Source organism: Mya arenaria, chromosome 10, assembly GCF_026914265.1.
Source record: "Mya arenaria isolate MELC-2E11 chromosome 10, ASM2691426v1".
Taxonomy (NCBI): Eukaryota; Metazoa; Mollusca; class Bivalvia; order Myida; family Myidae; genus Mya; species Mya arenaria.
Window position 1 is genome coordinate 390307 of NC_069131.1, and position 107641 is coordinate 497947.

The window sequence follows — 107641 nt, forward strand, 5'->3', positions numbered from 1 at the left end:
TTATTTTGGTCCTTTCAAATCCAATTATGCATTGTTGCGATTCTATAAGGCACAACGATCTTATAAACAATTACACACGAAGCAACGTAACAAACAAACACACACGGATTAAAAAAAACAACATTAAAATAAGGCGTCGTGGTTATCTCCTATGGCAGCGGCCTTGTAAACAAGAATTCACTAGGGGCTCATCATTAAGATGATGTATTAACAGCCCTGATCTGTGTCTCTAGCCGTGCAGAGATATGTGTCTCTAGCCGTGCAGAGATCTGTGACTCTTGCCGTGCACAGATATGTGTCTCTAGCCGTGCAGTTATCTGTATCTCTAGCCGTGCAGAGATCTGTGTCTCTAGCCGTGCAGTGATCTGTGTCTTTAGCCATGCATTGATCTGTGTCTCTATTCATGCAGTGATCTGTGTCTCTAGTCGTGCAGAGATCTGTGACTCAAGCCGTGCAGAGATTTGTGACTCTAGCCATGCAGAGATCTGTGTTTGTACCGTGCAGAGATCTGTGTCTCTAGCCTTGCAGAGATCGATGACTCTAGCCGTGCAGAGATCTGTGTTTATACGGTACAGAGATCTGTGTCTCTAATCGTGCAGAGATCTGTGACTCTAGCCGTGCAGAGATTTGTGACTCTTGTCGTGCAGAGATTTGTGACTCTAGCCGTGCAGAGATCTGTGTTTGTACCGTGCAGATATCTGTGTCTCTAGCTTTGCAGAGATCGGTGACTCTAGCCGTGCAGAGATCTGCGTTTATACGGTACAGAGATCTGTGTCTCTAATCGTGCAGAGATTTGTGACTCTAGCCGTGCAGAGATCTGTGTCCCTAGCCGCGCAGAGATCTGTGACTCTAGCCGTGCAGCGATCTGTGTTTGTACCGTGAAGAGATCTGCGTTTGTACCGTGCAGAAATATGTGTCTCTAGCCTTGCAGAGATCGGTGTTTGTACCGTGAAGAGATCTGTGTTTGTACCGTGCAGGGATCGGTGTTTGTACCGTGAAGAGATCTGTGTTTGTACCGTGCAGAATTCTGTGTTTGTACCGTACAGAGATCTGTGTTTGTACCGTGAAAAGATCTGTGTCTCTAGCCTTGCAGAGATCTGTGTCTCTAGCCTTGCAGAGATCGGTGTTTGTACCGTGAAGAGATCGGTGTTTGTACTGTGCAGAGATCTGTGTTTGTACCGTGCAGAGATCTGTGTCTCTAGCCGTGCAGAGATCGATGACTCTAGCCGTGCAGAGATCTGTGTTTATACGGTACAGAGATCTATGTCTCTAATCGTGCAGAGATATGTGATTCTAGCTGTGCAAAGATATGTGTCTCTTATCGTGCAGAGATCTGTGTCTCTAGCCTTGCAGAGATCGGTGTTTGTACCGTGCAGAGATCGGTGTTTGTACCGTGAAGAGATCTGTGTTTGTACCGTGCAGAGATCTGTGTCTCTAGCCTTGCAGAGATCGATGACTCTAGCCGTGCAGAGATCTGTGTTTATACGGTACAGAGATCTATGTATCTAATCGTGCAGAGATATGTGATTCTAGTTGTGCAAAGATATGTGTCTCTTATCGTGCAGAGATCTGTGTCTCTAGCCTTGCAGAGATCGGTGTTTGTACCGTGCAGAGATCGGTGTTTGTACCGTGCAGAGATCTGTGTTTGTACCGTGCAGAGATCTGTGTTTGTACCGTGCAGAATTCTGTGTTTGTACCGTACAGAGATCTGTGTTTGTACCGTGAAAAGATCTGTGTCTCTAGCCTTGCAGAGATCTGTGTCTCTAGCCTTGCAGAGATCAGTGTTTGTACCGTGCAGAGATCTGTGTTTGTACCGTGCAGAGATCTGTGTCTCTAGCCTTGCAGAGATCGATGACTCTAGCCGTGCAGAGATCTGTGTTTATACGGTACAGAGATCTATGTCTCTAATCGTGCAGAGATATGTGATTCTAGCTGTGCAAAGATATGTGTCTCTTATCGTGCAGAGTTCTGTGTCTCTAGCCTTGCAGAGATCGGTGTTTGTACCGTGCAGAGATCGGTGTTTGTACCGTGCAGAGATCTGTGTTTGTACCGTGCAGAGATCTGTGTCTCTAGCCTTGCAGAGATCGGTGACTCTAGCCGTGCAGATATCTGTGTCTCTAGCCTTGCAGATATCTGTGACTCTAGCCGTGCAGAGATATGTGATTCTTGCTGTGCAGAGATATGTGTCTCTTACCGTGCATATATCTGTGTTTATACCATGCAGAGATCTGTGTCTCTAACCGTGCAGAGATCTGTGACTCTAGCCGTGCAGAGATATGTGTTTATACCGTGCAGAGATACGTGTCTCTAACCGTGCATAAGATTATAAGTATCTTCCATGGCCGAGAGTGTAAGATAGGTTCATTCCGACCCGAGCGTATGGTGTTTTGCGGAAACGAGGTTTACCGAGTTTCCGCAAAACACCCTGCGTGAGGGTCGGGATGAACATATCGTACATGATCGGCTATGGTAGATGCTTTTTCTCCCACCTCAGTTAAAACAAAATTAAGTATAAATGTATTTTTTGGCTGGAACTCTTTTGTGCTCAGTGAAAATAATTGCGTATGGATATGCGATAATTCGTGGTTGTCATGGCTATGTGCGCAGTGATTCAGATTATGTTAATAGTCGAATCGGTCTTTAAATAGTTCTAAGGAGAGTAAAGCATTATTTCTTGAAAGGTGCGTGTAAACTGTTTAATGGTGACATTTGAAGCGAGAAATAATTTATTAGCGTTCTAATTATTGCCACAAGTCAAGGTTTCCACGATGCTACAGACGACAGTCAAGGGAGGTAATTACAATGTGGCGACCATTAAATAGGAGTTCCATACGGGCATTTTATCTTCGCCCGTGGGCAAGATAAAAATTTCTAGCATGGTTATATTCTTATCTGAGGTGGGAGAAATGTGTCTCTAACCGTGCATAAGGTATGTGTCTCTAACCGTGCAGATATCTGTGACTCTAGCCGGGCAGAGATCTGTGTTTATACCATGCAGAGATATGTGTCTCTAGCTGTGCAGAGATCTGGGTCTCTATGCGTGCATAATATATGTGTCTCTAGCCGTGCAGATATATGTGTCTCTATCCGTGCAGAGATATGTGTCTCTAGCCGTGCAGAGATCTGTGTTTATACCATGCAGAGATCTGTGTCTCTAGCCGTGCAGAGATCTGTGTCTCTAGCCGTGCAGAGATATGTGTCTCTAGCTGTGCAGAGATATGTGTCTCTAGCCGTGCATATATATATGTGTCTCTAGCCGTGCAGAGATATGTGTCTCTAGCCGTGCAGAGATCTGTGTCTCTAGCCGTTCAGAGATATATGTCTCTAGTTATGCATAAGATATGTGTCTCTAGCCTTGCAAAGACACTTGACTCTAGCCGTGCAGAGATCTGTGTATTTAGCCGTGCAGAGATCTGTGTCTATTCCGTGCTAAGATCTGTGTCTCTAATCGTGCAGAGATATGTGTCTCTAGCGGTGCATAGATATGTGCCTCTAACCGTTAAGAGATCTGTGTCTCTAACCGTGCAAAGATTTGTGACTCTAGCCGTGCAGCTGTGTCTATAGAGTGCAGACATCTGTGTCTCTAGCCGTGCAAAGATCTGTGTCTCTAGCCTTGCAGATATCTGTGTCTCCAGCCGTGCAGAGATCTGTGTCTATAGAGTGCATAAATATGTGTCTCTAGCGCGCGGAAATCTTTGTCTCTAGCCGTGCAGAGATCTTTGTCTCTAGCCATGCAGTGATCTGTGTCTCTAGTCGTGCAGTGATCTGTGTCTCTAGCCATGCAGTGATCTGTGTCTCTAGCCATGCAGTTATCTGTGTCTCTAGTCGTGCAGAGATCTGTGTCTATAGCCGTGCAGAGATATGTGTCTCTAGCCGTGCATAGATATGTGCCTCTAACCGTTAAGAGATCTGTGTCTCTAACCGTGCAAAGATTTGTGACTCTAGCCGTGCAGCTGTGTCTATAGAGTGCAGACATCTGTGTCTATACCGTACAGATATCTGTGTCTCTAGCCGTGCAAAGATCTGTGTCTCTATCCGTGCAGATATCTGTGTCTCTAGCCATGCAGAGATCTGTGTCTATAGAGTGCATAGATATGTGTCTCTAGCGTGCAGAGATCTGCGTCTCTAGCCGTGCAGAGATCTGTGTCTCTAGCCATGCAGTGATCTGTGTCTCTAGTCGTACAGTGATCTGTGACTCTAGCCATGCAGTGATCTGTGTCTCTAGCCATGCAGTGATCTGTGTCTCTATTCGTGCATTGATCTGTGTCTCTAACCGTGCAGAGATATGTGTCTCTAGCCGTGCAGAAATCTGTGTCTCTAGCCGTGCAGAGATCTGTGTCTCTAGCCATGCAGTGATCTGTGTCTCTAGCCGTGAGGAGATCTGTGTTTCTAGTCGTGCAGTGATCTGTGTCTCTAGCCGTGCAGAGGTCTGTATCTCTAGCCATGCAGTGATCTGTGTCTCTAGCCGTGCAGTGATCTGTGTCTCTAGCCGTGCAGAGGTCTGTGTCTTTAGCCATGCAGTGATCTGTGTCTCTAGCCATGCAGTGATCTATGTCTCTAGTCGTGCAGTGATCTGTGTCTCTAGCCATGCAGTGATCTGTGTCTGTAGCCGTGCATGAAATTTGAGCCTCTAGCCGTGCGTAGATATATGTCTCTCGCCGTGAAGAGATATGTGTCTTTAGCCGTACACATATTAAAAGTATCTTCCATGGCCGAGAATGTAAGATAGGGTTCATCCAAACCAACCTGACCGTTCTGTACGTAGAACACACAGTGCGAGGGTCGGGTTGACTTAACTTACACTCTCGGCCATGGAAGATGCTTCCACCCCCCACCTATTTAAACAAAATAAAGTTCAAATACATTTGTTTCGCTGGAACTCTTTTGTGCATAGTTAAAATAATGTGCGTACAGATATGTGATAATTAGTGGTTGTCATGGATATGCGCAGTGATTCAGATAATGTAAATAGTCAAATCGTTCTTTAAATTGACCTGAGAAGAGTGCAACATTACTTCTTCACTAGAGCGTGAAAACCTTTTTATGGTGAAATTTGAAGAAAAATAACTAATTTGATTTTAAATATTGCTACAAGACAAAGTTCATGATGCTACAGAAGACCGTCTTCAAAAACGGAGGTAATTGTGTGATTTCAATAAAAGAAGTTCCATACGGGCACTTGTTTTATCTTTGCCCGTGGGCAAGATAAAAATTTCATGCATGGCCAAAATGTTGGATCTACTTGTCTGAGGTGGGAGAAATGTGTATCTAACCGTGCAGAGATATGTGTCTCTAATCGTGCATCCTACATAAACAGGTCATATAAAAGAAAATCAAGATTCGTGTTTTATTCTAGAACTTTTTTCACACGGAAAACACAACAACATACGTATTGTCATATTGGAAACCTGCTAGAAGTAATGGAACATTTCAAAATAATTGAAATGCAAGAAATGGGGAAAAGGGTGAATGTTTTCATTTAAGTATAATGATGATAAATATCTGCTAAGAAGATATCACTTGGCGTGTATCGAAAATGAGGTGTACATTTTACACAAAGTATGAACGCTTACATAGTGTCCTATTGATAATAAGCAATTACCAAAGGTAAGCAACTAATCACGGGTCATATTTTCGTCAAGCGTTTCGATCAAATCGTGCAATACGTGAACATCTATAATTACGTATTTCTCTGCGAAAACATTAATATGATATTTTTCCCACCTCAGATAAGTAGATCCAAACATTTAACCATGCTAGAAATTCTTTTCTAGCCCACGGGCAAAGATCAAACAAGTTCCCATATGGAACTCCTTTTTAATAGTTATCACATTCCAATTACCTCCCTTGTTGTAGACTGTCGTCTGTAGCATTATAGAAACCTTGTCTTGTGGCAATATTTAGAATGCTAAATATATTTTTTTCTCGCTTCAAATGTCACCATAAAAAGTGTTCACTCACCTTTCAAGAAATAATGCTTTATTATTTAAAGACCGATTTGACTACTTACATAATCTGAATCACAGCATCGCATATCCATGACAACCACGCATTATCACATATCCTTAAGCATTTAGATTAATTTTCGCACAAAAGAGTTCCAGCAAAAATACATCTATACTAAATTTTTGTTTAACTGAGGCAGCCGTTATATATATTTACCAGTCACCGTGACATGCCTGTGTCCTCGTTACATATATTTACCAGTCAAGGCGACATGTCTATGCAAGCCGTTACATGTATTTACCAGTCACGGCGACATTGCTGTGCCAGCCGTTACATATATAATTACCAGTCACGGTGACATGTCTGTGCCAGTCTTAACATATATTTTCCAGTCATGGTGAAATGTCTGTGCCTGTCATTACATATATTTACCAGTCACGGTGACATGTCTGTGCCAGTCGTTACATATATCTACCAGTCAAGTCTATGCAAGCCGTTACATGTATTTACCAGTCACGGCGACATTGCTGTGACAGCCGTTACATATATTTACCAGTCACGGTGTCATATCTGTGCCAGTCGTTACATATATTTACCAGTCACGGTGACATATCTGTGACAGTCGTTTCATATATTTACCAGTCACGGTGACATGTCTGTGCCAGCCGTTACATATAAATTATGTACCAGTCACGGTGTCATATCTGTGCCAGTCGTTTCATATATTTACCAGTCACGGTGACATGTCTGTGCCAGTCGTTTCATATATTTACCAGCCACGGTGTCATATCTGTGCTAGTCGTTTCATATATTTACCAGTCACGGTGACATGTCTGTGTCAGCCGTTACATATATGTACCAGTCACGGCGACATTGCTGTGCTAGCCGTTACATATATTTACTAGTCACGGTGACATATCTGTGTCAGTCGTTACATATATTTACCAGTCACGGTGACATGTCTGTGCCAGGCGTTACATATATTTACCAGTCACGGTGACATATCTGTGCCAGCCGTTACATATATTTACCAGTCACGGTGACATGTCTGTGCCAGCCGTTACATATATTGACCAGTCACGATGACATGTCTGTGCCAGCCGTAACATATATTTACCATTCACGGTGACATGTCTGTGCCAGCCGTTACATATATGTACCAGTCACGGCGACATGTCTGTGCCAGCCGTTACATATGTTACCATGTATGTGCCAGCCGTAACATATATTTACCAGTCACGGTGACATGTCTGTGCCAGCCGTTACATATATTTACTAGTCACGGTTACATTTCTGTGCCAGCCGTTACATATATTTACCAGTCACGGCGACCTGATGTGCCAGTCGTTACATATATTTACAAGTCACTTTGACATGTCTGTGCCAGCTGTTACATATATTTACTAGTCACGGCGACATGTCTGTGCCAGTCGTTACATGTATTTACCAGTCACGGCGACATGTCTGTGCCAGCCTGAAGATATTTACTAGCCATGGCGACATGTCTGTGCCATTCGTTTCATGTATTTACCAGTCACGGTGACACGGTGCAAGTCGTTACATATATTTACCAGTCAGGGCGACATGTTTGTGCCAGTCGTTACATGTATTTACCAGTCACGGTGACATGTCTGTGTCAGTCGTTACACGTATTTACCAGTCACGGGGACATGTCTGTGCCACTCGTTACATATATTTACCAGTCACGGGGACATGTCTGTGCCACTCGTTACATGTATTTACCAGTTACGGGGACATGTCCGTGCCACTCGTTACATATATTTACCAGTCACGGGGACATGTCTGTGCCACTCGTTACATATATTTACCAGTCACTGGGACATGTCTGTGCCACTCGTTACATGTATTTACCAGTTACGGGGACATGTCCGTGCCGCTCGTTACATGTATTTACCAGTTACGGGGACATGTCCGTGCCACTCGTTACATGTATTTACCAGTTACGGTGACATGTCTGTGCCACTCGTTACATATATTTACCAGTCACGGTGACATGTCCGTGCCACTCGTTACATGTATTTACCAGTCACTATTCTTTATTATTAAACATTCATTATTCTTGAGCATATCCGAACTACTAAATCAATTTCGACGGTCTTTCGGTATCCAAGTGTGGTCCTTTGGACTCTACACACTTTAATCAGCCCAACTGCGTTCTTGCCCCGATAGTGACACCAATCCCGCAATAATCTCCTTAATCGATAACATCACAACCATGAGTTCTCGCTAAGTATATCGCGCTAAAGTGCGAACACTTTCAATCATTTCTATCCATACTATCAGATTGAAGACGTCAGTCAAGAATAAAGAATGCTTTGGTATTCATCAATAAAGACAATTTTGTACATTTTTTTTGCATTTGATATCACTCGTATACCAATACTAAAAAGATAAGTATTATATAATACAAAGAACATGTACTCTATATAAATGTCTCGATGATATTTCTAAATATGTTTGCAATGTGCTGTATTGTATATTGTTTGTAAATATTAAATGATATAAAAAACAAAACCGACGACCCTCATGTATCAATACTTGTTCTTCATCTGCCACTACTTGTACTTCATTTGCGATTACTTGTACTTCATTTTTGACGACTTGAACTTCATATCAAACTACTTGTTCTTCATCTGCGACTACTTGTTCTTCATCTCGGACTACTTTTGCTTCATCTCCGACTACTTTTACTTCATCTTTGACTACTTGTACTTCACCTCCGACTACTTGAACTTTATCTTTGACTACTTGTACTTCACCTCCGACTTCTTGTACTTCATCTTTGGCTCCTCGCACTTCATCTATGACTGCTTGTTCTTCATCTGAGAATACTTGTACTTCATCTGCGATCACTTGTTCTTCATCTTTGACTACTTGTACTTATCAGCGACTACTTGTACCTAATCTATGACTACATGTACTTCATATTTGACTAATTGTACTTCATCTGCGACTTCTTGTACCTAATCTATGACTACATTTACTTCATCTTTGATTTATTGTACTTCATTTGCGACTACTTGTACCTAATATATGACTACATGTACTTCATCTGAGAATACTTGTACTTCATCTGTGACTACTTGTATTTCATCTTTGACTACTTTTACTTCACCTGCGACTACTTGTACCTAATTTATGACTACATGTACTTCATCTTTGACTACTTGTACTTCATCTGCGATCACTTGTACCTAATCTATGACAACATGTACTTCATCTTTGACTAGTTGTACTTCATCTGCGACTACTTGTATTTCACCGGCAACTACTTGTACTTCATCTTTGACTACTTGTACCTAATCTATGACTACATGTACTTCATCTTTGACTACTTGTACTTCATTTGCGACTACTTGTACCTAATCTATGAATACATGTACTTCATCTTTGACTACTTGTACTTCATTTACGACTACTTGTACTTCATCTGCGACTACTTGTACTTCATCTGCGACTACTTGTACTTCATCTGCAACTACTTGAACCTAATCTATGACTACTTGTTCTTCATCTCCGACTACTTGTTCTTCATCTGACACTACTTGTACTTAATCTCTTAAGTGCATGCACTTCATCTCCTACTACTTGTACTTAATCTGTGACTACTTGAACTTCATCTGCGACTACTTGTACTTCATCTGACACTACTTGTACTTCATCTGACTACTTGTTCTTCATCTGCGACTACTTGTACTTCATCTGCGACTACTTGTACTTCATCTGCGACTGCTTGTACTTCATCGGCGACTACTTGTACTTCATCTTTGACTACTTGTACTTCATCTGCGACTACTTGTACCTAATCATTGAATACATGTATTTCATCTTTGACTACTTGTACTTCATCTGCGACTACTTGTACTTCATCTCTGACTACTGGTACTTCATCTCCGACTACTCGTACTTTATATTTGACTACCTGTACTTTATCTCCGACTACTCGTACTCCATCTTTGACTACTTGTACTTCATTTGCCACTACTTGTACTTCATCTCTGACTACTTGTACTTTATCTCCGACTACTTGTACTTCATCCATGACTATTTGTATTTTATCTGCGACTACTTGTACTTCATCTCCGAAATCTTGTACTTAATCTATGACAACTTGTTATTCATCTTTGACTACTTGTACTTCATCTCCGACTACTTGTACTTCATCAGCGACTACTTGAACTTTATCTCCGACATTATTTCGTTATGCACGTGTGTGTTGATGATGTTATACGAACACTTCGATGTATGAACATGAAATATCTATGAACGTCTACAAAATAAATATAACAAAATACACATACACGACAATGAAAACACGTTATGCTAGCTCATACATTTATCCATCCTTTATTTTATTGCATTAGAAGGTCGATAATGCATATGTCCATCTTTCTTATGTCTTAACAAGTAACCAACTGTCAATGAACGTGTGTATTGATGATCTGATAATTTTCAAACTTTAAAAAGAAGTTACAACAAAATCCTCTGGTATTTTTTCAGCTTCGGGAGGTGGTGAATATCGTATATGAAATACATTTCAATCTATATATAAATCACAAGTGCAGCTGTATTAACGCAATGTTTAATTACGCTTGTCCTCTTCTAGTTACAGCATCTAGAATGGAAACAGGTGGGCTACGTTTTCCCTCAGCCTCCGCAGGTCGCGGAAAATATTGGGTAGGTCAAGCAGGAAAAGACAACCAATGGCTGCGACGATGAAGCCGATGCCGACTGCACCAATGGCGGTGGCGGACCTCCTTCCGTCCGGCGCACTATGCAGTTTACGTAACTGTAAAAAATGTAATGGAAGTGTTGTGTAGCATGTTGTACCATAGGAGACGTTACATACTTGAATTAGGTATTTAACTAGTGTACAGTGTGCGGTACAAGTTATATGAGTGTATTGTAGTGATATTAGTAAAACAAATGAGTCAGCGATCAAAAAAAAGGCAACCATGAACAACTCCTGCCCGTGGTCAACACAGCCGGGAACAGGCAATCATGAGCATCCCCTGCCCCTGGTACTACACAGCCAGGAACAGTCCAGCATGAGCATCCCCTGCCCCTGGTACTACACAGCCGGGAACAGACTACCATGGGCATCCCCTACCCCTGGTACTACACAGCCGGGAACAGGCCACCATGAGCATCACCTGCCCCTCGTACTACAGAGCCTGGAACAGACTCTGCCCATGGTCAACACAGCCGGGAACAGGCCACCATGAACATCCCCTGCCCCTGGTACTACACAGCCGGGAACAGACTACCATGGGCATCCCCTACCCCTGGTACTACACAGCCGGGAACAGGTCACCATGAGCATCACCTGCCCCTCGTACTACACAGCCTGGAACAGACCCTGCCCATGGTCAACACAGCCGCGAACAGGCCACCATGAACATCCCCTGCCCCTGGTACTACACAGCCGGGAACAGGCCACCATGGGCATCCCCTATCCCTGGAACTACACAGCCGGGAACAGTCCAGTATGACAATCCCCTGCCCATGGTCAATAGAGCCGGGAACAGGCCACCATGAACATACCCTGCCCCTGGTACTGCACAGTCGGGAAAAGGCCACCATGAACATACCCTGCCCCTGGTACTGCACAGTCGGGAAAAGGCCACCATGAACATACCCTGCCCCTGGTACTGCACAGCCGGGAACAGGCCACCATGAACATACCCTGCCCCTGGTACTGCAGAGTCGGGAACAGGCCACAAAGGCACTATACATCAAAAGTTATTAAACATCTTTTATGTGTTACTTCTTTAAAAAGCACATTAGTTCATATACGATGTTGTTTAAAAACGTTGGTCAGGATTCAAAAGAAAACACGTTCTACATCTTAAAGTGTAATTGAGTACAACTCAATGTTTTTAAAAATTACTCAAGTACTTTTGCTATTGAATATGTGTTCCTTGAATTATTGACAAAAGGTTTTCATAAACATATTATATGAGAAAAATTTGCTTTTAAAAAAAGTAAAATATCATACAAGAATTTGTATCATACTTTGCTTTTATGTGGTAAAATGAGTTGAGACTGAGATCGAATTTTGAATATCGTATTTTTTGTGACATTGGGACCCGGACCAAATATCACAAATTACTTAAGTCAAATCTCAATATCAACTCATTTAACATCATAAAATAAAATGTTATTAAAAATCATACATGTCATCATATTTTTAAATCACATTTTCTTATATTTAGTAGATTATGTGGATTGAAAACCAATCAAGATTCGGAAAAAGAAAAAAAAATTTTTTATCGAGTAATCGTTTTTTAGAAAATATAAAGTACATCAATATCATCAACGCGATTTTTAATAAAATATATAAGTACATACACAGAGTATGACAGCGGCCATACTGCATCAACAGTACAAACACCATACAGAGTATAACAGCAGCCATCTTGCATCAACAGTATATACACTATACAGAATATAACAGCGGCCATCTTGCATCAACAGTACAAACACCATACAGAGAATAACAGCAGCCATCTTGCATCAACAGTATATACACTATACAGAATATAACAGCGGCCATCTTGCATCAACAGTACAAACACCATACAGAGTATAACAGCGGCCATCTTGCATCAGAAGTACAAACACCATACAGAGTATAACAGCAGCCAGATTACATCAACAGTACAACCGTCATACAGAGTATAACAGCGGTCATCTTGCATCAACAGTACAAACACCATACAGAGTATATCAGTGCCCATCTTGCCTCAACAGTACAAACACCATACATAGCATAACAGCGGTCATCTTGCATCAACAGTACAAACACCATACAGAGTATAACAGCGGTCATCTTGCATCAACAGTACAAACACCATACAGAGTATAACAGCGGCCATCTTGCATCAACAGTACAAACACCATACAGAGTATAACAGCGGTCATCTTGCCTCAACAGTACAAACACCATACAGAGTATATCAGTGCCCATCTTGCCTCAACAGTACAAACACCATACAGAGTATAACAGCGGTCATCTTGCATCAACAGTACAAACACCATACAGAGTATATCAGTGCCCATCTTGCCTCAACAGTACAAACACAATACAGAGTATAACAGCGGCCATATTGCATCAACAGTACAAACACCATACAGAGTGTAACAGCGGTCATCTTGCATCAACAGTACAAACACCATACAGAGTATATCAGTGCCCATCTTGCATCAACAGTACAAACACCATACAGAGTATAACAGCGGCCATATTGCATCAACAGTACAAACACCATACAGAGTATAACAGCGGTCATCTTGCATCAACAGTACAAACACCATACAGAGCATAACAGCGGCCATATTGCATCAACAGTAAAACCGTCATACAGAGTATAACAGCGGTCATCTTGCATCAACAGTACAAACACCATACAGAGTATAACAGCGGTCATCTTGCATCAACAGTACAAACACCATACAGAGTATATCAGCGGTCATATTGCATCAACAGTACAAACACCATACAGAGTATAACAGCGGTCATCTTGCATCAACAGTACAAACACCATACAGAGCATAACAGCGGTCATCTTGCATCAACAGTACAAACACCATACAGAGATTAACAGCGGCCATCTTGCATCAACAGTACAAACACCGTACAGAGTATAACAGCGGTCATCTTGCATCAACAGCACAAACACCATACAGAGCATAACAGCGGCCATATTGCATCAACAGTAAAACCGTCATACAGAGTATAACAGCGGTCATCTTGCATCAACAGTACAAACACCATACAGAGCATAACAGCGGCCATCTTGCATCATACAGTACAAACACCATACAGAGTATAACAGCGGCCAGCTTGCATCAACAGTACAAGCACCATACAGAGTATAACAGCGGTCATCTTGCATCAACAGCACAAACACCATACAGAGTATATCAGCGGTCATATTGCATCAACAGCACAAACACCATACAGAGTATAACAGCGGTCATCTTGCATCAACAGTACAAACACCATACAGAGTATAACAGCGGCCATCTTGCATCAACAGTATATACACTATACAGATTATAACAGCGGTCATCTTGCATCAACAGTATATACACCATACAGAGAATAACAGCGGTCATCTTGCATCAACAGTACAAACGCCATACAGAGCATAGCAGCGGCCATCTTGCATCAACAGTATATACACTATACAGATTATAACAGCGGTCATCTTGCATCAACAGTATATACACTATACAGATTATAACAGCGGTCATCTTGCATCAACAGTATATACACCATACAGAGTATAACAGCGGTCATCTTGCATCAACAGTACAAACACCACACAGAGCATAATAGCGGCCATCTTGCATCAACAGCATATACACTATACAGATTATAACAGCGGTCATCTTGCATCAACAGTATATACACTATACAGATTATAACAGCGGCCATCTTGCATCAACAGTATATACACTATACAGAGTATAACAGCGGCCATCTTGCATCAACAGTACAAGCACCATACAGAGTATATCAGCGGTTATCTTGCATCAACAGCACAAACACCATACATAGCATAACAGCGGTCATCTTGCATCAACAGTACAAACACCATACAGAGTATAACAGCGGTCATCTTGCATCAACAGTACAAACACCATACAGAGTATAACAGCGGTCATCTTGCATCAACAGTACAAACACCATACAGAGTATATCAGCGGTCATCTTGCATCAACAGTACAAACACCATACAGAGTATAACAGCGGTCATCTTGCATCAACAGTACAAACACCATACAGAGTATAACAGCGGTCATCTTGCATCAACAGTACAAACACCATACAGAGTATAACAGCGGTCATCTTGCATCAACAGTACAAACACCATACAGAGTATAACAGCGGTCATCTTGCATCAACAGTACAAACACCATACAGAGCATAACAGCGGTCATCTTGCATCAACAGTACAAACACCATACAGAGTATAACAGCGGTCATCTTGCATCAACAGTACAAACACCATACAGAGTATAACAGCGGTCATCTTGCATCAACAGCACAAACACCATACAGAGTATAACAGCGGTCATCTTGCATCAACAGTACAAACACCATACAGAGTGTAACAGCGGTCATCTTGCATCAACAGTACAAACACCATACAGAGTATATCAGCGGTCATATTGCATCAACAGTACAAACACCATACAGAGTATAACAGCGGTCATCTTGCATCAACAGTACAAACACCATACAGAGTATAACAGCGGTCATCTTGCATCAACAGTATATACACTATACAGATTATAACAGCGGTCCTCTTGCATCAACAGTATATACACTATACAGAGTATAACAGCGGTGATCTTGCATCAACAGTACAAACACCATACAGAGTATAACAGCGGTCATCTTGCATCAACAGTATATACACTATACAGATTATAACAGCGGTCATCTTGCATCAACAGTATATACACCATACAGAGTATAACAGCGGTCATCTTGCATCAACAGTACAAACACCATACAGAGCATAACAGCGGTCATCTTGCATCAACAGTATATACACTATACAGATTATAACAGCGGTCATCTTGCATCAACAGTATATACACCATACAGAGTATAACAGCGGTCATCTTGCATCAACAGTACAAACACCGTACAGAGTATAACAGCGGCCATCTTGCATCAACAGTACAAACACCATACAGAGTATAACAGCGGTCATCTTGCATCAACAGTACAAGCACCATACAGAGTATAACAGCGGTCATCTTGCATCAACAGTACAAACACCGTACAGAGTATAACAGCGGTCATCTTGCATCAACAGTACAAACACCATACAGAGTATAACAGCGGCCATCTTGCATCAACAGTACAAGCACCATACAGAGTATAACAGCGGTCATCTTGCATCAACAGTATATACACTATACAGATTATAACAGCGGTCATCTTGCATCAACAGTATATACACTATACAGATTATAACAGCGGTCATTTTGCATCAACAGTATATACACTATACAGAATATAACAGCGGTCATCTTGCATCAACAGTACAAACACCATACAGAGCACAACAGCGGTTATCTTGCATCAACAGTACAAACATCATACAGGGTATAACAGCGGTTATCTTGCATCAACAGTACAAACACCATACAGAGTATATCAGCGGTTATCTTGCATCAACAGTACAAACACCATACAGAGTATATCAGCGGTTATCTTGCATCAACAGCACAAACACCATACAGAGCATAACAGCGGTTATCTTGCATCAACAGTACAAACACCATACAGAGTATATCAGTGCCCATCTTGCATCAACAGTACAAACACCATACAGAGTATATCAGCGGTTATCTTGCATCAACAGCACAAACACCATACAGAGCATAACAGTGATTATATTGTATCAACAGTACAAACACCATACAGAGTATAACAGCGGTCATCTTGCATCAACAGTATATACACCATACAGATTATAACAGCGGCCATATTGCATCAACAGTACATACACCATACAGAGCATAACAGCGGTTATCTTGCATCAACAGTACAAACACCATACAGAGCATAACAGCGGCCATCTTGCATCAACAGAATAAACACCATCAGAGTATAACAGCGGCCATCTTGCATCAACAGTACAAACACCGTACAGAGTATAACAGCGGTCATCTTGCATCAACAGTACAAACACCATACAGAGCATAACAGCGGCCATATTGCATCAACAGAACAAACACCATACAGAGTATAACAGCGGCCAGATTGCATCAACAGTACATACACCATACAGAGTATAACAGCGGTTATCTTGCATCAACAGTACAAACACCATACAGAGTATAACAGCGGTCATCTTGCATCAACAGTACAAGCACCATACAGAGTATAACAGCGGTTATCTTGCATCAACAGTACAAACACCATACAGAGTATAACAGCGGCCATCTTGCATCAACAGTACAAACACCATACAGAGTATAACAGCGGCCATATTGCATCAACAGTGCAAACATCATACAGAGTATAACAGCGGTTATCTTGCATCAACAGTACAAACACCATACAGAGCATAACAGCGGCCATATTGCATCAACAGAACAAACACCATACAGAGTATAACAGCGGCCAGATTGCATCAACAGTACATACACCATACAGAGCATAACAGCGGTTATCTTGCATCAACAGTACAAACACCATACAGAGCATAACAGCGGCCATATTGCATCAACAGAACAAACACCATACAGAGTATAACAGCGGCCATATTGCATCAACAGTACAAACACCATACAGAGTATAACAGCGGTCATCTTGCATCAACAGTACAAACACCATACAGAGTATGACAGCGGCCATCTTTCATTAGAAGTACGAAAATTACACAGAGTATGACAAAAGGCAAATTGCGGCAGAAGTACAAACACGATAAAGAGTATAACAACGGCCATTGACAGCACAACACTGCCCACGCCCCCTTTCATTATTCAGAAAGAATGAACTCTAGACTTAACGCACACACTATAAACAAAAGAATGATGAACCTACCGTGGCACTGAGGCCCTTCTTGTCGACGCGGAGTTTGTCCTGGAGGGCCTTCACCTTGGCAGCTATCTGCGCGGGGTTGTCTTTTGGGGGCTCCAGCCAACTGCACGGACACATGCAGCTTATCAAACACGTCTCTTCAAAGACATATGAGGAATTGCGTTATTAAAGATAAGAGTACACAGAATATGTTACGTCAGTTTTCACATCGAGGGCTGGTGAAAGCGGAAAGGTTCTATCTTCTTCTTTATTTTATGCCACGAAGAACATTTCGCATTCACCCCTCGACATGTAAAAGCTAACAATACTAGTCACCATTACCATCATGTTCGTGAATTCGTAACACCACAATTGATAAGATTAGTATTTCAAGGTTTGTATTTTGTATTTTGTATTAAACTTTAAGATATATCAATTAAAATGCAATTAACTTAAAAACAGGAAAACTCACAGTTGCAATAATACCCACTATGTGTGTTACCCACGACACATGACTGATCACGTGATAAAGAGAAAAACCACACAAGAACAAATATTACACTATATATATTCCTCTCAATAGTCCTCTGAATGCAAAATCGTTTTATGTTATCTAGCTAGAGACAAGAAAGGTCTGTAATTGTTTCAGGTAAGCCAGCCATCCTTAGAATGCCCAAGTAATGTTTAAGGTATGTTACCCATCATACGAATGCCCTAGTTATGTTTAAGGTAAGCCAGCCATCCTTAGAATGCCCAAGCAATGTTTAAGGTATGTTACCCATCATAAGAATGCCCTAGTTATGTTTCAGGTAAGCCAGCCATCCTTAGAATGCCCAAGCTATATTTAAGGTATGTAACCCATCATAAGAATGCCCTAGATATGTTTCAGGTAAGCCAGCCATCCTTAGAATGCCCAAGTAATGTTTAAGGTATGTTACCCATGATAAGAATGCCATAGTTATGTTTCAGGTAAGCCAGCCATCCTTAGAATGCCCAAGTAATGTTTAAGGTATGTTACCCATCATAAGAATGCCCTAGTTATGTTTCAGGTAAGCCAGCCATCCATAGAATGCCCAAATAATGTTTAAGGTATATTACCCATCATAAGAATGCCCTAGTTATGTTTCAGGTAAGCCAGCCATCCTTAGAATGCCCAAGCAATGTTTAAGGAATGTAACCCATCATAAGAATGCCCTAGTTATGCTCCAGGTAAGCCAGCCATCCTTAGAATGCCATAGTAATGTTTAAGGTATGTTACCCACCATAAGAATGCCCTAGTTCTGTTTTAGATAAGCCAGCCATCCTTAGAATGCCCAAGCAATGTTTAAGGTATGTAACCCATCATAAGAATGCCCTAGTTCTGTTTTAGGTAAGCCAGCCATCCTTAGAATGCCCAAGTAATGTTTAAGGTATGTTACCCATCATAAGAATGCCCTAGTTATGTTTCAGGTAAGCCAGCCATCCTTAGAATGCCCAAGTAATGTTTAAGGAATGTAACCCATCATAAGAATGCCCTAGTTCTGTTTCAGGTAAGCCAGCCATCCTTAGAATGCCATAGTAATGTTTAAGGTATGTTACCCATCATAAGAATGCCCTAGTTCTGTTTTAGATAAACCAGCCACCCTTGGAATGCCCAAGCAATGTTTAAGGTATGTTACCCATCATAAGAATGCCCTAGTTCTGTTTTAGGTAAGCCAGCCATCCTTAGAATGCCCAAGTAATGTTTAAGGTATGTTACCCATCATAAGAATGCCCTAGTTATGTTTCAGGTAAGCCAGCCATCCTTAGAATGCCCAAGTAATATTTAAGGAATGTAACCAATCATAAGAATGCCCTAGTTATGTTTCAGGTAAGCCAGCCATCCTTAGAATGCCCAAGTAATGTTTAAGGTATGTAACCCATCATAAGAATGCCCTAGTTATGTTTTAGGTAAGCCAGCCATCCTTAGAATGCCCTAGTTATGTTTTAGGTAAGCCAGCCATCCTTAGAATGCCCTAGTTATGTTTTAGGTAAGCCAGCCATCCTTAGAATGCCCAAGTAATGTTTAAGGTATGTTACCCATCATAAGAATGCCCTAGTTATGTTTCAGGTAAGCCAGCTATCCTTAGAATGCCATAGTAATGTTTAAGGTATGTAACCCATCATAAGAATGTCCTAGTTATGTTTCAGGTAAGCCAGCCATCCTTAGAATGCCCAAGTAATGTTTAACGTATGTAGCCCATCATAAGAATGCTCTAGTTATGTTTTAGGTAAGCCAGCCATCCTTTCAATGCCCAAGTAATGTTTAAGGTATGTTACCCATCATAAGAATGCCCTAGTTATGTTTCAGGTAAGCCAGCCATCCTTAGAATGCCCAAGTAATGTTTAAGGTATTTAACCCATCATAAGAATGCCCTAGTTAAGATTCAGGTATGTTACCCATCATAAGAATGCCCTAGTTATGTTTCAGGTAAGCCAGCCATCCTTAGAATGCCATAGGAATGTTTCAGGTAAGTAACCCATGATAAGAATGCCCTAGTTATGTTTTAGATAAGCCAGGCATCATTAGAATGCCTTAGTAATTTTTTAAGGTAAGCTAGCCGTCATTAGAATGCCTTAGTAGTTGAGTTTGGTAAGTCATCCAATATTAGAATGTCGTAGTATCTCTTTAAGGTAAGCCAGCCATCATAAGAATGCCCTTATAGTTGTTTTAGGCAAGCCATCCATCAATTGAAAAACCTAGTAGTTGTTTGAGGGAAACCATGCATCATTAGAATACCCAAGTAGTTGTGTTAGGTAAACCATCAATCATTAGAATACCTTGGTAGTTGGTTTAGGCAAGCCATCCATCAATTGAAAAACCTAGTAGTTGTTTTAGGTAAACCCTAGTAGTTGTTTGAGGGAAACCATGCATCATTAGATTACCCAAGTAGTTGTGTTAGGTAAACCATCAATCATTAGAATACCCTAGTATACCTATGTGCTTTTAGGTAAGCTAGCCATTATTAGAATGCCCTAGTTGTTATTGAATGCAAAGACTTGTTCTTGCATTTTAGAAATTAACATCGAGATTATTGCTGAGGTTAATTTATCTCAAACAATACATTATATTTGCATGGATTACATTATTGAACATAACCATAACGACAATACTGGTATGACTATATACTAAAAGGTAATTATCAAAATTTTACAAGTATTATATAGTAATTTTACTAACTTTATATATATATATATATATATTTGAATTTTTGAAATATGGTATTGAGTCTGAACAGTTTTTGTCATGTTTATGTACTCTTTTTTAAAACATTATTTGATATGAATTACTTTCCGGAAAACTGGTCTAAAGGATTTATAGCTCCGTTGCATAAAAAGGGTGATGTAGAAAATGTAAATAATTATAGAGGAATTACCTTGTTAAATACAATTGGGAAATTGTTTAAAAAAATGGTAGATTAAGTTCTTGGTCTGAAACATATCATGTTCATATAGACGCACAATCTGGCTTCAGAAAACAGATGGGAACTGTAGACAATATATTTGTGTTGCATGGTATCATTGAGCATTTGTTAAACAATAAAAGAAAATTATTTGCAGCCTTTATTGACTTTACCAAGGCGTTTGATTATAAAGTGAGGCATAACATGTGGTTTAAACTCATAAAGCTTCGTGTTAGAGGGAAAATATTAGATATAGTTAAGTCAATGTATGAAAATGCAAGGGTCAGATATAAAAATGAATTAAGTGATGACATTCCTTGTGTGCTCGGTGTTAGACAGGGTGAATCATTATCACATATTTTTTTTATTTTGTATGTATCTAAATGATATAGAAGAACACTTTATGTTTCATGGTTTTGAAGGGGTTGATTTAGATATATTAAAAATGTTCCTGCTGCTATATGTTGATGATATTGTCAGAATCTGAAAGTGGGTTACAAAATGGATTAGTACTGCTAAACGAGTATTGTAACAGTGTTACTATAAATAAAACAGAGGTGATGATATTTAAAAAAGGTTGCAATGTTAGAAGAAATATTAAATTTATGTACCAAGGACGAGAACTAGAAATTGTAAAAAAGTTAACTTATCTAGGAATTGTATTTACACCTGGTGGTTCATTCAGTACAACTTTTTAAACCTTGTCAGGACAAGCTATGAAGGCTGTATATAAGCTTAATTCAGATCTTATTAAGTTTACTGGTATATCAATAACCCACTATTTGTCATTATTTGATAAACTTATATACCCAGTGTTAAATTATGGCTGTGAAGTCTGGGGGTTAAATGGTAGTGTAAAGATAGAACGAGTTCATTTCAAATTTTGTAAAGAGATTCTAGGTGTAAGAACTCAAACACAGAACAATTTTGTTTATGGAGAACTTGGAAGAACACCATTAGTCACTAAACGAGTTGTAAGCGTTATCAAGTAATGGTTAAAATGTTTGAATTGTGATGATATCAAATATGTAAGAGTAGTTTATAAAATATTGTATAGAGACTTAGAGAGAATACCTAATTATAAATCATGGGCAAAGAGTGTTAGAGATATTTTACAAACATAAGGATCTAATGAGTTTGGCTATTTCAAACTGTTGGTGATGGTGATAAATTTATATATGAATTAAAGCAGAGACTGCAAGATGTTTATGTACAAAACTGGTTTGCAGAAATTAATAACTCATCCAGAGCAAAATCATATGTGCTGTTTGCAGATTTTAAGTTACAATCTTACTTGTGTGATGTAAATATTGTAAAATTTCGGAAAGCCCTTACGAGGTTAAGACTTCCATCACATAGACTAGAAATCGAGGCCAGTAGATGGCATAAACCTGAATCTATACCTGTTAATGAACGAAAATGTCAAGTTTGTAATATTCTCGAGGATGAGTTTCATTTCTTTTTAGAATATACATTGTATAATGATTTAAGAAAACAATACATCAGTAAATATTATTGGAAAAGACCAAATGTACTGAAATTTGTTGAACTTATTGCCAGTGATAGGAAAACTACCTGTAGAAAATTATCGATGTATGTACATAAAGCTTTTGAATTAAGAAATACGTTTGTTTGTAGTTAACATAAGTAATAAGTTTATATCTATATAGCAACCACTGTCTCATCACTGTGATAATATTATAGTATTATATATATTATAGTTTAAATAATATAATTATATAGTGTTAGTTATTGTAAAAAAAATGTTTCTATAAAAATGTATTTGACCACTGATCTATGAATTGTCATGATATGTGTATATATTCATAATTATTGTATGCTCATGGGCCTATGGCCTTTATGCATTTGAAATAAACTATGAAACTATATATATATAAATTTATTATACAATATTTAAAAAAATCTCTCACTGAAAAAAATAAAATCAAACTCAAAATTAAAATGAAACTTTGCCAGTAGCAACTTTGTGTATTATGTATTAATGATGGATGGCTTACCTTAAATACGCGTAATCTACTTTGGAATGGCATACACTGAATCTCTATAATGTTAATACTGAACCATCTATTACCGTTCACAGTGCCCCTGTTCCGTATTGTCAGCACACTTTGGTAAATGGTGATATTCGGTTGGTTAGGGTGGCTGCTAGGCGGTGGAACATCGGGTTCCACGGCTGTGACGTTCTTTACCAAAATGTCGCTAGAGTTGACCGTTACATTGGCACTGTTAAAAGTTGTATCTGTGCAGGTTAATGTCTTTGTGGTGGTATTTGCATCTGAAACTAAAGCAAGGCATATCATTGTCGGTATATCATATTATAATGAGTTCAGCATGGTTTGAATACAATTCTATTAACATGTTAATATTTAAAAAAATGCACAAATGGCACGGTATGTTATCACTTATAACCATTACCGTTTCCATGGCAATCTTCCTGAATGGCACCGTCGATGTCAAGATCTGAGTAAACAAAACATAATACGGTAGAACTCAACCGTATGAATATGTATTCAAAGTAAATAAATTATCATATACTATGATGGATAGCCATGAACAATTTACGTTATATTCAATATTTTAACTGTGGTTTAGCAATTTATTATTTAAATTCTAAAAGTATATAATTTTCATCTATTTTTACGACTTTCGAAAAGGTTGTGCATTTACGGTATCGTTGGGGGGAAATATTCCAGGCAAAATACTCTAAACACGAAATATATTTGGCATGGCGTTATTGTGGTAATGACTTCTATTGCATTGGAAATCTATTGGTGATTTCCTTAGGTAATTATTTACCGAGTGCCAAGGTAATGGAGCGTGTTTCCTCGTCTACCAGTCCGTCACAGTCGTTATCTTCCCCGTCCCCCGGAATCTGCCGGCTCACTTTGCATATCTGCACCGGTTACGGAAAATAAAACAATAAGGATTGGAAATGTCTGGTGGGGTACATGCAGGTTGACGCCTCTCACTCAGAGGTCAAGGGCTTCAAGTGTCCGCCTCTCACTCAGAGGTCATGTGCTTCGAGTGACAATAAGGGAACGTTTTCGTTTTGATCATTTGTAAGATGTTGTTGTTGTTGTTTTTGTTTTGTTTTTTTTAAATTAAGCTTATATATATTGTTTGAGCTTGCTACGGAAAAGCTCAAAACGCTAACTTTTTGTCACGTAAAGGTGTAGCTGTATAAACAACATACACCTGCAGTAACTATGGCCATTTACTCACCTGAGCATTATACTAGGTATACCAAATTAAGAAAAACACACCCAAGTACAACTCCTTTGTTAATATGTTTGCACCCACCCACAAACACATACAGGCATGCACGTGTACGTGGGTGCTCGTATGTGAACGTTATGTACGTGGGTGCTCGTGTGTGAACGTTATGTACGTGTGTGTACGTGTGTTGATGTGTGTACGTGTGTGTACGTGTGCGAACTAGTGTGAAAGTTATGGGAATGTTGTGTGTGTGTCTGTGTGTGTATGCGTGTGAGTGTGTGTTCGTGTGTGTGTGTGTGTGTGTGTGTGTGTGTACGCGTGTGCGTGTGTGCGTATATACATGTGTGTATACGTGTGTGTGTGGTTGTGTGTGTATGCGTGTGCTCGTCGGTACGAATTTATGTGTGTGCGTTGTGTAGGTGTACATGCGTTTACGTGTGTGTATGCTTGAGTGCGTTTGTTCGTATTTACGCGAGTACAAACGTATGCGTGTGTATTTGTTTGTTCGTGTGCATGTGTTTGTGCGTGTGTATGTGTTTGTGCGTGAGTATGCATGTGTTTGTGCGTGTGCATGACGCATGTGTTTGTGCGTGTGTATGTGTTTGTGCGTGTGCATATGTTTGTGCGTGTGCATGTGTTTGTGCGTGTGTATGTTTTTGTGCGTGTGCATGACGCATGTGTTTGTGCGTGTGTATGTGTTTGTGCGTGTGCATATGTTTGTGCGTGTGCATGTGTTTGTGCGTGTGTATGTTTTTGTGCGTGTGCATGAGGCATGTGTTTGTGCGTGTGTATGTGTTTGTGCGTGTGCATGTGTTTGCGCGTGTGCATGTGTTTGTGTGTGTGTGCATGTGTTTGTGCGTGTGTATGTGCGTGTGCATGACGCATGTGTTTGTGCGTGTGTATGTGTTTGTGCGTGTGCATGTATTTGTGCGTGTGCATGTGTTTGTACGTGTGCATGTGTTTGTGCGTGTGCATGTGCGTGTGCATGTGTTTGTGTATGTGTTTATTGTGTGTACGTGTGTTGATGTGTGTACGTGTGCGAACTAGTGTGAAAGTTATGGGAATGTTGTGTGTGTGTCTGTGTGTGTATGCGTGTGAGTGTGTGTTCGTGTGTGTGTGTGTGTGTGTGTGTGTGTACGCGTGTGCGTGTGTGCGTATATACATGTGTGTATACGTGTGTGTGTGGTTGTGTGTGTATGCGTGTGCTCGTCGGTACAAATTTATGTGTGTGCGTTGTGTAGGTGTACATGCGTTTACGTGTGTGTATGCTTGAGTGCGTTTGTTCGTATTTACGCGAGTACAAACGTATGCGTGTGTATTTGTTTGTTCGTGTGCATGTGTTTGTGCGTGTGTATGTGTTTGTGCGTGAGTATGCATGTGTTTGTGCGTGTGCATGACGCATGTGTTTGTGCGTGTGTATGTGTTTGTGCGTGTGCATATGTTTGTGCGTGTGCATGTGTGTGTGCGTGTGTATGTTTTTGTGCGTGTGCATGACGCATGTGTTTGTGCGTGTGTATGTGTTTGTGCGTGTGCATATGTTTGTGCGTGTGCATGTGTTTGTGCGTGTGTATGTTTTTGTGCGTGTGCATGACGCATGTGTTTGTGCGTGTGTATGTGTTTGTGCGTGTGCATATGTTTGTGCGTGTGCATGTGTTTGTGCGTGTGTATGTGTTTGTGCGTGTGCATATGTTTGTGCGTGTGCATGTGTTTGTGCGTGTGTATGTTTTTGTGCGTGTGCATGAGGCATGTGTTTGTGCGTGTGTATGTGTTTGTGCGTGTGCATGTGTTTGCGCGTGTGCATGTGTTTGTGTGTGTGTGCATGTGTGTGTGCGTGTGTATGTGCGTGTGCATGACGCATGTGTTTGTGCGTGTGTATGTGTTTGTGCGTGTGCATGTATTTGTGCGTGTGCATGTGTTTGTGCGTGTGCATGTGTTTGTGCGTGTGCATGTGTTTGTGTATGTGTTTGTGCGTGTTTGTACTAGTGTTAGTGTGCACGTGTGTATACGTATGTGTATGTTCATACCGTATTAATGCTGGTAAAGTTCTGCTCTCCTGCTAGTATGTATTTGTTTTTCACCATCCAAAGGCCAAACACGGGAACCAGTGCCGGTGGCATGTCGTATATGATGCCATTTTTACTTATTCCAGTCCTGAAACAATTGTATATGGATTTTCATCATAATTTGTACAATGTGATGTATAAACACATATTGGGAGGGAGGTCTTTCAAAAGAGGAAAGTGCATACGAAGTACATTAGCAGAAGAGTTTCAATGAAACTAATGGTGTATGCAAACCTATCAATGCCGCCCCCCCCCCTCCCAGCACGGAAAAAGTGACATAATTCGGTTACAAAAAGTTACGGGTTAAGGTTAGGATACAACATAGAACTACCCTTTTATTTTATTTTATTGAAGTCGTATCTTTGAAAACAATAATACAGTAACATGCATATATACGAACAATAACAGCTGTTAAATATATATATATATATACAATTTACCAATTATTTGGATGTGTTTGGCTGTCAGTAAATGTCAATTCCTGCATGGGTCTGTACTGGTCAATACTCGGTACATTTACCAACTGTCGCACACTGGTTTGAATGTTCAAAAGCAATATCACGTGTACGCTTTTCGTAGCTTCAATTTTGTAGGTCTGCAAAAGAAGAATAAAAGTATACATCTTACGAGTAGTTAATTTAGTGAGTTGCTGTTAATCCGTTCATATACCCAGGTAAGAAGTTCTAATGGGGTTAAAACAATCCATATAACTCGATAATGAGCTACAATGGGGTTAAAACAACCCATATAACAAGATAATGAGTTATAATGGGGTGAAAACAATCCATATAAACAGATTATGAGTTCTTATGGGGTTATACAATCCATATTACCAGATAATGAGATCTTGTGGGGTTATACAATCCATATTACCAGATAATAAGTTAAAATGGGGTTAAACAATCCATATAACCAGATAATGAGATCTTGTGGGGTTATACAATCCATATTACCAGATAATAAGTTAAAATGGGGTTAAACAATCCATATTACCAGATAATGAGTTATAATGGGTTTAAACAATCCATATAACCCGCCAATAAGTTATAATGGGTTAAACAACCCATATAACCCGCCAATAAGTTATAATGGGGTTAAACAATCCATATTACCAGTTAATGAGTTCTTATGTGGATAAACACTCCATATAACCCGAATATGAGTTCTTATGGGGATAAACAATCCATATAACCCGATTATGAGTTCTAATGGGGATAAACAATCCGTATAACCCGATTATGAGTTCTAATGGGGTAAACAATCCATATTACCAGATAATGAGTTCTTATGGGGATAAACAATCCATATTACCCGATTATGACTTCTAATGGGGTTAAACAACCCATATTACCAGATAATGAGTTCTAATGGGGTAAACAATCCATATAACCCGCCAATAAGTTATAATGGGGTTAAACAATCCATATTACCAGTTAATGAGTTCTTATGTGGATAAACAATCCATATAACCAGATAATGAGTTCTAATGGGGATGAACAATCCATATAACCCGATTATGAGTTCTAATGGGGTAAACAATCCATATTACCAGATAATGAGTTCTTATGGGGATAAACAATCCATATTACCCGATTATGACTTCTAATGGGGTTAAACAACCCATATTACCAGATAATGAGTTCTAATGGGGTAAACAATCCATATAACCAGATAACGAGTTGCTATGGGGATAAACAATCCATATAACCCGATTATGAGTTCTAATGGGGTTAAACAACCCATACTACAAGATAATGAGTTATATTGGGATAAACAACCCATATAACCATATACTGAGTTCTTATGGGGATAAACAATCCATATATCCCGGTTATGAGTTCTATTGGGGTTAAACAATCCATATAACCCGATTATGAGTTCTAATTGGGATAAACAATCCATCTAACCCGACTATGAGTTCTAATTGGGATAAACAATCCAAATTACCCGGTTATGAGTTCTAATGGGGTTAAACAATCCATATAACCCGATTATGAGTTCTAATGGGGTTAAACAACCCATATTACAAGATAATGAGTTATATTGGGGTAAACAACCCATATAACCATAGACTGAAGTCTAATGGGGTAAACAATCCATATAACCCGCCAATAAGTTATAATGGGGTTAAACAATCCATATTACCAGTTAATGAGTTCTTATGTGGATAAACAATCCATATAACCAGATAATGAGTTCTAATGGGGATAAACACTCCATATTACCCGATTATGAGTTCTAATGGGGTTAAACAACCCATATTACCAGATAATGAGTTCTAATGGGGTAAACAATCCATATAACCAGATAATGAGTTCTTATGGGGATAAACAATCCATATAACCCGATTATGAGTTCTAATGGGGTTAAACAACCCATACTACAAGATAATGAGTTATATTGGGATAAACAACCCATATAACCATATACTGAGTTCTTATGGGGATAAACAATCCATATATCCCGGTTATGAGTTCTATTGGGGTTAAACAATCCATATAACCCGATTATGAGTTCTAATTGGGATAAACAATCCATCTAACCCGACTATGAGTTCTAATTGGGATAAACAATCCAAATTACCCGGTTATGAGTTCTAATGGGGTTAAACAATCCATATAACCCGATTATGAGTTCTAATGGGGTTAAACAACCCATATTACAAGATAATGAGTTATATTGGGGTAAACAACCCATATAACCATAGACTGAAGTCTTATGGGGATAAACAATCCATATATCCCGGTTATGAGTTCTAATGGGGTTAAACAATCCATATAACCCGATTATGAGTTCTAATGGGAATAAACAATCCATATAACCCGATTATGAGTTCTAATTGGGATAAACAATCCATCTAACCCGACTATGAGTTCTAATTGGGATAAACAATCCAAATTACCCGGTTATGAGTTCTAATGGGGTTAAACAATCCATATAACCCGATTATGAGTTCTAATGGGAATAAACAATCCATATAACCCGATTATGAGTTCTAATGGGGTTAAACAATCCATTTAACCCGAAAGGGGTTAAAGCTGCAATCTCACAGATTGAACGTTTGACAACTTTTTTATGTTTTTGTCTTGGAACGAGCCAATTGCGAACATGCATGTAAACCAGTCATATAAGACTGCTGACAAAACATTAGATTGTAGATTTTTACATTATTGAGTTCACAATTGATGTTTTATGCATTTTCCTAAACCGTTAGTAACGGTTTTAGCCATAAAACATTAATTTTGGAATGGAAATATGAAAATCAGCGATCTAATCTTTTGTCAGCAGTCTGATATCACTGGCTTGCAGTTATTTGCGCAAAAAAATTGCTCATTCCAATGCAAAAATAAAATTTGTTGTAAAAACGGTAAATCTGTGAAAGTGCAGCTTTAAACACTCAATATAACAAGATAATAGGTTTTTAAATCAGCAGTGACCTTGACCCTACGGGCAAAAACATAATTCCATGAATTATCTCCATAAACTCTTAATATATAGAAAATTGTGAACTCTAACTTAAATTAGTCGATGCAAGAGGTAAGTTTGACACCGCCCTCCCATCTGCTCGTTTTTCTACACTTTGTGAAACCTGGTTAAAACTACAATAATACATCGGATCAATTGTACGTTTGCATTGACTATTTGACTGAACGTCTCCGATGTACACAAGCCTGGTTGATGTGGTACACATTAAGTAGCCCACACGTACCAGTACCCGTCAAATATTTCCCTATTCTCAGTTAAACGCCTACTAAGTATTTGTATAAATAAAAGCACATACTCCAATCCAAAAAAGAGCATATATCAGCATATATGTATCATGGTATCCGATACACAAGGCATGTATCATTGTATCCGATACAGAGAGCATTTATCATGGTATTTAATACACAGAGCATTTATCATGCTATCCGATACATAGAGCATTTATCATGGTATTCAGTAAACAGAGCATTTATCATGGTATCCGATACCTAGAGCATTTATCATGGTATCCGATACACAGAGCATTTATGATGGTATTCAATACACATAGCATTTATCATGGTATTCAATACACAGAGCATCTATCATGGTATCCGATACATAGAGCATTTATCATGGTATCCGATACATAGAGCATTTTTCATGGTATTCAATACACAGATAATTTATCGTGGTATCCGAATTCTAAGCATAAAATAGAAACTGTTTCGATGGAAACTTGGTAAACAGTTGACCTCGTAAACACCAAATGTAAACAAATCCAACGCGTAGGGTTTTATATACCAGAACAAAACTATTTTCTATTCTTTAAAACTTAACTGTTTTGGCCTGAGATTATTTTGAGTCCGATAACAGTTTAAATCAATATCATAAATAAAAGCTGTAATTACCTATCTATAATGCATTGTTTGTAATAGTTTTGTATTCTTTTAATCAGATAGAAATAACCTTTTAATTGAAAGCTTGTAAAAGGTGACCAGGCACCAATATTTAAAGTACATTACTAGCGAGTTCGTGGACTGTATTTGTTCATGACAGGTGTGTGCTCATAACACACTTGATGTTCAATGTAGTCTCACCGTGTTGAGTTTAATTTGTTGACTATGTACATCAGCAGATAACTGAAGATTAGCATATATTGTACTGGTATAGTTTTCCCAGATCGTCACAACCGTGCTGTCCTCGGTGGCCAGAATCATGATGCCAGCGTCTGTTACTGTATCGCCGAGCAGAGCAAGCTGCGGGATATAATGGACCTTTCCTAGCGTTTCACGGGGAGGTATTTGCACATGCCTGCAGATATTATTACCAGGACCACAGACGTACGCAAATGCCGGATAAGCCTCAAGGATGTTAAAACATTCTGGAACATACAGAAAAAAGTACAAGTAGAAGTACATACACCACTTAATATTGTATAAATACACACTAAAGATAAAGTATATAAACATCATTATTCCACACGCAGTGCCTATCGCAAACAACGGTAGTCCGTATTCCACTCCGGAAGACTTAACGTCATAAGAAGTATCATTGTGCGATGGTAAAATGACGTCATAAAGCAAAATATTGCGTCATGAAAATGCCATGAAATCATATGTCTTTTAAGCGATTTGAACCAGTAATGTTATAACAAAATAGAGGATATTTGTTTATTTCAGTGTACGATCGTATGTTATGACCACGAGTGAAATTGAATTCAATTTTAAACTGAAATGAATAAATTTTCTGTTTCTTTTATGCTTATTTTCGGAGTTTTATTAGGGTTTTTTAATTTATTTCTAAATTACCCCCTTTTTGAAAAGAGTAGTTTTTACGCCGCTACCCGTGGGGCGCACCTCACGCTTAGTTATAGCTGTCAACTTTTCTATTTCCGGTTTGTTGAGAAAAAGTTCTCTGCTGTTCATTCTTAAAGTTTATTATTCGCTCGTTTTTTAGTGCAAAGCTTTTATGAACACTTATTGATGAAGTTTTATAAGTGCACACATGTTCCAAAAAATAACGAAAACATTTTGAGCGGGGCATTTATACATAATCAAATAACTACACCGCCAATTAATAAATGAAAATTTAGAAGGTCAAATGTGTTAGTAGCAAAACAAATGCGGAGACTCATTGGATTTTCAACAGTTTTCTTTGTTTTAGACTGTGTTCCATGATGCATGAATATTCAGTCATCTTATACTGCCAGAGACCAGTCTGTTTCGCTTAAAAACAGGTTTGTTTTCCAGGTAAAGAGTGAATGCCACGCTAGTTTGTTGACAAATTTTGAGGCGTGGGTGGGGTAAAAAATATCAGATTATCTGTAAATTGTTGTGTGAATTTTCCAGGAAGCTCGTTTTACGTATAACATTGACAAACAGTTCAAAATATATTTGAACGATGATATAAAATTATGTTTATGTTCGAACAGTTGTTTTCGTTTGTTATTTGTTTGGTATGAAAGCAAATGTTCGAACATTCAGCTTCAAGATCAAGAAAATGCTTGAAAAACGGGATAACCGGTAATAAACGGTAAGTTGTTAATATCCAAATATATATTTATTAAAATGTATAAAACAATTCTTTGATTTAAAAAAAAAAAATGCCAACATTTTCTGGTTCAAAGTGATCTGTTTTGATCAAGAGGAAGCTACTACAAAGAATTTTAAAAGTAGTTCTGAAAGTTGATATTTTCACTCCTTATTTTGCAGTGAAAATATCACATTGATATTTTCACTGTTGATATTTCATTGATAAAACCCCATATTTCATCGAAAAGCATGAAAGAAAAAGTTATCATTACAGTGTTTTGATTTCAATTAGCTAGCGTTAATGAAATGCGAATTTGACAAAAATCCACTCGAGGCGAATACCATCTCTCGAATCAAAAAGCAGAATTAATTAAAATAATATGTATGCGTATGTTTGATCTATGCCACTACCTCAGTGTGATTTATAACATGGTATTTATGCTAAAAGCTACAGAAACAAGCTCAGTAGCAAAGAGTTTTAACATAAACCCGGTTTAGTGGCACTGGGCCAAAGAAATAGAACACAAAATTACAGACAAGAAAAATAGAAGAACAGCACAAAACTCCACAAACAGCACAGTGCATACACACTATATATATAAAAAATAGGTATGTTTATCAAGAATTGTTAGGTACCGCCTTGGAACGGTCAGTAAAATGTAAATTTACTGGGGGTTTAAACTAGTTTTTGTGCACAAACCTCACTCTTATCCCAACAATCCTTAATAAAGATAAAACGCAAAAGGTAAATCTTATCAAAGTATGAATTAACGTGAGGAAACTTATCAATAAAACAAATAATAATTAACGTATAGGTAAACCCCAAGTACTTCTATGATTAGAGATCCCAACTCTATCTGCAGACGGAGGAAACAATTTAGAGCACCTAATGCAAAAACTTTTCAAAGGTACGATGCAGTCATCGTTAGAAACTATATATATCCCACACAGTCTGCCTTATAAAATAAAAGGTTTAGAACTGTATGATCATTGAGTTTCATAATAAAAAGCATCAATGTACTAAAACTGGGAACAAATAAAGAAAACATTATTAATTAAACACTCCGAGTCAGCCAAAAACGTGTTCGCCAAAAACGGTTTTAAAGATAATATGAATTAGCAATATCTTCATAAAAAATCAAAGGACTGAAAGTTTAGTTATGAAAGGATGCTATATTTAACCCTATATTCTGTTTCAGGTATTCATATTCAAAATCTAAAAGGAAAGTGCTCTTTAAAATATTGCATTTATATCCACGGTTTAAATAAAATCCAAGTAATTCATTAAGTCCATTTGCCCAACTACCTGCTGGAAACATTTTAATTTTACGAATTTTCTTTAAAACATCACCATAAAAATCGGGATGAGCAATACAATTAGCAATCAGCGATTTAAGACTACTATTGTACTTTGCTATGAGATTATAATGACCATTAGCAAATTTTGAGAAAGTTTTCCTTAATTTATAATATCTGAAACCCTGTTTTAGAAGTTTTTGCGTCATAAGTTTACTGCGAGAGCTGATTTTTTTTACATCCGTACATATTCTAGCAAATCTTATCAACTGTGCAATAAAAACACCATATGATGGTGAACTAGGAACATCACCATCTTAAGAAGGGTAATTAATTATTTTAAAATTAAAATCATCACGTTTATCATAAAGATTGATACTCAATATATCTTCCTTTACTTCTAGTTGCCGATCTAAATAGGATGCTTTTAAAACGGACGTATTAGATTTATTAAGTTGCAATTGTGAAGGGTATATCGAATGATTGTTATCTGTAAACACAGGATTATCTAAACTTAGAATATCATCAATATATCTTAAAGTGCTATTGAATTTATCAACAAGAGCTAGATCTCCAGACTTAGATAATTTCAACATATATTCACTTTCATAGCAGTATAAAAAGAGGTCTGCAAGTAAAGGTGCATAATTGGCACCCATTGGAATTCCAATCGTTTGCTTAATATATTGTTAAGCACCGAGACCTTATACCGTCTATTTTCAAAATCATTAACTTAATCTAAAGAATTATTGATAGACCAAAAGAGATTAATTCCAGATTTCTCATAAACTTTACTACAGTATTTTTTCACATGAAACTTTATAGCTGTTAAGCAGGATTTAAGTAAAATTGAAACTTGTTTAGTAGAACAAGAAATGGGATTAACAATAAATCGTATTTATACGGATTTGTATGCATTTAGGCAACCAGTGTATAGTAAGAATGTTTTTATGATCATCATTCAAAGGAACTTGAAATTTAGCATTAGAATCAATATGATTTTTAATAACACTTTCTTCATCGAGTTGGCTTGAAATGTAAGTTCTAGAAGAATGTAACTCTTCAATAACAGTATTTACATAATACAAACGTCAAACTATGATTACATTATTAGCTGCTTTATCAGCTGGTACAAATACAAGTTTTTTATGCAGGGATTTGATATCCATGATCAGCTTTGGAGTTATCGAAATAGACTTTGGGGGAAGGCCAACGGATAATTGTTGAAAAACTCTATTTTCTTATCTATTAGGTACAATATTTTATTCATCCACGGCAATAAGGCATTTGGTTTGACCCCTTCTCTTTTGCACAAGCTTTTACTATATTTGGAGAAAGTGTCTGTCAATTCTAATTTACATGTATGGAAATTAATTTCAGATGCTATCTGGTATTTTGGACCTTTATTTAGCAGTTTTCGAAGAATATTATTTTTAATAAAAGAAAAATCTCCTGTAACAATATGTCCAACAGGGTCGTAGCGGTACATGGAGTCAATACAATCTCAAGAAGAAAGTGTATTAGCGGAAATATCATCTTCTGATGCTACTTTATTATAATTAAATATGGTATTTCTAATAGGCTTTTTATATTTGTAACATATCATTGGCATTTCTTTAATCTTAAAGTAGTGTGGAATACATTTTTCTACATTTTTATTCTTAAATAAATTATTTAGATTAAGAAGATCTAAACCCTTATTGCTAAAAAAAGTTTAATGCGATATCTTTTGCTAGTATCAACATTTTCAATAGTGGGATGAAGGTAATGTTTCGTATATCCATTAACGATACAAGCGCATTCATACTTCGGATCAGTTCTTAAAATAATATTATCAGCTTCCCTATCAAGTGACCGTAAAGAAGTAACTGAAAGGGAACATAAAGTCGATGTTTGCCATTTAGTAACAAGATACTATTACACTGTTCCATATCAATTGTTCTACGTCGTTTTTATTTAATGTTTCCATTAATTCTCTTGCCATGTGCTCTTGTCTTGCGCTTACTATCTTTAAATAATGAAAAAATATCAATATTATTATATTTTGAAATATTACCTACATTAAATATATTATCATTAAGTCCAAGCGGATATGGGGTTTGCAAGCGTTTAATCCAGTTAAGTTCTGCGATGAATCTTGCTTTAAATTTATAAGAATTACTTTCCTTACCTGTAAATATAAGATGTTCTACTGGATGAATGGTTAATCTATCTAAACTATGTCCCGTCTTGTAAAAATGTTGATGTAGAAAATTTAAGGATTTAGTATTCTTTTTGATTTTATAAACATGTTCACGTAATCGGGCTTGCAATGGCCTCCCTGTCTGTCCTACATACTGTGTTCCACAAGTATCTACATTTCAGGTTAGAACATGATGATTTTCAAGAGACGTTATCCTTAAGTAAACAATTAAACGTCCTTTTATTTATGGTCGAGGTAATATTAGGGCTATTTCGAAAAAAAGAACAGCAAATACATTTCCCAGAATTGCACGAAGAAATTTTAGGAAACAAGCCCCATCGTAACTTTCGCACTATTGGTAATTTTAATGGAGAGACTACCATTCTTAAATTATTTGAGAACAGTTTATTATTTGAATCTGTATTATAACTTACTTGACAAGTATTAGCTAGATGTAAATTCAATCTACGAATATTACTACAGGTGTTTTTTTTAACAGTTCAGGGAAATGATGTTGATTCAAAGTTAACGAAGCCTGCCTCCTAGTTAAAGGTTTTTGGTTTATATTTTTAGGTACTGTATTCATAATTATTTGTAAGTATAGCCACCTCGTTTAAAGAAACGTTGCAGAACATTGCCAAAAAGCTATATTAGGGACTACCTAAAATCAACGTAACAAACTTGAGTGTAGGATCCTGGCATATTAAATGCGGTCTAAAAACTCATGAGTGATTAATAATTCAGTAATATAAATTGTGTGAATGGAATCAACACTGAGTGATTAGAAAAATGTAATACAACCTTTGTGTAAAAAAAGTCTTCAACATGGCTAAGATGATGTAAACTAAAAACTACCCATCTCAGTCTCTGCAAAACTGGAAATTATGACAACATTAAATGTAAGTGCGGGCGACTTTTTACTTATTTACTTTCTTTTTCGCCGAGCTTGAAAAACAACGAAAGCAGACGAGTTCATTTCGTTTCTTTCAAAACAGGAAACAACCCATATTTGCATGCCATGTTTTATTGTGAGGCAAATGAAAACAAATGAACAAGCATACGTGTTGGTGTCCACTCCTCCGTATTGAGATTGATTGAGCAATTCTGTTCCGGGCCTGAAAAATGTGATGTTAAACGCTATTAGTTCGAGTGCGTGCACGTGTGGGCACTACTTCTAGTGCATTACGTCATCAAGTAATGTGTACATTGTACCACTTAAAATGTACAGTATCTTGAGGAAAGTGATTATCGCGAAGCACCTACAAGTACAATTAAAAAGAAATCAACGAAGACAACTCTACTGTATTATTGACGTGTAATTGAATAGTATTAGTGTATCTGAGCACTGACTTCAAATGGCCTTAGACAGTCATGGGAAAGTATTTAGTATTCAAGTTTAAGAAAAAAAAAATTTCATCTATAAAATAATGTAACGCTGCGCTGTAGGCGAAAGTGCATTCATAGTACGTTGATTTACTTGGTTGGTAATATGCAAATTGGCATAACTAGTTCTCCGTGTGGAGGTTCAGTGCCTATATGTATAAGACCAGGCGACCCCTTCAAAGTCGAGGACGATTCTCTCTGAACGGATGTGTTACGTCTTTAGTATCGAACGTTACAACAACATAACAATGTGGACGAAATAAAGATAAACCTGTTGTATCTTCGAGCATACTCACGTGTACCGTAGTTAGGTCCTTGGACATCAGTTGGGATCAGTCTGGTCCCGTACCCCGATTCCTCGTGTATGCTGACAGAAACTTCTTCATCAGAGGTTACATGCACCTACGTGAAATAGAATCAACTGCAGCGCGTTATTTCATTTTAAAATTTTTAAAAAAAAATGTGTTTTTCACATACAAGCCTTAATTCTCAATAAGGTTATGAAAATAAAACATTTTATTTATTAATAAACATATAACCAGTGAGAAACCTGATTAAGGAAAATGACTAAAAATGTGTTTACGAGTAGGGAGCTTTCACCACTACCGCCTTTAAGGAGTGCATGTACCGTTAACGAGTAGGGAGCTTTCACCGCTGCCGCCTTTAAGTAGTTCATGTACCGTTACCGAGTAGGGAGCTTTCACCGCTGCCGCCTTTAAGTAGTACATGTACCGTTACCGACTAGGGAGCTTTCACCGCTGCCGCCTTTAAGTAGTACATGTACCGTTACCGAGTAGGGAGCTTACACCGCTGCCGCCTTTAAGTAGTTCATGTACCGTTACCGAGTAGGGAGCTTTCACCGCTGCCGCCATTAAGTAGTACATGTACCGTTACCGAGTAGGGAGCTTTCACCGCTGCCGCCTTTAAGTAGTACATGTACCGTTACTGAGTAGGGAGCTTACACCGCTACCGCCTTTAAGTAGTTCATGTACCGTTACTGAGTAGGGAGCTTACACCGCTACCGCCTTTAAGTAGAACATGTACTGTTACCGAGTAGGGAGCTTTCACCGCTGCCGCCATTAAGTAGTACATGTACCGTTACCGAGTAGGGAGCTTTCACCGCTGCCGCCATTAAGTAGTTCATGTACCGTTACCGAGTAGGGAGCTTACACCGCTACCGCCTTTAAGTAGAACATGTACTGTTACCGAGTAGGGAGCTTTCACCGCTGCCGCCATTAAGTAGTACATGTACCGTTACCGAGTAGGGGGCTTTCACCGCTGCCGCCTTTAAGTAGTTCATGTACCGTTACTGAGTAGGGCGCTTTCACCGCTGCCGCCTTTAAGTAGTACATGTACCGTTACTGAGTAGGAAGCTTTCACCGCTGCCGCCTTTAAGTAGTACATGTACCGTTACTGAGTAGGGAGCTTTCACCGCTGCCGCCTTTAAGTAGTACATGTACCGTAACCGAGTAGGGAGCTTTCACCGCTGCCGCCTTTAAGTAGTTCATGTACCGTTACCGAGTAGGGAGCTTACACCGCTACCGCCTTTAAGTAGTTCATGTACCGTTACTGAGTAGGGAGCTTTCACCGCTGCCGCCTTTAAGTAGTACATGTACCGTTACTGAGTAGGGAGCTTTCACCGCTGCCGCCTTTAAGTAGTTCATGTACCGTTACCGAGTAGGGAGCTTACACCGCTACCGCCTTTAAGTAGTTCATGTACCGTTACCGAGTAGGGAGCTTACACCGCTACCGCCTTTAAGTAGTTCATGTACCGTTACTGAGTAGCGAGCTTACACCGCTGCCGCCTTTAAGTAGTACATGTACCGTTACCGAGTAGGGAGCTTTCACCGCTACCGCCTTTAAGTAGAACATGTACTGTTACTGAGTAGGGAGCTTTCACCACTACCGCCTGTAAGTAGTACATGTACCGTTACCGAGTAGGGAGCTTTCACTGCTACCGCCTTTAAGTAGAACATGTACTGTTACCGAGTAGGGAGCTTTCACCGCTACCGCCTTTAAGTAGAACATGTACTGTTACCGAGTAGGGAGCTTTCACCGCTGCCGCCATTAAGTAGTACATGTACCGTTACCGAGTAGGGAGCTTTCACCGCTGCCGCCATTAAGTAGTTCATGTACCGTTACCGAGTAGGGAGCTTACACCGCTACCGCCTTTAAGTAGAACATGTACTGTTACCGAGTAGGGAGCTTTCACCGCTGCCGCCATTAAGTAGTACATGTACCGTTACCGAGTAGGGGGCTTTCACCGCTGCCGCCTTTAAGTAGTTCATGTACCGTTACTGAGTAGGGAGCTTACACCGCTACCGCCTTTAAGTAGTACATGTACCGTTACCGAGTAGGGAGCTTTCACCGCTGCCGCCATTAAGTATTACATGTACCGTTACCGAGTAGGGAGCTTTCACCGCTGCCGCCTTTAAGTAGAACATGTACCGTTACTGAGTAGGGAGCTTACACCGCTACCGCCTTTAAGTAGAACATGTACTGTTACCGAGTAGGGAGCTTACACCGTTACCGCCATTAAGTAGTACATGTACCGTTACCGAGTAGGGAGCTTTCACCGCTGCCGCCTTTAAGTAGTACATGTACCGTTACCGACTAGGAAGCTTTCACCGCTGCCGCCATTAAGTAGTACATGTACCGTTACCGAGTAGGGAGCTTTCACAGCTACCGCCTTTAAGTAGTTCATGTACCGTTACTGAGTAGGAAGCTTACACCGCTACCGCCTTTAAGTAGTTCATGTACCGTTACTGAGTAGGAAGCTTACACCGCTACCGCCTTTAAGTAGTTCATGTACCGTTACCGAGTAGGGAGCTTACACCGCTACCGCCTTTAACTAGTTCATGTACCGTTACTGAGTAGGAAGCTTATACCGCTACCGCCATTAAGTAGCACATGTACCTTTACCGAGTAGGGAGCTTTCACCACTATCACCTTTAAGTAGTACATGAACTGTTACCGAGTAGAGAGCTTTCACAACTACCGCCTTTAAGTAGTTCATGTACCGTTACCGAGTAGAAGGCTTTCACCACTACCTCCTTTAAGTAGTACATGTACCGTTAACGAGTAGATAGCTTTCACCACTACCTCCTTGAAGTAGTACATGTACTCTGACCGAGTAGAGAGCTTTCACAACTACCGCCTTTAAGTAGTTCATGTACCGTTACCGAGTAGAGAGCTTTCATCACTACCGCCTTTAAGTAGTACATGTACTGTTACCGACTAGAGAGCTTTCACCACTACCGCCTTTAAGTAGTACATGTACTGTTGCCGAGTAGAGAGCTTCCACCACTACCTCCTTAAAGTAGTACATGCACAGTTACCGAGTAGAGAGCTTTCACCACTACCTCCTTTAAGTAGTACATGTACTCTTACCGAGTAGAGAGCTTTCACAACTACCGCCTTTAGGTAGTTCATGTACCGTTACCGAGTAGGGAGCTTTCACCACTACCGCCTTTAAGTAGTTCATGTACCGTAACCGAGTAGGGAGCTTACACCGCTGCCGCCTTTAAGTAGTACATGTACCGTTACCGAGTAGGGAGCTTTCACCACTACCGCCTTTAAGTAGTACATGTACCGTAACCGAGTAGGGAGCTTTCACCGCTGCCGCCTTTAAGTAGTTCATGTACCGTTACTGAGTAGGGAGCTTACACAACTACCGCCTTTAAGTAGTACATGTACCGTTACCGAGTAGGGAGCTTTCACCGCTGCCGCCTTTAAGTAGTTCATGTACCGTTACTGAGTAGGGAGCTTACACCGCTACCGCCTTTAAGTAGTACATGTACCGTTACTGAGTAGGGAGCTTTCACCACTACCGCCTTTAAGTAGTACATGTACCGTTACCGAGTAGGGAGCTTTCACCGCTGCCGCCATTAAGTAGTTCAAGTACCGTTACTGAGTAGGGAGCTTACACCACTACCGCCTTTAAGTAGTACATGTACCGTTACCGAGTAGGGAGCTTTCACCGCTGCCGCCTTTAAGTAGTTCATGTACCGTTACTGAGTAGGGAGCTTACACCGCTACCGCCTTTAAGTAGTACATGTACCGTTACCGAGTAGAGAGCTTTCACCACTACCGCCTTTAAGTAGTACATGTACCGTAACCGAGTAGGGAGCTTTCACCACTACCGCCTTTAAGTAGTACATGTACCGTTACCGAGTAGAGAGCTTTCACCGCTACCGCCTTTAAGTAGTACATGTACCGTTACCGAGTAGGGCGCTTTCACCGCTACCGCCTTTAAGTAGTACATGTACCGTTACCGAGTAGGGAGCTTTCACCACTACCGCCTGTAAGTAGTACATGTACTGTTTCTGAGTAGGAGCTTTCACCACTACCGCCTTTAAGTAGTACATGTACCGTAACCGAGTAGGGAGCTTTCACCGCTACCGCCTTTTAGTAGTACATGTACTGTTACCGAGTAGGGAGCTTTCACCACTACCGCCTTAAAATAGTTAATGTACTGTTACCGAGTAGGGAGCTTTCACCGCTACCGCCTTAAAGAAGTATATGTACCGTTACCGAGTAAGGAGCTTTCACCACTACCGCCTTTAAGTAGTACATGTACCGTAACCGAGTAGGGAGCTTTCACCACTACCGCCTTTAAGTAGTACATGTACCGTAACCGAGTAGGGAGCTTTCACCACTACCGCCTTTAAGTAGTACATGTACCGTTACCGAGTAGGGAGCTTTCACCACTACCGCCTTTAAGTAGTACATGTACCGTTACCGAGTAGAGAGCTTTCACCACTACCGCCTTTAAGTAGTACATGTACTGTTACCGAGTAGAGAGCTTTCACCACTACCGCCTTTAAGTAGTACATGTACTGTTACCGAGTAGAGAGCTTTCACCACTACCGCCTTTAAGTAGTACATGTACCGTTACCGAGTAGAGAGCTTTCACCACTACCGCCTTTAAGTAGTACATGTACCGTTACCGAGTAGAGAGCTTTCACCACTACCGCCTTTAAGTAGTACATGTACCGTTACCGAGTAGAGAGCTTTCACCACTACCGCCTTTAAGTAGTACATGTACTGTTACCGAGTAGGGAGCTTTCACCACTACCGCCTTTAAGTAGTACATGTACCGTTACCGAGTAGAGAGCTTTCACCACTACCGCCTTTAAGTAGTACATGTACCGTAACCGAGTAGGGAGCTTTCACCACTACCGCCTTTAAGTAGTACATGTACCGTTACCGAGTAGGGAGCTTTCACCACTACCGCCTTAAAATAGTTAATGTACTGTTACCGAGTAGGGAGCTTTCACCGCTACCGCCTTAAAGAAGTATATGTACCGTTACCGAGTAAGGAGCTTACACCGCTACCGCCTTTAAGTAGTACATGTACTCTTACCGAATAGGGAGCTGACACCTCTACCGCCTTTAAGTAGTGCACGTACTGTTACCGAGTAGGGAGCTTACACCGCTACCGCCTTTAAGTAGTACATGTACTGTTACCGAGTAGGAAGAATTCAACACTACCGCCTTTAAGTATTACATGTACCTTTACCGAGTAGGAAGAATTCAACACTTCCTCCTTTAAGTAGTACATGTACTGTTACGGAGTAGGAAGAATTCAACACTACCGCCTTTAAGTAGTAGAAAGTAGTCAATGTGTAGCATGCCAATTTACCCGGCCAATTTACCCAATGTGTAGCTTGCCATTCTATGTGTAATGTGTTTCCACCGCCGACTTCAAAAGTTTTGTTCTTGTCTTTATCCCATAACTCCACTGACGCATGAGTCATTGCAGTAACAAATATGGAACAGTTTCCTGGAAAAGTTAAGTTATAATTGGGTTATATTATTCCAGATTCCAAAATTACCTATGGTTTATCCGGAAGGCCATGGCTCATGTCAACAAATAAAGTACAAAAAAATACAGTGTCTTATGAACGGTTACGCATTTGTTCGCCACCAACAACTTAGGTCTATTTCTAATGGCAATTCATGATCTATGTATTGTTGAACTGACATGTGTAAAATGCAGAAACTCTTACCACTGAAACATGGCGCTAAGAAATTGGTCCCAAAACTGTCCGGTACTCCTGAAGAAAAAAATTGCGGTCGATTATTAAAACAATATCACAAGCGTGAGTAGATATAAGAGCAGAAACATAAGAAGATTTTAAGTATCTTCCATGGCCGAGAGTGTAAGATAGGTTCATTCCGACCCGAGCGTAGGGTGTTTTGCGGAAACGAGGTTTACCGAGTTTCCGCAAAGCACCCTGCGCGAGGGTCGGGATGAACTTATCTTACACGAGCGGCTATGGTAGATGCTTTTTCTCCCACCTCAGTTAAACAAAATTAAGTAAAACTGTATTTTTTGCCGGAACTCTTTTGTGCTTAGTGAAAATAATTTCGTACGGATATGCAATAATTCGTGGTTGTCATGGATATTCGCGCAGTGATTCAGAGTATGTAAATGGTCTGATCGGTCTTTAAATAGTTATAAGAAGAGTGAAGCATTATATCTTGAAAGGTGCGTGAAAACTGTTTTCTGGTGACATTTGAAGCGAGAAATAATTAACTCGCGTTCTCAATATTGCCACCAGACAAGGTTTCCATGATGCGCTACAGACGACAGTCTTCAACAAGGGAGGTAATTACAATGTGGTGACCATTAAAAGAAGTTCCATACGGGCATTTTATCTTCGCCCGTGGGCAAGATTATAAGTATCTTCCATGGCCGAGAGTGTAAGATAGGTTCATTCCGACCCGAGCGTAGGGTGTTTTGCGGAAACGAGGTTTACCGAGTTTCCGCAAAACACCCAGCGCGAGGGTCGGGATGAACCTATCTTACACGAGCGGCTATGGTAGATGCTTTTCTCCTACCTCAGTTAAACAAAATTAAGTAAAAATGTATTTGTTGCTGGAACTCTTTTGTGTTTAGTGAAAATAATTGCGTATGGATATGCGATAGCACGTGGTTGTCATGGATATGCGCGCAATGATCCAGTAAATGTTAATAGTCAAATCGGTCTTTTAAAATAGTTCTAAGGAGAATGAAGCATTATTTCTTGAATGGTGCTTGAAGACTGTTTTATGGTGGCATTTGAAGCGAGAAATAATTAATTAGCGTTCTAAATATTACCATAAGACAAGATTTCATTGATGCTACTGACGACAGTCTTCAACAAGGGAGGTAATTACAATGTTGTGACCATTAAAAAAGGAATTCCATACGGGCATTTTATCTTCGCCCGTGGGCAAGATAAGAATATCTAGCATGGTTAAATTATTGGATCTACTTATCTGAGGTGGGAGAAAAGAATTTCTAACATGGTTAAATTAATGGATTTACTTATCTGAGGTGGGAGAAAAAGCATCTACCATAGCCGCTTGTGTAAGATAGGTTCATCCCGACCCTCACGCATGGTGTTTTGCGGAAACTCGGTAAACCTCGTTTCCGCAAAAAAAACCTACGCTCGAGTCGCAATGAACCTATCTTACACTCTCGGCCATGGAAGATACGTATAATATATATAGAAACAATACAAGTGTAAGTAGATACATGAACAACACAAGTGTTAGTAGATACAAGAACAACACAAGTGTGAGTAAAATCATGAACAACACAAGTGGGAATAAAAACATGAACAACACAAATGTGAGTAAAACATGAACAACACAAGTGTGAGTAAAACATGAACAACACAAGTGTGAGTAAAAACATGAACAACACAAGTGTGAGTGAATAGAAGAGCAACACAAATTCGGGTAGAAACAAGAACAACACAAGTATGAGTAAAACATGAACAACACAAGTGTGAGTAAAACATGAACAACACAAGTGTGAGTAAAACATGAACAACACAAGAGTGAGTAAAAACATGAACAACACAAGTGTGAGTAGATCCAAGAACAACACAAGTGCGTGTTAAAACATGAACAACACAAGTGCGTGTTAAAACATGAACAACACAAGAGTGAGTAAAAACATGAACAACACAAGTGCGTGTTAAAACATGAACAACACAAGAGTGAGTAAAAACATGAACAACACAAGAGTGAGTAGATACAAGAACAACACAAGTGTGAGTAAAACATGAACAACACAAGTGTGAGTAAATACAAGAACAACACAAGTGTGAGCAAAAACATGAACAACACAAGAGTGAGTAAATACAAGAACAACACAAGTGTGAGTAAAACAAGAACAACACAAGAGTGAGTAAAAACATGAACAACACAAAAGTGAGTAGATACAAGAACAACACAAGAGTGAGTAGATACATGAACAACACAAGTGTGAGTAGATACAAGATCAACACAAGTGTAAGTAGATACAAGAACAACACAAGTGTGAGTAATAACAAGAACAACACAAGTGTAAGTAGATACAAGAACAACACAAGTGTAAGTAGATACAAGAACAACACAAGTGTAAGTAGATACAAGAACAACACAAGTGTAAGTAGATACAAGAACAACACTAGTGTGAGTAGATACAAGAACAACACAAGTGTAAGTAGATACAAGATCAACACAAGAGTGAGTAGATACAAGAACAACACTAGTGTGAGTAGATACAAGAACAACACTAGTGTCAGTAGATACAAGAACAACACAAGTGTGAGTAGATGCAAGAATAACACAAGTTTGTCTAGATACAAAAACAACACAAGTGTGAGTAGAAACAAGAACAGCACAAGTGTGGGTAAATACATGAACAGCACAAGTGTGAGTGGAATTGACAAGAGGCTTGACACATTTTGACAGAAAATATGACAAAAGTATAATAGCATTATTTAAAATGACACTTATATTCAAAATCAATACATACACATGTCTACCAAACATAAACTTTAAGTGATAAACCTTTAACTACTTAATAAATAATGTATTTGTGGAAAATGTTTATTACTGATTACACTATTGTAACCGTGTATTTAATAGCTGAATACGCTAAGATATTAAATGATTGTTGAGTGCTAAAATATTTACTGTGATCTACTATCGTCTCATAAGGTAGAAATACCGTGTTCTCTGCTCATTTCTTTTCAATTAAATTCGGTGTCTTTCATAAGAACCATTGTCTTTGACAGTTATTCATCCTTTTTGACATATTAGAATAATTGTATAAATTGTGGTAAATCTTATTCGGGAGAAAGAGTGCATCTTTAACAAATTGAAATTATGGCGCCATAACTATCATATCTATTATATCAGGCCTTCGAGAAATGTCTGTTCTTTCTATTGGGAAATTGACGTCATGTGATTGTGCCATAACCTTATGATTTGTCCAGTTATTCTGAAAATAATGTATTTTTTACTGAACTTGTACACCTCCAAATGACACTTTCGTCACCGATATACTAGTATATTTCACTTTTACATGAAAGTTTAAATTCCGTCAAATTTAAGCACACACCTTAGTTATCACTAAATATTTTTTTTACATTTCTGCTTTACCTGAAATTGTTCCTTTGCAGTCTTTATCTGTAACACCTGAAATGCGTTTACAAAAAGGGTGTTTTTCATTGATAAAATGCTTTTATAATATATATAATATCTAAAACTACGATTGCATACAACTGACTCTTGACAATCTATCTGATGCGTATTAAAGTAGTACAATATGAAGATCAAACACAATACATAAAACTACTTACTAAAACTGTAGTTTGCACTGCCTATAAGAGTGGAGGCCACTAGATACTTAGCTGTTGCATCATGTTGAAGGGTGGTTGTTTTATCTGCGTATGTCTGGAAAAGCAAAATCAAACTTAAAACTATGCTTAAGAATAAAGCGCATACTTGGCACCGCGGTGAACCAGTCAACTGGTGTTACACCGGTGCTACATCCCGAACGAGAAGGCAGTTATTTTATCGGTCGTTCAGAAAAGGTCGGTCAGTCAGAATCGGTGTGTCGATTAGAATGGGTCGGTCAGTCGGAATCGGTGTTACGATTAGAATGGGTCGGTCAGTCAGAATCGGTGTGTCAATTAGAATGGGTCGGTCAGTCAGAATCGGTGTGCCAATTAGAATGGGGCGGGCAGTCAGAATCGGTCGTTTGGTCAGTCAGAATGTTGTCTGTGGTGTGACGCGGGATTGAACCTGGGACCTCCGGCATGCTCTACCACTGAGCAATCGGGACGTTCTTTCGTGAGTTCGGAAGCGTAGTAGTAGTGTGCGAAGTGAAGAGCGCAATAACATTACGCGCAGATCGAGGCTATTTGTTGTATTCATTTCTCGCATATTTCAAGAAAAACATGGAAATTGAAAAATAACAAATTTCAATTCAAATTTTCTATGCTTGTTGTAGGTCAGTCACGTGAAGCGAATATTTATAAGATAGGAACTAACGTGCCGTCATTTTAGATGCGTCGTGAGAACGAAAACATTTCGTAATTTATAAGAGAGAAAGAAGTTTCACAAAGTTAACATACACGATTTCAACAGTCCAAACGCCAGAAATCAATAGTTCACAAACCTGATATCAACAGTTCAAATATCAACATTTATCAATGATTTATTGATTTCGGTTGTCTGAACTTTTTTTTTCGGATATGTAAACTATCTGGCGTTTGAACTGTTATCATAGGGTGTGTGATTTCTTGATATCGGGTTTGTGAACTGTTGATATCGCACTTTTAAACTGTTGATAACGGATATGTGAATTGTTGATATCGGGTATGTACATCGTTGATATCGGGTATGTGTATTGTTGATATCGAAGGTGTGAACTGTTGATACAGGGTATGTGAACTGTTGATATCGGGATTGTGAAGTGTTGGTATCGGGTATGAGAACTGTTTATATCGGGGATGTAAACAGTTGCAATCGGGTACTAGTAGTAGAACTGTTGTTATCGGGTATGAGAAATGTAGAAATCGAATATGAGGACTGTTGATAGCGGGAATGAGACCTGTTGATATCGAATATGTGAACTGTTGATATCGGGAATGGGAGTTGTTGATATCGAATATGTGAACTGTTAATACCGGAAATGAGAGTTGTTGATATCGAATATGTGAACTGTTGACATCGGGAATGAGAACTGTTGATATCGGGAATGAGAGCTGTTGATATCGAATATGTGAACTGTTGATATCGGAAATGAGAGTTGTTGATATCGAATTTGTGAACTGTTGATACCGGGAATGAGAGCATTTGATATCGGGAATGCGAACTGTTGGTATCGAAAATGTGAACTGTTGATATATGGTATCTGGACTGTTCGTTTTTGGAATGCAAACCATTGATATATGATATGTGAACTGTTTCTTTTTGGAATTTGAACTGTTAATATCGGTTATGACAACTGTTGGTAGCGGGAATGTCAACTCTTGATATCGGGTATGAGAGCTGTTTGTATTGGTTGATTTGATTGTTGACACCGGGTTTGTCAATTTCAAATATCGTGTCAATGATTTATTGATTTCGGTTGTCTGAACTTTTTTTTTCGGATATGTAAACTATCTGGCGTTTGAACTGTTATCATAGGGTGTGTGATTTCTTGATATCGGGTTTGTGAACAGTCCAGATACCATATATCAACAGTTCACATTTTCGATACCAACAGTTCACGTACACAATACCAACAGAACACATGCTCGATACCAACAGTTCACATACCCGATACCAACAGTTCACATTCCCGATACCAACACTTCATATACGCGATACCAACAGAACACATGCTCGATATCAACAGTTCACATACCCGATACCAACACTTCATACCCGAAACCAAAAGTACACATTCCCGATACCAACACTTCACATACACGATACCAACACTTCACATACACTATACCAACAGAACACATCCTCGATACCAACAGCTCACAAACCCGATACCAACAGTTCACATACCCGATACCAACACTTCACATTCCCGATACCAACACTTCACATTCCCGATACCAACATTTCACATACCCGATATAAACATTGCACATAACCGATACCAACACTTCATATTCCCGATACCAACACTTCACATTCCCGATACCAACACTTCATTTTCCCGATAAAATCACTTCACATACCCGATACCAACACTTCACATTCCCGATACCAACACTTCACAACATTCCATATACTAACACTTCACATTCCCGATACCAACACTTCACATTCCCGATAACAACACTTCACATTCCCGATACCAACATTTCATATTCCCGATATCAACACTCCATATACCCGATACCAACAGTTATCATACACGATATCAACAGTTATTATACATGATACCAACAGTTATCATTCACGATACCAACAGTTATCATACACGATACCAACAGTTATCATACACAATACCAACAGTAATCATACACGATACCAACAGAACACATGCTCGATACCAACACTTCACACACCCGATACCAACAGTTCATACACCCGATACCAACAGTTCATACACCCGATACCAACACTTCACACACCCGATACCAACAGTTCATACACCCGATACCAACCGTTCACACACCCGATACCAACAGTTCACGTACCCGATACCAACACTTCACACACCCGATACCAACAGTTCACACACCCGATACCAACAGTTCACCCAACAGTTCACATTCCCGATACCAACACTTCATTTTTCCGATACCATCACTTCACATACCCGATACCAACACTTCATATTCCCGATAACAACACTTCAAATTCCCGATAACAACACTTCAAATTCCCGATACCAAGACTTCACAACATTCCATATACCAACATTTCACATTCCCGATAACAACACTTCACATTCCCGATAACAACAGTTACCATACACGATACCAACAGTTATAATACACGATACCAACAGAACACATGCTCGATACCAACAGTTCACATACCCGATACCAACAGTTCACATACCCGATACCAACACTTCACATACCCGATATCAACAGTTTACATACCCGATATAAACACTTCACATACCCGATACCAACAGTTCACTTTCCCGATATCAACACCTCACATTCTCGATACCAACATTTCACATACCCGATACCAACAGTTCACATACCCGATACCAACACTTCACATTCCCGATACCAACACTTCACATACCCGATACCAACAGTTCACATTTCCGATACCAACACTTCACACACCCGATACCAACACTTCGTATACCCGATACCAACACCTAACATACCCGATATCATCAACACTTCACATACCCGATATCAACACTTCACATACCCGATATCAACACCTCACATACCTGATATCAACACTTCACGTACCCGATGCCAACACTTCACATACCCGATATAAACATTGCACATACCCAATGCCAACACCACACATACCCGATATCAACACTTCACATACCCGATATCACCACCTCACATACCCGATATCAACACTTCACATACCCGATATCAACACCTCACATACCCGATATCAACACTTCAGATACCCGATACAAACACCTCACATACCCGATTTTAACACTTCACATATCCGATATCAATACTTCACTCACCCGATATCGAATAATGTCTCACTATTGTAAACGATAGTAATAAAAGAGGTAAAGCATTAATTTTGATAAAGTAACGATTAAAGGGTTATTAATTTGTTTTTAACCAAATAAATGGTTTTATGGGACACGTGCAGCATAACCTTGGTGGTTGAGATCACATTCCATTACTAGTTACCGATTGACCTAATTAAATTCAATAATGACTGAATGCAGATTTACAAAAAATACGGCAGATTTGAAAATAAATAAATCGATTTGAACAAACTATTACGACGACATATATAAGTAGAAATACTCACCAAAGGCGGAGTATTATCATTGCCTCGAATAATGTTGAGTGTGAGATTCATTGCCTCTGTCGTTATATTAATAGGCCAGAAAGAACCAGTCCGTTCATTCGGAATCTAAAAGAAGTAATGACGTAAATATACATAGATGAGCGCTCAATAAATTGTGACTTACATGCGAACAATGATAAGCAGAGATGAGTATTTAAGTAAATATTAAGTAGTGAAACATTATACAAGTTATAGTCACTTGTTATTGAAATTAGAGTTGCGCTTCAATGATTTTGTATTAAAGTTTGTGCGTACTTTTAAAGTAAATAACGAGTCTTTTTGTGTAAACAATATCAAATATGATGCAAAAAAGATATTACTTTAAGGTTGAAAATAAAACCCATTCCAGCTATTCGCGGTTCGCGTATACGTTAGAGCTCAATTTTGGCGATATAAAGAAAATAGAGCGCGCGTACCGCGTACCTCGCGTGTCATGGTTGCCCGCTCTAATTTCTGTGGATCGTCAAAATTTGAGTCTTACTTATTTGGTGTTATTAGTGCATTCATCAGAATCGATCTACGTAAAATAAATGAAAAGAAAATTTGAAAAATCCTCCATTGTCATTTGCCAACACAAACATGCAAACACCAAGTATATGCTACCTTTTATTACTGACACAAGTTTAACAAGAAGCCTTAATGGTACAACAGATTGGCTGAAACATTCTCTTTGAAACTGTTTTTGGTGCATTCGTCGGAATCGATCTACATTAAATTAATTAACAAAAAATGTGAAAAATCCTCGATTGTCATTGGTCCAAACAAAAATGCAAATACCTAAATACATTCTAGAATGACATGATTACAATAAGTAAACTAAAAAAGACACCATCCAATACCAATGTGGTGATAAACGGCTGCATGCCGTTCTGTTCCGAAACAACTGCAAGAAACACAACGCTTTCTGGTTTACGGATAACGGTAAAGGGAATCGTTGCCCATCCTTCAATTTTAACTATTTTCAACTCCGTATCGGAACTCTCGATGAAAAATTCTTGCACTGAATTATAATAAAAAAAGACATGTATATGACAAAATAACTAGCCTTGATATAAACTGGCTGGGAACACGGAATAGTCTAGACAAAACAACAGGCCATTATATAAACTGGTTGTGTACAATGAACGCCCTTCACAACGCAACTACCCTGATATAAACTAGCTGGGTACACGCTGATATCAACTGGTTGGGTACAGGCTGATATCAACTGGTTGGGTACACGCTGATATCAACTGGTTGGGTACACGCTGATATCAACTGGTTGGGTACACGCTGATGCCAACTGGTTGGGTTCACGCTAATCAACTGGTTGGGTACACGCTGGTACCAAGTAGTTGGGTTCACGCTGATATCAACTGGTTGGGTACACGCTGGTACCAAGTGGTTGGGAACACGCTGATGCCAACTGGTTGGGTTCACGCTAATCAACTGGTTGGGTACACGCTGATGCCAACTGGTTGGGTTCACGCTAATCAACTGGTTGGGTACACGCTGATATCAAATGGTTGGGTACACGCTGGTACCAAGTGGTTGGGAACACGCTGATATCAACTGGTTGGGTACACGCTGGTACCAAGTGGTTTGGAACACGCTGATATCAACTGGTTGAGTAGACGCTGATACCAAGTGGTTGGGTACACGCTGATATCAACTGGTTGAGTACACGCTGATACCAAGTGGTTGGGTACACGGAATGCTTTTGGCGACGCAAAACAACATTGATTATTTTGAGGAAGAAAAAGGAATGGAATTGCTTTTCAAAGTCTAATTAGTACCACAAATTAGATATAACCAATTACCTCTTTGACCCGGCATACAAACATTTCGTACATAAATTTTGTGAAATATTATATTGTGTTGCGAACAATAACAATCATCAACTTAAATCATGGTCACTGCTCGTAAGACTTTAATGCCTTTTTCCATTATGGTCAACAGTGTGTTTGATATCATCCATGCAGGGATATATCACAAGAAATAACCATGCTTGTTCATAAATTAATAGTTGTATCGACGATATCATTAAGATGCTGACAAATAGTTGCAGTTAAACCTATAACATGCGGCCATCCGCCTATGGACACTTTTACGGAAAAGGACTATCAAACTTTATTATCATTCATTTGTCCTTAACCGACACATGTTGTCATCAATTGGTGAACATATCCATGTGACTATCAATCGGTGAACCTATACCATGTGGTCATCAATTTGTGAACCTATACACATGTGACCATCAATCGGCGAACCTACACATGCGGTCATCCGTCTTTGGACGTACATTCATGATATTAAGGAGTATCAAAATTTATTATCATTCAGCTGTCCTATGCTTTTCCCCGTGAGGCACCTACTTTGCTAACCTACACAATTTGGTTAACCATCGGTGAACCTACCCCATGTGACCATCAATCGGTAAAACTACACATGTGGCCAATAATTTGTGAACCTATTCATGTGACTATCAATCCGGTAACCTACACATGTGGTCATCAATTTGTGAACCTACTCATAGGACCACCAATCGGCGAACCTACAAATGTGGTCATCAATCTGTGAACCTATCCATGTCGTCGTCAATCTGTGAATCTATCCACATAGCTATCAAAATTTGAACCTATCCAGTGTGGCTATTCATATGTGGAACTTCGCAATGTGGCTATTAATCTATAAACCTACGAACTATTGTTATGAGTATGTGAACCTACCTGTGTTGCCGTCAATCTGTGAACTTATCCATGTGGCCGTCAATCTGTGCATCTACTCTTGTGGCAGTCATTCTGTGAATCTACCTTCATGGCCGTCAATCTATGTATCTACCCAAGGGGCCATCAATTAGTGAATCTACCCACATGCCCGTAAATCTGTGAACCTACCCAACTAGCCATCAATCTGTGTAAATACCGAAGTGGCGTCAATCTGTGGACCTAACAATGTTGCCGTCAATCTGTAACTCAACCATTATGGCCGTCAATCTGAGAAACGTCCCATGTGACCATCAATCGGTTAACCTACCCAAATGGCCGTCAAACTGTGAATCTACCCATGTGTCCTCAATCTATGAATCTATCCAAGTAGCTGTAAATCAGTGAATCAAACAAAGTAGTCGTCAGTCTTAGAATCTACCCTCATGGCCGTCCATTTGCGAATCTACCCAAGTGGCCGTTAATATGTGCACCCTCCCAGGTTGCTGTCAATCTGTGAACCTATCCGTAGGGCCGCCAATCTGTGAACCTTCCCAAGTGGCGGTCAATCAGTGAAACTACACAAGTTGCCGTCAATCTGTGAACCTACCCGTACGGCCGCCAATCTGTGAACCTTCCCAAGTGGCGGCCAATCAGTTAAACTACACAAGTTGCCGTCAATATGTGGACCTACCCAAGTGGCTGTTAATATGTGAACCTTTCGAAGTGGCGGTCAATCAATGAAACTACACAAGTTGACGTCAATCATGAAACTATCTACATGGCCGTCAATCATGAAACTACCCAAGTGGCCGTCAATCTAGGAACCTACCCACGTGACAGTCAATATGTGAACCTACCTCAGTGGCCGTTAATTTCGTAAACTACCCACATGACCGTCAATCATTGAACTACCAACATAGCCGTCTATCATGAAACTACCCAAGTTGCCGTCAATCTGTGAACCTATTCATGTGTCGTCAATTATGAAACTACCTATGCGGCCGTCAATCTGTGAATACACCCATGAGGCAGTCACTCAGTGAATACACACATGAGGCAGTCACTCTGTGAATACACACACGAGGCAGTCAATCTGTGAAACTACCGATGTGCTATAAACATATGCACCTACACAATATGGCCATCAATGAACCTACCCATGATCATGTCATTCTGTGAAGCTACCAATATGGCCATCAAAGCTGTGATCCTGCCTATGAAGCCACCAACTGATGATCTTACCAATGCGTCTATCAATCTGTTCCCTAATATGGTCATAAAACGTTTTACTTACCCAAGTGGTCATCAAACCGTTAACCTTCACAAGTGGCCATGAATCTGTAAACATTACCGAATGACAATCATTATATGAAACTACCCATGTGGCAGTCCATCTGGGAACCTACTCATGTGGCCATTAGACTGTTAACCTACCCATGTCCTCCTCGGAACACACGTCCTCATCAATCTCGCAGTCACAGTCATTGTCCACAAGGTCGCCAGGAACAGGCGGCCAGATGTGACAGGAAATCTAGGAAAAGACAATTAATACAATGAAAACGTTCAATGACCAACTCCGTAGAAAAAACATTTACCATAACCGTTTACCTGCATATATCACAGATTTACCGTTTTGAGCCAATTTTTGCGTTAATATCTGGAAACCAGTGATATAAGTTTGCTGTCAAAAGATCAGATCGAAGATTTTCATATTTCCGTTCGAGAATTAATGTTTTATGGCTAAAAGAGTTACTAACGGTTTAAGAAAAATGCATAAAACATCAATTTTTGAACTTATATATGCGATCTGTATCTTTTGTCTTATATCACTGGTTTCCATGTATGTTCGCATAAAACATAGAACATAAAACACCCAAAACAGCACAAACATAGAACACCCAAAACACCACAAACATAGAACACACAAAACGCCACAAACATAGAACACGCAAAACACCACAAAAATAGAACACACAAAACGCCACAAACATAGAACACATAAAATGCCACAAACATAGAACACACAAAACATAGAACACATAGAACACACAAAACAACACAAACATTCCACACATGCAAGATTTGTATTAGCTTATGTTGGTGTTACTTCCTTCGAACGGTCAGTGAAACAGGACGTTCACTTGGGAATTGAATGTCAAGCTCACATTTGCCCAAACATGTATTATAAATTGAGATATTATAAGATAGAACTGACGGTAGTCGGCATCAACTGGAGACAATGAAATAAAAAGTAAAAACAAAAATATATCAACTTATAAAACACTCATCGACAAGATACAGTCATTAGCTGTAAACGATGAATCAAGCTGGAGCAACATTGCCTACTAACGGTACGATACAACGTAACAAGCATTCAAAGACAACCCGACATTGTTCACCTTAGTCATGTCAAGGTTTAAAACAATAGGTACATAATCATAGTGTAATGACATGTGTATCGTTGTGCAAATGAGGTGATTAAACACAATAAAAATCGAACAAAATACACTAATATAAACATGCTGTCAAATATTAGCTACCCCGGCTGAAAGCCAAAAGGATCTGGTCCCGAAATTTGCAAACAACCCATTATATATGAAGCATGGTTGTCGGCTTTAAAGAAAACACATCCACAAGAAAACCATGCGCTAACGAATGACCAAGTCTAAACCATGCGCTGTGGTGAGTTAGGTCTTTGAGTTTAATAGCTAAATTGAAGTTACTAAGCGATCTACTTGCAGTGTAGTTAAGGCGTGATTTTTATTATTTTCATTTTTCGAAACCACCGACCCCATTTTTGCTATTTCGAGGACAAAAAAAGTACATTTAATAAGTGAGAATCAAGCCGACAATGATCGACGGCGTCAGGTATGCGCTTTATGGGTATACTCCATGCGTCTGGGCCAAGGTGGCCGAATACAAACGTGATTTGGCTTAGCATTCAGTTTTCTGGCACCAGTGATAAACATATTCAAAGGAAACCTTTAAAAGCAAATTCATCAGAATGTTTAGAAAACATGCTGTCATCAGAAAAAGACACTCTTCATTCAATAGAACGAGTTACCGCATCTAAGTCACGTGACAAACAACAACTTGAGTTTGGACTCTGGTGAATCTCATTCTTTATTTAAACATAATCTGTCTTTAATTTTTGACAGAATAAAGCTTCATAACAACAGCGATGAAAGAAATAGCGCTATTTTTTTAGGCCTTTTTAGTTTCTTTTTAGTTCCAGTCATATCATACATGAAGTTTGTGAAAAAAAATACGATTCAAGATGTTGGCCATACTTAAGTGATAACCATAGTTCAAGTCATATCAAAAATAAAGAATGTTAGCTTTTTTACACAAAGTGTTCCCCAAAAGTATTGTGATAACCATTACATTCATATAAAATCAGTCAGTGTTTGAACCTATTTTTAAATAGATACAAAGTGTGAATACAACTGCTGTGATATAAACTATAGTTCTAGTAGCATCATGCAACTTAAATGCACCCTCCCCCCTCACCCCCATACATTAAATAAAGCGGCTGTAGTTCATGCCTCGAATTACTCTTGCTTAACCATATAGATATATGCTTTCGTTTTTTTTTAATGTTTGATAAAATTCAATAAAATGTGTTGTTGTTGTTGTTTTTGTTGTTGTTGTTGTTGTTTTTCATTTATTTTAGTATCGTCATAGATTGTAACGGTCATATATAAAATGAATACAGCAAAGACACGCATTAATTAATTTCAACATTACTAAGATGCTATAACAAATTAAACATTTGCATATACATTTATTAAAAGATTTTCATTTGGATATCGGTTTACATTTAAAACGAAACAGTCAATTAACACAATGCGAGTTACGGAAAACCTTTTGCGATAATCAGATGTTCGAAAAAAAAAAAACACTCATCTTAAACTTGGGAAATTTATCATCAACAACAAAAATAAAAAAAATGTTGATTTTTATTTTTCCTCCTCCTGCGCACATATTCTTTTTCAAAGTTCGAGAGAAACAACTCAGGCCTAAATGTCAAGATTTCTGACATCGTAAACCGTCCATATACATCCGAGGTTGTTTTCGATGGAAACTGGCCTAGGAGATCCGATTGAACTAATTTAAGACAGAATGATGGACCTCGCTGTATATGTGCGTTTTGTCTCGTGCAACTTGTGTATCAAGTTTCATTGGAATTTGTTCACTGGTTTCTGTGTTAAAGCTGCACTCTAACAGATTTACCGTTTTTACAACTTTTTTGTCAGGGAATGCGCAAATGTTTGCGTAAATAAATGCAAACCAGTGGTACAAGACTGCTGACAAAAGATTAGATCGCAGATATTCATATTTAACTTAAAAAAATATGTTTTATGCATTTTTCGAACAGAAATGTGAAATTCTGTGATCTGATCTTTTGTCAGCAGTATAATATTACTGGTTTGCAGATAGTTACGCAAAAATTTGCTCTTTCCAAGACAAAAAAAATAAAAATAAAAATGTCAAATCTGTGAGAGTGCAGGTTTAAGGCCTAGGGTAACGTTCTTGCACATCGACAATAGTGCTACAGAACTTGATAGAAAAGACGAGCTATAAGTCGAATAAAGCAGAATAATTAAAATACCTGAGAATTGTTTTTCTTATAACAGACAATGAACATGAGATACGTTTAACGAATGCAAATAAACAAAAGGAATAAGGAATGTAACTTACCTGTTCTGTTTGTGTCCACGTTACCCCAAAAGGTGCAACAGCGGTATCCTCGTTATATATATAGGCAAACACGGCGTCTGTTTTTTCCTTCAAATTACTATCTAGTTTAAAATCCTGTGTTCCAACTTTTGTTACAAAAATGTTTTCCTTTTTAATTTCACTATCCAATGAAAAATTCGAACGAGATGCAATGATTGCGAAACCTATATTTTGTCCGAAAAAGTCATCAGGCACAGATAATGTTAAATTTTCAGTCAACGGTGAAACTAAAAGCATCATGGGATAGCGAGGGACATCACGTGGTAAGTTATAAAGTCCAACAAACATGACCTGAAGCACGAGTATGGGTAGGCTGCTTCGAATAACGCTGTTCATCCCGCGATCAATCCGGCGCTCCACTCCAAGACCAGCCTTGGGAATGATAAAGGGCGAGTGCCCTGTGATGTATACCCGGGTGCTGTCATATTTCGGTACAATCTTCACTATATCTCCCTGGTCGTTGTCAGGGTTTGGTAAAATGACAAACTCGCTACCCCATGATATGGTAGGAGGGATCTGTTGCACGAGCAGACCTGTGTTTTCTGATGAATAATATTTCGACCCGACAATAACGGAAACAGTATTGTTTGACACAATGAATGTACCACTGAGGTCACGGTTGCCCTGGTAATGGAACACCTCAAACTCATGTAGTACAAAACGGAAACCCTTTCCGTGAACATAATCATAAACTGGAGAGCCTATCTGGCAGGTAAACGATTCATCTAAGCCGTCCGGGAGGAATATTGTAACGAGGGTATCACTCTGGGTAGGTGTGACGGCAAGCTGGCACACCCCACCTTGTAAGTAATATGTGCCGATGTAATATTCCGTGCCGAGCTGTGAGTCAGGAATGGCAACGAAACTGTCTCGCCCACCTCTGGCTGCCTTCTGGACAACTTGTAATGACGCATCGCTGCGGACAACGAATTTAATTCCACTTCTGCTTACACCCTTGCTCTCGGGATTCAAGCTCGGACAATCTGTCATATTAACCAAATATTTCAAGTTCTTTAATTCTGTAACAGAGTTGTTTGGAAGTTTATTGCATGGCGTTGATGTTTCGGATTTTAAACTGTCAGTCGACGATGACAGCACAAACTGTACCTCATCCGTTACGTCACGTGAGTGCATGAGCGCCAGGTGGTACGTTTGATCCACAACCGGCACTTGGCCTAATGTAAAACATACTTGTTGTAACAGTTAAAAGTACATCCTTATGCCATAAACAAACCTAATGTGTATATCGATATTTTGATCCGTGGAAGGGAATGGGTGGGGGGGGGTTGGGCGGCACGCCAAGAATATCTAGATAAACTACACATTGATGAACTTAAACAAGATCTGCCGGTCATGAATCACCCGCTGTCTTAGATATTATATGTGCCCGTCGCCCCCATTCCTCCCAAATTCCTATTAGCAAAACAAATACATATAATATTTCAGGTACTCGCTCATGTTTTGTACAATGCACTCCTTTTATCACGATATAGATTGTGGACAATCATTAGGAGTGTTAAAACTGAGATCTTGACGGCTGGAACTCTTCAACAAATGTTACCGATACATGCTCAACTGTTGTCTTTGGAATCCACTATTTTGAAAAGCATTAGTTACGCTTTTTAAACAAAAGGTTTGTGTTATGTTGTGGAGGTATACATAAGAACGACCCTAAATATGCTCTAACTATTGTATTGTACGACATCTAAACTAGAACTGATAAGCATCTGGCTGTGCCTAGGTATTTAACTCACTAGGGCAGATAACCCTTAGATGATAAAGCTATCATGTAACAGTTTGAAATGTCCCGCAGCTTATGTAAGAGTCCTTGTGGGCGACCGGTTTTGGTGTCAGTTTTTTTACTGACTGTACCGGATTGGGTTCGTTCCCCACTCAAACCAGGGTTTTATACTTCAATTGTAATTATAATATCAGATGCATTACCGTGGAAAAAGGTTGGCCCAACACAAGAGTTCCTTTAGGTTTCCAAGTTATGCTTTTAAAGTTTTGATTAAAATCAATTAAGGTACATTTATTTTATGTGGCCATTAATCCATGGGGCACGAGATAGGTTAATGCAGTTTTACTTTATTTTTTTATGTAATGCAATATTATGTTTAAATCATATGACTTTAATGATCAAAACAAAACAAAAGGCATATGATTTGTGTACAGGTAAAATATATATTTATAATCAATATATAGCTACGCAGCAACAGTCCCGAGTTAAAACTGCGCCAAACTATCGCAAATATTTCATTTTTGTACACAAATGATATGCTTTTTGTTTTTGTTGTGGTCATTAAGTCAAATCATCGGAGTGATAATAATGCTTTAAAGTAAAACATAAAGCATGTTTTTGCATCCACCTAGAGTGTGCCCGTTTAAAATTCAGGCCATAACTTTTGTCAATTATTTATTTAAAATTAAAAATTGAAATAATATTTGAGACATTGTAGTTATTTATATTGCTTTAAACAACAAGAAACTTTCTGTCTGTCAGATAGGTTTCCCCTGATTGCCCGTTTGAGTCAGATGCCTCCGTATTTACCACTCGCCAATAAACGTCCCTTGGATAAATCGTACAAGGAACGTTCGGAACTCCTCGGCCATTTCTATCGAAAACAACCTCGGATGTATGCCGCCGGTACACCAATAGAAGTGGTTCGTAAAAAAATTGAATGGTGTCATTAATTAAATGTAGAAGTTAAGCTAATATTTGATGATCTGAGTTTAAATTGATTGCCAGTGAAGTGTATCATTGCAAATATAATTTAGATTACCAAGAGTTTAGTCATATCTTTAACTGCAAAATTAAATACTACGCGATCTACTTGCAGCGGACTAAAACATACCAATTTCTGTATGTATCTGTATGTAAACCGTCCAAATTGTTTTAGGATAAAAATGGCAGAGGAGTTCCGAATGAAAATATATTCTTTGAATTGTGATGAATTCGGTCGTTTTAAGCATTTTAAACTATGGTCAGGGTAACGCTTTAAATGTCTGTTTTAGAGCATTTTATTCCTTCCTTCTTCCAATCAAGAGTAATTTCATTAACCAGTGCTGCTTATCATATGAATTTCCTTCAAGAGATTTTTGACATGTTTAAACGAAACTAAACGTTAGTCGTGTAGGCAAAAACTAACGTGCTATTTTTTTTTTCAAATTTAGATATGTTGATGACAGCTCATTTAATACAAGGCATGCTCAAAACAACTTGAACAATTCGAGGTCACTTACATGCGGCTACACAAAGCAACGCCAAAGCCTGAAAAAGAAGAAATACATTCAATGTTACTGTAATTAAACATATTAACTTACACGATAAATGCGATTATGGCCATGATGATGATAATGGTGATGATAATGATGATGTTGTTATTGCTGTTGCTTTTGATAATATAATAATCAATACTGTAATAATATTGATGACGATAATAAATATGTTGCTGTGATGATGATATTACTATTGTTGTTGATGATGATGATGATTATGATGATGATGATGACGTCAACGGCGACGACGACGACGACGATGATGATGATGATGATGATGATGATGATGATGATGATGATGATGATGATGATGATAACTGTGATACTATTGGTGATGATGGAGATTTAGAGAAGGAAGAAGATAATGATGAAAACAACAAATAAAAATAACAATAAATTACCAGGAAAATGTTATCCGTCTTTATCCAATCCATTTTAACGGAAAGCTACTAAAAGCGTGCCGTGAGGAGATTAAACTGGCTGGCAATGCATTGTTGGCGAAACGACAGATGTGTTGTTTGATTGGCTGGTTGAACGATATATGCGATGTTTTATTGGCTGTTGAAACAATAGACGCAGCATTTGATTGGCCGGTGAAACGTTCGTGCACGAGCATTGCAATTAAAAATTTATTTCAATGTTCATTTGAAAAGCATGTTGATAGCCTTCTGAATCAAAAACATGTATCAGGAAATAGTTGATTCATTTCAATTCGAACGTTTTCGCTTGCTTGTTTTATGAATTATGTATGGATTCTATTTTGTCGCCTTATGCCTGGATGGTTTAGCTGTGATATGTCAAAATGATATTAAGTGTTCAGGCTCCCGCCTCGGCCAATGTCAGCGAAGGGGAAGATTCACATTATATCTTTTAAAAGTGTTCTTAAAAACAGAACAAAAAATATTAAGCGTACTACAACCGCCATGCAGTAATGAAAACAACTGCCACGTGCCCATATGGTCATTAATTAGTTTTATTAATTGAGTTATTTAGAAGCTTGCGCTCAGCCTACCGACCTTATCGGTTAGAAGACCAAATATACACACTAACGTTTTCGTAAAACCTGATAAAATTACTCTGTGAACAAATGCTTGAGATGTGGTTTGATCTAACGTCCTTTTTGAATTTCAGTTCTGCATATTTTTCTTAAAAATATCGTACCTATGTTAAGAATATGCGTTGGCTCCCGATACACGGGGCTCCCGACACATAGCGTTCCCGACAAACAAGGCTGCCAATACACAGGCCAACCGATAAATAGCGCTCCCGCCATATAGCGCTCCCGACAAACAAGGCTGCCGATACACAGGCCAACCGATAAATAGGGCTCCCGACACATAGCGCTCCCGACAAACAAGGCTGCCGATACACAGACCTACCGATAAATAGCGCTCCCGACACATAGCGCTCCCGACAAATAAGGCTGCCGATACGCAGGCCTACCGATAAATAGCGCTCCCGACACATAGCGCTCCCGACAAACAAGGCTGCCGATACACAGGCCTACCGATAAATAGCGCTCCCGACACATAGCGCTCCCGACAAACAAGGCTGCCGATACACAGGCCTATTGATAAATAGCGCTCCCGACACATAGCGCTCCCGACAAACAAGGCTGCCGATACACAGGCCTATTGATAAATAGCGCTCCCGACACATAGCGCTCCCGACAAACAAGGCTGCCGATACACAGGCCTATTGATAAATAGCGCTCCCGACACATAGCGCTCCCGACACACACAACTTCCCGCATACAGATATACCGACACAACGAGCTAGCGACAAACAGTGCTCCCAACACACATGGATACCGACACACACACATAACCCCATACCGCGCTCCCGAAAAACAGGTCAGCCGACACACTGGCATTCCGACAGACAGGGCTCCCGACAAACAGGAAACCCGACACACTGGCCTCCCGACAGGCTCTCGATATACAGGGTTCTTGACACACACAGCTAGCCTCATACAAATATACCGACACATTGGCTGCTTGGAATAGAGCTCTTGACACACAGGGCTCCCAACACATAAAAATAGTCGCGGGCTGATTAATCAGACCCTCAGTATATCGTTAACGATATCGGCCAAAACTATTTGTTTACGAAAATTTCAATCCATAATAAATAAATAATTGTACCATAGTGACTTCACCTTAGTTTAAAACAACTATAAGTTACGTGCTATCTGATTGGGCAACAACATTCGCTCGGCCATTTAATGGCCTCTACTCAAATTACGTTCTGTCGAGCCAGTTTAAGACATAACTTAGTCGATATGATTGTTTTTGCTCAATAAGAATAAGAAGTTCTATTGTTGATAGCATCTGAATCTCAATAAATTAAGTCAGTAAATTTGTGACCTCTGAAAATAAGTTAAAAGTAATTTTGAGTAATTTGTTAAAACATGATGGGTATATTGTCGAAGTTTTAACAGTCTATTATTGAAAATTAAAATGTTTGAAGACAAGTAAGACTTGTATCCAGTGGTTTTGTCACGGTGTTGTTGTAAGCCTTGTACGAATACTTTTCTGTAGGATGGTGGAATTTGACAAGTTGTGCAGCTCTAAATAAATTAATAATAAATTGTGGGTTCTGATTTTACTTAGAATCAAGTTTTATGTAATCTTTTCATTTCTTGTGTAGATTTCAGAAGTTCAATAGGATAATTTCATAATAGAGCTACCGACACATAAAGCTGCCAACACATAGAGCGGCATACACATAGAGCTGCCAACACATAGAGCTGCCTACACATAGAACTGCCAACACATATAGCTGCCGACACATAGAACTGCCGACACAAAGAGCTGCCGACACATAGAGCTGCAGTATATGAACTCGTTGAATTGCTCTCGTATAAACGTGCCAACTTTGTTTAAATCATAAAATGTATCTTATATTTTATTTTGTAACAATGTCAAACTCAGATATTCAGATCAAAGTACGTGACTTGTTGTCGTTATTGTACCCTGCATTATGAATAAAACATTGTAGTCTGGGGAGTGTTCCACTGGATGATGGTTTGCATATAATGTTCTAGACTATGCATATTAATAAAGTTCAAACAATGTGCATTTGTGACAGTAATTAAATCCTTTATGTATTTTTTATCGACTTCATGCAAGCGTCCTGCAGCTGTTTTAAGTACGTGCTTCAAATCATACTGAATTAATAACTATTTGATCTATAGAGCGATTTAGAATTATAAACCGATGTAAACCAATAGCTGGCTGATATTGTGAAATACTTTCAGGGGCTTTGATAAATTAAGTATGTTTTTGTTGTTGTATTGCAGGGTGCAAATGGAGAAAGATCTGCAAATAAAACAGTCAGAAACCCGAATAATGACATTGCATAGCACATGGCAATCAGCTATCAATGTTCCATTGATGGTAGAGCACATTGCAACCAACTGTCAATGTTCCGCTGATGGTAGAACACATTGCAACCAACTGCCAATGTTCCGCTGATGGTAGAACACATTGCAACCAACTGCCAATGTTCCGCTGATGGTAGAACACATTGCAACCAACTGCCAATGTTCCGCTGATGGTAGAACACATTGCAACCAACTGCCAATGTTCCATTGATGGTAGAGCACTTTGCAATTAACTATTACTGATCCGTTGATGGTAGAGCACTTTGTAATTAACTACCAATGGTCTGTTGATTGTAGACTACATTGAAATCAGCTATTAATGTTTCATTGATTGTAGCTAGAACACATGACATTCAGCAATAAATGTTCCGTTGATGGTAGAACACTTTGCAATTAGCTATCAATGATCCGTTGATGCTAGAGCACACGACGACCAAATTTCCATGTTCCGTTGATGGAAGAGCACATGACGACCAGCATTCCATGTTCCGTTGATGGAAGAGTACATGCCGACCAGCTTTCCACGTTCCGTTGATGGAAGAGCACATGCCGACCAGCTTTCCATGTTCCGTTGATGGAAGAGCACATAACGACCAACTTTCCACGTTCCGTTGATGGTAGAGCACATAACGAACAGCTTTCCACGTTCCGTTGATGGTAGAGCACATAACGAACAGCTTTCCACGTTCCGTTGATGGAAGAGCACATAACGGACAGCTTTCCACGTTCCGTTGATGGAAGAGCACATGCCGACCAGTTCCGTTGATGGAAGAGCACATAACGAACAGCTTTCCGTGTTCCGTTGATAGGCACATAACGAACAGCTTTCCATGTTCCGTTGATGGTAGAGCACATGCCGACCAGCTTTCCATGTTCCGTTGATGGTAGAGCACATAACGAACAGCTTACCATGTTCCGTTGATGGTAGAGCACATAACAAACAGTTTACCATGTTCCGTTGATGGAAGAGCACATAACGAACAGCTTACCATGTTCCGTTGATGGAAGAGCACATATCGAACAGCTTACCATGTTCCGTTGATGGAAGAGCACATAACGAACAGCTTACCATGTTCCGTTGATGGTAGAGCACATAACGAACAGCTTACCATGTTCCGTTGATGGAAGAGCACATAACGACCAGCTTTCCATGTTCCGTTGATGGTAGAGCACATATCGAACAGCTTTCCATGTTCCGTTGATGGTGGAGCACATGCCGACCAGCTTTCCATGTTCCGTTGATGGTAGAGCACATGCCGACCAGCTTTCCATGTTCCGTTGATGGTAGAGCACATGACGACCAGCTTTCCATGTTCCGTTGATGGAAGAGTACATGACGACCAGCTTTCCATGTTCCGTTGATGGTAGAGCACATGACGACCAGCTTTCCATGTTCCGTTGATGGAAGAGCACATGACGACCAGCTTTCCATGTTCCGTTGATGGTAGAGCACATAACGACCAGCTTTCCATGTTTCGTTGATAACAGACCACATATCGAACAGCTTTCCATGTTCCGTTGATGGAAGAGCACATGACGAACAGCTTTCCATGTTCCGTTGATGGTAGAGCACATAACGAACAGCTTTCCATGTTCCGTTGATGGTGGAGCACATGCCGACCAGCTTTCCATGTTCCGTTGATGGTAGAGCACATGCCGACCAGCTTTCCATGTTCCGTTGATGGTAGAGCACATGCCGACCAGCTTTCTATGTTCCGTTGATGGAAGAGCACATGCCGACCAGCTTTCCATGTTCCGTTGATAACAGACCACATATCGAACAGCTTTCTATGTTCCGTTGATAACAGACCACATATCGAACAGCTTACCATATTTCATTGATAACAGACCACATATCGAACAGCTTTCCATGTTCCGTTGATAACAGACCACATATCGAACAGCTTTCCATGTTCCGTTGGTGGTAGAGCACATGACGACCAGCTTTCCATGTTCTGTTGATGGTAGAGTACATAACGACAAGCTTTCCATGTTCCGTTGATGATTAAGCACATAACGACAAGATTCCATGTTCCGTCGATGGTAGAGCACAAAAGGACACTTTCCATGTTCTGTTGATTGTTTATCACATGCCGACCACAGCTAGAAGGAATATACTGTATAGCTAGAACGAATAAACAGTACAGCTAGAAGGAATATACAGTACAGCTAGAAGGAATATACGGTACAGCTAGAAGGAATATACAGTACAGCTAGAAGGAATTTACGGTACAGCTAGAAGGAAAATATGGTATAGTATGGAGAAATATACGGTACAGCTAGAAGGAATATACAGTACAGCTAGAAGGAATATACGGTACAGCTAGAAGGAATATACAGTACAGCTAGAAGGAATATACGGTACAGCTAGAAGGAATATACAGTACAGCTATAAGGAATATACAGTACAGCTAGAAGGAAAATACGGTATAGTATGGAGAAATATACGGTACAGCTAGAAGGAATATTCGGTACCGTATGGAAGAATATACGGTACAGTATGAAGAAATATACAGTTCAGCTATAGGATATACTGTTCAGCTGGAAGGAATATACTGTACAGCTGGAAGGAATATACTGTACAGTTAGAAGGAATATACTGTTCAGCCATAAGGAATATATACTGTACAGCTAGAAGGAATATACAGTACAGTTAGAAGGAATATACTGTTCAGCCATAAGGAATATATACTGTACAGCCAGAAGGAATATACTGTACAGCTAGAAGGAATTTACGCCACAGCTTCAAAAAATGTACATCACAGCTTTAATGAAATAACGGTATAGCTTGAGGGAATATACGGTATATGTAAGCGATTGATGCGTCGGTTTGTAAAAAGAATTAAAGGTGGAAATATTTTAACAATATTTTATTCATTTTTTATTAACTATATCATACCTTTTAAATGCCTTTTTTATTTTGAAATTACGAATGAACGTTATATACAACATCTTTAAAACAGTTTGGCTGCGCATGTAGTGTCAATAAAGCTCGTCGTAGTCCATCATCATTGTATTAAACTAATATCCTCTTTAGGTTCAGCTCCATGTTCGTCTTCTAAACGTCTCATTGCTCGTTGTAAAGTGTCGTTCTTCACCGCTTCAAACAAAACCATATTGTATACAGTTTTATTAAGGACCGCCTTACTGCATGTCGGTAGGAGGTCTTTATAGGTTTATAGGCTGTAGGCCGATAGGCCTGCATACTTTTATAACCGTATCTCGCAAATCGCAGCGGCAGATCGACATAACATTTTTAACTTTTGGCGAATTAATGCGCGCACGGGCGTATCAACCCCAGCGCAGTTAGAACTGCGTTGGTCAACAACCTAATTTACATTAACATTTACATCGAAAATACCTAGTAAGCAATCTGCTTCATTCGCTACGGTCTGCGTTCTGCATATTGATTAGCTAACTAAAAGTAGCGCTGTTAGGAGTTTCAATCTATGTAATGCGGTTTATATAGTTCGAATAAGCTGCGTTTTGCGTAATATAACGCGATTAAATTTGTACAGAAAGCAATTATTTCAATATCAGCGAGTTAGAGAACATAATATAAAAAGCAGAATCTGCAAATAGTTTCAAAATGAACGCGTACTGAATCAAATAAATACATATAAGGCCGAGGACCGATAATATATACATGTACTTTGTAGTTAAGAATAGAATCTGGGTCATCGCATTCAGACAGTTTTATTTCCTGGAAAAATATGGATCGTATTATGAGCAATTAAAAGCTAATTACGCGTAAGATATCAAACCATAATGTTTTAAATTAAATTGTAATACTTCATTTTATCCAACAATCAGTTTATTTTTGGTGATTGAAGTTCATCCATAAGAATATTTTCTGTGTTTTAAATTGCTTAAATCGCTCTTACTTTTTTTATTTTTATTGAAATTGTTAGTTTGTCCTTGTGTTTGTAAAATGTGTGTCGACATAAGACCAATCTTTTGTACATACTAACAACACTTAACCAGTACTAAATGCATATTAGTATACACTTTTACCATTCAAATCAAATCGCGTAAAGCTGTCGACCTGCTACAATTTGTGTCATAGTCATGTAATGCCGAATGAAACTGAAAGTGTGTGAATATTTCTCACTTTGTCTCAGTAATTTCAGACCAAAGTCTTGAGCATGTAGCATAATAATAATAATAATAATAATAATAATAATAATAATAATAATAATAATAATTATAATAATAATAATAATAATAATAATAATAATAATAATAATAATAATAATAATAATAATAATATCTTTATTTAGAGAAGGTATAAACACATTTAGACATAATTACAGGTTCAACCATAACAACATCATATTTACAATGTGGCCTTCTATGAAGAAAAACAAACAAACAAAAACAAAATGCATTTATTAATTCATATGCATATTTAAAACCACTGATATAAATGAGTAATCTGTTCATTTTGTGACATGGGTTAAGGATATTATTAAGATACATGTACATCAAACATACAGGGAATAAATAGTATTCGGGTGATTCGAACCAGAGGTATGTGTCGTTGTAGAAGGATCCCTTACACATAAACCTAACTAATATGTTCAATGCATTTTTTGGGATGCAGTCAAGTTTGAATTAAAGAGTAGATTTTACTAAAATATCCTAAATGCTTTATTTATAAAAACCAATGCTCCAGATAAGGTTTTATATGATATTTAGAATTACTCCATACCTTATACGTAACTATTTGGCGTATTCCACATTTCAAATGACTTATACTACATGATCCAATTGCGAATCCACATAAATCTAAAAATTTTGCGAAGGAAATTATGAGCGAGCATATACTATATTTAGATTTTTATGTTAATAATTATTTTTTACAATTACATTACTATACTCACATAACATTGCAGGCCGAAGGTCATTCAACGCTTTAAGCGCTTTGATTTGTCTTGTCTACCTATCCCTTCCCACGTGCCGTCGTTTAATTATTTCGAATATGGCGAATAAAATTTTGACCGACTCTAATAAGATCTGTATTTTATGTGATCGATCCAAGAATCCACACTCTCATTAGCCTGATCATCTGATTCGCTTTACGGTTAAACATAACAACTGTTTATAAGCAACTTAACAAATCGTTTTCACTCCTGCATTCTACTTAAATTAACAGGTGAAGAATGTCAATGAAAAGCTACGTATCTTCGTTATTAGGGCATATTACACAACTTTGTAAGTGCTTACACATTGTTGCATGTGTTTTTTTTTTATAAAAAAAGATAAATGAGAGTAGTCTTTGAAAACTGTTGTGTCAATTGCAGACATACTGTAGTACATTATTTAAGCCCTCATTACGTTGAAGTTCTTCTCATTAAAAAAATATATACCTGAAAATTCATGGGACTACTTGAATTTACAAAGTAGTTACACGGAAACCGAATCATCTATTAGTGCGCAAAAATGGCAGCCTTCATGGAAATAAACAGGGAGTGTCTTTGTTTGAAATTTACTTTATTACAAAATACAGTGTACGTTACTTTAAACCTGCTTTAAATTAAAGTACTTGTTTCAAGCTTGCTGGCTATGTATGGCGTTCGGGCTCGTGAAACGCTAGAAGGGGGAGTATTGGCTATGTGAACTTTATGTTCTTATATTGAAATAGGTGATAATATTTTTTAAGAACTATAACTTTTAAGCACTTCCTGACATCTGCATTATTTGTCGTTTAGTAAGGCAACTGAATAAAATGCAATGCTTCAAAACATCTATGTCAACTGCTTTAAGGGCCCAGCTTAAGGCTATCTCGAACTAAAGTATGTTAAATTAGGGCCAAATGTCTAGCAGTTGCCTTGTCCAAGATGCCTTAAAATCACCAGCTGGGGTAGCAGTTTGAAAATGACACAGAACTCAGAATTAAGTAACTTTTAAGCTAATTTCATTTCACCATTGTCTTTATATTGATCAATTATTCTGACCCTAAATGTATGTTTTTCTTTCATGTTTTTTTAAAGCAGATTGTATGCAAGCTTATCTCCGTTCAGCAAGGTCAAAGCTTTTTATATTCAAACTCGTAACTTATTTCGGCGAAATAAACAAATTTTAAAAATAAACGCATATGAGACAATTGCTTGTATATTCTCATCCTTGTGAACAAAGGTCAACTATTTCGTTGAATTCTGGGAAAAATATCCGTTTGCTTCAAATGAAACTTTGTGATGACGTCCCGTTGAAGGTGTCATTTAAACATGTGTTTGTTTAAACTATGTCAAAGATGTCTTGTGTTTAATAAATTATAATCCATTTACAAACGTTCGTTCTTTTTTCACGGGTTTGTAAATCATTTAACAGCGTATTGGTTAATCAGCCATTGATAATGGGCAACATGTAAATGGGCGGCAAGAAACGTAACAATGTAAGATATAAGCATTGATGTCACGTGATATACGCGGTATCAGTCGTCTTGGTTTAGTGGGATAAAATTATTCTGGATATATTAAACAAAAAAATTATAAAAAGTTATACCATATATTTGTATATGTTGTTTGTACGAGTTGACGTAATGTATGATCAAGGTATGTTTCATTGACGATGTATGTTGTACAAGTCTTAATAAAGTGTCTTTTCTGTTCTGTTCTGTTCTGTTCTGTTCTATAATTCATAGCAAAAAATCCGTCGAAAATGGCAAAAAACCCAAATTCTGTTGATCCTTACTCTGTGACATTCATTCTTTTCTTAGTGGTATTAGCTTCCCACCCTGGACGCAGTGATGAGTCATTAGCGCCTCGTCACATCTTGAAGACAGCTTCGTTGGCGTGCTAATACTCTCCCACTGGCTGCAGCCTAAGGACTATGTAGAGGCGTTGTAGAACCAGCTAATATTTGGTCTTGAAATAAAACAATGACTATTTTGTTATTTACTATTTTATTATTATTTGTGATTCTTTTAGTTACTTTTTTATATATTTTTTGGGGTGGGGGTGGGGGTGGGGTTGGGGGAGGCGTATGGTGGCATAACCATACGGTGGGTCGATGTAACTGCCGCCTGTGAATAATCATCGCAAAATGCCACATGTTATCTCTATTCATGGGAGTTTATTCACAAAGTTGGGGTAACGTCATTTATTTCGAAAAAATGGAGAAGAAACGCGCCTTTCATTCACATCACGAAACTGCAGGCGCCAAGGCTCACCTTAAACACCCTCAATCAACAAACATTAGATGGTATTGACGTTTTGGTACGGAACCGGGCAGTAAAATAGTACCCGGGTTATAACCACCAAAACGTTTCCGGCCCGCGGCAATCCGGGTACCCGTCCATACCCTACTTCTTGTACCATTTGGGAGAGTGTTTTATCGTTTCATCTATGCATTAACCCGAAGGTCGCAAAACGGAACGCCGGGAACCAAGTACGCGCGTGTGGAGATTAACCGTGTAATAAATAGCTTGCGGATAAAATTTCTTATTCAATTATAAGCAAGCTAGCTATTGGGCGTTGTCTTTGACAACATAGTAAGGGATAGTGAATTGTGAGATTGTAATAGTTTATGCTGAAAGCAAGGTCCGACATCGCCCGTGCAGCACTTTCAGCGCTTTGATTTGATTTTGGTACTGTGTCATCTGAAATTTCTACTAAAAGCTATTCGTGACCTGTGGTTTGTCCGATAATTAAAATTTGGTCAGTATCCGCTGTTCCGCAAACTTCCAACCAAACCATGAGACAACTTCTGACCGTGTATTATAAAATAAGATCACCAGCGGGGGTTCACCTTCTATGTGTGATATTATTTTTTTAAACTCATCTTAAAATTCATTTAGCATCTGTATTGATAATTTAAAAATGTGCAAATTTAATAGTTATAGTTTTAATCTGTATGAAAGAGATCTAAAATTAGCTGCGATATCGACCAAGACAATATATCGTTCAGTGGGTCGTGCCGATACACAATCCCCCGTCAGTGTACATGTATGTTTACTACTACTGTCTATCGTGGAAGGAAATACGGCGTTCTCAAAGACGCATTGATCTTTAAATGACCACTGTGTGCATCAGACTGTTATTATTACCAACTGTTAAGGATATTGAGACCAGGAATTATTGAACCAAGCTTAACCCAAGGTAAACGTTTAATTAATTTATTGTGTTATGCTGATATAATGTTGTCCTGTATTTTGTTGGTGTTTTTAAGGTATTGTACTTTCTGCTCTAATAACATTAACTAAGTGTAGTAATTCTGAATATTTCCTGACTTGAAATAACCTTTTATGCACAACATTATGTCGTTAGTTTTCAAAATGATCAGGATAAATGTACAGACATACATGTATATCAGAATGACCTCGGAGATCGATATCATGCACTAACAAATCCCACGATGAATGTATGGACAGCACATTAATTTGCATTTATTAAAGTTTCATTAAAATGATGGATATCTTTTTAATTTTCCACAGAACTAAAATTACAAAGTTATGATATAAATAAAATGTCGACTTCAATAACGTGCCAGACAAAATTTGATAACGAGACATTCCATGAAACTGAGTGTTATATACTGAAATATTCCAATTATTCTTTAAAATGTTCTCAAGTCTAACATTTATCAGTTCAGTGATTGTATTTCTAGCGCCTAGATTCACTGAACAGGTATCTTACAACACAGGAATCCCGGCGCCAGGTACGATGAAGGCTTGAGACAAATGAATCATGTATAGATACACGAGTACACCCAGGTTAATCATCTAGCAGAGACGAACATTCATGAATACATCAGTATACACAGTTGCACCCTGTATCCGCCATTCCACGACAAGGTACGCGGTTAAGTCGTGTATATCTCGAGTATTGTCGTCTGTTTTTTAATGTCAGCTTGTTTTTTGCCGCCAGACGAGGTAAATTACGACAGGTTTTCAAAGCATGTCGACTTGTTTGCTTAAGGATATTTAGAGTTGTGTGTCGACAAAACTGGCTGATCACATCCGCCTCAGTATTTACGGTGTATATACGCGCGTCCATTGTTTATTGACCGTCTGCCCTTGCCTGCCATTCCTAGCTGCCGAATGTCACGGTCACCCTCACTCATTGACACTCAGAGGACACTTATCCTATATATAGAATTGTAAGTTACAAGAACGAACTACGGTTGTCATGGTTGACGGAGTACTGGTTTAAGAAGTCTCAGTAAACGGCTGTAAATATTTGAGTCAGATGTTGAAGATGCACTATCACTCCCTAATAAGATTTACCACATTTAATACAATTGTTTTTTTATACTAAATTAGGACGAATGAATGAAGAAAACAATGGTTCTTATGAAGGATACCGAGTTTTATTGAAAACAAAGGTGCAGGAAACACGGTATTTCTACCTTATGTAGATATTAGTAGATCGCACTAAATATTTTAGCACTCACCAATCATTTACTATTCTTGCGCTTTCTTCTATTAAATACACGGTTACAATCTTGATATCAGCAATAATATTTTCTATAAATGCGTTATTTAGTAAGTAGTTAAAGGGTTTTCACTCAAAATTATGTTTGTTATACACGAGTATGTATTGATTTGAAAAAGACGGTGTCACTTACAAGTTGTTACCTTGCTGATATTGCGTGACAATAATGACAATTTACAGCTCATTCAAGTGTCCATATCAAGTACTGTAAACGTTTCCTTTTACAATCAGAAAAAGGAAAGCAATTTATATTCTTCCCGTTTAGAGAAAACTTGTGCATGTAGGATACTTTCAACTGAATTGTGGTTTACCGGTGAGGATAACACGTAATTTAAACGTAAGTGGAAATACAGATGATCGAATTCAACAGTATTTAATGTTTTAAATGTCGTATACGTGCAGTCTTGTTCATTTCAAACGAAGATCTCAAAATTGGCTTGTGCTTCAACGAATCATAAATTCTGCGGTCATTAGGTAACAATATTTGGTGTGTGTTTTTTACTAAAATGTAAACTAAACACAGAAAAATACAATAAGATTTAAAACGAAATTTTATAAAGCAATACATTTGGATTTTAATCGTTTAGTTATTCAATATTAAATCATAATTAAATATCCTAGTTGAAACTTGATGTCCTGTTCCCAGGTTCCGGTGTGTGAGTGAAAGCAGACGACTGTTAACATGGAGTTTATGAACCCAGAGGAAGAGAGGAAGTTGATAGTGGAGTACAACACGCGCTTCCCTATGAAGGTAAAGGACAAAACCATGAATCATTTTCTAACTATCGATTACTAGCATTATATACATCACAGTTAACTTCCTTATGTTTACCCGACATATACAAGCTGTGTACGACATTTCTATAAGGTTCTCTTATATATTGATCTGACAACAGTAATTAATACATGATACTTGCATTTTAATATCATAACAGTCTTCAATGCCACTGTTTAGTTTGATAATTCATATATTATGGTATTAAGCCCATGTGCGTCGCGTAGCCAAAACTACAAACACTCGATGGAGAAGGGTGCGTGGGCGGTTGCCCCCTCCCGGTAGGCGGAACGCCCTTGCGTTTTCAACTTAGAAAAATTGTAAACCTAGATCGCAAAGAGTGACTTCTAATGAACTTGAATGTATTCGATGTACGTGTTTCGGTCGAAGTTTTATCATTCGAAAGTGTCATGCTTAATATTGCTTTCGGGAGTGCCATGTTATATCTCGAGGTCGGGAGTGCTATGTTATATCTCGAGGTCGGGAGAGCCATGTTATATCTCGAGGTCTCGAGTGCCATGTTATATCTCGAGGTCGGGAGTGCCATGCTATATATCGAGGTCTCGAGTGCCATGTTATATCTCGAGGTTGGGAGTGCTATGCTATATATATCGAGGTCGGGAGTGCCATGTTATATCTCGAGGTCGGGAGTGCTATGTTATATCTCGAGGTCGGGAGTGCCATGTTGTATCTCGAGGTCGGGAGTGCTATGTTATATCTCGAGGTCGGGAGTGCTGTGTTATATCTCGAGGTCGGGTGTGCCATGTTATATCTCGAGGTCGGGAGTGCTATGTTATATCTCGAGGTCGGGAGTGCTATGTTAAATCTCGAGGTCGGGAGTGCTATGTTATATCTCGAGGTTGGGAGTGCTATGTTAAATCTCGAGGTCGGAATTGCCATGTTATATCTCGAGGTCGGGAGTGCTATGTTATATCTCGAGGTCGGGATTGCCATGTTATATCTGGAGGTCGGGAGTGCCATGTTATATCTCGAGGTCGCTATATCTCGGGGTCGGGAGTGCTATGTTATATCTCGAGGTCGGGAGTGCTGTGCTATATCTCGAGGTTGGGAGTGCTATGTTATATCTCGAGGTCGGGAGTGCTGTGCTATATCTCGGGGTCGGGAGTGCTATGTTATATCTCGAGGTCGGGATTGCCATGTTATATCTCGAGATCGGGAGTGCTGTGCTATATCTCGGGGTCGGGAGTGCTATGTTATATCTCGGGGTCGGGAGTGCTATGTTATATCTCGAGGTCGGGATTGCCATGTTATATCTCGAGGTCGGGAGTGCTGTGCTATATCTCGGGGTCGGGAGTGCTATGTTATATCTCGGGGTCGGGAGTGCTATGTTATATCTCGAGGTCGGGAGTGCTGTGCTATATCTCGAGGTCGGGAGTGCTATGTTATATCTCGAGGTCGGGAGTGCTGTGCTATATCTCGGGGTCGGGAGTGCTATGTTATATCTCGAGGTCGGGAGTGCTGTGCTATATCTCGAGGTCGGGAGTGCTATGTTATATCTCGAGGTCGGGATTGCCATGTTATATCTGGAGGTTGGGAGTGCCATGTTATATCTCGAGGGCGCTATATCTCGAGGTCGGGAGTGCTATGTTATATCTCGAGGTCGGGAGTGCTGTGCTATATCTCGAGGTTGGGAGTGCTATGTTATATCTCGAGGTCGGGAGTGCTGTGCTATATGTCGAGGTCGGGAGTGCTGTGCTATATCTCGAGGTCGGGAGTGCTATGTTATATCTCGAGGTCGGGAGTGCTGTGCTATATCTCGAGGTTGGGAGTGCTATGTTATATCTCGAGGTCGGGAGTGCTGTGCTATATCTCGAGGTTGGGAGTGCTATGTTATATCTCGAGGTCGGGAGTGCTGTGCTATATCTCGAGGTCGGGAGTGCTGTGCTATATCTCGAGGTCGGGAGTGCTGTGCTATATCTCGAGGTCGGGAGTGCTATGTTATATCTCGAGGTCGGGAGTGCTGTGCTATATCTCGAGGTCGGGAGTGCTATGTTATATCTCGAGGTCGGGAGTGCTGTGCTATATCTCGAGGTTGGGAGTGCTATGTTATATCTCGAGGTTGGGAGTGCCATGTTATATCTCGAGGGCGCTATATCTCGAGGTCGGGAGTGCTATGTTTTATGGATTATCTGCCTCTTGTTTCCGTGTCAAAGTGACCGAAACGACCTAATTAACGATGTCTTGAGAGTTATTGATGGTATCTTTTTCAAATAAAAAAGTTATTTAAAAACCCTGGTAACAATAACTTACATATCTTTTTACGAAAAACCGCAGTCACCACAAAGCCTCAAGACAATGTTGGTTGGGTGGTAGTTCTGATAAATTTAATTCAAACGTATTCAGTTTGTATTAAGACATTTTCGGGAAAACGAAAGCAATAAGAATTATGCTTGCTTAATTATTAACCTTTAAACTAAATAAAACTTGATCTGTTTTAAACATTTGAAATTTTGGTCCTTCAAACGATGTTTGCAATGTGGCCGGCCCTTAATATAATTATTATTTAAGAATGGATTAAGTTCAGTCCACCGTGTTAGGAGGCATACTAATTAATGACAAGACATGTACAACAAATTGCTGTATTGTAATATATTTGCACACTATCGATCAACTGAATTAAGTTCATTGTGACGACGTGGTGGTCAACTTCCATTAGCATTTATCTCACGTGACTCGGCGGTCAACTTCTATTGGCATTCATCTCACGTGCCTCGGCGGTCAACTTCCACTGGCATTCATCTCACGTGCCTCGGCGGTCAACTTCCACTGGCATTCATCTCACGTGCCTCGGCGGTCAACTTCCACTGGCATTCATCTCACGTGACTCGGCGGTCAACTTCCACTGGAATTTATCTCACGTGCCTCGGCGGTCAACTTCCATTGGCATTCATCTCACGTGCCTCGGCGGTCAACTTCCACTGGCATTCATCTCACGTGCCTCGGCGGTCAAGTTCCACTGGCATTTATCTCACGTTACTCGGCGGTCAACTTCCATTGGCATTTATCTCACGTGACTCGGCGGTCAACTTCCATTGGCATTTATCTCACGTGACTCGGCGGTCAACTTCCATTGGCATTTATCTCACGTGACTCGGCGGTCAACTTCCATTGGCATTTATCTCACGTGACTCGGCGGTCAACTTCCATTGGCATTTATCTCACGTGACTCGGCGGTCAACTTCCATTGGCATTCATCTCACGTGACTCGGCGGTTGAACTGAAGATCTCCAATTTCACTTATAATTTCCAAATCCATGTCCCTGATCTTCTGATTCTTTCAGGTCGAGTTACACGTGCATTTGGACGGGTCAGTTCGTCCAGAGACGGTGCTGGACATCGCCAAGTAAGTGGGCACTGTCTTTCTTCGTACTAGTTGCTGTTTCTTAATATTCTTTACATTATAAAATGAAACTCGATTTGAAACTGTTGGATCGTTAGACACAATTTCATAAAGTTGAAATTTTGGCGAAGGATTGCATCATTAAAATGCGAGCAAATCTAAAATAGTTCACTCTTTTAGAAGCAGATAATAGCATACGGTGTTATTCTGGCTAAGGAATGTTTTTATATCTTTCTGTCAAAAAAAGTTATATTTAGAAATTAAGGTAACTTACAGGTTTGTTTACATCAGTTGTGACCCGTGATGACCCATGTGAAAACCCCTTTAAGTCACGTGATCAGAGGTTAATGATTGGAGAAATAATATGTAAAATACATACAGTCGAACCCCGTTGGCTCGAACTCGCTTGGCTCGATTTCTTTGTTGGCTCGAACTGGATATAAAGGACCATTCTTTCAACTGAAGGTAAGCATTCCCGCTTGGCTCGAATTTTTGGAAGGTCGATGTATTTTTGCCGGTTCCTTGGAGTTGGAGCCAACGGGGCTCGACTGTACAAGTTATTAGCCAATAAGCCCTTCACATAGGAAAACATAGAATCCTAGAATCGTATTTTATGTACCTTGACACATAAATCACAACTATAAAATGTATACTATAAATACATAAAGCACTGACAAAACATGCATCTTGATTAAGACCCAAATCACCTGAAGAGCTAGTGAATTCATTATACAAGCCGAGTTGAATATGTTATACATGTATATGATATTTTTATGCTTCAAGGGGGTGCTTGTTTGCAAACGATAATTTAGTAATATTAAAGTTGTTTTAACTATCTGGTCCGAAGTCTTATTTTGATGCGTGCCTTTTTCCCTGTAGAGAGCGAGATATGCTGAGCAGTCTTCCACACAAGACTGTAGAGGAACTGAACCGTGACGTCATCCTCGTGGAGCCCTCCAGCCTCGACAGGCTGCTACAGTCGTTCTCCTACTTTATGCCCATAATAAGGTATCCCAAAACGCCTGGCTAAATATGTGAAGTACCGATACTCTCCATAATGTGTCTGGCTTATTATGTGCAGCGGTGATTCCCCCAAAAAATGTGTCCGGCTAATGCACCAGTCAATTGTAACCACGCCCCCAAGGTCCGGAGGTATACCGGGGATAGCCGGGGAAATGGACCGTGTTTTTACCTTTCAGGTGTCCCCGCAGTGCCGGGTGAATGCGGTGGTTTTGTCTTCGCGCAAAATATAGCGGGGAACGGGCCTTACCTAGGGTTCCTGGGGTGCAGGGGCATTTGGCCGGGATTTTACCATCAGTTCGTGCCCGCAGGGCGGGGATTTTACCCGGGGTTGGCTGGACCGAAAGTCAAAGTCCCCGCTATTCACCGGACCTGGGGGCCGTGGTTACAATTGACTGGTGCATAAATATGTGTAGCACTGATATTCATAAATATGTGTCCGGCTATGTGTCAGGTTATAAACGAAACACCCACCTGGAAAGGTCAGTACAACGGTCTACCTAATGGAACGTTTCGTTCCACTTCATTCTTCGAGTATTAAATATGTGTAACGCAAACTATCAGCGTCTGCTTTTCGGCCTGGTTTCACCAGTAGTGGGTCTGCTTGTGCTGTTCCATCTACATGTATTTATAGAATTTATAAATTTATTAATTTTATACATACAGTATATCTTGAAATATAACAGGCTGCTGTTTGTACTTATACAAAACATTACAATAACGCGAGTTAACGAGCAAGTTGTGTTTTGCACATGTATATTTACAGCGGTTACAAGAACGCCGTGTCCCGGATCGCGTACGAGCTCTGTGAGGACTGCGCCAAACACCGGATCCGCTACATGGAGGTCCGCTACTGTCCACAGCTTTTCGCAAACTCTGACGTCACCAACGAGTACGTGGGCGAACCCGGCACGTTCACCCCGCGTGACGTCGTGGTTACGGTAAATGAGGCGCTCGCACGCGGTATGAAGGACTATGACGTCACCGTGAAGACAATTCTGTGCTGTATGACGCACAAACCAGGTGTTTAGAATATCAGACTATTCATAATGATAACGGTATTTGATGGCGCTTTGTAAGATTTTTCAGAAAGGAATGTATACTGATTGCCTTTTTCACTCTAAGTACTTAAATTGCAAATCAATTACAAAACAAAACATCCACATGTTGGGTAAGGGCTTTCATAACTTGTTGACCATCTTCCAGTCAAATCCAATTATTTGATACTGTATATGTAACCTTGCATACTTGTATGTGTCTTTCAATATGAAATTCATACACAGACCAAAATGATAAGGTTGGCAATATAGGACCCTGCAGGTGATCGGAAAGAGCGTCCCTCCTCTCTTGCGAAGTTTAGACACTATGCCAACGTAACTCTAACTATCATTATAAACGTTCGTGTTGATATGTTGATTAAGAAAGTGATGCGCCCCGTATAGCGATTTCCTTTTTTCCTTCCTCTATAACAGGCCATTCTGTTGGAACATACTGTGATCAAAACCCTTACTCAATTTTCAGACTGGGCACCGGAAGTGCTGTCACTCTGTAAGGAGTTCCGGGACAAGGGCGTGGTCGGTATCGACCTGGCAGGGCTAGAGTTCCAACCAGGAACGCCCGCGGAGGAGTGTGCACTAAAGAAAGTCTTTCAAGTAAGGAACGTGCCGTATTGAGGTTCCATTCTTGGTCAGAAACAGACAGGTTTGGAGCAATGAACATGAGGCAGCAATAGAAATAACAACGGATAAACGAAAAACGCAATTAATAATTTCATCAACGGTTTCTTTCGCTTGTTTGCCACTAGGAATTTTAACTGCTCGGATTTTATTCAATCTCAAATACATGCATGCGGACACTACCTGACACATCCACGTACAATGCCAGAAACATCTACGCACACTACACCACGTAAACTATCCGGTACTTCCACGTACACTATCCGGTACTTCCACGTACACTATCCGGTACTTCCATCTACACTATCCATTTCCTACCCTGGAATGATAAAAGAAGATCATGTAAATGTAGTTAACGTTTTAAACATACCAGCTCTCAACAATGCACATACAACGTATATATAAATATGTATGTATACATGTAAATCTATTGTAGGAGGCGGCGGCGTGCGGAATACACAGGACAGTACACGCGGGGGAGATCGGCACCGCCAGGGCCGTCAGGGAGGTACATCGACTGGATTTAGATACTTATAACTGATACAAATGATTTTTTTTATAAGGTCCCCTCATTGGTTTATCCAGTGCTCGTTTCTTAAAAGTAGTTAGTAAATAATAGCGGACACGACATGGACAAACGTTATGGACAAACGTTGACACGAAATGGACAAACGTTATGGACAAATGTTGACACGACATGGACAAACGTTGACACGACATGGACAAACGTTGCGGACAAACGTTGACACGACATAGACAAACGTTATGGACAAACGTTGTCACGACATGGACAAACGTTATGGACAAACGTTGACACGACATGGACAAACGTTATGGACAAACGTTGACACGACATGGACAAACGTTGACACGACATGGACAAACGCTATGGGCAAACGTTGACACGACATGGACAAACGTTGACACGACATGGACAAACGTTATGGACAAACGTTGACACGACATGGACAAACGTTATGGACAAACGTTGACACGACATGGACAAACGTTACGGACAAACGTTGACACGACATGGACAAACGTTATGGACAAACGTTGACACGACATGGACAAACGTTGACACAACATGGACAAACGTTATGGACAAACGTTGACACGACATGGACAAACGTTGACACAACATGGACAAACGTTATGGACACACGTTGACACGACATGGACAAACGTTGACACGACATGGACAAACGTTACGGACAAACGTTGACACGACATGGACAAACGTTACGGACAAACGTTGACACGACATGGACAAACATTATGGACAAACGTTGACACGACATGGACAAACGTTGACACGACATGGACAAACGTTGGATTTATATTGACACTGATTTTCTGATATTCCCGATTACATAGTGTTAGTTGTATGCTTTAATAAATAAAGATGTACATGTGTGAGTATGATTTATTTACTTGTATTGTTGGCATTGGCCAGTCGGTTTGTGTTTGGTGATGAGCGGTACGTTCACCCCGTTAAATCACACTTATACGGCATACGAGGTGCATGAATTAGTCATTATAAATGTTCGTAAGAGTTTGCGTTACTTGCTTATTTTTGCCACCATGCCCATATCGTGACGTTAGCTTCGTTTCATTGAGCTATGTTTGCCATTAGACGTAGCGTAACGTCGTGGTGTAGCGTCATGGTTTTACGTCGTGGCGTAACGTCGTGGCGTAACGTCGTGTCGTGGTGTTACGTCGTGGCGTAGCGTCGTGAACCGATTATTGGGGATCTTAATAAGATTTACATATTTGCTACGTATAATTAAGCTTGGCTTTACTTGAATATCTGCAGGCTATAGACGAGATGAAGGCAGAGCGTATCGGACACGGGTACCACGCGTACGATGACCCGGAAGTTTACAAGAAGGTGATCAATGAACACATCCACCTGGAGACATGCCCCATCTCCTCCATCCTCACCAAGGCCTGCGACAGTGACGTCACTAAACATCCCCTCAGAAAGTCAGTAAAGCGGCTAAAATCGTACGTTTATCTTGTCCAACAGATAGGGTGAAGGGCTTATGACAAGCAACCCAATATTCTCTTTAATAGAAAGGTTGTAAATCATAAAGTGAGCGTGTACATGTTATGGAAGCTGCACGTTGATGTAGGGTAATACTCGCAAAAATCACTTTCCTCGTGATTCTGTGCCTGTCATTGTATACCTGTAGAATCTACTAGGTTTCTGTAGTAAGGACACTTACGTCCTTTGACCCCCCCACCCCCTGTCTGTAGAAACTGAGTATGGCATAAATTTCTGTTGCAGTTGTGGTATGTTTCAGAAGTATGGTGAGGTGATACGGAGTGTTTGGCCATGTAACACTCGCTCTTATCAGTACATAATTTTATTTCAGTCTAATAAATCCATGTTTGGACAAAATTCGAAAGGACCCTGTGCTTTAATTTGAACCAGTTTAGGGTACTTGTGAATTGTGTCAAGTCTCAGTTACTGTTTAAGGCAATGCATTATATTAATGACATACGTGTTCAAGTATGTGTAGAATTCTATGTTTGCTAGTTGAACTTATCGAATGTGGCTAGATGCACTAATATTACCTCCTGTCATCAAGCAACTGTGGTTTTCTTGGTTCGTTTTCTATGATGCGTTTCTCTCGCTCTGGCGAAGTTTGTGGGGGACGGGGTGAGCTTCTTACTCAGCATCGGTTACCCAACGGCTCAAACTCAGCCTACTCTAAGCGTACCTCAATACGAAGAACTAATACAATGTAGAATGGTTGTTGAGTTGTACCCCTCTGTGTATGTCCAGATTTGTGAAGGACGGGGTAAGCTACTCGCTCAACACCGACGACCCTGTTGTCCTGGGTAACACACTCACCGACGACTACAAGTTCGCCTCCGACATGGGCATCACCGACGAGGAGATTATACGAGGGGTCAGTCTGAGTAATTTTCTAAGTTTGAATGCAATGAATTAGTAGAAGATTGATTTCCCTTTGTATCGATGAATATCTCCGTCAGGTGTCGCACGTTAAATAGATGCACGAGGTTTTCGTGCAAATCTCAGTTTAAGCTCATTCAGCTTTGGGCAGCCGATGAACACGAACGTAAATTTTAAGATTTTGTTGTGCATTTTGAAACGGTTGAACATGATAAAACGAAGGTACAGAAAGTAAATGATATGATGTGTTTTCATGTTAAGCCTTATAATAATACATGCAGTGTTTATATGAAATATATATGATAAATATTTTTGTTACATGTACATATCAGTCGGTTGCCCGAGTGCTAAATACTAATTACAATTTAGAAATTGAATTTGTTTTTTGCCATTATTTTGGAGAATGGACTGGAAAGGGAAATGCATTGCCAAGCAGTATTTAAAACTAACATAATTATGAATTAATATTTCATGACAAACACACTTTGTTGTTATGTTACAGGGTAGTTTTAATTCATGTTTGGTCCGCCGAGATTAATGAATAATTCATGTTTGCCAGTGTTTGCACTTCTAATCAATAGTTTTAATCTCATAGCTTAATGTATCGCTTTCATAATGTATTTGCTCAGCATTAATTGGATCCTATTTTTTTATCTGCGTGAAACATTGTTGAAATATTGTTGAATAATTTGATACACTGCATTCATTAAATGCATGACACACGGTAATTGATATAGGCAGTCATGACACACGGTAATTGATATAGGCAGTCATGACACACGGTAATTGATATAGGCAGTCATGACACACGGTAATTGATATAGGCAGTCATGACACACGGTAATTGATATAGGCAGTCTTGGAAATAACAATAATGCCGTTATAACAACGAATGATTTCTTGTATTACAGATTTTCAACGCAGCCCGGTGCTGTTTCTCGGACGTGGAGGAGCGGAAGTCCCTGGTCCGCCAGCTGAAGGAAGTGTATGGTCCCAAGTACGACTACCAGAGTATACATCCACACAAATAACACACCGTCTAGTTATAGGACTCAGATTTATTCATTATTGGATTGTGTTATATACGAAATGTCACAAATATTTCGCGTTACTTATTAAGCTTTTTAATAATTTCTAATACAAAAGTTTATGGAACTCATTGTGGCAAAAATATGAAGCTCGCCACTAGCTCGCTTTCAAACTTTTCCTACACTCGTTCTATATTTTTGGTGTATTAAGTTGCCATCTTTATCTAGAATTGTCGCAGATAATAATACAGCCTTAATAACGTTACCAAAACATGAAACAAGCATGGTACAAAGTGAATTGTTATTGAAAACTTGCTGTTCGACATGACAGTGTACATCCGAATAACTAACATATAAGGGCGCTAATTGAAGATGAGTATTGTATCGCTATGAAGTATTTGTATGTGAATGTGCCCATGTTTATGCGCTTTATGTGGAATAGAAAAATTGAGCCCGGACGTTCATACCGAATGTAACGCCCACATAATAGGAATCAATCCTTTAATATTGTTGGGATTAATATGAATGTTAGTAGTGTTTGTGTTGATGTGAACTACTTTTGAGTGCGACGCCATAAAATTGCATATAATGAGCTTATATGATATCCTACACAGCATTATTGTGATCTTGTTGAGTGTGATGAACGCACTCGAGTAAACTACTTGTAGTGATGCTTCTAGCGTAAGCTTCAAATCACATCATAAAACACTATCATGAGTTTTCTTCGTACTTTCTGTTTTCTGTTTCAATAAGGACGTATAATGACGAGTTACCAAACAGCTGTAAATGTTGATTTCGTTTTGTATATTATACCATTAACCTCAAACAATTAATGACTTGATTTAACACTTTGTTACATATAACTTGTCCTTTAAAGAAATGATGTGCTATTGCTTACATCATGTTAACGCATGCACGTCAATTCACCTGTTCTGTTTCAGTACAGGCTGTGTTCCATGTACACTGATTGAGTACAGGCTGTGTTCCATGTACACTGATTGAGTACAGGCTGTGTTCCATGTACACTGATTGAGTACAGGCTGTGTTCCATGTACACTGATTGAGTACAGGCTGTGTTCCATGTACACTGATTGAGTACAGGCTGTGTTCCATGTACACTGATTGAGTACAGGCTGTGTTCCATGTACACTGATTGTGTACAGGCTGTTTTCCATGTACACTGATTCAGTACAGGCTGTGTTCCATGAACACTGATTGAGTACAGGCTGTGTTCCATGTACACTGATTGAGTACAGGCTGTGTTCCATGTACACTGATTGAGTACAGGCTGTGTTCCATGTACACTGATTGAGTACAGGCGGTTTTCCATGTACACTGATTGAGTACAGGCTGTGTTCCATGTACACTGATTCAGTACAGGCTGTGTTCCATGTACACTGATTGAGTACAGGCTGTTTTCCATGTACACTGATTGAGTACAGGCTGTGTTCCATGTACACTGATTCAGTACAGGCTGTGTTCAATGTACACTGATTGAGTACAGGCTGTGTTCCATGTACACTGATTAAGTACAGGCTGTGTTCCATGTACACTGATTGAGTACAGGCTGTTTTCCATGTACACTGATTGAGTACAGGCTGTTTTCCATGTACACTGTTTGAGTACAGGCTGTTTTCCATGTACACTGATTGAGTACAGGCTATTTTCCATGTACACTGATTCAGTACAGGCTGTATTCCATGTACACTGATTCAGTACAGGCTGTATTCCATGTACACTGATTCAGTACAGGCTGTATTCCATGTACACTGATTCAGTACAGGCTGTATTCAATGTACACTGATTCAGTACAGGCTGTATGCCATGTACACTGATTCAGTACAGGCTGTATGCCACGTACGTAATCGTGTGATCTGATGATTAATAATTTTATTTTTTATATTTTATATTTTTTTATTGTTTACATTTTGTTTCTTTGTATTATCGGACTTTGCATCCGACTTTGCAGTTTTATATCTCCATCCGTAATGAAATGCATAATTACATTTTTACTTAAATCATCATAACATTTTACATCTTGCTACAATTAACTTTTAGGTCACATTCTGTGAGATCAGAAACTTGTCTATTAATGATACACGCTTTGTCATTTTACACATGCCCAAATGTCTGTTCCCTTTTAATTCGACCTTTTCATCCGCTGAAATATTGGTGTCAAGTCGCGCTTAACGCGAGGAATTAGCTTTAAGTTCAGAAGCAGTCAATTGTGTAAAACTGGATAAGTTATCCACTGGTTATGTTTTGGCTAGTTTGCACAATAAGCAATTTGATTGGACAGCAGTTGCTTTGGATAACTATTGACCAATCAACAAACAAAGTTTTGGCCAGTGTTCTACAATTGGCTTCAGCTAATGGTCTGACAGAATGTGGTTTAAAAGGTGCTAACACAAGCTGCCATGTTGTCCTCGACTGTAGATTGTTTCAATTTCATGAGGTTTAGAATTCGCCACACTCTGAAGTCATCAACTGAAAGCAGTGACAGCAAGGTTGTATTTCACGAAAATTAAACCGTCACGAAACTTTACCAGTCTACAGTATTTGGGTTTTGTGAAGCCAGTACAGTGTTGTTACTGTTAACCCTGTGAGTTATATAATAAATGTTGAACAAATGAAAGGCGTTATTACAGTTCCTACACAGAACGGTGGTCTCAGTCCCACCACCAGCCATGATTATAATCATGGTCATTTTAAACGTTTTGTCTTCCGGGAGATACGTTGAATAGCGGTCCCGTGTGACAGTGTTATGCACTTGTGCATGTTAAAAAAATCAGGGTAGCTCTAACCAGGGTTACATTCTGTCTGTGCACTATGCTCCAAGAAACATAAAATGACTAATAATCTTATCGGAGCACTCGCCGATTGGGCAAGGGCCGAGTGCGAGTATAAATAAGCTTAGACAACACCAGGTTTTGTTCAAAGAGCGGCTCACCGCGAGTGCTTCGGTGGCCGCCGCCCCGTTAAAAAAGTTGGACCACTCTATATGTCATTCATCGAAGAGCCCGTGGCATTTGGGGCTCAAAATTACTCATTTGGAGAATATCCCACAAAACGGTGGGAATAAAACTCCCCTTTGGCATCAAAAATATGTTTCAGTCACACTTGGGGATGTGACGGGGTCAAGCCATAATGCAGCCATATGGCGCGGGCAGATCTTTAGAACTGACTCAACAACAACAACAACAACAACAACAACGGGTTTTGTAACCACACGTGTATGATATACATGTACATGTCAGTGATAGAGCATTTGCTAAGGATGAGGAACGTCGCATGTCTAAACATCGACAGCGTCAAGTGGAAGAACTGCGAATCTCTAATTCATTGTCATTTTTCTTTTACTGAGTATGGATGATGAAATTTGCTGCCATTAGATAAAATATAAAAATACTGTTGAAAGAAATAATTGGAAATATTTTTGAAGGCTTTTTAAGATTTGCAAATTTTAGTTTTATTATATAACCGACACTCGCATTTGATTCAAAATTATGAGTTTACGATATTTTGTCACACGCGTGTTGATACCGGGCCAATGCAAAGATAATTGTTTCAAACGATACCGACACGGGTTTATTTTAAATTTAATGCATAATTCTCTTCACTTAATTGTGAAGTACAAACAGTATAGCCGCAACGTGAAATTTACGCCACGGTAACGTATTTTTGTGTATTACAATTTCTTTTGTACGAGAGGTTCGAGCACTAAATATAATAATACATTGATACAATGTTACACATTTGCTTTGTTACTTCGTAAATGTTTTACTTCGTGACTATACCTTATCATTATTATATATTATGCTGGTTATTACACATTTAGAATGTTTCTAAGGGAGGTAATAAACAGTGATGGAAATATAGCTCAAATTGTTTTGCATCCATAAGTTCCTCAAAATTCGGCCTACACGTGCCAGACCCGATCTCCCTTCAAACAGACTTACATTAAACGTTTCAAAAACATTATTGGTTAAAAAAAGGAATTCGAATGTGTTTTTTTATAAAGCAATACCTTTTTAATCCTTTCTACAGTTTGAACATTTTATTTAAAACATAAAACAATGAAAATGTCTCCAAAGAGGGACATTTAAATTAAATGTCTTCAACCTTAACATGTTGCATTTCAAAGCAAACAAACCAATGTTCATTTTTCTCAAATTATGACTTTACACACCATTTCTAAATATTCAAGTTTCAGCATTGAAATTTAATGACCGACATATGAAGTTGCCAGCATTTTTAAACTTCATGAGGACTTTTGTGCCCTCGTGTTTTATTCGTTTTATAAACACGAGTAAGAATGTTCATGATTTAAGGGGTCTCGGAATTAGACTGACTTGTAATCGGAATATGTAAATGCTACTCCACCCATAAGGCATAAAAACACGTTTGGTTCGGGTTACCCAACCCTACCTACGAATAGGCGCCGACCCTAAAAAAAGCCTACATACCCTTCCTATTCCTGAAAAAGCATGTTACCCTAACCAAACCATTTTTGGCTTAACCAAGTTTATTGAAATTATACAACCATGTTATAATGAACAACGTTCAATGAATGGCGTGCGGTTGAAGTGATAAGCGTTGTAATTTATCCGCACACAACTTACTGAACGCTTATACTATGCATTCTTGTTACTATTCCGATATTTGGGGGTGATGTTTAGCCTACAACAAAGGAACCACACTCAGACATGGTGCGGTGTGCGTTTCTTACCTCGTGTAAAATGTTTTTTACAATTCCTGCATTCAGAAAACATTTGTTTCCAAGTCAACTTATGTCCGTGCAATTGAATGAATTTGACGGGATCTTGGTACTTGTAACCATCATCATTCAAGGGGCAATTATTAAAGCCAGTTATGGGCCTTGGAAGTTTTAACTCTCATTTAAGGGTCATAATTTGACAATCATTTAAGCCAGTTATAGGCCTTGAAAGTTCTAACTCTCATCATTAAAGGGACAACACTTGGCAATTATTAAAGCCAGTTATGGGCCTCGAAATGTCTAACTCTGATCATTAAAGGGACAACACTTGGCAATTATTAAAGCCAGTTATGGGCATTGAAAGTTCTAACTCTCGTCATTATAGGGACAACACTTGGCAATTATTAAAGCCAGTTATGGGCCTCGAAAGTTCTAACTCTCATCATTAAAGGGACAACACTTGGCAATTATTAAAGCCAGTTATGGGCCTCGAAAGTTTTAACTCTCATCATTATAGGGACAACACTTGGCAATTATTAAAGCCAGTTATGGGCCTCGAAAGTTTTAACTCTCACCATTAAAGGGACAACACTTGGCAATTATTAAAGCCAGTTATGGGCCTTGAAAGTTCTAACTCTCATCATTAAAGGGACAACACTTGGCAATTTTTAAAGCCAGTTATGGGCCTTGAAAGTTTTAACTCTCGTCATTAAAGGGACAACACTTCGCAATTATTAAAGCCAGTTATGGGCCTTGAAAGTTCTAACCCTCGTCATTAAAGGGACAACACTTGGCAATTATTAAAGCCAGTTATGGGCCTTGAAAGTTCTAACTCTCGTCATTAAAGAGACAACACTTGGCAATTATTAAAACCAGAGTTATGTGTCCTGGTACCATGGCAACATGTGTACCATCAGTTACATGGATGTGACCACGGTCAGAGAGTTTACAAACAACAATGCCGACCATACAAATGGTAAGACAATACAGTACATAAACTAAAGAATATGTTGCTGATGACACACTGAATATATTGACCTGTACTGATAAGAAAATAGACTCTGTTATTAATAGTTATCTGCACAGAGGACAGCTGCAGTTTGCTTCCTAGCCCATATACTACATTGTATACATCATTTATATATTGATTCAATGTAACCAGACTTTTTTTAGGAAAAAAACAACTCAACTATGGCAATAACCCTTTCAAAGCATCAAGTACTGACTGTTTTCAATAATAACAGGCATTTATATACAGTTAAAATGAAAAATAAAACAAAATACTGTAGATATTTACATTTCATTGTAACACAAAAATACTAGTCATCATAAGGAAACAGATTTTGTGCAATGTGAAAACATGCATTTTTAATAAATTAATAAACAAAACACAAAACCTATAACAAAAATGTATCAGTCTGCAAGTTTTTTCTTACCAGGAAACTATAACTGCCCTACAAAAAGCATGTTAATTGCAGGGAAATAAACAACAGAAGTTTGAAAACTTAAGTTTAAATGAGGATAATAACATTTCATTGATAAATTTATCCATGCATGCTTTTATCCATACTAGAACAATAGCTCAGGCATCGCAAGTAAGTCTTTTAATCAAAGATTCCAAAGTGAATTTGCAAAAAACTCCACCAGCTACTTTGGTAAAACTGCTCAGGATATGACCTGTGGTTTTACTTTCCACCGGCTTTGACCCCGCTGATAACGTTGTTGTTGTTTACATTATACCGCCTTATAGACACATCTTTCATAAATCCATTCATTCTATTTAATGTATGCTGATATGCTCATATGATCTATTGTTGTCATGACACCAAACTTTCCAACAGATCCCTGTCGTGTCAGTTTCACCTGGACAGCAGTTCTTTACTGTTTCTGCCACTTCTTGTATCCCATTTCCAGAGTAGTGTAACAATGATGGTTTGATTCTCACAAGAACTCTTGTTACACTTGCAATGTTTTGTATGATTTCCCACAAGACCCAGTCAGAGTCCCTTGAACAGGAGTTCCTTCTTCCCCGCCTCCTCCAGTATCCGGTATGTCTCTGGAGGTATCTTGGTTCCCTGTAGTGGTAATAATGTAATATTTTACAGGTTGTATTTATTACATGATAGATACATCTTTGGCAAATTTTTGGTTTTAGCAAATTTTACAAATTTAGAAATTGTGACATCATTTTTACAGCTATAAGAGTGCAACAGTGACTGTAACATTTGGCCAAGGTTTTAAATGCCACCTGAGAAATTCATAAACTACTGTGACAATTAGATGCTCAAAATTTTAGCTTCAAAAATCATTGATGTACTTTAAAATTCTTCAAATTTGATGCAATATGTTTTTGAAATGACTTCAAATTCCATTACTATTCAAAACGTTCATGATATTTTTGTTTTAAAATCTGATGTGGGTCTCTCATCAATTGGTACGAAAACGTATTATCCATTCAATAAATATTTAAAAAAAAACCTTAAAAATAGAATGCTTTTGTTTTGATAGAAAACTGATGTCTCACCGTATAAGATTTACAAGGGAAGATTACTGGGGAAACAAGTTCCCAGAGATATAAATACCACGCTGTACAACACTTCACATTGCCATCCATGATTGTTCTAACGTTTCATTCAATTCCTACCTTTAGTTTCCAAGTTATAGTTCAAGGAGAGATCTTGGGCAAAATATACCAACATTCCAGCAAACCTAATAAAGCTTGAATGGGAACCTCATTCACATGCAAGCACCAGCCGACTAGTAATGCCAGGAATGGAATAGTCATGTATATACAGTTATTTTTGCTCTCTGTTTTTACCCCGATCACCTTACCATTGCAGTTCCAAGTTAATTACTTCAAAGACAAAATTTGATCATTTTTCAAAACTTCCTGAAACATGCAAGCTTTCAGTTACCTTCCATCAATATTTTGCAATTCTTAAATTTATGCCATAAAAACATTTCACATAAATGTTGCTTTTTGCCAGTCTAAAAAGGAGTCCCTCCTTTAAGAGAGAAAAATCTATTAGCTTTAACCACACAAATACCTTGAGAGGGTAGAATGGTATTAGCCCTTTCACCAGTAGGTCTTGACTAGGTATGAGCTGGAGGCCGCGCACCTGAAAGGCAGAACAAACCAATCTGAAATACATTCCATCAAACATATTGATCACCAAACAACAACACAATCATTTATTTTTTTTGATAATTGTAACAGACCACTCACGCTGCTCTTTGTCTAAGTGTGGTGCAGGTGAGAACTCGGAACACCTCAAAACAAAGCCAGCTCAACATCAAGCATCCCCTACAAACCTGTTTCCGTATATAGTGGACCATAATCTCCAGATGTACGGGGTCTATGTCAGGTTGGTGGTGGTAAAGAGCCCTCCATATTGCAGCCGCCAGGTGACGGTCATCACCAAGGATACCCTGGAATGTATATCACATGGAACATGTACATGTATATCTGTCTGCAGTAATGAGCTATCTTCCTGCACGAACATTGGAACATTGAGATTCTATCTTGCAAATCAATTGAGCATGCACCAACGTAGGAACCAATCCTGATATTTACATTCTTCTTGGCCTATTCTAATAGTTTGGAATGTAAGTTGTAGAAATATCTGAGGTAATTTAAAAGAAAAACAAGAGCTGTCACAGAGACAGCGCTTGACTATTCCACCACTTTTCAGTGTAAGGATTGAAAAGTATTGGCGAAACATGCATGGATCACTGTTAGATGAGATTTCAATGCAATACATGATGTGCGGAGATATTAACATAAATGTGGTTACATGCAAAATTTTAACCAGAATTTTTAAGTGTAATAGTAAAGGGCCATTATTTGCAAAACACAGTTATCTAACTTGATTATTCAATTAGGTTGGGTGGTTAAATACCATTGTATAAAGTCTCAATGCAATACATCAAGTAGTTGCTGAGATATTATCCTATGTGTGCTAACATGCAAGACCTTAACCGAATTTCTAAGTCGCATCATAAAGGGGCAAAAATTATATAATATGAAAGATAGAGTTATCTTACTTGATTAAATAAGAAGGTTAAATGGTTGGGAGCCTGTGTGTAAAGTTTCAATGCAATACATGATGTATTTGCTGAAGCATTAACTTAAAAGTGGTTACATGCAAAACCTTAACCAGAATTTCTATGTTGAATAAAAAAGGGGCCATTATTTGAATTTAATGCAAACTAGAGTTATCTTACTTGGTTATTTAAGTAGATTGGATGATTGAGTAACATTTTATAAAGTCTCAATGCAATTCATCCAGTAGTTGCTGAGATATTTACCTATGTGTGTGCTTACATGCAAAACCTTAACCAGAATTTCTGAGTCGAATAATAAAGGGCAATTATTTGCATTAAATGCAAACTAGAGTTATCTAACTTGGTAAATTAAGTAGGTTGGGTGGTTGAGTACCATTGTATCAAGTCTCAATGCAATAACTCAAGCAGTTGCTGAGATATTAACCTATGTGTGCTTGCATGCAAAACCTTAACCAGAATTTCTAAGTCAAATAATAAAGGCCTATTATTGGCATTAAATGCAAAGTAGAGTTATCAAAACTTAGTTAATTAAGTAGGTTGGATGGTTGAATACCATTGTATCAAGTCTCAATGCAATACCTCAAGTAGTTGCTGAGATATTAACATATGTGTGCTTGCACGCAAAACCTTAACCAGAATTTCTAAGTTAAATAATAAAGACCTATTATTGGCATTAAATGCAAACTAGAGTTATCAAAACTTGGTTAATTAAGTAGGTTGGATGGTTGAGTACCATTGTATAAAGTCTCAATGCAATACCTCAAGTAGTTCCTGAGATATTAACCTATGTGTGCTTGCACGCAAAACCTTAACCAAGAGGTGACGCCGACGCCGACGCAGACGCTTGGATGAGTAGTATAGCTCTCCTTATTCTTTGTCTAGTCAAGCTAAAATTGAATATGTTTGAAACTTCTTTGCCAATGGGTAAATAATGTTGTGCCTGTCCAATCAGAACACAGAGGTATATAAAAAATAATTATGTAATAATTAGTGATGTTCCGATGATCGATTATAATTGAAAATCGATTGGTTAGGCCTGAAATCGGCGACAATCGATTGTATTTGGTTATAATTGATCATCGAAAAAAAAATTGAAAAAAATATAAGTAAGTGTTGAGACGTTATCTTAAACAAAATGGCAGATGAAAGCCACAATGAGCAAGTAAAAATGAACTATTTTTTAAATAACACTTAATTACTTCAATCATAGACATAACGTATATATGCATATAATGATTAAGAGTTTAATAATGTGCATGAATAAAACTTCACTTTAAGTTTTATCTAGTATTTTAAAAAACTGATTGTACTATCAATAATCGGTTAATTCCCAACACTAGTTATAATGCTGCGAAATTCATGCACATTATCATCATTTTCTTTGTAGAGAAGTCTACGGCAATGTAATTATTACCACCATAATTTATGTATAAAATGAATGGAATATACATTCTAGTATCTGGGTGTGTTCATGATACCCATAACTTCTAGTCACTATTCAAGCCAATTTTCAACCCTATATATTCAAATTGCCCGAGGCCATACCTCATCGTAGTTCATACAGCCGGTGAGGAACTGTTCGTGGAGGATCTCCAGATCGTCTTTCTGCACCTTCAGGTTAACCTCTTTCTGCAAAATAGAAGATTAGAATGTGGCAAACTGTTGCGTGCGGCTGGATATGCATGCCAGGTTTCCCTGCATGGTCAAACTTTTCTCTATTTTAAACTAACTAGAGGGCTATTGAAGACAATATGATTTTATAGAATGTTTTCCTTATTCTGTGAAACTCTTCGCCAGTTGTCTGCCTTATGCAGCATACATGTAGCAGGTACCTCCATATTAAAGCCACTTATTATAGAACTGAAGACTGAGTAGTTTTTCATATCCTGGAATAAGATGTCTTTATGATGACAGACAATCGTACAAGTGACTTAATTTTGTATCAAAAATAAAAATTGGCTCCTTTTTTCACACTGATAAAACAATGCGAGATCTTACTGCAACAGCGTCTGTTTTTGTCTTGACATCGTCCAACAACCCTTTCACCATCCAAAATCGGGCCAACTTCCCCTCCTGACCTTCAAGCCGTAGACGAGTACATACCATCCTGAAAGGAAAATAACTTTTAGTTCAAAGAGTGACAAACTATAGCCTCATACTGATCAATCTGGGCCAATTATGGGCAGATGGAGGTTAAAGGGAGACAAACAATATAAATCCATATATTAGGACCCTCAGGGAAAATCCTAGTATTTCAATGTTATAGATCATACTTAAATATATCAAAAGAAACTAAATTCAGCTTCTTTATGCCCATTTTTAAAATTTGCTTTGTCAGTCATCAAATTAAATATATAAATATTTGAAAAATAAAATAAATAAAATTAGGAGCCCCGGGTCAATTTGGGAATGGGGGTTTACACTTATTTTGGTCATTATTTTCAGAGTGAAGTCAGACTTTAGACTCTTCATTAATACGGACTCTGGCCACTGGGACTTGTTGTACTCACCAGAGATGTAAACTGGTCATCTTGTGCCAGGTCTGGAAGGAGTCTGGCATGTTCACATCTACAACATACAGTCAGGTAAACAATTCTTACATTGCATTTTTTTTTACACATTGCTGTCATTGAGACAGTATATATGCAATGCGTATAATAGCCATTTAACAAGCTTTGAAAAAAGTATATAATAACATTCTACACAAATTTCCACTTCTGGATTTAAACAAATAAGTGCAAGTTTAATAATGTTGCCTTAGTTCGCAATTATTAATATTGCTTGGTTGTTAGTAGAAATACTTGCATACGCTTAACAACATGGGTAGAATGTCCAAGATTTGAAGAGTGAAATGTTATTTTATTATTCAACGTAAAGATTAAGCTAGTGTCTAACGATATTCTACAAAAATAATAAAGAAAAATATCTGAGAAAGCACCTAGCAGATCTACAACTCTACCTAGGCATGTATTTAAACAATTGTAACATGTCACAAGGGTGTGCTTATAGTCGGTCTTAATACTGGTGTAATTGTAGGAGATGGTACCATGGTTATCAAAATCATTAAGTACCTTTCCAGATATTGTTGTACATGACTGCCTCTGCCACCGACAGGTAAAGTCTGTAACCAGCTAGCTGGATAATCTGCGATGACAAATGTCAAAATTAAGGATACAAAACTAGCAGTATAGAGATGAGAATATATCATTAAAGGCTTAAAACAACACATTCAATCTTTCCCCTTCCATAACTGACCAAAAAAACATCAGCTCAATCCGAATAATTTGAATGCTGAAAGTGTGATGATAAAATATCTTTGAAATTGAACCATTTTATCTTCAATTTCAAAAGCATTTATATCAAGAGAAGAAAGCCCTGACGCGCCATACCAAACCAGTTTCGAAATGCCTGAGGCCATGCTGTGTGCTGTGAAGAGCCGAGAACAATTAAGACCAGATATTTTACAAAAGTCAAGAAGTTTGTTATTTGTCACAGGGTAGGAAAAATGTGCAGCCAGACCTCGACTCGAACCCAGGACCCCTCCCTAACTGACAGGGCGAGTGCTCTACTGTCTGAGCTACCAGATCGCTTACACACCAGCTCAACACCTATATAGGTATCGTATTGTTTAGAGGAAGTGAATTTAGATTGTTCGGTGCTAATATTTGAACATTTATAATGAGTTCCCTACAAATATGTTCTTAAAAACCCATTTATTAATATTCTTATTCTTATAGCAATATGTAGTATATAAAGTCTTTATGATGAATACATGTCCCAAACCTGATTGAAACTAATTTGGGCTGCTTTAGTGTATGTTTATTACATCTAACAAATGCTTTTATATTCAATATTAAATCAAGTCTAATGAAGGTTGTTAGTACATTCAAATTTTCATTATAAGCATTCTTAGCAGTATTTATTTCTATCAATTGTTAGACCTAGTCTTAAAAAACTATGTTCACATTCCAAATAAACACTGACCTATGCATGATTAACTTGTAACTTATATTTCTATTCTATTTTTTTATAAACACGTTAATATGTATCTACAGACTACATGCAACAGACACTCAATCTACACACTCAATCAATTTCAAAATTATGCAACATTTTATAAATGCTGCAAAGAGAATATCTGATCCTTAAAGAGATTTCATATAGGACTGGTTGAACATTCCTCAATCTTTATTGTTCAGGTTTTTTAGAGGTCCTGATTTCATTTTCTTGTGGCCACTTCAGCAGTGGAAAGCAGTTGTTATTCATGTATGTGCTGACCAAGTGTGTAACTGTAAAGGTTATATGTCTTATCAAACAACAAAGTAAAAACAAATGTTTCTTAGCAGTTCAAAAGCTGACTCACCTCGGGGTAGTACCTCATGCCACCCTTAAAGCCAATTCTCTGTAACATCTGGTTCACGTAACTCACATGTTCCTCTTCTTGTATTTCCTGCCTCTGGGCAACCACTGTGCTCATAGTCCTCTAAAATGTGGATAAATTAAATAACAATGCAAAACCTGGGACTGATTACTAATCCTACTCCCAGAACAAACATATAACACAATACATACGCTACATTTTTAACTCGACTGTTAAACTGTTATTTTGTGTGCATTTACACTTGCTTAATAAATAAACTTAATTGCATTAGTAATTTAAATACTATATATTCACATTGTCTACTATTTTAATTCCACCTGGTAGCTTACATGGTTAGCTACAATAATGAGCGATCAGGGATACAGTTTTTATTATTTTGACATTTCTTATGTATCCCTGTAACGCTACAACTCTCTACCATTTAACACTGAGCGAAATAATACATAGTAATATTATGCATCGATGTTGAATAATAACGACAAAATTGTTCAATATATACCTGACAGTGATCTAAACTGGATTGAATTTGTCATTAGAGTCATTATTTTCACATAAATTATATATTCTGGGTCATGAATACCCTTTTAAACATGTACACAACCTGTCAGAATTGTCCCAGATTTACAGATATCGGAATACTTGATAAAAAATCAACATATATTTAGAAGTGTTTTATGATATCTGAATATGTTTTTTGGCATAATGACAAAAATAAATATGTGTTTAATAGTAGGCAATAATATTTTCGTAGAAATTTGAATTTATAACGGAGATATTTTCAAAATTGTGGCCATGAGGATTCTCTGCGCAAGGAACGTTCGCTACTTTTTGCTGGGATGGTGGACGTCACAAGTCTGCCAAAGTCAAAAAAATTGTCAAAAGACTTGTTGACGGTCATTTAGGCGGACAACTTACATGGTCAGCATGTTCAGTTGCCATAAGGACTGGTGAAGTTCGTAGCCATGATTTTGCTGCATAGAGCCTCAAGCCTTGAGACCGCAGAGCACGATAAACTGACATCTTCATCATTTGTGTTGCCTTGTTATCACAAAGTCTCTCACTTGTCTTTGTTTATAATTTCTCACAGCACTCAATGTCTGAAACTGTGTAAGTTTGAAACATAAATCATTCATGAACATTTAAATAAAAATATTATCCGAATTATTTTCCTTCTATAACACAACAGTATGTATTGCTATTACACAGAATGGTAAAACAACCTTTTCGGATTAATCATTTCATAACACCAAATTTTGCATTTACATAACCATGTACCCCACCCACAATTTTAGCATTGTCATTGATTCAACTTTACTTTACAGTTCAGTAAGTTCATCGAACAGATAATGATATTAAAGAAAACAAGTATAAGCTTCTTTTTACATGAATTTCATTACATTAAAGAAGCTTGTTTCTCTGAGTTCTCATACGAAATATTTCACATTGCGTTTGACGTTTGAGTAAGCACAAGTGGCCCACTTACATCATTGACAAATGATAATGTAAAAGTCTATGTAGTAGCAAATACAAAGTTTATGAATCTGTATTTTTTGTATGCATCAACTAATTTTCAGGAGAAACTGTTTTTTTTATTTCAATCACAAAATAATTTACATTTTGTCATTGACATAAGCGATGGTACAAAGTTCGTACCTATACACTTTCACCCCAGTACGTTGGGATCTAAGAAGGTAAGTTTGTTTAATAAAAAACTTATGCATACAAAAACAATTACTTAAATAGATCGACAGATTTTTACGATTGTTTATTTGTCAGATCCTTCAGCGGTTAGGGGTTATGGGGTCAGATTTTGAATGTCTATTATTTTAGTCTTAACTTATCCTCCTAATCCTAAATTCGCTCTGTTTATTACCAGCGGTGTAGAGAGAATTATTAACTGTTTGTCATGTTCATTTAATTACATGTAAATCAGTGGAAATGGTCGAGGGATTAATACATCAGAAGGTCTGCTGGGGGTTCAATCACCACTGGGAGTTTCTTTGATGATTTAAGTGTTGGTTATTAACCAGGTATGGTCACAGGGGCAGGTTGCGTTGTTTTGACACATCACGCCCCCGTCCGTTCAAATGATAAAAAAAAAACCGGACGGGGGTGTGATGTGTCAAAACAACGCAACCTGCTCATGTGGGTATGGTTAATCATGGTTCTTATTGTCAATTGTTTATCAGTCCAAAACCGAGAAATATGATCTTAATGGATTATACCCACTGTAGTTTTACAGTATTACTATTAGCTATTGTAGTATAAACCTAGATTGGATAAGAAACAGCGGAGCAACTGGCAATTAGTCATGAATAATTGCATGTACATAGCAGATAATAAAACTAAATAAATAGGTTACCATTATTAATAGGATTAATTTGCCAGTATAATTATAAACTTGACATACAACAAATTTTACCTTTATCTTAATGTACAATGCAAGTGTGTACTTGTTCACAGATGGCTGCCAGTCGCAATCGCTGGATGGAATTTCAACCCATACTGGGAATGCCAACATGCCTCCTCAAGTACGGGAAAGTCCAGTCAGACACACAGACAGTTATACTTGTTATTCCAGGTGGGTGTTTATCATATCTGGTATTTATAATCTTGAAATAACATGTGGGTGGGTGTTTTCTAAATTTTATCTTGTTATTTCAGGCAAGTGAAAGTTTTCTAAATCTTGTCATTCAAGGCGAGTGTGTTTTCTAAATCTAATTTTGCTATTCCTGGCGAGTGTATTTACTAAATCATATCTTGTTATTCCAGGCGAGTGTGTATTCCAAATCTTATCTTATTATTCGAGGCGAGTGTGTTTCTAAATCATATCTTGTTATTCCAGGCGAGTGTGTATTCCAAATCTTATCTTATTATTCGAGGCGAGTGTGTTTCTAAATCTTATCTTTTTCTTCCAGGTGAGTGTGTTTTCTCGTATCTTGTTATTCCAGGTGTGTGTATTTTCCAAATCTTATCTTGTTATTCCAGGTGAGTGTGTTTTCTAAATCGTATCTTTAATTATTCCAGGCGAGTTTGTTCTCTAAATTGTATCTTGTTATCCCAGTCGAGTGTATTTTCCAAATCATATCTTATTATTCCAGGCGAATGTATTTTCTTAATCGTATCTTGTTATTCCAGACGAGCCTGTTCTCTTATTCGTATCTTATTATTCCAGGCGAATGTATTTTCTTATTCGTATCTTGTTATTCCAGTCGAGTGTGTTTTCTGTTATATCTTGTTATTCCAGTCGAGTGTGTTTTCTGTTATATCTTGTTGTTCCAGTCGAGTGTGTTTTATTCATCCTATCTTGTTGTTCAAGGCGAGTGTGTAATCTTAACCTTCTGCAACCGAATGTATAAAACCGTGATAAGTTGTCCAGAGGCTATCATTTAGTTGCACATTGGATTGGTTAATAGTAATTGTTGGATGAATATTGACAAGTCAATTTTTTCTTTGGCTTACTTGGACCAAACCAAGGAACTTACCTGTTTTATAGAAATGTCCAGGTAAATAAATGTTTTGTTCTGTTCATAATCAAGTACATTAATTTTGTATGTAAAAATCCTGAATGATAAATACAAATACTTTCAGGTACACTGTACGTCATGCTGTTTTTGTTTACCAGGCAACCCGGGAGTGATAGAGTATTATGACTGTTTTATGGAGGAGCTGTACAGGCGACTAGAAGGCCGGGTACCAGTGTGGGGGGTGTCTCATGCTGGCCATGTTCAACCCCCAGACGGGAACCAACAGCTATATGGTATATGAATAACTTATATTTATGTTAAAGATTCTAATAGCATTTCTATGGCATACTGGTGATGAAGCTTATAACTGAAACATTTCTCTCCCAAATATAATGTCAGACCATGGACATTCATTATGAAGATAGTAATCTGTTATAAACGAGTCCTGTACAAATAAAGTTTTATAATTAATTTGATGGGACAAAAAAATATGTAAATTGAAAGTTATTGATCTTTTACTAAGGCCCTCTGGTTAAATAAGTGCTGAAGGTGAAGTTCTGAAACAGAATGTTCATAGTTTTGCAGGATAACTTGTAAACTTATCACTTTCAAGATGTGGTAAATACATTCAGAATATGATTTTTGTATCACATTTCAGACAAACTCAGCTATGAAGTATGCACGCTAGAAGGGCAGATCAGACACAAAGTGACCTTCATCAAGGAGAACATTCCAGCAAATGTAAAACTCATTTTCATTGGTCATTCCATAGGCTGCTACATCATTTTGAAAATACTTGACCAATTAGATCACAAGATAAAAAGATGCTTTATGTTGTTTCCCACTATAGAACGAATGGCAGCATCACCAAATGGGCGTGTTTACACGCCAGCCTTAAAATACCTCCGATGGCTAGCCCCATTTCTAGTCAAAGGTGTCTCATATCTACCAGAAAACACAAAACGTTGGTTGATAGAGTGCCACTTCAAGAATGAGGACATACCATCTTGTACACAGTCTGCAACCCTCAGCTTCATCTCACCGTTTAGCGTGAGTAACTCCCTGTACATGGCCCACCAGGAGATGCAGGCGGTTGACAAGCTGGACGTTCCCCTTCTCACCAGACACATGCCCATCCTCAGTTTCTACTTTGGTTCCTGTGACGGCTGGTGCCCGCTGGCGTACGGAGAGGAACTGAGGAGTAGGTTCCCCACTGGAGATATCCGCACATGTGATCAGGGATACAGTCATGCCTATGTGATAGACGCTAGCCCACAAATGGCGGACATTGTCAGTGACTGGGCACAACCCTTCTTGTGATAGAACTATTTATGTAAATAAGTGTTACTTATAAAAGTGTCTGTGTAACTTTCATATTCTTTACTTTTATACTATTGCAAAATATGTACCAAGCTCTAAAGGCCATTTCATCAAGAATTCTAGGAGCCAATTTTAATTAAGAATTTTACATCAGTACAGTTATGCTGTCGGGAATCCCTTCATTGTATGAAACAGCACCTAAGCTTCTTGATGAAATGCCTTTCAAGACAAACAAATGTATACAGATTTTGATTCAACAACTTGAGTAATTCTGTAGTTACCAGGGCCAGACTTTAGCTGAGTTGTGGTCAAGTATTCCTGCAGATTGCTAGTGTCATTGACAGGGTAACACCTCTAGTTTCATAGTGCAAGGTGTAATTGTAAAGGTGTTGGTCTTTCTACTAACATCAACAACATATATACGTCAAAGTTGCTTTGACTCGCTTGCTCTTTGAAGCTCAACATATTTATTTTGGACACTGGCAATTTAAGTATGTAGCTTATTTTTTTTTATTAAAAACACCAGTCCTTAAATACATAAACAACCTATGGACATGCAGTGCAATTTCCATCAATAACCTTTCACTCTGGTAGCCATTTAAATCTCTTACATGAATACATGTAGTTTGATAAGTGATGCACCTGTGTAATAAATAGGGAACAAAAGCATAAAAAGCCATTATTGCCATGACTACCATGATAAAGTAATTTGATCCGAATTTGTTCTTGAAAGGTCAAGGTCATTGGTCGAAGAGATATTTTTCATAGCTTGGCACAAATGTTCACCACATCAACATTATGTAGCAGAGTAAATGTTATCTAATAATTATACAATGTACAACTGTATGCTTGTTATTATTGAGATCAGACTATTTTAATGAGAATAATTCATGAAGGATAGTACTATACTACCAGTGAGTACATGTATGTACATTGTTCAGTACAGTGAATTATTGCTATGAAGGTGAAGTTGTAAACATGTGTTCATCGTGCCTTTTATTTTCGGCTGACATTTTGCTCAAGTACCGGTACTTTTTAGCTTGACTAGGAGTATAAGGAGAGCTATCCTAGTCACCCGAGCGTCGGCGTAACCACTTATGTTAAAGTTTTTGTAAGCGTTTGTGTTCCACCTCAAATATTGACATATGGCTTTGAAACTTTGCACACTTGTTCAACATCATGCCCCCACCCTGTACACTGGAGGAGGTAACTCTATGAAGCATTTTGACAAATTAAGCCCCTTTTTCAACTTAGATTTTACGTTAAAGTTTGCGTACCACCTCAAATATTTTCAAAGTCCATTGACATCTGGCTTTGAAACTTTGCACACTTGTTCAACATCATGCCCCAACCTGTACACAGGAGGAGATAACTCTATCAAGCATTTTGACAAAATTATGCCCCTTTTTCAACTTAGAATTTACGTTAAAGTTTGCGTACCACCTCAAATATTTTCAAAGTCCACTGACATCTGGCTTTGAAACTTTGGGCACTTGTTCACCATCATGCCCCCAACCTGTACACAGGAGGAGGTAACTCTATCAAGCATTTTGACAAAATTATGCCCCTTCTTCTACTTAGAATTTATGTAAAAGTTTGCGTACCACCTCAAATATTTTCAAAGTCCACTGACATCTGGCTTGGAAACTGTGCACGCTTGTTCACCATCATACCCCCTACCTGTACACAGGAGGAGGTAACTCTATCAAGCATTTTGACAAAATTATGCCCCTTTTTCGACTTAGAATTTACGTTAAAGTTTGCGTACCACCTCAAATATTTTCCATTCAATTTATGTAAATATCTCAGCACATTATGTATTGCATTGAAATCTAATTGCCGCCAATGTTAAAGATGACTGTTCAGGCCGCAAATGTTAAAGATGACTGTTCAGGCCGCCAATGTTAAAGATGACTGTTCAGGCCGCCAATGTTAATGATGACTGTTCAGGCCGCCAATGTTAAAGATGACTGTTCAGGCCGCCAATGTTAATGATGACTGTTCAGGCCGCCAATGTTAATGATGACTGTTCAGGCCGCCAATGTTAAAGATGACTGTTCAGGCCGCCAATGTTAAAGATGACTGTTCAGGCCACCAATGTTAATGATGACTGTTCAGGCCGCCAATGTTAATGATGACTGTTCAGGCCGCCAATGTTAAAGATGACTGTTCAGGCCGCCAATGTTAAAGATGACTGTTCAGGCCGCCATTCCTGGGACAATCTGAAGCACCTTAGAGCAGGATTATTTTTGCTTAGCTCATTTATTTTGTTTGGGTAAAAAAAATTAATGTTCCAACTTCAAAAGTTATGATAATTTTAAAGGAAATTATTAAGCTTATAATTCAACATAATTTTGGTGTCAAAACAAGTTATTTGGCTATTAAAATGAAATACAAGTATGATAAATAAAGATGTTCTGCTTATTAAGACTTTACAAGAAAGTCGGGCCAGGAAATTAACAAAATACACTTGCAGCCATCTGTTATGGTCCTACAAATTTCAGACTTAGTTACAACCAAGGTCCTTTAATGAAAGAGGCCCGATGTATGTCTATATGCATTGTAAAGTTTGGAAGAGAATTCTCAAGATACAGAGCATTCAAGAGGGTCTTATGGTACAGACAGGCCAGGACATGATACAAAGACAACATAAACATCTAATCAGACTTGGTCAATGTGGAAATGGGTTATACTTTGGCTACATCTTGACAGGCAGTAATGGGCTACATCTTGACAGGCAGTAATGGGCTACATCTTGACAGGCAGTAATGGGCTACATCTTGACAGGCAGTAATGGGCTACATCTTGACAGGCAGTAATGGGCTACATCTTGACAGGCAGTAATGGGCTACATCTTGACAGGCAGTAATGGGCTACATCTTGACAGGCAGTAATGGGCTACATCTTGACAGGCAGTAATGGGCTACATCTTGACAGGCAGTAATGGGCTACATCTTGACAGGCAGTAATGGGCTACATCTTGACAGGCAGTAATGGGCTACATCTTGACAGGCAGTAATGGGCTACATCTTGACAGGCAGTAATGGGCTACATCTTGACAGGCAGTAATGGGCTACATCTTGACAGGCAGTAATGGGCTACATCTTGACAGGCAGTAATGGGCTACATCTTGACAGGCAGTAATGGGCTACATCTTGACAGGCAGTAATGGGCTATATCTTGACAGGCAGTAATGGGCTACATCTTGACAGGCAGTAATGGGCTATATCTTGACAGGCAGTAATGGGCTACATCTTGACAGGTAGTAATGGGCTACATCTTGACAGGCAGTAATGGGCTGCATCTTGACAGGCAGTAGTGGGCTGCATCTTGACAGGCAGTAATGGGCTACATCTTGACAGGCAGTAATGGGCCACATCTTGACAGTAATGGGCTACATCTTGACAGTAATGGGCTACATACTGACAGGCAGTAATGGGCTACATACTGACAGGCAGTAATGGGCTACATCTTGACAGGCAGTAATGGGCTGCATCTTGACAGGCAGTAATGGGCTACATCTTGACAGGCAGTAATGGGCTACATATTGACAAGCAGTAATGGGCTACATATTGACAGGCAGTAATGGGCTGCATCTTGACAGGCAGTAATGGGCTATATCTTGACAGGCAGTAATGGGCTACATCTTGACAGGCAGTAATGGGCTACATCTTGACAGGCAGTAATGGGCTACATCTTGACAGGCAGTAATGGGCTACATCTTGACAGGCAGAAATGGGCTACATCTTGACAGGCAGTAATGGGCTATATCTTGACAGGCAGTAATGGGCTACATCTTGACAGGCAGTAATGGGCTACATCTTGACAGGCAGTAATGGGCTACATCTTGACAGGCAGTAATGGGCTACATCTTGACAGGCAGTAATGGGCTACATCTTGACAGGCAGTAATGGGCTACATCTTGACAGGCAGTAATGGGCTACATCTTGACAGGCAGTAATGGGCTACATCTTGACAGGCAGTAATGGGCTATATCTTGACAGGCAGTAATGGGCTACATCTTGACAGTAATGGGCTACATCTTGACAGGCAGTAATGGGCTACATCTTGACAGGCAGTAATGGGCTACATCTTGACAGGCAGTAATGGGCTACATCTTGACAGGCAGTAATGGGCTACATCTTGACAGGCAGTAATGGGCTACATCTTGACAGGCAGTAATGGGCTATATCTTGACAGGCAGTAATGGGCTACATCTTGACAGGCAGTAATGGGCTACATCTTGACAGGCAGTAATGGGCTACATCTTGACAGGCAGTAATGGGCTACATCTTGACAGGCAGTAATGGGCTACATCTTGACAGGCAGAAATGGGCTACATCTTGACAGGCAGTAATGGGCTACATCTTGACAGGCAGTAATGGGCTATATCTTGACAGGCAGTAATGGGCTACATCTTGACAGTAATGGGCTACATCTTGACAGGCAGTAATGGGCTACATCTTGACAGGCAGTAATGGGCTAC

The 107641-nt window shown here is 38.8% G+C and overlaps 5 protein-coding genes across 17 annotated transcripts; 3 read left to right on the forward strand and 2 right to left on the reverse strand.

The window, feature by feature from the left end:
• Positions 1-7119: 7119 nt before the first annotated feature.
• Positions 7120-9506, forward strand: LOC128205904 (uncharacterized). The gene is made up of 2 exons (XM_052907962.1): positions 7120-7164; positions 9198-9506. The coding sequence occupies exons 1-2, from the start codon at positions 7120-7122 to the stop codon at positions 9504-9506; spliced, it is 354 nt and encodes a 117-aa protein (XP_052763922.1).
• On the reverse strand, positions 8340-62100 carry LOC128205352 (uncharacterized). The gene is made up of 20 exons (XM_052906926.1): positions 62005-62100; positions 61568-61595; positions 58286-59499; positions 55019-55115; positions 51737-51897; positions 50859-50963; positions 46727-46820; positions 46527-46562; positions 43112-43159; positions 42758-42885; positions 37397-37502; positions 36779-36832; positions 30806-31089; positions 26681-26835; positions 26202-26328; positions 23758-23854; positions 23377-23421; positions 23033-23242; positions 17543-17676; positions 8340-10756 (listed from the first exon to the last, which is right to left on the reverse strand). The coding sequence occupies exons 1-20, from the start codon at positions 62035-62037 to the stop codon at positions 10583-10585; spliced, it is 3330 nt and encodes a 1109-aa protein (XP_052762886.1). The 5' UTR covers positions 62038-62100; the 3' UTR covers positions 8340-10582.
• A 10787-nt stretch (positions 62101-72887) lies between these two features.
• LOC128205866 (adenosine deaminase-like) lies at positions 72888-89083 on the forward strand. Of its 7 annotated transcripts, none has more exons than XM_052907886.1 (11): positions 72888-73087; positions 73596-73782; positions 75069-75173; positions 78500-78561; positions 79438-79566; positions 80345-80601; positions 81100-81230; positions 81691-81762; positions 83071-83240; positions 84046-84172; positions 85089-89083. In XM_052907886.1, the coding sequence occupies exons 3-11, from the start codon at positions 75105-75107 to the stop codon at positions 85206-85208; spliced, it is 1137 nt and encodes a 378-aa protein (XP_052763846.1). In that variant the 5' UTR covers positions 72888-73087; positions 73596-73782; positions 75069-75104; the 3' UTR covers positions 85209-89083. The 7 variants fall into 7 exon arrangements, with proteins under 7 accessions (XP_052763846.1, XP_052763847.1, XP_052763845.1 ...); XM_052907887.1 differs by having other exon boundaries at positions 73616-73782; XM_052907885.1 differs by having other exon boundaries at positions 73632-73782.
• A 2037-nt stretch (positions 89084-91120) lies between these two features.
• LOC128205158 (ubiquinol-cytochrome-c reductase complex assembly factor 1-like) lies at positions 91121-99852 on the reverse strand. Of its 3 annotated transcripts, none has more exons than XM_052906608.1 (10): positions 99766-99852; positions 99284-99471; positions 98351-98470; positions 97059-97131; positions 96498-96555; positions 95986-96094; positions 95533-95616; positions 93235-93351; positions 92970-93041; positions 91121-91997 (listed from the first exon to the last, which is right to left on the reverse strand). In XM_052906608.1, the coding sequence occupies exons 2-10, from the start codon at positions 99395-99397 to the stop codon at positions 91920-91922; spliced, it is 825 nt and encodes a 274-aa protein (XP_052762568.1). In that variant the 5' UTR covers positions 99398-99471; positions 99766-99852; the 3' UTR covers positions 91121-91919. The 3 variants fall into 3 exon arrangements, with proteins under 3 accessions (XP_052762568.1, XP_052762569.1, XP_052762570.1); XM_052906609.1 differs by having other exon boundaries at positions 99752-99843; XM_052906610.1 differs by having other exon boundaries at positions 99816-99839.
• Positions 99853-100016: 164 nt separating this feature from the next.
• LOC128205106 (lipid droplet-associated hydrolase-like) lies at positions 100017-105091 on the forward strand. Of its 5 annotated transcripts, XM_052906536.1 has the most exons (5): positions 100045-100059; positions 100832-100949; positions 101287-101356; positions 101960-102128; positions 102494-105091. In XM_052906536.1, exons 4-5 carry the CDS (start codon positions 102029-102031, stop codon positions 103153-103155), a joined length of 762 nt encoding a protein of 253 aa, XP_052762496.1. In that variant the 5' UTR covers positions 100045-100059; positions 100832-100949; positions 101287-101356; positions 101960-102028; the 3' UTR covers positions 103156-105091. The 5 variants fall into 5 exon arrangements, with proteins under 5 accessions (XP_052762494.1, XP_052762496.1, XP_052762495.1 ...); XM_052906534.1 differs by lacking the exon at positions 101287-101356 and having other exon boundaries at positions 100017-100059; positions 101994-102128; XM_052906535.1 differs by lacking the exons at positions 100045-100059; positions 101287-101356 and adding an exon at positions 100300-100398 and having other exon boundaries at positions 101994-102128.
• Positions 105092-107641: the final 2550 nt, after the last annotated feature.

Coding starts and splice junctions, on each gene's coding strand:
- LOC128205904 (XM_052907962.1), top strand. CDS start 7,120: ATGTCTGTGCCAGCCGTTACATATGTTACCATGTATGTGCCAGCC. Junction 7,165..9,197: donor TTACCATGTATGTGCCAGCC/GTAACATATATT, acceptor ATCTTTGACTAG/TTGTACTTCATCTGCGACTA.
- LOC128205352 (XM_052906926.1), bottom strand. CDS start 62,037: ATGGATTGGATAAAGACGGATAACATTTTCCTG. Junction 36,833..37,396: donor AGGACCTAACTACGGTACAC/GTGAGTATGCTC, acceptor CACATTTTTCAG/GCCCGGAACAGAATTGCTCA. Junction 23,243..23,376: donor GGAAGATTGCCATGGAAACG/GTAATGGTTATA, acceptor GCCTTGCTTTAG/TTTCAGATGCAAATACCACC.
- LOC128205866 (XM_052907886.1), top strand. CDS start 75,105: ATGGAGTTTATGAACCCAGAGGAAGAGAGGAAGTTGATAGTGGAGTAC. Junction 81,231..81,690: donor CACTAAAGAAAGTCTTTCAA/GTAAGGAACGTG, acceptor AATCTATTGTAG/GAGGCGGCGGCGTGCGGAAT. Junction 83,241..84,045: donor ACTAAACATCCCCTCAGAAA/GTCAGTAAAGCG, acceptor GTGTATGTCCAG/ATTTGTGAAGGACGGGGTAA.
- LOC128205158 (XM_052906608.1), bottom strand. CDS start 99,397: ATGATGAAGATGTCAGTTTATCGTGCTCTGCGGTCTCAAGGCTTGAGG. Junction 98,471..99,283: donor CAACTGAACATGCTGACCAT/GTAAGTTGTCCG, acceptor TCCACATTTTAG/AGGACTATGAGCACAGTGGT. Junction 91,998..92,969: donor TACCATTCTACCCTCTCAAG/GTATTTGTGTGG, acceptor TTACCACTACAG/GGAACCAAGATACCTCCAGA.
- LOC128205106 (XM_052906534.1), top strand. CDS start 100,832: ATGGCTGCCAGTCGCAATCGCTGGATGGAATTTCAACCCATACTGGGA. Junction 100,950..101,993: donor AGTTATACTTGTTATTCCAG/GTGGGTGTTTAT, acceptor TTTGTTTACCAG/GCAACCCGGGAGTGATAGAG. Junction 102,129..102,493: donor CGGGAACCAACAGCTATATG/GTATATGAATAA, acceptor ATCACATTTCAG/ACAAACTCAGCTATGAAGTA.